At 45.3% G+C, this 144179-nt stretch overlaps 2 protein-coding genes and 1 pseudogene across 2 annotated transcripts; 2 read left to right on the top strand and 1 right to left on the bottom strand.

Moving 5' to 3' along the window:
• Positions 1-54948: 54948 nt before the first annotated feature.
• LOC123152661 (uncharacterized) lies at positions 54949-82236 on the top strand. Its single transcript, XM_044572155.1, has 3 exons — positions 54949-55640; positions 78507-79408; positions 79520-82236. Exons 1-3 carry the CDS (start codon positions 55231-55233, stop codon positions 82234-82236), a joined length of 4029 nt encoding a protein of 1342 aa, XP_044428090.1. The 5' UTR covers positions 54949-55230.
• Positions 82237-114917: 32681 nt separating this feature from the next.
• Positions 114918-134439, top strand: LOC123152922 (uncharacterized; annotated as a pseudogene).
• A 6493-nt stretch (positions 134440-140932) lies between these two features.
• Positions 140933-141414, bottom strand: LOC123154311 (uncharacterized). Its single transcript, XM_044573066.1, has one exon. It carries the CDS (start codon positions 141279-141281, stop codon positions 141036-141038), a length of 246 nt encoding a protein of 81 aa, XP_044429001.1. The 5' UTR covers positions 141282-141414; the 3' UTR covers positions 140933-141035.
• Between the last annotated feature and the right edge of the window lie 2765 nt (positions 141415-144179).

Raw genomic sequence — 144179 nt, 5'->3', positions numbered from 1 at the left:
AGCAAAGGTTTCGAATTGATTATGATGATACTTTTAGTCCTGTGGTTAAAGCAACTACTATTCGTCTTGTTTTGTCCATTGCTGTTTCTAGAGGTTGGAGCTTAAGACAGCTGGATGTTCAGAACGCGTTTCTTCATGGTGTTCTTGAGGAAGATGTGTTCATGCGGCAACCACCAGGTTATGAAAATCACAGCACACCACATTATGTATGTAAGTTGGATAAAGCCCTATATGACCTGAAGCAGGCTCCAAGAGCATGGTATTCTAGGTTGAGCATGCAGCTACAGCATCTTGGTTTCACATCGTCCAAGGCAGATACATCCTTGTTCTTTTATAGCAAAGGCAATATCACTGTTTTTGTCCTTGTTTATGTTGATGATATAATTGTTGCTAGCTCAAGTCAAGAGGCCACTACTTGTTTGCTTAAGGATTTAAAGCTTGAATTTGCTCTCAAAGATCTAGGTGATCTTCACTACTTTCTTGGCATAGAGTTAAAGCAGATCAGAGATGGAATACTTCTATCACAAGAGAAATATACAGCTGATGTTCTAAAGAGGGTGGGATTGGAGAATTGCAAACCAGTCAGTACACCAATCTCCACCTCAGAAAAGCTTACAATTGACAGTGGAGAAGCTCTTGGTCTAGAGGATGCAACAAATTATAGAAGTGTTGTAGGTGCCTTGCAATATTTGACTCTTACACGCCCTGATATCTCTTATTCAGACAAGGTATGTCAATATTTGCATGCTCCTAGAACCACTCATTGGACAGCAGTTAAAAGAATTCTGAGGTATCTTCAGTATTCTCAAGGACTTGGACTTCAGATTGTCAAGTCCCCTTCCTTGCTTGTTACTGCATATTCTGATGCAGACTGGGCCGGGTGTGCTGATGATAAGAGATCTACTGGTGGTTTTGCTGTGTTTCTGGGATCTAACCTTGTGTCATGGAGTGCAAGAAAGCAAGCTACTGTTTCAAGATCTAGTACGAAGGCTGAATACAAGTCGTTGGCAAATGCTACAGCTGAAGTGATGTGGATACAAACATTACTTTATGAACTTGGGATTAAAGCTCCAAAAGCTGCACGGCTGTGGTGTGACAATATTGGTGCAACTTATCTTTCAGCAAATCCTGTTTTTCATGCACGAACAAAACATATTGAAGTGGATTTCCACTTTGTCAGAGAGAGAGTAGCTCGAAAGCTACTTGAGATCTGGTTTATTCCTACAGGGGATCTACTTGCGGATGGGTTTACTAAACCCTTGACCGAGAGAAGACTGGACGAGTTCAAGTACAATCTCAACCTTAGCAAGGCTTGAGGTTTAGATTGAGGGGGAGTGTTAGAATTATTGTATAGGAATAGAAGAGGTGTTTAACTTGTATCCAATTCTATCTCATCTTTTCCTTATCCCTTGTAACGACCTTCTCCTGGTCGATCTCTCCCAACCGATCTCCCTCTCCCTCGATTGGTTTTCTCTCTGTAAACGTATGCACCAAGGCATTGCCTCAATATATACACGCGGCCCGAGACAAAGGGTTCTACGCTTCCCAAACTAATTCACAACTAAAACATGTCTATATCAGGGTTTTGGTAACCCGCTCAAGAAATTTGGTTACTGGGTGGTAACCGCAGATCTTGGTGCCCCGGAAGTACCTGAAATTTTGAACTTAACTGAATTTTTGATTAATTTTATATGGACTGAAAATCGTTTCAAAATTTCGTTCTGTACTTGTCGGTTTACCACGGTAACCGAAAATCTCAGTGCTCCATGTGAGTTTTCTTGGGATTCGGTAGCCGAAACCATGGTCTATATACATCTGATTGTGAGAAAAGTCAGAACATGTTATAATAGTGAACGGATGGAGTTTCTTAAATGTAGTATTTCGAATGTTTGTAATACCCAAGCCTGAAAACATTTTCCGACGTATTGGTGGAGAATAATCCTTTGCTAAATTTACACCTAATGAAGCACACTGGATTCTATGCAATGTATGCAACTGTCCACACCAAAAAAAAGGACCATGCTTCAATTCTTTTCATTGATTTATAGCTAACTTCAGTTCATGAATTGTATAGACAAATGCTGCTACACTACTCGTAGTAGAGGAAGCCATTTTCGTCCTTTATAACTGATGAAAAATCCACAAAATTTTATTTAAAATCTTTCTATATTTTTAGGACTCAAACTTTCTGATGAATAAACAATAGCCATCAACATCGGCACGTTGCTCACGAGGGAGTTGGCCACACCAGAGAACTAAATCGTCAGGGCACATCTTCAGACTCGGGGGGGGGGGGGGGGGGGGGGGGGGCGAGACGGCTCCAGAACCCAAAACACAACACTGTTCATGTACTTCGAATATCGCCACCACAGACACAATCAGCGGGTGCAGATGGCACATGCCGAGAGCAGAGGAAACAAAGCTGTAGAGTCGGGCGACAAATGCAAAACCGAAACCATTGCCAGATTTTCTGGGCACCGAGGGAACCCGTCCTCCTTGGCATCGACTATTTCATTTCGGATCAGCAAGTCTACGATGTGGACAAAAGCTTGAGCAAGCAACAAACCGAAGAATTGGACATGGGAAGGCACACATCTGCAGATCTGCTCCAAATGTAACTGGCACAGCTTCTAAAGCTGGACACTCACCATCACGCTGGCCGTCATCAAGCAGTGGAGGAGGGGTGGTTTACGTCCAGAGTCATGATCAGCAAGACCGATCTGAAGCTGTTTTCTAATCTTCCGATGACTCTAATTCCCATATACTCCCTTCGTTCCAAAATAGATGACTCAACTTTGTACTAACTTTAGTATAAAGTTGAGTCATCTATTTTGAAACGGAGGGAGTACTACATGTCATCTTTCTGATTCTGTCCTCATCTTCCCTTCTGGGTATGTGAGTGTCACCTATCTGGTGTGCTAACATGTAGGATCACGTCAAAAACGAGCGGGTTTATATATCAGTGTGGATGAATGAACATTGTGGACTTGTGGTACATACTGTACTTTTGTGAGATGGCTTCCTACTTACAACGGTGAAGATCGATCAGTATATGTATAGGGGAGAGGTGGTAGCATTATGCACACAAATGTGACAGATTGGTAGATTATATCCATTATGTGTCCGTGAGCTGAATGACCATCTGTTTCTATATGAGGCCTTAAGTGTGGGTCCACGTGTCCAGCCTTCATTTTTTTCCTATATAAATGGTGTTTTATGAAAGCATCAATAGCATGCACACAATACCCTAATAAAGTAGCATGGTTGTCTGATCAAATACTAACATTTGGACGTTGTTCAATGTTTAGTTCCATGAGGCAGCGCTGTAATATCGTTGAAAGGATCCTACATCCACTATATGTATAGGAACTTCTAGATATAACTTTTGGGAGATGGACTACCGTGCGACGTAGTATTGTGCGATGCTATTTGAAAATTCTGCAGAAACCTGATCATGCACGCCCTGCTTGGTGAGGTGATACATCCAACAAAAATGAAGTGAATTGTAAAAACCATCGACATTGTATGCAAGGTTTGCAGCAAACACATGTTTACAAATTTATGCCAAAAACCACTCGCACCTAATTTTTTGAGAAAATACTAGTTGGCTGCATATACCATTTTGAGCACCATTATGACATTGTGACCAACCTATAAAAGTTATGTCACATAAAAAAGCCAATTACATACCGATACAATTTTCTTTTGCGAAAGGACCCCTGAAAAAGGCAATCGGGTTCTCTAGCATGTCATAGCCGCGGGGGAGGAAGGTGGCATAGCGGGCGGACACCATGCAGCTGGGGCAGCAACAACTAGTGGAGCACGACATCGACCTCGTGTACGACCGCTGTGACATGGGGTTCATGGGCCTGGTGTCCCGTGATGTGCATGGCGGCGGCAGGCTCATCATGGGCCTGGTGCACCGGTCGGTGCTCCTTCGGGGGCTCATGGCAAGATGCCCAGCAGTGAGGAGGTAAAGGAAGTCTTCGGCATGCAGCAGTGCAAGGCAAAGATGGCTCGTCGAGCAGACGCTTTCATGGCTCTCCCCTGAGGCTACGACACTGATGCAGTAAGGGGAGGCCGAGGGCGGGGATCGGGAGGTAGGTGGAAGCGGGGGAGAGAGGAAGAGGAGGAGGTGGGACGTCGTGGAGGTGAGCAGTACGCTGTCGACCATGCCGAGCTCGCCGGCCGGGAGCTCAATGTCGCGTCATAGAGAAGCGGCACGGCTGGGGAGAAGAAGAAAGAGCCCATAGTGACCTTATCTTCTCTTTTTGCAATCAGGACCTTATCGTCATATGCTCTTTTACAATTTAGCCTATGCTATTCTGTCTATTTGTGATCCGTTATGTCATGCCACGTCACCCTTATAGGTGGGTCCTATATGTCATAATCATGCTCAAGATGGTTTAAGCCGCCGACTAGTGTTTTCTCCAAAAAAATAATTAGGCGCGGAATTAATGATTTTTGGCACAAATCTCTAAACTACTGTTACCTTGCCTCCATTGTCGATCGTTTTTGGAATTCACACCATTTTTTACTTGATGTGTCACCTCACGAAGCAAGAGCAACACCGTTTTGTCACTGTAAAATAAAAACAGAGTGGCTTCATTTTGTTTTGTTTGTTTTCAAAAAAAAAAATTGTCGATCCATATCTTGCATATCACCGCTGCCGCGCCTTGGGCATGAACAAAGTCTAAATAAATACTTCCTGTGTAAACTAAGATAAGACGTTTTAGATCACTATAGTTTAAAGAGGTAGTAGATTGCGCCACATTGATGGATGAACTGAATATAATTTTCAATCATATCCCCAAATAAAACAGTTATTCTAGTACTCCACAAAAACTTGATTGCAGAGAGATACCACAAATAAATTATTAACAAAGATCTATACTGAGGAATACAAAAAAAATACCATGGGAATGGTTATTTAATCAGGCGTTCAAAAGAATAATAATGCAGAAAGAAAAGAAAAATGGATTAGAGCAACAAGATACAGTTAGTTCGATGATGTGGCCAAATTAATATCTCGTGATGTGCCTTAAGGATTTGATAGGAAAAATAGGTATTGGGATGTATACTTATTTAGTGACGTAAAGGCAAGCCACTTGTTGTTATTGGGGCTAATGTCTCACGATTTGATATATAACACCAGATGAAACTGTTTCAAACTGTGGTTTAAATATTTAATCTTTTTTTGAGGGCCTTTTAAACATGTAATCATGCATGCATGATCGGTCAAGACAGTCTATGCGGCGGCGCAGGGGTTGCCTGCAGGGCGACACGGTGGTATAAACGCTTGAAAAAATGGCTTAGTTTCTTTAATGGACGCCAGCGAGCTCTGGCCAATATACAGCTCGTACGACAGGCGCGCTGCTATATATCGCTTGCAGCGATCGCCGTGGGATGTATCACCCACGATTTTCTCTGGTGCTACTCCCGCGTTAGCGAGCGCTCGCCAATATGGGCCTGGCCGAGCTAGCTATATAACGAGCGCCCAACCCACAACCAGCGACTGAGCTCACCTACAAAAAAGCCAGCCAGCCATCAATTTTTACTATTTTTTTATATTTATAATATTTAATTTCAACTAAAAAATATAATGAAATTTTTTAAAAATATGAATTTGAAAAAGTTCATGATTTTTCAAAAATATTTGTGAAGTCATTTTTCGGAAAATTCAAAAATGTTCTTCAATTTCCAAATTGATAAAAAAATAGATTCATGAATTTGAATTTTTTTCTGAATTTAAAACAAAATCATGAACTTGAAAAAATGTTAATGAATTCAAAAAAGTACACGTGAATACAATTTTTTTTAGTGAATTCACTTAAAGTCCATGAAATCAAAGAGCTCGGTGGATTCATAAAATGTTTTCATGAATACAATATTTTTTTGCGAACAATCTTTGAAAAATAGTGAACAAATTTTGGAAAATGTTAATAATTTCGAAAATTCGTGAAAATGTCTAGAAATTACGAACAAATTTTGAAATCCTGGTCATTTTTTTAAAAAATATATTAAAAAACTACCGAACAAAATTTGAAATCCCGCACAGTTTCCAAAAAGTGAGCAATGTTTTCAATTTAATATATTTTAAATTTTAGAAAATTTGAAAAAAGTAAAAAAAATAGAATAACATAAAAAGGAAGAAAATACAAATAGAAAAGAAAGAATGACAAAGAAAAACCCCAAAAATAAACAGAAAAGAAATGAAAAAGTCAGAAGGATAACTAGGAACCTGATACAATAAACATAACAAAAAAGAAATAGAAAAAGCAGGTAGAACCTTCATAAAATCGGATGGAGGATTCGAGAACCGGACGAAAAATGCTCTTGGACAACCCCTTGACGTCTTATAATGGGCCAGCCAACAAGAGCGTCTGCGGTGAGTGATCGCTGCCTTATGCGTTGAAGTAAGCGATATATATCACTTGTGGTACCAAAGAACCACTATAGAGGATCGAGCTTCTCCGCATGGGCCAGGCTCAGCGTTCGTAACTGGAGAAGCATGTAAGAAATAAGAAATATGTGGTCTGAACCTGGGCAAAATTCAACATCTTTGTATATTAGGCCCTGGGCTGTAGCCCTCGATTTCTGGGGCCCTCTATATCTATATACTAAAAAAGGGTTCCTCGGTCCTAGTTTTCTTTTCATTCTTTCCACCTTCTTAGTGATCGCTGTAAAAAAAAAAATGGACACCACTGCATCAACTTCGGCACATCCATTTTTCTTAAATCGCTGGAAAAAGTTTCTCACGGAATCTCTAAGCCACAGCGTCGCAGCCAAGGCCACCACACAGTGCCTGCTGCCATGACATGCTTTGCGCCATCACCACTATTACAATGTTCGAATCTAACTAACGAAAATTCACAAACCATAAAATAACAATCATCAAACACAGCTGCCGCCGCTCCCGCTGTATGTCCTCCATTCTTCATCATGTCAATTACTTCCATATTGTCGGAGTTAACAACAAGTCGGTTGCTTCCCGCCTTTTGTGCAAGTAATAAGCCAAAACGTAGTGCCATGGCTTCTGCTGATAAAACATCTGCACGCCAATCCATCTTCCAATTTCCTCCAACAATACATCTTCCTTTATCATCTCTAAGTACAGCTCCCACTGTGCCTGTAAGCATGTCTTGATCGAAAGAAGCATCGACATTTAATTTCACAAAACCTAGAGGGGGTCTCGTCCATCACTCTATTTTATTTGTTGCCTTGGAGGATTGGGAAATAACATAGTTCGTCGTTATAGCATGGGCTCCCATCGAAATTTGGTATGCATCTTGGGTCTTCCGCTGATGGATTAGCGAACGTCTTTCCCACCATAAATACCAGGCTGTTATAGCAATCAGTTCGCGAACATTCTGTATGCCCACTGTAGATAGCTCATGTTCGGGCATAAAAAGTAGAAATTCGAGTACTGCCTCTCCCGCCCGATCGACCGCACAGGCTATTTTAATGGCTTCGTGCAATCCTAGTTTCTCCCACGCCTCTTTTGCTTTTTGACAATAAAAATAATAAGTGTTTAGTATCTTCATGCCCGTTCGAACATGATGGGCAGGTGGGCGAAACTTTCATATGTCTATTAGCAAATGTAACACGACACGGGAGGGTTCCATGTAAGGTACGCCAAATAAAGATCTTCACTTTTGCTGGACAAGATAATTTCCAAATCTTGCTCCAAATACTATTGACATTTATTCCTCCCATGCCATCTGAGTATTGCAAGTCCTCACATGTTGCGTTTTCCATTCCTCCAGATAAGCAGAACAAACCGTGAGCAGTCCATTCTTTGTAAAGCTCCAAGCTATGAAATCCGACATGTTATACGTGGGGAGGGGGATCGTAAGCGCCCTCTGGACATCAATTGGCCACAACATTTGTCTTACCAAATCTTCATCCCAGCAATTGTTGATTGGATCTATAAGATCAACAACTTTTGTTAGAAGCTGCCCTCTTCTAGGAGTGATAATTTTCCTATTTGCCCCATTCAGGATCCAAGCATCTCTCCAAATATCAATATTCTATCCATTACCAACTCTCCAAATATAACCTTTTTTGAGAGAATCCACTCCGGCCATAATGCTTTGCCAAGTGAAAGAGGATTCTTTTTTCAGACTCGCATTCATTAAATCTCCATCTAGAAAATATTTAGCTCTCAAAATGGTGGCACATAGGGAATCAGGATTATCAAGCAGGCGCCACGCTTGTTTGGCTAACAAGGCCAGATTGAAACAATGTATGTCTCGAAAACCCATTCCTCCTTGGTCTTTTGGTACACACATCTTCCACCATGCCATCCAATGCATTCTCTTCTGATTGTCTTCATCATCCCACCAAAAATGCGACATCGCGTCAATGATTCCTTTACAAATCTTTTTAGGAATTTTAAAGACGGACATTGCATAAGCTGGGATAGCTTGTACAACCGATTTGAGAAGGATTTCATTTCCTCCTGCTGATAGCCACTTTTCCTTTCAACCACTAATTTTCATAACAGTTTGATCTATTAGGAATTGGAAACAATCACTTTTGTCCATACCCACATTTGAAGGCAGACCCAAATATTTGTCATTGAGAGCTTCAGTCATAATATCCAGAATAGTACATATATGCGCCTTATCTTCCACTTCCGTGTTGGGACTAAAAAATATACGAGATTTTTCAACACTCACCATTTGCCCTGATGCAGCACAATAAGCATCCAAAACTGCTTTCAGCGCCTCTGCATTCATGGAATTAGCTTACATAAGGATTAATGAATCATCCGCGAAGAGGAGATTTGAAATAGATGGGGCTTCTCTGCTAAATTTAATTCCGGAAAAACTTCTATTCTCCTCTACATTAGCTAAGAGTGCAGTCAGGCCTTCCATACATAACAAAAATAAATATGGGGAGAGAGGGTCCCCCCGGCTCAGTCCTCTAGATGGTTTGAAGCTCTCTGTTTCTTCCGTGTTAAAACGAATCTGATATTCCACCGAGGACACACATTGCATGATTAAATTCACCCAATCCTGCTGAAAGCCTAGTCTCAACATGATTTCCTTTTAAAAAAGGCCACTCCACTCGGTCATATGCTTTGTGCATGTCCAGTTTGATTGCACACATGCCCTCTTTACCGGTCCTTTTATTTTTTATTTTATGGAAACATTCATAAGCCACTAAGATGTTATCTGTAATCATTCTTCCAGGCACAAAAGCACTTTGGGTAGGGCTAATAATATCTGCGACGATTGTCTTCAGACGACCAGCAATCATCTTTGAAATGACCTTATACACCACATTGCACAAACTGATTGGTCTAAATTGAGTTACCTTTTCCGGGGAGTTAACTTTTGGGATCATTACTATTGTAGTATCATTCCAACCATCAGGTATAGTACAGGTATTTGATAAACCACAAGTATAGGGGATCGCAACAACTTTGGAGGGTAGAGTATTCAACCCAAATTTATTGATTCGACACAAGGGGAGCCAAAGACTATTCTCAAGTATTAGCGGTTGAGTTGTCAATTCAACCACACCTGGAAACTCAGTATCTGCAACAAAGTGTTTAGTAGCAAAGTAATATGATAGTGATGGTAATGGTAACAAAAGAGTAACGAAAGCAAAGTAATGTTTTTGGTATTTTGTAGTGATTGTAACAATAGCAACGGGAAAGTAAATAAGCATAAACCAGTATATGGAAAACTCGTAGCCATCGGATCAATGATGGATAATTATGCCATATGTGGTTCATCATGTAACAGTCATAACATAGGGTGACACAGAACTAGCTCTAGTTCATCAATGTAATGCAGGCATGTATTCTGAATATAGTCATTTGTGCTTATGGAAAAGAACTTGCATGACATCTTTTGTCCTACCCTCCCGTGGCAGCGGGGTCCTAATGGAAACTGAGGGATATTAAGGCCTCCTTTTAATAGAGAACCAGAACAAAGCATTAGCACATAGTGAATACATGAACTCCTCAAACTACGGTCATCACCGGTAAGTATCCGATTATTGTCACTTCGGGGTTAACGGATCATAACACATAATAGGTGACTATAGAGTTGCCATATAGAATCAAGAACTCTCATATATTGATGAAAACATAATAGGTTCAGATCTGAAATCATGGCACTCGGGCCCTAGTGACAAGCATTAAGCATAGCAAAGTCATAGAAACATCAATCTCAGAACATAGTGGATACTAGGGATCAAACCCTAACAAAACTAACTCAATTACATGATAAATCTCATCCAACCCATCACCGTCCAGCAAGCCTACGATGGAATTACTCACGCACGGCGGTGAGCATCATGAAATTGGTGATGGAGGATGGTTGATGATGACGACGGCGACGAATCGCCCTCTCCGGAGCCCCGAACGGACTCCAGATCAGCCCTCCCGAGATGTTTTAGGGCTTGGCGGCGGCTCCGTATCGTAAAACATGATGAAATCTTCTCTTCTAGTTTTTTCTCCCCGAAAGCAGATATATATAGAGTTGGAGTTGGAGTCGGGAGGTCTCCAGGGGGCCCACGAGGTAGGGGGGCGCGCCCCCCACCCTCATGAGCAGGGTGTGGGCCCCCTGGTTTTCATCTTTGGCAAGGATTTTTTATTATTTATTGTAAGATATTCCGTGGAGTTTCAGGTCATTCCGAGAACTTTTGTTTTCTCCACATAAAACAACATCATGGCAGTTCTGCTGAAAACAGCGTCAGTCCGGGTTAGTTCCATTCAAATCATACAAGTTAGAGTCCAAAACAAGGGCAAAATTGTTTGGAAAAGTAGATACGACGGAGACGTATCAACTCCCCCAAGCTTAAGCCCTTGCTTGTCCTCAAGCAATTCAGTTGACAAACTGAAAGAAATAAAGAAAAACTTTTACAAACTCTGTTTGCACTTGTTGTTATAAATATGTCAAGCTAGCATTCAAGTTTTCAGCAAAGATTATAACTAACCACATTTGCAATAATTCTCAGGTCTCATGATTACCCATATCAATAGCATAATCAACTAGCAAGCCATAATAATAAATCTCAGATGACAACACTTTCTCAAAACAATCATAATATGATACAACAAGATCGTATCTCGCTAGCCCTTTCTGAGACCGCAAAACATAAATGCAGAGCACCTTTAAAGATCAAGGACTAACTAGACATTGTAATTCATGGTAAAAGAGATCCAATCATAGTCACACCCAATATAAATTAACATTGATGAATGCAAATGACATCTGCGCTCTCCAGCTAGTGCTTTTAATAAGAGGGTGATGACTCAACATAAAAGTAAATGGATAGGACCTTCACAAAGAGAAGCAAGGATTTGTAGAGGTGCCAGAGCTCGGTTTTAAAATAGAAATAATTAGCATTTTGAGCGGTATACTTTCATTGTCAACATAACAACCAAGAGATGGCAATATCTTTCATGCTACACACATTATAGGCGGTTCCCAAACAGAATGGTAAAGTTTATACTCCCCCTCCACCAACAAACATCAATCCATGGCTTGCTCGAAACAACGAGTGCCTCCAACTATCAACAGTCCCAGGGGGAGTTTTGTTTTGCAATTATTTTGATTTAGTTTGCATAAAGCATGGTACTGGGCATCCCGGTGACCAGCCATTTATTTCATGAGTGAGGAGCGGGGTCCACTCCTCTTGAGAATAACCCGCCTAACATGGAAGATACAGACATCCCTAGTTGATACATGAGCTATTCGAGCATACAAAACATGATATTTATTTGAAGCTTTAGAGTTTGGCACATACAAATTTACTTGGAACGGCAGGTAGATACCGCATATAGGAAGGTATAGTGGACTCATCTGGAATAACTTTGGGGTTTAAGGGATTGGACGCACAAGCAGTATTCCCGCTTAGTACAGGTGAAGGCTAGCAAAAGACTAGGAAGTGACCAACTAGAGAGCGACACCAGCCATGTACATGCATTAAAATTAATAAACATTGGATGCAAGCATGAGTAGGATATAATCCACCATGAACATAAATATCGTGAAGGCTATGTTGATTTGTTTCAACTACATGCGTGAACATGTGCCAAGTCAAGTCACTTAAATCATTCAAAAGAGGATACCACCCTATCATACCACATCACAACCATCTCAATAGCATGTTGGCACACAAGGTAAACCATTATAACTCATAGCTAATCAAGCATGGCACAAGCAACTATGATCTATAATTGTGATTGTAAACATGTTTATTCATAACAAGCTGAATCAAGAACGATGAACTCATCATATTTACAAAAACAAAAGAGGTCGAGTTCATACCAGATTTTCTCATCTCAGTCAGTCCATCATATATCATCATAATTGCCTTTCACTTGCACGACCGAACAATGTGAATAATAATAAGAGTGCACGTGCACTGGACTAAGGTGGAATCTGCGAGCATTCAATAAACAGGAGAAGACAAGGCAATATGGGCTCTTTTGTCAGATCAACAATAGTGCATATAAGAGCCACTTCAACAATTTAATTATGGTCTTCTCCTATCGACCCCCAAAGAAAAGAAAAGAAATAAAACTATTTACACGAAAAGCTCCCAACAAGCAAAAGAAGAAGGGGAAATATTTTTGGGTTTTCTTTTTAATTACTACTATAAGCATGGAAAGTAAATTACTACTAATTTTTTTTGGTTTTTCTTAAGGTTTATTAAACACACAAGAAGAAAGCATAAAAAGGAAAATAAACTAGCATGGATGATACAATGAAAAAGTATAAGCACCGACATCTAGCAATGAGTGTGTGTGAATATAAATGTAATGTCGGTGAGAAATACATACTCCCCCAAGCTTAGGCTTTTGGCCTAAGTTGCTCTATGGCCACGGCTGGCCTGGCTGATATCCATAATAATAGTTGGGGTCGTACTGAGATGCAGCGGCTATCGCCTCCTGAGCTGCATTGTGGCGACGAGCGGCCTCCGCTCTCCTCTCGTACTCATCTGCCTCCTCTCTAGTAATAGTATATCCCCCTCTTGCCTGATAATCAAAGAAAGCAGGAGCAGGGAGAGTAATATGGACAGCACGACATGTGTCAAAGATTAGTCGGTACTGGATAGGTGATTCGTTCCTCTCGACAAAATGGTGGTGAACCATAGCATTAAAATCTAGATAGGCAGGAGGTAATTCAATATCATCTTCGCGTACATATATACCAAGAAAATTAGCTACGCGGGTTGCATAAATTCCTCCAAAGAAATCTCCATTATATCTATTATGATGCAACCTACGAGCTACTATGGCTCCCAAATGATAAGATTGGTCTCCTGACACAACACTCCTGAGAATGCTAAGGTCAGGGACACACATGTGACATGCTTCATCCTTAGCATTTATGCATCTACCTATGAAGAGCAAAATAATGTATAGCAGGAAAGTGAATGCTCCCTATGGTAGCTTGTGTAATATCTCTAGATTCTCCCACAGTTATACTACCAAGAAAGTTTCTAAATTCAGATTTAGGAGGATCCCTAACACTACCCCATTGTGGAAGTTTGCATGTAGCGGTAAAATCCTCTAAGTCCATGGTATAAGATTTATCATAAAGATCACACAGGACAGTTGGAGAGTTACGTGAAGTGGAAAATTCAAACCTCCTCACAAAGGAACTAGTGAGGTTATGATACTGACTGCACTTCTCTTCGTCGAAGCTCACAAGATCAGCGTTACGCAAATATGAGTTGAATTCTTCTTTTATTCCCACTCAATCCATAAAGTTTTCAGAAGGCCACTCGCAAGGACGCACTGGAGCGTCTCTTGGTGGCTCTTCGTCAGCATCACGCATTGCAAGCCTGGGTCCTTACTTCTTTGAAGAACCACCTTGGAACATTTTCCTAAACATTTTCTTCCTCTGAAAAATTCTGAAATTTTTTAGTAACTTCAAAATAAAAGTAAACCAAACTCAATAATATTGATAGCAACTACTCCTACAAGTGCCTAGAGCCTATATCGTGCATCAAAACTACTTTTGACCATATAAATTTGACATGCAAGCTGAAGAACAGGGTCACTGTCGGTGTCAAAATCGGCGGATCTCGGGTAGGGGGTCCCGAACTGTGCGTCTAGGCCGGATGGTAACAGGAGGCAAGGAACACGATGTTTTACCCAGGTTCGGGCCCTCTTGATGGAGGTAAAACCCTACGTCCTGCTTGATTAATATTGATGATATGGGTAGTACAAGAGTAGATCTACCACGAGATCAAGGAGGCTAAACCCTAGAAGCTAGCCTATGGTATGATTGTTGTATGATGAAGTTGTCCTACGGACTAAAACCCTCCGGTTTATATAGACACCGGAGAGGTTTAGGGTTACACAAAGTCGGTTACAATGGTAGGAGATCTTGAATATCCGCATCGCCAAGCTTGCCTTCCACGCCAAGGAAAGTCCCATCCGGACACGGGACGAAGTCTTCAATCTTGTATCTTCATAGTCCTGGAGTCCGGCTGAAGGTATAGTCCGGCTACCCGAACACCCCCTAATCCAGGACTCCCTCAGTAGCCCCTGAACCAGGCTTCAATGACGACGAGTCCGGCGCGTAGATTGTCTTCGGCATTGCAAGGCGGGTTCCTCCTCCAAATTCTTCATAAAAGTTTGTAAACACCAAGAGTAGTGTCCGGCTCTGCAAAATAAGTTTCCACGTATTGCCACAGAGAGAATAATATTAACACAAATCTAATCCGCTGACGTATTCCGCAGCGTGACATCACACTACGGCCAAGCCTTTATTCGAATCGTTTTCACTTTTCCACCTCAGCGTGTTTTGCGAGGCGGTTTCCTTGGCACGTCTTGTCAAAGCAGAGATCGTGTCCCCTTTATTTACGGGATTCTCATCAATACGGACGTGGGTAACCCAATCGTGCCCGTTAGCATGTCTTCTCGATTAAAGGCGAGTCCCAAACGGTTACGGGGAGGGCTCCTGGTATTCAACCTCTTATAAAGAGACCAAGGCCTTACTCCTTTTCTCCAATCTCAAAACAAGTTCGCCCGTCGCCTCGAGTTCCAACACCCTAGGCTCCAGATTCCAGGCGCTTCGGACCTTCGACAATGTCCGGTTCCGACCTTCAAGGCCGATGGATGCCCTCCTCCGTCACGGAGGAGGACGTGCTAAAGTTGAGAGAGGCTAAGTTCTTGACCGCCGAAATTTTGCATAGGTTGCCTGCTCAAAGGCAGGCTATTCCCAGTCCCCAGCCCGGTGAGAGCGTAGTGTTCATGTCTCACTTCCTTCGGGGTTAGGCTTCCCGATGGATCCCTTCGTGAGGGGGCTGATGTTCTATTATGGGCTGGAATTTCATGACTTAGCTCCGGAGTCCATCCTCCACATTTCCTCATTCATCGTTGTGTGCGAAGCGTTCCTCCGTGTTACTCCTCACTTCGGATTATGGCTCAAGACTTTTGGAGTGGAGCCGAAGATGATCGAGGGACGGCACGCAGAGTGCGGAGGCGCTGTCATAAGTAAGAATGCTGATGCTCCATGGCCCGAGGGCTCCTTTCAAGAGGAGCTCGGCTTGTGGCAACGAGAGTGGTTCTATATCACCGCTCCCAGGAGCACCAAGTGGGTGGCGCCTCCTGCCTTTCGCTCGGGTCCCCCACCACGGCTAGCGTCATGGGTCAACAAAGGATTAGATTGGGGGTTATCCAAAGACGTGCCCTTGTTGCAGGGCCGCATTAGGGATCTCTTAGAAAGAGACCTCAACCTGGTCAAGGTGACGCAGGTCATGCTGATTCGCCGAACACTGCCCGGCAAACGTCGCTCCCTTCGTCTGTGGGAGTTTAATCCGGAGGGACCACGAGCTCTCCAGCATTTTATGGGCGCAACGCCCGTGGAGATGTATAAAATGTTCTTCGGATCACAAGCAATGTGTCCGGATTTGACCGAGGACGCAGGTTTAAGCTGCAATCGCCCGGATACTCAAGTAAGTAACCTTGTGCCCGGACTCGCTATCCGTAAAATTGTCATAAATTCGCCCCTAAAAGAGCTGTCCTTTTAAACAGGAGTGGATAGCGAAGGCAAAGCTGATCAGGTGTCCGGCTCCCCTTCCTGAGACCAGGCCGGATCCCGTGCTAGTCAGGATGTTGAAGATCGTGCCTTTGGAGGGAAGTGAGGGGGAGGACAAGGAAACTATGGCCTCCTCGAAGGAGGCTGCTCCGAAGGGAAGAACCGACAATTCCTCTCCTAAGGGGAAGAAGAGGGCCGCCTCTGACGACCCGGAGACCATGGCCTCAAAGCGGGGGAAAAGTCCTCGTCAGAGGGTCCGACGCCGGGGAGATCCTCGGCCGAACTACGCCCTCAAAGGGATCAGCCCTCCAGCGAGCCGTAAGTAGAGAAAGATTTTCCTTTAGAGGGATGAGAGAAATCCTTGCTTTTTATCTGAGAAGATTAACCGAAATTTTACTTTGTAGCTCGGACCTCAGCCCTTCTCAGCAGAGCTCGTCTTCGGGGGATCTTCTTCCGGAGATGATGGAGAGTGGAACGCCTCCCCCTGCCGTACCGCCTGGCGAGGCGGGCGACCCTGAGGTGTCGTCGCGGAGGGTTTCTCCGAATCCGGCAGGGGTGGAAGGTAGCCATATGTCCCCCCAAGGTTCTCCGCGTCCGGCCTTCGATGGAGGTCATAGGACGAGTCCGGCACCGTCCGATGCGCGGTCGGAGGAGCTGATGATTCTGCTGGGGCGAGCTTCTATCTCAGAGGAGCACCGTGCATTGATGGGTACGGTGATTGGAAGGATTTCGTCCGCGGAAAGCGGATTGCATGAGGCCGTCAGAAGTTTGCTGACGGGTTTTGAGGTACGTTTGATAATGTACTTCTTTGTCAGTTGCGCATAAACAAGATGCGCCCTGTGTAGATAGTAGCCCCTGAGACTCTGTGCGTTGTCAAAATTGACGGCGCGCAGAGGATCATAATCCCAGGTCTAAAATGTCGCCTTTGTATACAGGTGGCGAAGTGTCCGGAATCGAGCCGAACTGATGATTTTGCCGAACTAAAGCGGCAACTTGACGTGGCAGATGCCGACATCGCGCTCGTCAACGAGCGGCTTGATGAGGCTCAAGGTATGCAATTCCTCGGGCGGCATCTGGTAAGAGGAGCTTTATGCCAGTATCTTACAATGTGTGTGCTTGACGCAGATGGTGCGGCCGCCGTGGAGAGTCTTCGGGCGGAACTTGCCCGAGCTAAGGAACAAGCCAGGAAAAGTGATGCGGCTGCCGAGAAGGCCCTTGAAGAGCTGAGAGCCGAACAGGCTGCTCACTGCCGAAGCAAGAAGGAGATGGCCGTGATGGCCGTGAAGTTAAAAAGTGCTGCTGACCGTTGCAAGTTTCTTGAGAAAGAAGACCGGGCGAGACAGACGGACTTAGAGAAGGCCGTTGCTGATGCCAAGGACGCTCGCTCTGCGATGAGAGCTGCGAAGGAGGAGCTGCGTCAGGCCGGACAGATTGCGGCTGGAAAGCCCTTTATGCTGCGGAGGAAGTTTTGCGATCCGAAGTTTGCTCCGTTGGACCGGATGTGGAGTGCGGAGGACACCTATCTGGATTTGGCAGCGAGTGCTGCTGATGCGACCGAATACTTTCGAGATCAAGAAGATCGCGAAGTGGAAAGGCTTTTCTGGTCGCAGTTCCAGAATCCAGAGCGTCCACTGGCAGTGGACGATCGTCTGGCTCAATGGGCCGAACTGAATAGATTGTCCGGACTCGCCATGAAGTACGTCATGGGTCATCTGTGGCCGGGGAGATCGGAGCCGAAGAGTTATTTCAGCTTGGTGCAGCAATTCCTTGACGCGGTGCCACGTATCAATGCGATGAAGAGGTCAGCATGCATAGAGGGCGCACGGATGGCTCTTGCCCGTGTCAAGACATACTGGGCAGAGATGGAGACCACCGTTGTTGCATCCCGAGATTCGGACAAAAGCCGAGTACCCTCCGAGCACTATTTTCAGGAAGTCCTTGAAGGCGCTCGTGTAATAGAGACGCAGTGCTCGAAGGATGCTATGTTCTGATAGCATATGTAATTATAAAGCAATATTTTGATGAATTGTAGTAGCCTTTTATACTTGTGCCTTCAAGTATTTGGAACACCTCCTGTGCGGCCGTTTTAAGATATATATACAAAATCTGAAAGATTGCAGTCGTTGGCTTCAGCCCCCACGCACATAGTGCGGGGGTGCTCGCAGAAGGCGCATTTTCACACTTAATCCAACGTCTTGGTCCTACAAAGGAGGTGATAGCGCAGCGAGCTAGGCAACCGGACTATAATGCTTTAACACTTTCACTTAGCCATAGGAGCTTGACAATGGGACTATTTAGGTAGCCCCTGGTGGCGACTGCGCTCGCCCGAATTCGGGGCGCGTATGTGCCTGGCCGGGAAACGGCCCTTCGTTAATGCGGAGGAATCCTACAGATTCCGGAGAGTCATCGAGTGGTTGACCAGTCTCACGCCATATCATGACAGTCGGTTTTCGGCTTTCTCTACTGAGGTGCTCGCCTGGCCGAACCAGGGCACAATCGCAGTAGTTCTCCTGGTGCCGCCTTAGCCGATAGAGCGGAACGTAAGGCGGCCGAACACAGGAGCCGGGCAACCCAACATTTGACCAAAATCATGACTCGGAGCTGATGCATATAAGGCCAAACTCGCGACGCCGAACACTCCCTAAGGTATTCGGTCTTTATGAGAGCGGGCGAGGTAACGCTCTGAGGTATAAGCCCCTAGTGTCCAGGTACGCGCAAGAATTCTGACGTGGCCACATGCCAAGACGCCAGCCTCCTCCTTGGTCATAGAACCAGGGGATGTGTATCAACAAGAGACAGTAAAAAAGGTTTACGCAGGGTCTTAATCTGAAAAGAATCCTTGGAACGGGTCCCTACTGCACGTCTGCGCCTGTGTCTCCGTTGTGCCGTATCCTGGACGGGCGCAGCACGACGTTCATCTGTAAAAAGAGAGCAACTAAGTTGAAAAAGGGGCGTGCCGAACAAAAGTTATATGAAATAAACAAAGTGTAAAGTAAAATATGAAAAATTGAGCTTTATTGTCTCTTATTTTATACGTGTGAAGCCCCTAGTGCAGGGGTATATGGCCACTAAGCCTTTATCAACGATACTTTTGTGCCGGACTCGTCTATCCGTGTCCGTGGTCTTAATGACCTGTTCCGATGTTCTGGCTGGTGAAGCCATTGTATTGTGGGGCTGTTAAAGCGGCCGCACAATCCTCCGCTTGGGGGAGGTGTTCTCACTGCTTCCCCTTTAAGGAGATGATGCCGCGTGGACCGGGCATCTTAAGCGTAAGAGATGCATAATGCGGTATTGCGTTAAAGCGGGCGAAAGCTTCGCGTCCCAGTAGTGCTTGATAGCGACTTGAGAATGGGACGATGTGGAAAGTCAGCTTTTCGCGACGGAAGTTATCGGCAGAGCCGAAAATAACCTCGAGCCGGAGAAAACCCATGCAATGGGTGTCCGGACCTGGCGTTACTCCTTGAAAGGAGGTTTTGCTGTGGCGAATTCTTTTTGGGTCGATCCCCATGTGGCGGATTGAGTCCTGATATATCAGGTTGAGTCCGCTGCCACCGTCCATAAGGACATTTGAAAACTGGAGTCCGCCAATTATTGGATCGAGTACCAGGGCAGTCCAGCCTGGGTTCCTGACACTTCTAGAATAATCCAGATGATCGAAGATGATTGGTTTTGACAACCAGTGGCGGGATTCCTTTGGGATAGGCCGTGGGGCGCGTACCTTTATGGGCGCCGCACGTTTTGTTATGTGGAGTAAGTTTACTGTTTTTACTTCTTGTGGGAAATTCTTTTGTTTCCTGGTACTCTGCTTTTGGGGTTCGTCCTCGTCTTCGCTTGGTGTGTCGAGCCCCTTGTGTTCGGCGTTGAGTCTGCCGGATTGTTTGAAAACCCAACAATCTCTGTGGGTATGGTTAGCAGGCTTTCCGGGAGTGCTGTGTATTTGACATATCCTATCCAAGATTTTGTTTAGGTTGGATAGGTCGTCCCTGTTATCTTGGAGGGGCGGCTTTTTCTGATTCTGTCGTGAGCTTTTGAATCCGGCGTTGACTGCCGTGCTCTTCGGACTTTTTTCCTTAGTCCGGCGACGGTCCTTATTGCGTCGCGGTTTTCCGTTTCCATCCCTAGTTTCGGATGTACTTGGGTCACTGGTGCTGCATCTTGCCAACCAGCTGTCCTCTCCTGCGCAAAAGCGGGTCATGAGGCTTGTTAGTGCGGCCATTGTTCTTGGCTTTTCTTGGCCGAGGTGTCTGGCGAGCCATTCGTCTCGGACATTATGCCTGAAAGCCGCTAAGGCTTCAGCGTCCGGACAGTCGACTATCTGATTCTTTTTAGTAAGAAATCTATTCCAGAATTGCCGAGCTGACTCTCCGGGCTGTTGAGTTATGTGACTAAGATCGTCTGCATCCGGAGGGCGGACATAGGTCCCTTGAAAATTTGCTCGGAAAGCGTCCTCGAGCTCTTCCCAACTTCCGATTGTGTTTTCAGGAAGGCTTTTGAGCCAATGCCGGGCTGGCCCTTTAAGCTTGAGGGGTAAGTATTTTATGGCGTGGAGGTCATCTCCTCTAGCCATATGTATGTGGAGGATATAATCCTCGATCCAGACTCCAGGGTCTGTTGTTCCATCATATGCCTCTATGTTTACGGGTTTGAATCCCGCTGGAAATTCATAATCCAGGACCTCATCGGTGAAACATAGGGGGTGTGCGGCACCCCTGTATTTGGGTGTGCCGGATTCTGATAATGGCTTTATTGCATTGCTTACGAGAGCTTGCTTTCTTGGCCCGTAAATGGACCTGGCTGGGCCATGATGCGAATCCTTAAGTGGGTCGCATGCCGGCTTAAGTGCGGCGCTGCTTGCCGCTTTATGCTGGCCATGGGGTCGTCTATCCGACCGTGTGGCTTTCTCACTTTTGGAATGCGAGGGCTCTAAGGCCTCCTCGTCGAATTCAGGCAGTAGCTTTCTCTTCGGATAGCTTTTAGTGCGGCGACTGTCGCCGTATTTGTCTGCGGTATTGATTACTTTACTCCATCTGATCCTGAGTGCATCTTCCGCAGTTTTTAGCTTCCGCTTCTGCTTTTTCAGGCTGCGTGCGGTTGCAACGAGCCGTTTGTGGAGGTTCTTCTGCTTCGTGGGCTTGTCCGGCGTAGGGTCGTCCGGAATGCCATTTTCGCCGGGGGAGGGATGTTCGGTTTCTCTATCCGGGTTGTCCTGTTGGGACGGTTGCTCTAAGGCATGCTCGTCGTCTACCGGCTCATCCTGCTCTATGGCTGGGTCTTTATCGAGGCGGGGCTTGGGTCGGCGTTTACGCCGACGCTTTGATTGTTTTTCGAGAGATCGATCCCTCTTTCCATCCCCGTTTTCCTCGTTGTTGCTTCCTTTAGGGGTATCCACCATGTACACATCGTGAGATGAGGTGGCTGTCCAATGCCCTATAGGCGTTGGTTCTTGGTTGTCTCCTGCATCGTCGTCCATACCGTCGATGTCTTCGGAGTCGAAGTCGAGCATGTCGGTTAAGTCGTCGACAGTGGCTACGAAGTGGGTGGTGGGTGGGTTTTGAATTTCTTCATCATCCGAATCCCATCCTTGCTGACCGTAGTCCGGCCAGGGCTCTCCTGATAAAGAGAGAGACTTTAGCGAATTCAGGATGTCGCCGAAGGGCGAGTGCTGAAAGATGTCTGCGGCGGTGAACTCCATTATCGGCGCCCAATCGGATTCGATCGGCAGGGGCGCGGGGGGCTCGGAGTTCGGAAAGGAATCCGGCTCCTCGGAGTCACGGGCCATGCGGAGTGCGGGGCTGGAGTTCGGCTCGATCGCCTCTGAGATCGCAGCCCCTGAGGCAGCGTCCAACCGCTGATCCTCGATCGGCGCAGTAGGCTCCGAATCAATGGTCGGAACCGATGCGTGTGCGGCCTCCAAGGCGCTGTTCGGCGGCAGAGCTATATCATGCCCATCGAGACAGTGCGGCGCGCTTGGCTGTGGCTCGAATCCGTCGAAGATCAAGTCCCCGCGGATGTCAGCCGTGTAGTTTAGGCTTCCAAACCTGACCTGATGGCCAGGGGCGTAGCTTTCGATCTGCTCAAGGTGGCCAAGCGACTTGGCCCGCAGTGCGAAGCCACCGAAGACGAAGATCTGTCCGGGGAGAAAAGTCTCACCCTGGACTGCATCATTGTTGATGATCGAAGGAGCCATCGGGCCCTAAGGCGACGACACACAGGAACTCTCAATGAAAGCACCAATGTCGGTGTCAAAACCGGCGGATCTCGGGTAGGGGGTCCCGAACTGTGCGTCTAGGCCGGATGGTAACAGGAGGCAAGGAACATGATGTTTTACCCAGGTTCAGGCCCTCTTGATGGAGGCAAAACCCTACGTCCTGCTTGATTAATATTGATGATATGGATACTACAAGAGTAGATCTACCACGAGATCAAGGAGGCTAAACCCTAGGAGCTAGCCTATGGTATGATTGTTGTATGATGAAGTTGTCCTATGGACTAAAACCCTCCAGTTTATATAGACACCGGAGAGGGTTAGGGTTACACAAAGTCGGTTACAATGGTAGGAGATCTTGAATATCCGCATCGCCAAGCTTGCCTTCCACGCCAAGGAAAGTCCCATCCGAACACGGGACGAAGTCTTCAATCTTGTATCTTCATAGTCCTGGAGTCCGGCTGAAGGTATAGTCCGGCTGCCCGGACACCCCCTAATCCAGGACTCCCTCAGTCACCTAAGAAGCAAAAAATTGCAATGAATAAAGCACTAAAAACTAATTGGACCAATGGAGGAGTCACACACCAAGGAACAATCTCCCCAAGCAGTTTTGTGAGAGGTGCTTTGAGCAAGGAGATCGAAAATGGCAGCAAAGAGGGCTGGAACTCGTGCTTGAGTTGGTTTTTCGTGTTTGTGGGAGGAAGAAGAGGATGGGTGGAGGAATAAGTGGAGGAGGGCCACCGTGGGCCCACGAGGCAGGGGGGCGCCCTAGGGGGGTAAGCGCGCCCTCCACCCTCGTGGCAAGGTGGTTGGCCCCCCTGGTGTGTTCTTTGTTCCATAAATCCTCAAATATTCTACAAAAAATCATATTTAATTTTCAGGGCATTTGGAGAACTTTTATTTTCGAGGTATTTTTATATTGCACGGATAATCAGATAACAGACAGAAAATTATTTATTTTTACTTTATTTCAACTAAATAACAGAAAGTATAGAGAGGGTACAGAAGGTTGTGCTTCTAGTTTCATCGATCTCATGCTCATCAAAAGGAATCCACTAACAAGGTTGATCAAGTCTTGTTAACAAACTCATTCCGATTAACATGAAACTGGAGAAATTTTGAATAACACTAGGTTACCTCAACGGGGATATGCACATCCCCAATAATAACTATATCATATTTCTTCTTGACAATAGGAAGAGGAAATTCAAAACCTCCAAATATAATCGATGGAATTTTTCTGATAGAATTGATACTATGAACTTGAGGTTGTTTCCTCGAAAAGTGTACCGTATGCTCATTACGAGTAACATGAAAAGTGAAATTGCCTTTAGTGCAAACAATAACAGCCCCTGCAGTATTAAGAAAAGCTCTTCCAAGAATAATAGACATACTATCGTCCTCGGGAATATCAAGAATAACAAAGTCCGTTAAAATAGTAACGTTTGCAACCACAACAGGCACATCCTCACAAATACCGACAGGTACAGCAATTGATTTATCAGCCATTTACAAAGATATTTCAGTAGGTGTCAACTTATTCAAATCAAGTCTACGATATAGACAGAGAGGCATAACACTAACACCGGCTCCAAGATCACATAAAGCAGTTTTAATATAGTTTCCTTTAATGGAGCATGGTATAGTAGGTACTCCGGGATCTCCAAGTTTCTTTGGTATTCCACCCTTAAAAGTATAATTAGCAAGCATGGTGGAAATTTCAGCTTCTGGTATCTTTCTTTTATTTGTAACAATAGCTTTCATGTACTTAGCATAAGGATTCATTTTGAGCATATCAGTCAATCGCACACACAAATAGATAGGTCTAATCATTTCAGCAAAGCGCTCAAAATCCTCATCATCCTTTTTCTTGGATGGTTTGGGAGGAAAAGGCATGGGTTTCTGAACCCAAGGCTCTCTTTCTTTACCATGTTTCCTAGCAACAAAGTCTTTCTTATCATAACGTTGATTCTTTGATTTTGAGTTATCAAGATCAACAGTAGGTTCAATTTCTACATCATTATCATTACTAGCTTGAGCATCATCATGAACATTATCATTAACGTTTTCATTAGGTTCATGTTCATTGCCAGATTGTGTTTCAGCATCAAAAATAGAAATATTATTTGGATTATCAGGTGGTTCAACAATAGGTTCACTAGAAGTTTGCACGGTTCTATCATTTTTCTTTTTTCTTCTTTTTAGAAGAACTAGGTGCATCAATTTTATTTTTCTGAAAATCTTGCTCAATTCTCTTAGGGTGGCCTTCAGGATACAAAGGTTCCTGAGTCATTCTACCAGTTCTAGTAGCCACTCTAACAATATAATCATTTTTCTTATTATTCATCTTATCGAGCAATTCTTTTTGAGCTTTAAGTACTTGTTCTACTTGAGTGGTAACCATAGAAGCATGTTTGCTAACAAGTTTAAGTTCACCTCTAATATTAGCCATATAATCACCCAAGTGTCCAAGCATATTTTAATTGTATTTTAATTGTCTACCAAAATAAGCATTAAAGTCTTCTTGCTTAGCCATAAATTTATCAAACTCATCAAAGCATGGGCTAGCAGTTTTAGTAAATGGGATTACAACTTTATCATATCTATAGAGAGAATTTACCTTTACTACCTGTGTTGGGTTATCGAGGTCTAGAGGTTCTTCAATAAATAAAGGATTAAGATCATATGTTTCTTCGACAGGCGGTAAATTAAGACCATGTATTTCTTCAATAGGAGGTAAATTCTTAACATCTTCAGCTTTAATACCTTTTTTTCATAGATTTCTTTGCCTCTTGCATATCTTCTGGACTGAGAAATAGAATACCTCTCTTCTTCGGAGTTGGTTTAGGAATTGGATCATTAATTGGAGCAGGGTCTGGCTCAGGAGGTGGCCAATTATTTTCATTTGTCAACATATTATTCAATAAGATTTCAGCTTCGTCCAGTGTTCTTTCCCTAAAAAGAGAACCAGCACAACTATCCAAGTAATCTCTAGAAGCATCGGTTAGTCCATTATAAAAGATATCAAGTATTTAATTTTTCTTAAGAGGATGATCAGGCAAAGCATTAAGTAACTTGAGAAGACTCCCCCAAGCTTGTGGGAGACTCTCTTCTTTAATTTGCACAAAGTTGTATATTTCGTTTAAAGTAGCTTGTTTCTTATGAGCAGGGAAATATTTAGCAGAGAAGTATAGATCATATCTCGGGGACTACGCACACAACCAGGATCAAGAGAATTGAACCATATCTTAGCATCACCCTTTAATGAGAACGGAAATATTTTAAGGATATAAAAGTAGCGAGTTCTCTCATCTTTAGTGAATAGGGTGGCTATATCATTCAGTTTAGTAAGATGTGCCACAATAGTTTCAGATTCATAACCATGAAAAGGATCAGATTCAACCAAACTAGTTATATCAGGATCAACAGAGAATTCATAATCCTTATCAGTAACAAAGATAGGTGAAGTTGCAAAAGCAGGGTCAGGTTTCATTCTAGCATTTAGAGATTGCTTACTCCATTTAGCTAATAAATTTTTAAGTTCATATCTATTTTTGCAAGCTAAAATAGCAAAAGAAGCTTCTTGATCAAATAAATAACCCTCAGGAATAACAAGTGATTCTTCATCATCACTTTCATCATCATAATCAGAATCCATATTTTCAATTTCTCTAGCCCTAGCAAGTTGTTCATCGAGAAAATCACTAAGTGGCATAGTAGTATCAGGCATAGAGGTAGTTTCATCATAAGTATCATGGATAGCAGAAGTGGCATCATCAATAACATGTGACATATCAGAACGAATAGCAGAAGAAGGTTTAGGTGTCGCAAATTTACTCATAACAGAAGGTGAATCAAGTGCGGAGCTAGATGGCAGTTCCTTACCTCCCCTTGTAGTTGATGGATAAATCTTAGTTTTTGGATCTCTTAAGTTCTTCATAGTGTCTAGCAGATATAAATCCCAAGTGACTCAAAGAGTAGAGCTATGCTCCCCGGCAACGGCGCCAAAAATTAGTCTTGATAACCCACAAGTATAGGGGATCGCAACAGCTTTCGAGGGTAGAGTATTCAACCCAAATTTATTGATTCGACACAAGGGGAGCCAAAGAATATTCTCAAGTATTAGCAGTTGAGTTGTCAATTCAACCACACCTGGAAACTTAGTATCTGCAGCAAAGTGTTTAGTAGCAAAGTAATATGATAGTGATGGTAACGGTAACAAAATGTAACGAAAGCAAAGTAATGTTTTTGGTATTTTGTAGTGATTGTAACAATAGCAATGGGAAAGTAAATAAGCATAAACCAGTATATGGAAAACTCGTAGGCATCGGATCAATGATGGATAATTATGCCAGATGTGGTTCATCATGTAACAGTCATAACATAGGGTGACACAGAACTAGCTCCAGTTCATCAATGCAATGTAGGCATGTATTCCGAATATAGTCATACGTGCTTATGGAAAAGAACTTGCATGACATCTTTTGTCCTACCCTCCCGTGGCAGTGGGGTCCTAATGGAAACTAAGGGATATTAAGGCCTCCTTTTAATAGAGAACCAGAACAAAGCATTAGCACATAGTGAATACATGAACTCCTCAAACTACGGTCATCACTAGTAAGTATCCCAATTATTGTCACTTCGGGGTTAACAGATCATAACACATAATAGGTGACTATAGACTTGCCAGATAGGATCAAGAACTCTCATATATTGATGAAAACATAATAGGTTCAGATCTGAAATCATGGCACTCGGGCCCTAGTGACAAGCATTAAGCATATCAAAGTCATAGCAACATCAATCTCAGAACATAGTGGATACTAGGGATCAAACCCTAACAAAACTAACTCGATTACATGATAAATCTCATCCAACCCATCACCATCCAGAAAGCCTACGATGGAATTACTCACGCACGGCGGTGAGCGTCATGAAATTGGTGATGAAGGATGGTTGATGAGGAAAACGGCGACCAATCCCCCTCTCCGGAGCCCCGAACGGACTCCAGATCAGCCCTCCCGAGAGGTTTTAGGGCTTGGCGGTGGCTCCGTATCGTAAAACGCGATGAAATCTTCTCTTCTATTTTTTCTCCCCGAAAGCAGATATATAGAGTTGGAGTTGGAGTCGGGAGGTCTCCAGGGGGACCACGAGGTAGGGGGGCGCGCCCTAGGGGGGGCACCCCCCACCCTCATGAGAAGGGTGTGGGACCCCTGGTCTTCATCTTTGGCAAGGATTTTTTATTATTTATTGTAAGATATTTCGTGAAGTTTCAGGTCATTTCGAGAACTTTTGTTTTCTGCACATAAAACAACATCATGGCAGTTCTGCTAAAAACAGCGTCAGTCCGGGTTAGTTCCATTCAAATCATACAAGTTAGAGTACAAAACAAGGGCAAAAGTGTTTGGAAAAGTAGATACGACGGAGACGTATCCGTATTCACTGCTTGGAGAATCTCTTCAGTCAAATCATCCCCTAACATAGCTCAAAATCTCTTGTAAAAAATGGCGTGAAGGCCATCTGGCCCCGGCGCCTTTAAATCACCGATGTCAAAAAGTGCCTTCCTAACCTCTTCGGCCGTGTAGGGGGCAAGGAGAGCCCTATTCATCTCATTCGTTACTTTTCTTTTTACAAGGGATAGGACCTCATGGTTCGGTTGTTTAACTTCTGAAGTAAACAGATTAGAAAAATACCCCAAAATATGATTCTTCATCTCCATGTCTTTTACCCAAACCCCATTATCGTCAAGCAATTTTTTTATCTGATTTCTCTTCTTTCTAGCTGTTGCAGCGTTATGGAAAAAAGAAGTATTGCGGTCACCATGCAATAACCAATTTGCTCGACCCCGTTGTAGCCAATGTATCTCCTCTTGTTCCAATAAATTTTCAATCAATACAATAGTCTCCTTTTGATGTGCAAGAGAGGTAGCATTCACAGGCCCTCTCCGTAATTTTTCTAAATCTTTTTTTAGTTTGTTGATTATTTTTTTGGACCCTTAAGGATATCACAATCCCAAGTGTGCAAATCTGCACGTACCGCTCTTGTACGACCAGCGAGAGACGCCCCTGTGCCCAACATCTTCGCTTTTTCCCTAGCTGTACGTACAACTTCCGTAACCATCTCTTCTTTCAGCCATCAAGCTTAAAAATGTTTCCTTCGACTTTTTGAGCGGTCAAAAATATTATCATCAAAATATTCCGTGTCTAAAATAATAGGGCGATGGTCTGAGTGTACATGTTCTTTGTTTATAACCTCTGCTCGAGGGAATTTATTCGCCCAATCCACATTACAGACCGCTCGATCTAGTCTTCCCCTGATTTCGCCCCTCCTCCATGTAAATAAGTCACCCATACATCCCATATCTGCCAGTCCACAATCTCCCAAACAATTTCGAAAATCTTTCATCATCACATTTGGTCTCCCATTCCCTCCCTCTTTCTCTGACGATAACAAAATTTCATTAAAATCTCCTAAAACTACCCATGGGTGATTGCCCTTCTTATACAAATTTGGAATATCATCCCATGATAAAGCACGGTCACTCCAGTTAGGGTGCCCATAAAAGCCTGTTAAGTGCCACTGTACAGTATTCCCATTCACAAAAAGAACATCAATAAAATTATTTGACACATAGTTCAACTCAACTTTATTCATACTCTGATAAAACAAGACAATACCACCCGCCCGGGCATCGCTCTCAACTACAAACATTGAATCAAAATTTAAAACTCTACGAAGCTCATCGGCTTTACATTTATTTATGTGAGATTCTGAAAGGAAAATTAGCTCTGCTTTGGTACGCTCCTTAGATCCAAGAGCTCGTGAACCGCCGTGGGAGAGAGCATCCCACGGCAGTTCCACCCGATGATTCTCATTTGGCCCGGCGTACCTCCTCTTCGGAGGCCGCCGATGCGCCATCATCTCCAACCGACTCCTTTCTCTGCTGCCCTGGAGCCACTTCTTTCTCCTCAACTTCTTTTGATACGTGTGTAACCACCCCATTTCCATCTCTCACAGCTTCCACTCTTCCCATACATACACGCTTAGAAGAAACATTTATGTCCCCATGCAGAATACGCTCATAGCTATCCATGGTTTTCTCAAAAGAGAAATCTAGCTCACTACCAGTTGCTGGAGCTTCATAGAGGCTTCTTTTTTTACCTATAATGTTCTTGCGTGCTTCCTCTGAACTCCCAACCCCTCGTCCCTTCTTTCCTTTTCTGCCCTTTTCCTTTGTCTTTCCCTGCATGGAGTTCTTTGTAGCATTGAAAGTGTAAATAGGGGTGTCAGTGGTATTTTTTGTAGCAAGTCTTGCAGCGACAGCCCACGATAGCGCCTCCAGCACCCCCGGGCGAAAGAGGAGTTGATCACCCCATTGCAGAGCCGCCCTACTCTCCTGGCCGATCGGGTTAGGCTGGTATGCAGCCTTAGCCGCAACAGACCTAATGGGGGAAGTACTATTCCCCTGATGCAACATGTCCTGGCCCGCCTGGTCAGGTACAACAGCCGTGGTGGGAGCCGCCCCCCCACCAGCGCTTGGCCCTCCCGGCCTTCACTAGTAGGGGGTATAGGGGTGCATGGTGATGCATTCTAGTCCTCCTAATCATGATCACCACCCTGCATGGAGTGTTGGGACGCTACATGGAGACGACCCTCCTGGCCGACCTGCAGCGCCCCTTTGGTGGGCGCCCTTCTAGTCGCCAGTCATTGGCCCTCCTGGCCAAGGCTAGCGCGCTCGAGTGGCCCGCGCTCCAGGTCCACCTGACCCGAGGCATCTCCTACGGGCCCCGACAGAGAAGGTACTTGCCCCCGGCCCTCCTGGCCAAGCGAGTGGCCTCCCTGGACTGGACCTCCAGTCGCCAGGATAGACTATGCAGCACCTTTCTCTTTCACAGTGCGATCACTCACAGCTTTGGTGACTTTGACCACCATACATTCAGTAGCCTTTGAGATGTTTTTGTTACTATAACCCGAGTACACAAGAGCTCTTCTACTAGCTGTATTTCCCTTCCAATAGGCCTCTACACTGAGGTTTTTTGCAAAAACAACTACTCTACTCTCTTTAGGAATCCTACAGAACCTTTCCGACATATGGCCTACAAGCCCACAACACTCACAATATGATGGCAACTTTTCATAACGAACATCAAAGTAACGTTTTTCTTTGCTGCCTAGAGGAATGAATTCTACTCTACTCTTGATTGGCTTGTGTAGCGGGACTTCCACACGAACACGCAAATACTTTTCTACTATCATGTGATTCTGGTGTGAGACGGTTATCACCTCCTGTAACGCCCCGGATGTAACTTTCCCAATTTGTACTCCAACTCTTGCCGTTTTCGGCGCTAAGTTATTTTATTTTCTCGGGTTCGGGTCTTTGTCTTCGTGTGTTATTGTCATTGTCATGCATCTCATATCATGTCATCATGTGCATTGCATTTGCATACGTGTTCGTCTCATGCATTCGAGCATTTTCCCCGTTGTCCGTTTTGCATTCCGGCGCTTCGTTCTCCTCCGGTGGTCAATTCTACCTTTCTTTCGTGTGTGGGGATTAAACATTTCCGGATTGGACCGAGACTTGCCAAGCGGCCTTGGATTACTACCGATAGACCGCCTGTCAAGTTTTGTATCATTTGGACTTTGTTTGATACCCCAACGGTTAACCGAGGGACCGAAAAGGCCTCGTGTGTGTTGCAGCCCAACACCCCTCCAATTTGGCCCAAAACCCACCTAACTCTGCTCCATCATCTAGAGCGTTCGATCACGATCGCGTGGCCGAAAACCGCACCTCATTTGGACTCTCCTAACTCCCTCTACCTATAAAACTAGCCCCTCCTCCGAAATTCCAGATCCCCCTCGTCCTCAAACCCTAAAATCCACCTCGCGCCGCGCCGGACGTGTCCGTTCCAGTCGGACACGCCGCCGCCGCCGCCCGCAGCCAGTGGCAGCGTGCCACATGGCAAGCTCCACCCGCCGCCGCCGCAGCCCGCTCGGGCCCGGGGCAGGCCCTCCCGGCCCAGCCGCCCCGCGAGCCGCCCGCCGCCTTCTCCTTCCTCACGCGTCGCTCGCCGCCTCCCCGCCGCCACCGCGCCTCCGGCCGGATCCCGCCGACCCCGCCTCCTCTTCCTCGCCACCCGGAGCCGCTCGCCGCCGCCAAGGTCGCTCCGGCCGGCCCCAGCTCCGGCCACCACGGGCCCTTACGCCGTCGCCCCGGCCACCGGTGACCTCGCCCTCGCCGGCCGCCGTCCTCGTCCCCGCCGTGAACAGTGCAGCGCCGCCGCCTCGGATTCCGTGAAACCCTAGATCTCGGGGTGATTTTTTTCTTCTAACACCCGATTTTGCAGATCCAAGTGCTCCTCTTCATGACCCCGTAACTTTGCATCCGTAGCTCCGATTCATGCATTTAGCATATAAAAATGTTCGTCTCAGAGAGCACATCATTTCGTTCCATTGCATCATTTTCATTTGAGTTCATCTTGATGCCCGAAATGCTGTTAGAAGAGGGCTACTTGAGATAATTGTCAGATCTGCTACTCCATCTTAGACATTTGTCTTTTTTGCCATGATTGTTGTGTGCATGATATGCCCTGATACTCTACATATATTTTGTTAAGGGTTTTGTCATCTTTCCAGAGGTGCAACCCATGTATTTTTGTGATGAGTGTGGTGACTAGTGCAAGCTTGCAAAGTGAGGCACTCGATAATTCTGTTTTCAGGGACTTAGTAATTTCACTAAGTCCTGGAGCTGTTTATCTTATGATGCCATATGTTCATGTTGTTTCCTAGTGATCCGTGCCTCTTTTGAGGATGATCAGTAAAGGAGTTTTGTTAATATTGTAGTGCTCTATCCATACATGCCTTTGTTTGCAATTATGGAGCACCCTAGCTTGAGTCAATCGATCTCTACTTTTGCTACTTTGTGAGTCTGGGCAGATTGTCAACTTGTTTGCAATTTTGCCGATGATATTGTAGTTGATCCGTGCATGCTATGTCATTGTTCTTTCCATGTCTAGCTTGCATTTTGTGCCTTCGTAATGGATGTATGCTTGTCTTCTCATGATTTGCACCGTAGTGAGTGCATCGAGCTTGTAAACATGCCTACTTGAGTTATGTTTCAGCATGTGCCAGTTTTCACTAAGTCTGAAAACTGATTATGTTTTTGCGATGTTGCCATGCTTGTTAGTATATTTTCTGATCCCTTTTGGCTCAAGGTCACTAAGGGACTTTTGTTAAGCTATTTGAGTAGCTCCATGCCATGTTCTTCTTTGCCATGTTCAGGTCCTGTAGCATGGTGGTTTGTTTCTCCGAAGAGAGCTACTTGGTCTGAAATTCCAGACAAGTGTTAATTTCACTAAGTCTGAGATCTGTTTACCATATGCATTTTTGCCATGCTTGTTTGAACCTGTTAATGGATGAATTGGCCGTAGCTCATTACTAGACTTTTGTTAAGCATCTTGAATGCTTCCCTGCCATGTATTTTGATGCCATGTTTGAGTGCTGTAGCATGTTCATCTCATTGCATTTAGATGCCTAGTTGCTGTAAATCGCAGACCAGTGTCATATTTTGAATCGCTTGCCATTTCCAAACCGTAACTCCGATTCCGGCGTTCTTTATATCGTTTTCAAGTGATTTCATCTCATCTAACCAGTGGCACACTTGGATTTCCATGTTGAGGCCAGGTTCATGCATTTCCTGTCATATCTTGCATATGCATCCCGCATCGCATCCCGCATAGCATACCATCATTGCATCATATTGTTTGTTCCTTGCACGTGGTTGATTGGGTCCTTGTTGCTTGTTTGTCTTGTTTGGGTAGAGCCGGGAGACGAGTTCGCTAACGAGGAACCCGTTGAGTTTGCTTTCGAGGATCCAGTCAACTCTGACAACTGTGCAGGCAAGATGATCATACCCTCGAAATCACTAAAATCTTTGCTATGCTAGATTGCTCGCTCTTTTGCTATGCCAATGCTATGATGCCTACCTTTTTCTTGTCAGCCTCCCAAATTACCATGTCAAACCTCTAACCCACCTTGTCCTAGCAAACCGTTGATTGGCTATGTTACCGCTTTGCTCAGCCCCTCTTATAGCGTTGCTAGTTGCAGGTGAAGATTGGAGGCCGTTCCTTGTTGGAACATTTATTTACTTGTTGGGATATCATTATATTGCCATGTTATCTTAATGCATCTATATACTTAGTAAAGGGTGGAAGGCTCGGCCTCTCGCCGAGTGTTTTGTTCCACTCTTGCCGCCCTAGTTTCCGTCATATCGGTGTTATGTTCCCGGATTTTGCGTTCCTTACGCGGTTGGGTTATAATGGGAACCCCTTGATAGTTCGCCTTGATTAAAGCCCTTCCAGCAATTCCGAACCTTGGTTTTACCATTTGCCACCTAGCCTTTTCTTTCCCTTGGGTTCTGCAGACTCAAGGGTCATCTTATTTAAACCCCCCCCCCCCCCGGGCCAGTGCTCCTCTGCGTGTTGGTCCAAATAGAGCCACTTGCAGCGCCACCTCGGGGCAACTCGAGGGTTGGTTTTAGTTGTACGTAGTGTTCATCTGAGTGTGCCCTGAGAAAGAGATATGTGCAGCTACTATTGGGATTTGTCGGCACATTCGGGCGGTGTTGCTGGATTAGTTTTAACCTGTCGAAGTGTCTTGAAGAACCGAGATACCGAGTCTGATCGGAACGTCTTGGGAGGAGGTGTATTCCTTCGTTGACCGTGAGAGCTTGTCATGGGCTAAGTTGGGACTCCCCTGCAGGGATTTGAACTTTCGAATGCCGTGCCCGCGGTTATGGGCAGATGGGAATTTGTTAATGTCCAGTTGTAGATAACTTGAACCTTAACTTAATTAAAATGTATCAACTGTGTGTGTTACCGTGATGGCCTCTTCTCGGCGGAGTCCGGGAAGTGGACACGGTGTTGGAGTAATGCTTGCACAAGTTGCTCTCTAGTTTCTCGCTCGTGCTTTGCCTCCTCTTCTCGCTCTCTTTTGCAAATAAGTTAGCCACCATATATGCTAGTCGCTTGCTGCAGCTCCACTTATACTTACCTTACCCTACCTATTAAGCTTAAATAGTCTTGATCGCGAGGGTGCGAGATTGCTGAGTCCCTGTGGCTCACAGATTACTATTACATTAGATGCAGGTCCAGGTGATTCCGCACCAGGTGACGCATTCGAGCTCAAGTGGGAGTTCGACGAGGACTCTCAACGTTACTATGTTTCCTTTCCTGATGATCAGTAGTGGTGCCCTGTTGGGGGTGATCGGGACCATGTCGCTTGTTGGGTTATCTTTCATTTTGGCGCCGTAGTCGGGCCATGAGTGTTTGGATGATGTATGTTATTTAAGTACTTGATTGACGTGGCGAGTGTAAGCCAACTATGTCATCCCTTTTCATTATCTATATTACATGGGATGTTTGTGATGATTACCTGACTTGCGATATATGCCTTCAATGCGATTATGCCTCTAAGTCGTGCCTCGACACGTGGGAGATATAGTCGCATCGAGGGTCTTACAAGTTGGTATCAGAGCCTTCCCCGACCTTAGGATCCCATTGCTTGATCGTTTTAGCACCCGAGTTGTGTCTAGAAAAATGTTTTGAGTCATTCAGGAATTATATATCGGAGAGTTTAGGAATTCTTTTTACTTCCCAGTCTCCTCATCGCTCTGGTAAGGCATCCTGACGTAGAGTTTTGACTCTTCTCTTCTCCAATTTCACTAAAAAAATTTAGGATCATGCGGGTATCTTGGAATCGTTCCGATGGTTTTATGATGAGAACATTGTCTTGGTGCCTCCTGTCAGGGGTTTAGTGGAAGTGTCCCGGGGAGTTGAGCTCTGAGGTGTTGTCATCATAATTTTATCCTTGCAATTCTGGAATACTTGAGTTTAGTACGCCGACATCGAAAATCTCTTTTATGCAGTTCGTTGGTGAGATAACCTCGACGCCACCCAGTACTGGGGCGGGAGTTCGGGAGTATCGCCATAACTTGTATAACGGATGCTTTTCGAAGGTTGAGGTAGATGGTTTCCGAAGGTTTCTTGGTTATGTGTTGAAGGATGGATACAGCTGGATGTAGGATTTGCTAGATTTGGGTGAGATATTATGCTTCCCTTGTATCCCCAACACCTGATTGCATAACCGGAAATGTTCGGGAGTTTCATAGGTGGGAATTCTTGTAGCTCTAGTTCTTCTTCCATGGATATTGGTTTGAGATTGGGATTTATTACCGATTATTCGTTCTCGAGCCGTACCTTGTTGATTTATTTATCTACCTTAATTCTACATGGCTTCTCAATTTATGGATATGTGACCATTTCAAGAGGAATGCATTCGTTCATTTTGTTCGGATGTAAAGACTTTATGTTGCAATTTTCATTCTGTTGGTTTCAGCTTCATTTATCTGTCTATGTGCTAACGGTGGTCAACCTCTTCAGGATGGCTCCCGCTAAGAGCACCAGTCAGAATCAGAATCAAGATCCGCCACCACCTCCACCTCCTCCGGAGGCATGGCAAGCTGTGATGGCTGCAACCAATGCAAACACACAGTTGATCATGCAAATCCTCCAAGAGCGCAATCAAGGCAACAATCAGAATCACTCTGCTACACTCAACCAGTTCCTTGCTAATGGGCCAAAGACTTTCAGCAATTGTGTTGAGGCAACCGATGCTGACGATTGGCTTGTGGATCTGTGTAAGCATTTTGAGTGCAGCAACGTCAGGCCTGAAGATTTCGTCAAGTTCACTTCCTTCCAACTCAAAAATCAAGCTGCAGAATGGTTCCAGCAGTACAAGTGCTCCAGAGGTGGACATGTTATCTCTTGGGATGAATTCCGTCAAGATTTTCGAGCTCACCACATTCCACAGAGCATGGTTGAAAGTAAGCGTGAGGAATTCCGCAACCTGAAGCAAGGCTCTTTGTCTGTCTATGACTACAACAAGTTGTTTCAGAAGCTCGCCCGCTTCGCCAAGCAGGATGTTCCTGATGAGAAGAGCATGATATACCAGTTCAGGGGTGGTCTCAGAGAAGAAATTCAGCTCGCACTTGTCCTCTTTGAGCCGTTGAGATACGATGAGTTCTACAACATGGCACTGAAGCAAGAGGCCGCTCAGTTGAGGTGTGATGCTTCCATGAAGCGAGTCAGAGACACTATGCCTTCTTCCTCTACTCAAGTGGCCAAGCAGCAGAAGTATTGGCTTCCTCCTTCTCCGTTTCGTCAGCCATATCAACAGAAGAGCAAAGGTGGCAGTGGTTCTTCCCACCCACCCAACCCTGGCTTTCAGAACAAGACTTCATCTCAACCTCCAAGATCGAGTGTTCCGTACCACCGCCCGCTTTCAGAGGTCACGTGCAACAAGTGCCAAGAAAAGGGTCACTATGCCAACAAGTGTTTCAACCAGAGGCGTCTTCCTCCTCCTCCTCCTATGAGATCGGCAAGTACAGCTGTGGTCAAGCATAACCCCAAGCACGCCAAGGTCAACTTGCTGAATGCAGCTCAGGCAGAGGACTCGCCAGATGTGATAATGGGTAACCTTCCTGTTAATGATGTTCCTGCAAAAGTTCTTTTTGACACGGGTGCATCGCTTTCTTTTATTTCAACACCATTTGTTGCCAAGCATGATTTTGTGACTGAAAGGATTCCTGTTCCGTTGAAGATTGTGTCTCCGGGCAAGCAAATGACTTCTAACAATTGTGTCCCAGATGTCTCTATCACGTTGGGCGATTACAAGTTTCTCTCTTCTCCGGTGGTTCTTGGCAACTCGGATATTGATCTTATTCTCGGAATGGATTGGCTTACTAAGCACAAGGCACATCTTGATTGTGCAGCCAGAGGGATTCAATTGACTCATTCGTCTGAGGATGTAATTGTCTTCGCCGCTCGTGATGATACCATCCGTCTGTTTTCTCTCAATGAGAAGGGTGAACTGGATGCTATCTAGCAAATTCCAGTCGTTTGCGAATATCAAGACGTCTTTCTAGAAGAGCTTCCAGGAATGCCTCCGCACCGGCCAGTTGAATTCGTTATTGATCTTGAGCCCGGTACGGAACCTGTGTGCAAACATCCTTACAAGCTCGGACCTGAAGAGTTGAAGGAGCTGAAGAAGCAACTCGATGAGCAAGAGAGAATGGGTCTCATCCGGCCTAGTTCTTCTCCGTGGGGTTGTGGTGTTCTTTTTGTGAAGAAGAAAGATGGAACGGACCGACTTTGTGTTGATTACCGTCCATTGAACAAGAAGACCATCAAGAACAAATACCCACTTCCCAACATCAACGAGCTGTTCGAACAACTCAAAGGTGCCCAAGTATTCTCCAAGCTTGATCTCCGTATGGGTTATCATCAGATTCGAATCAGTGAGCTAGATATTCCCAAGACGGCTTTCAGGACAAGCTTTGGTTCATATGAATACACTGTCATGTCTTTTTGCCTCGTCAATGCTCCTCCGACGTTCTCTCGCATGATGAACTTCATCTTCAACGCCTACACCAATGACTTCGTTTTGGTCTATCTCGACGACATTCTAGTTTTCTCGAAGAACAAGGAAGATCAAGCCAAACACTTGCGTTTTGTGCTTGATAAGTTGAGGGAACATCAGTTCTACGCCAAGTTCTCCAAGTGTGAATTTTGGCTCGATGAGGTTCTTTATCTTGGTCATATCATCTCTGCCAAGGGCATTGCCGTGAATCCTGAGAAGGTGTCTGCAATTGTGAATTGAGAACCTCCTCAGAACGTGAAGAAACTCCGTAGCTTCCTCGGTCTCGCAAGCTATTGCCGAAGATTCATTGAAAACTTTTCTAAGATCGCGAAGCCTCTCTCAAATCTTCTCCAGAAGCACGTCAAGTACGTTTGGTCTCCGGAGTGTGACATTGCTTTCAACACTTTGAAAGAGAAATTGATCACTGCTCCAGTTCTGACTCCGCCTGATGAATCCAAACCGTACGAGGTCTTTTGTGATGCCTCTCTCCAAGGTCTTGGCGCAGTGTTGATGCAAGAGAAGAAAGTTGTTGCTTATACCTCTCGCCAGTTGAAGCCTAATGAGAAGAACTACCCCACTCATGATCTCGAGTTGGCGGCAGTTGTGCATGCTCTTTTGACTTGGAGACATCTCTTATTGGGAAGAAAAATGGATATTTTCACTGATCACAAGAGTCTCAAGTACATCTTCACCCAGCCTAATCTCAACCTCAGGCAAACTCGATGGGTCGAAATGATTCAAGAGTATAATCTGAGTATGGAGTATACTCCAGGAAAGGCCAATGTGATTGCTGACGCATTGAGCAGAAAGGCTTATTGCAACAGTCTGATTCTCAAGCCTTATCAACCCGAGCTTTGTGGAAGCTTTCCGCAAACTTAATCTGCAAGTTGTTCGTCAAGGTTTCCTCGCCAACCTTCAAGTCTCTCCTACATTGGAAGACCAGATTCGCCAAGCCCAGCTTCTTGATGCTATGGTGAAAAAGGTGAAGATTGGGATTGCCAAGAGTCAACCCAAGTACAAGTGCTACCGCCTTGATGACAAGGATACTCTCTTCTTCGAGGATCGTATTGTGGTACCCAAAGGTGACCTCCGTAAAGTGATCATGAACGAGGCTCACAATTCTCTCCTCTCCATTCACCCTGGGAGCACGAAGATGTATCAGGACCTCAAGCAAGCTTATTGGTGGACTCGAATGAAGCACGAGATTGCTCAATTCGTGAATGATTGTGATGTCTGCAGAAGAGTGAAGGCAGAACACCAAAGGCCAGCTGGTCTCCTCCAACCTCTTGCCATTCCAGAATGGAAGTTTGACCACATTGAAATGGACTTCATGACTGGGTTTCCGAAGTCCAAGCGTGGCAATGATGCTATATTCGTTGTCATCGACAAACTCACCAAAGTGACTCACTTTCTGCCTATCAAAGAGTCGATCACTGCAGCTCAATTGGCGGAACTCTATACCTCTCGAATTGTCTCTCTGCACGGTATCCCTCAAGTGATATCTTCAGACCGTGGCAGCATCTTTACCTCCAAGTTTTGGGATTCTTTTTAGAAGGCCATGGGCACCAACATCCGCTTCAGGACAGCTTTCCATCCTCAAACTAGTGGTCAAGTCGAGCGTGTCAACCAGATTCTTGAAGATATGCTCAGGGCTTGTGTGATCTCCTTAGGCATGAAGTGGGAGGATTGTCTTCCTTATGCTGAATTCTCCTACAACAATAATTTTCAAGCAAGTTCGGGCAAGGCCCCATTTGAAATTCTGTATGGCAGGAAGTGCCGTACCCCTCTCAACTGGTCTGAAACCGGTGAACGTCAGTTTTTGTGTAATGACTTAATCACGGAGGCAGAAGAAATGTGCAAAGTCATTCGTGATAACCTCAAAGCAGCCCAATCCCGCCAGAAGAGCTACTATGATAGTAAGCACCGTGATTTGGCTTTCGAGATCGGAGATCATGTTTACCTCCGCGTCTCTCCTATGAAGGGTACTCGTCGCTTCGGTATCAAAGGGAAGCTTGCCCCCAGATACGTGGGACCTTTCAAGATTGTCAGCAAGAGAGGCGATCTCGCCTATCAACTCGAGCTTACTTCAAACTTTGCAAATGTTCATGACGTGTTCCATGTCTCTCAGCTCCGAAAGTGCTTCAAGACTCCTGACCGCATCGTCAACTTCGAGGACATTGAGCTCCAAGAAGATCTCTCTTATCGTGAGCACCCAGTTGCTATTCTTGAAGAGACTGAACGCAAGACTCGCAACAAGTCGATAAAGTTCCTCAAAGTCAAGTGGTCACACCATTCCGACCATGAAGCTACCTGGGAACGCGAGGATCACCTCCGTTCTGAGTACCCGGCGTTCTTTCAGTCCTAGATCTCGGGACGAGGTCCTTTCGTAGTGGTGGAGTGTTGTAACGCCCCGGATGTAACTTTCCCAATTTGTACTCCAACTCTTGCCGTTTCCGGCGCTAAGTTATTTTATTTTCTCGGGTTCGGGTCTTTGTCTTCGTGTGTTGTTGTCGTTGTCATGCATCTCATATCATGTCATCATGTGCATTGCATTTGCATACGTGTTCGTCTCATGCATTCAAGCATTTTCCCCGTTGTCCGTTTTGCATTCCGGCGCTTCGTTCTCCTCCGGTGGTCAATTCTACCTTTCTTTTGTGTGTGGGGATTAAACATTTCCGGATTGGACCGAGACTTGCCAAGCGGCCTCGGTTTACTACCGGTAGACCGCCTGTCAAGTTTCGTATCATTTGGACTTCGTTTGATACTCCAACGGTTAACCGAGGGACCGAAAAGGCCTCGTGTGTGTTGCAGCCCAACACGTCTCCAATTTGGCCCAAAACCCACCTAACTCTACTCCATCATCTAGAGCGTTCGATCACGATCGCGTGGCCGAAAACTGCACCTCATTTGGACTCTCCTAGCTCCCTCTACCTATAAAACTAGCCCCTCCTCCAAAATTCCGGATCCCCCTCGTCCTCAAACCCTAAAATCCACCTCGCGCAGCGCCGGACGTGTCCATTCCGGCCGGACACGCCACCGCCGCCGCCCGCAGCCAGTGGCAGCGCGCCACGTGGCAAGCTCCACCCGCCGCCGCCGCAGGCCCTCCCAGCCCAGCCGCCCCGCGAGCCGCCCGCCGCCTTCTCCTTCCTCCCGCGTCGCTCGCCGCCTCCCCGCCGCCACCGCGCCGGCACCGCGCCGCCACCCGTCGCCGGCCGGATCCCGCCGACCCCGCCGCCTCTTCCTCGCCACCCGGAGCCGCTCGCCGCCGCCAAGGTCGCTCCGGCCGGCCCCAGCTCCGGCCACCGCGGGCCCCTACGCCGTCGCCCCGGCCACCGGCGACCTCGCCCTCGCCGGCCGCCGTCCTCGTCCCCGCCGTGAACAGTGCAGCGCGCCGCCTCGGATTCCGTGAAACCCTAGATCTCGGGGTGATTTTTTTCTTCTAACTCCCGATTTTGCAGATCCAAGTGCTCCTGTTCATGACCCCGTAACTTTGCATCCGTAGCTCCGATCCTTACATTTAGCATATAAAAATGTTCGCCGTACAGAGAACATCATTTCATTCCATTGCATCATTTTTATTTGAGTTCATCTTGATGCCCGAAATGCTGTTAGAAGAGGGCTACTTGAGATAATTGTCAGATCTGCTACTCCATCTTAGACATTTGTCTTTTTTGCCATGATTGTTGTGTGCATGATATGCCCTGATGCTCTACATATGTTTTGTTAAGGGTTTTGTCATGTTTCCAGAGGTGCAACCCATGTATTTTTTTGATGAGTGTGGTGACTAGTGCAAGCTTGCAAAGTGAGGCACTCGGTAATTCTGTTTTCAGGGACTTAGTAATTTCACTAAGTCCTGGAGCTGTTTATCTTATGATGCCATATGTTCATGTTGTTTCCTAGTGATCCGTGCCTCTTTTGAGGATGATCAGTAAAGGAGTTTTGTTAATATTGTAGTGCTCTATCCATACATGCCTTTGTTTGCAATTATGGAGCACCCTAGCTTGAGTCAATCGATCTCTAATTTTGCTACTTTGTGAGTCTGGGCAGACTGTCAACTTGTTTGCAATTTAGCAGATGATGTTGTAGTTGATCCGTGCATGCTATGCCACTGTTCTTGCCATGTCTAGCTTGCATTTTGTGCCTTCGTAATGGATGTATGCTTGTCTTGTCATGATTTGCACCGTAGTGAGTGCATCGAGCTCGTAAACATGCCTACTTGAGTTATGTTTCAGCATGTGCCAGTTTTCACTAAGTCTGAAAACTGATTATGTTTTTGCGATGTTGCCATGCTTGTTAGTATATTTTATGATCCCTTTTGGCTCAAGGTCAATAAGGGACTTTTGTTAATCTATTTGAGTATCTCCATGCCATGTTCAGGTCCTGTAGCATGTTGTTTTGTTGCTCCGAAGAGAGCTACTTGGTCTGAAATTCCAGACAAGTGTTAATTTCAGTAAGTCTGAGATCTGTTTACCATATGCATTTTTGCCAGGCTTGTTTGAACCTGTTAATGGATGAATTGGCCGTAGCTCAGTGCTAGACTTTTGTTAAGCATCTTGAATGCTTCCCTGCTATGTATTTTGATGCCATGTTTGACTGTTGTAGCATGTTCATCTCATTGCATTTAGATGCCTACTTGGTGTAAATCATAGACCGGTGTCATATTTTGAATCGCTTGCCATTTCCAAACTGTAACTCCGATTCCGGCGTTCTTTATATCGTTTTCAAGCGATTTCATATCATCTTTCCAGTGGCACACTTGGATTTCCATGTTGAAGCCAGGTTCATGCATTTCCTGTCATATCTTGCATATGCATCCCGCATCCCATCCCGCATAGCATACCATCGTTGCATCATATTGTTTGTTCCTTGCACGTGGTTGATTGGGTCCTTGTTGCTTGTTTGTCTTGTTTGGGTAGAGCCAGGAGACGAGTTCGCTAACGAGGAGCCCGTTGAGTTTGCTTTCGAGGATCCAGTCAACTCTGACAACTGTGCAGGAAAGATGATCATACCCTCGAAATCACTACTATCTTTACTATGCTAGATTGCTCACTCTTTTGCTATTCCAATGCTACGATGCCTACCTTTTTCTTGTCAGCCTCCCAAATTACCATGTCAAACCTCTAACCCACCTTGTCCTAGCAAACCGTTGATTGGCTATGTTACTGCTTTGCTCAGCCCCTCTTATAGCGTTGCTAGTTGCAGGTGAAGATTGGAGGCCGTTCCTTGTTGGAACATTTATTTACTTGTTGGGATATCATTATATTGCCATGTTATCTTAATGCATCTATATACTTGGTAAAGGGTGGAAGGCTCGGCCTCTCGCTGAGTGTTTTGTTCCACTCTTGCCGCCCTAGTTTCCGTCATATCGGTGTTATGTTCCCGGATTTTGCGTTCATTACGTGGTTGGGTTATAATGGGAACCCCTTGATAGTTCGCCTTGATTAAAGCCCTTCCAGCAATTCCCAACCTTGGTTTACCATTTTCCACCTAGCATTTTCTTTCCCTTGGGTTCTGCAGACTCAAGGGTCATCTTATTTAACCCCCCCCCCCCGGGCCAGTGCTCCTCTGAGTGTTGGTCCAAATAGAGCCACTTGCAGCGCCACCTCGGGGCAACTCGAGGGTTGGTTTTAGTTGTACGTAGTGTTCATCTGAGTGTGCCCTGAGAAAGAGATATGTGCAGCTCCTATCGGGATTTGTCGGCACATTCGGGCGGTGTTGCTGGATTAGTTTTAACCTGTCGAAGTGTCTTGAAGAACCGAGATACCGAGTCTGATCGGAACGTCTTGGGAGGAGGTCTATTCCTTCGTTGACCGTGAGAGCTTGTTATGGGCTAAGTTGGGACTCCTCTATAGGGATTTGAACTTTCGAAAGCCGTGCCTGCGGTTATGGGCAGATGGGAATTTGTTAATGTCTGGTTGTAGATAACTTGAACCTTAACTTAGTTAAAATGTATCAACCGTGTGTGTTACCGTGATGGCCTCTTCTCGGCGGAGTCCGGGAAGTGGACACGGTGTTGGAGTAATGCTTGCGCAGGTTGCTCTCTAGTTTCTCGCTCGCGCTTTGCCTCCACTTCTCGCTCTCTTTTGCGAATAAGTTAGCCACCATATATGCTAGTCGCTTGCTGCAGCTCCACTTATACTTACTTACCCTACCTATTAAGCTTAAATAGTCTTGATCGCGAGGGTGCGAGATTGCTGAGTCCCTGTGGCTCACAGATTACTATTACACTAGATGCAGGTCCAAGTGATTCCGCTCCAAGTGACGCGTTCGAGCTCAAGTGGGAGTTCGACGAGGACTCTCAACATTACTATGTTTCCTTTCCTGATGATCAGTAGTGGTTCCCTGTTGGGGGTGATCGGGTCCATGTCGCTTGTTGGGTTATCTTTCATTTTGGTGCCGTAGTCGGGCCATGAGTGTTTGGATGATGTATGTTATTTAAGTACTTGATTGACGTGGGGAGTGTAAGCCAACTATGTTATCCCTTTTCATTATCTATATTACATGGGATGTTTGTGATGATTACCTGACTTGCGACATATGCCTTCAATGCGATTATGCCTCTAAGTCGTGCCTCGACACGTGGGAGATATAGTCGCATCGAGGGTGTTACACCTCCCCAATTTGGCCCCCCTAGAGACGAACCCAATTAAGCTCAAAAGGTAGGTCACGAACCTGGGCCCAAATAGCCATGGTTCCAAGATCCACCTCCGCCGAGTTACCCTTGCTGTCGAACTCGGCGAAGACGATCCAATCACGCTTATGGTGCCACGGCTGGGCCTTCAACACAAAGCGTATGTCCATGTCGGCGGAGAAGTTCAGGATGAACCTCCCAGACAGTGACCTCACCTTGCAGCCTCCAAGCCGACGAAGCACGAAGGTCATCAACAATGACCTCCGGGTGCACTTGGAAAGGAGATAGAAATCGCCCCACCACCAAGGAACCCCTCACAGCCCTCCTGGCGGCCTCCATATCGATGACCAATGGTGAGACATCCCCACAAGGCTGCTTGGACACCTTCATCTTCTCGCCCCCAGGTGAAGTAGCCAGAGAACCGCTCCTCATGGTCGCCGGCACACTCCCCGAACCCTGACCCACCTCCCTCTCCACCTCCCCCTTTCTCTTCTTCTCTATCTCTCCCTTACTCACTAAAACAACTCGTACAGGGAAGAAACTCAAAAAGGAAAACAGAAGATGAGGTATGGATAAGCTAGCACAGTTACCAGGTGAGGACAAGTCTTCTCCTAATGCGTCCGGTTCCTAATTAAGTCTCTCAGCCGCTCTTTTGGTTATCTCTTGCCTTCTTCTACTTTTTTTTTCTGTGTTTGTCACTTGGAGAAAATGATAGGAGTAGAGAGTATCAACGTGTGGACGAAAGAACCACTGAACCCAGCAATTTACTCATGTGAAGATAGAGTTATATATAGGGAAATCAATATTGACACAAAAGGAGGTTGGTAGATTGTTTATATTGTTTATTATTATTTGTTTTGGTGGTTTTTTTTTGTTGGTCACATGCATCTGCTGATCTACATGTGTGATTGATGCTTTACTAGCCTCACCCCTTTCAACTGAATTTGTACTCTACGGATTTTCATTATTATGTGTGGCCTATAGATATTCTTTTAGAGGCATGCATATTAGCATAGTAATTTTGTTATATTGTACTGATTGTAAAACCCGATGTATTTCATCAAAAGGTTAAATTAAAACCCTATGAGATAGATCCTGAAGACCTTAAGCACATGTTATTTATCTGTTGCAGAGCTAGAGAAGTATGGGAGGAACTCAGCCTAGGCGCGTATGTGGCCGCGATTGCTGAGCAGCATAGGTCCGGTTCATTGATACTTGATGAGATAATATGCTCCAATTTACCTGGTGATGTCTCATTCCACGGAGAAAATGCAGTGGAATTGGCTCTGGTTGCGTGTTGGTATATCTGGTGGGAACGACGTGTGTCCTATGATAAAGAGATTGGACGTCAGCACGATCGTCTCTACAGATTAGGGATATCGTTGCTAACTGGGTAGTAGAAAAGAAGATAGTTCGTCCACAACAGACTAGATGGTCTAGACCAGCATCAGGCTGTATAAAACTTAATGTTGACGCCTCATATCATGTTGACTCAGGTGCAGAGGCAAGTGGTGCTATTTTACGAGACTAGAAGGGAGGTTTTGTTGCTGCGGCCATGGAATATAAACCAAATGTAATGGATGCTCCAACGATGGAGATGTTTGTGCTATTATTGGGACTACGACTTTCTCATGGGATTGGCATTTTCTCTTTATCCATTGAGAGTGATTCTATGAAGATTGTTCAAGCTATCCAGAATCCGAATGACTACCAGGCGTCAGGTGGGGTAATTACTAACAATTGTGGAAGGTTGATGATTTCTTTCTGCAAGGCGACAATAAATCATTGTGTGCGTGATGTAAACGAGTGTGCTAATTGAAAGTGCGTTATACCGACTAGACGGGGGGGTGAATAGGTGATTTTTATGAAATTCTTCACTGGGGAATTTGTCGGTGAGGAAATTCCTTAGAGAAGAACTACTAGCAACGAAATAAGTACTCAAAAGTAAACATAGCAGAATACAAGCGTAGTCATCATGATAAATGAAGACAGGCACAGAGTACAGGAAGCATAATCACAGGATAACACAGGATGAAGACAAACAGACTGAAGAAATTGAACTGAGGAAATTGATAAAGTCTTCAGTCAAAGTCTTCAAACACAGATATGAACAAGCACACAACACAATTATGAGGAAATAGAACCAGTAAGCTTGGTGAAGACAATGATTTGGTAGACCAGTTCCAACTGCTGTCTCAGTTGTACGTCTGGTTGGAGCGGCTGAGTATTTAAACTCGAGGACACCCAGTTCCGGACACCCAGTCCTGAACACGCAGCTCGGGACACCCAGTCCTCACCGTATTCTCCTTGAACTAAGGTCACACAGACCTCGTCCAATCACTCGTGGTAAGTCTTCAAGCGACTTCCAAACCTTCACAAACTTGGTCACTCGTCGATCCACAATTCCTCTTGGATGCTCTAGACCATGACGCCTAACCGTCTGGAAGAAGCACAGTCTTCAAAGGTAACAAGCGTCGGATCCACGCAGGGTCAATCTCTTCAGTGATGCTCAATCACTTGGGGTTTGTAGGTGTTTGGGTTTTGGGTTTTTGGTTTTTCCTCACTTGATGATTTTCGCTCAAAGTCCTCAGAGGATGGGTTGCTCTCAAATGACAAGTGTCAGTTTCTCTCAGAGGAGCCAACCAGCTAGTGGTTGTAGGGGGCGGCTATTTATAGCCTAGGGAGCAGCCCGACACGATAAGATATAAATGCCCTTCAATGATATGACCGTTAGGTGGATAGATATTTTGGGACAGCTGGCGCATAGCACATCAACGGTCGGAATTTTGAGTAGCAAAATCCTCAGGGCTATCATGTTCCTCACTGTGTAGGCAATCCGCACTGGCGAATTCCTAACTCCTCAGTCAGGACAAATTCCTCAGAGACCAGAAGAGCTTCGTCTATGTCATTGAAGAAATTGACTGAACTGTATGAGATTTCCAATGCTTCACTTGAAGAGATTGGTAGGTGTAGGATTTTGAGTTGAGCATCACCTGGAAAATTTTCCTTAGTATTTCCTCGACCCCCTTTAACAGTACGGTGTTTCCTATGACTCAAGAAAGAGAAAAAACAAAACTATGAAAACGAAAGTCTTCAAGCTTCATATTCCTCGCATGAATATCAAGTCTTCACGGACACACCAATTTCTTCACTTTCAAAGTCTTCATGAAAGTCTTCAGAAATACCAAAATCTTCAGTCGAAGATATTCATTTTTAGGGGTCGACTTTTTCTGTAAATATCAAACTCCTCATAGACTTATAGACCTGTGTACACTCACAAATGCATTAGTTCATTAACCTATTAGTTTTCAATACATCAAAATCACTAAGGGGCACTAGATGCACTTACACTAATACTATTGCTTGTTTTAGTTTCTTGGGTCAGGAGTCAAGGGTGTGGCATAATAAACCTCTAGATTTCCTGATTCCACTTATTGTAAAGGATATGATCATGAATTAAATAAAGTTGCCGCAGTTCAAAAAAACCCTATGAGGTTGGGATTATGTGCTCAATAAATGAGTGTGTAGTAATTTTCAGTGTGGACAAAGTGCATACAAGTCGTCAAAAGAGAAAAGAAGAAAAACACATTTTACTATTTTCTTGGGTTTTTATCATTTATGCCACTACTCAGTTTTGCCACTAGGAATTTCAACTGCTCAAAAATGTCATCGCTTCGTTAGGTGCATCCTCAAAAATGCCATTCAACACCATGATTGTCAGCTCAAATCTCATTTGCCATGTCATAATGATCGAAATACATGTTAGCTCTCCCTTTATCTCACTACAATAAAGTGTGGGTCCCACATGATCCCAACAACATGCTTATTTTCTCTAAAATTATTCGCTTGCTTATTCCTAACAAGCGAGGTCCACATTTATCATTGTGAGATAGAGACATCTGACATGTTGGTATAGGGGTATTTTTGTCATATAACATGGTCAACGAGTTTGACCTGACAATGACGATGTCTAATGGCATTTCTGAGCAAACATCTAATGGAACGATGGCATTTTTGAGATATCTAATGGGAACGATGGCATTTTTGAGCAGTTACAATTTCTAATGGCAAAACTGAGTAGTGAGACACAACTAGTGGCATAAATGATAAAAACCATTTTTTTTCTTTACCGACTAATAATTTAAAAAATACATATGGATCGACTTCATATGCTTGATGTTTTGTTCCTGGAGACCATCACATGCTTGTGATTAAGGAGCTTATGCATGCTGGAGCGACTTCATTTGCGTGCAGTGGAGCATTGGAGCAACGCCTATTGCATGCCAACACTATGATAGAAGAGGTCGTATCATGCAAAATTATGCAAGGCCCCTCCATATCATCACTTCGAATAAACTCATATCTAGAAAATATATGTAAATACATATACATTGATATGTTTCAAGTATGCTGCAAACCAAATTTGAAAGAACTGGGCACAAGAATTGATAAAAATACCATTGACTTTGAACTTCCAAATCATTCACCTTATGTAGACATGCCAACCATCAAATTCAAATCCCAACTCAATTTTAACATAGCATGCATGCATTGTTTTGTTTCATCTTCTTGCTTCTAATGTGTGTGTGTGTGGGGGGGGTGATTGTATGCAATGTTCACCATACACTATCTTTTCATGAATACACAAAGCTTGCGTATCATTTGATTGATAGTTAGGAGACAAATAAAATTACCTTACAAAAGAGAAGGGGGTATAACACTAGGTGTGGGAAGAGCAGATAGGGATACAACACATCACTACACTCAGCAAAGCTCAAACTCCAGCCAACAAGGCAAATAGACGAGGTATAAGGTATCTAGACCTCCTCATGACTAACACTAGGATCTTCTGTCTCACAATCATGACTCCATGACTGACCGAATCAATGTACCTCCCACCTCAAGCTCCTAAAGGATCGGCACGTGGGTTGAAAGACATGGTCGGACAGGAGGGAGAAGACATGGAGGAAATGCTACCGATGTCGTACATTGCGCCCAGGAAGCCCACACCTTGAGGAGCAGCTCAAACCCAACATGGCTTCCAAAACCTCCGATTAACACCAAGCCCACCGCAAGCAAAGACATTGCCTTCAAGATGGAGGTGATCATGTCGATTCTCCGCCTTCCGATCCGGCAAAACGGACCTAGGGTTTCCCCTGTTAATCAAAAGGGGCATGGAGAGAAGGTGATGGTGAGCCCTTCAAGAAGGGGATGGAAACTGCAAATGTAGCCACGACCAGCATCGGCAAGCCGTGCATGGATTTTGCCCTGGCTTACAATGCGATTGGGCCGAACCATTCGCAGATAGCAACAACGGGTGGAGCTGTAGTGGCACTGTTGCGACACTGGGTTTAGCGACTGTTTTCACGCGTACTGTATCAAAACATGTTGTAGGGTTTTTCGTGCATAATATAGCAACACGTAATTCCCCTAAAAATGCAACACACAATGTATCGGTATTTTCAAAAACACGTGCTCATTCCTTAATATTTGCAAAGCTTTTTTTTGAAAAACTTGGACATTATTGAAACACGAACATTTAAAAAATATTGAATAATTTTTTAAAACACATTTTTTTAAAACTATGAACATTGGGGTAATCTATGCGTTAGTGTTGATGCACGTTTTCTTCTTTGTTTCTTCGGTAGAATTATTGGGGCACTCTTTCAAGTTCTTTGCGTTGGATTGAATATTATGAATCTGAAGTTATTTGATGCATATCGTTTAATCAACTCACGGATACTCGTGGTAACATTAGAGTATCTACATGACATTAGAGTTGATTGATGAGTATCATATGGTGTTATTTTAGTACGAACTCTTGGGCCGTTTGTGACATTTGTAGGAATAACTCGATAGATCGATCTAAAAGGATAACTTTGAGTTGGTTTCGTAACCTGCAAACAATTTCGTTTTATATTCTCCGCTAGATAAGAACTTTGAAGTGATTCTTTATCGCACGTTGAGGGTTTGCCATATGATCTAACTATGTTAGCACTCTTGGGAGATTTCACTAGTGAAAGTATGAACCCTAGGTCTTATTTTAAAGCGTTGCAATACCATTTATACTCACTTTTCTTACTTGCTACCTTGCAATTTTTTATTGTTCCTACTACAAAAATCAATATCTACTATCATTACTACACTTATATAACCATCTCTTCGTCAAACTAGTGTACCTATATAATTTATCAATGTATTTGGTGTTTTGGGGACACAAAAGATTCTTTGTTATCTAGTTGCAGGGTTGTATGAGAGAGACCATCTTCATCCTGCGCCTCCCATGGATTGATAAACTTTAGGTCATCCACTTGACGGAAATTTGTTACTGTGCTACAAAATGAGGCTCAACACGAGTCTAAAAGAACAAGTTGTGTAGTAGACATCAAGATCTTTTCTGGTGTCGTAGCCAGGGAGATAAGTGCTTGAAGGTATATCTTTAGATCTTACAACTGAATCTTTTAGTTTCTTATTTTATCACTAATTTGGTTTATAAAATAAAATCATAAAAAATGGAATTGAGGTTGCCCCATATTATTCGTCTTTATCATGTCTTTCTTGAAAAATGATGGAAAGAAAATTTATGCTCAATTGATAGAAGAAGAATTCAATAAAATATTTGGCATAAAATCTTTAAATGATGAGTATGATTACAATGTTGTTAATATGCTTGCTATGAATATCCATGACGCTATGAATATGAAACAAACAATTTTTATTTTGAAATTTCAGATCATTTTTTATAATGCGATTTTTTGAATTTATGAAAAAGTATTAAAACATGAATATTTTGTGAAAACGAAAAACAAAACAAAAAATAAGAAAAAGAAGCAGACCCCCAAAAAACAAAAGAAAGGTCGTTGTTCGAATGGGCCGGCCTAGTTTGGGGCGCCGATGCACGTCGGGCGCCTAAAACAAAACAAAAAATAAGAAAAAGAGGAGAACCAAAAAAACAAAAGAAAGGTCGTTCTTCGAATGGGCCGACCTAGTTTGGGGCCCCTATGCGCGTCGGCCGCCTAGCGACATATAGGAAATTCGGAGTCCAATGCCGCAGAGGCGCCTAGCGCCATATAGGAAAATTATGCTCAATTGATAGAAGAATTTAAAAAAATATTTGGCATAAAATCTTTGAATGATGAGCATGATAACAATGTTGTTAGTATGCTTGCTATGAATATCCATGATGCTACGAATATGAAACGAATGATATTTTTTTTGAAATTCCAGATCGTTTTTGAAAATGCGATTTTTTTGAATTTGTGAAAAAAACATGAATATTTTGTGAAAAATAAGAAAAAGAAGCAGACCCCAAAAAAAACAAAAGAAAGGTCGATGTTCGAATGGGCCGGCATAGTTTGGGGCGCCGATGCGCGTCGGGCGCCTAGCATCATATAGGAACTTCGGAGTCCAATGCAACAGAGGCGGTGGAGATCAGTTCTACTGGGCCTTGCGAACTAGCCATGTTTTACCTCAGATAGCTTTGACTCAATTTTTTTAAAATCTCAGATTGCTGCTCCTGACTTGATTTCTGTTGTTATGGGTTGCACTTGGTGTGTACGTCTGTCATGTTGTCCAAGCCTACAATTTCCACTTTGCAGCAAACATAATATTCCAGGTGTCTTCCGATCCTAGCAGTGGCGGAGTTAGCCCGTCCATGGAGCCGGGGCAAAATACAAAGGGGTGTGCTCCATAGGCATTTGCCCACAAAGACTGATGATTAATTCTCAGTCTTTTAGTGTAATTTAATGGAGGTATTTGGGCAGAGCCCGGGCAAACTTCAATGTATTGGCTAGTAACTTCCATGACTTCCCATTGTGCATGATTACTTGTGTGTTTGGCTACGTCCCCGATTCCTCCCAGTACTGCACCCCTGACTTTTGCGTGACAGAGAAGTTTCGAGAGCAAACTTTAACGAAAGATAATGAATCTGATTAAAGGTTGTCCTTGGTTATAGATGACACGACAATATATAGGATATAGATAGAAATCGATTATATTATCTTTGCTCCAAGAATTGGAAATACATGTCGGGATACAACGACTGACATGAATCACGGAGCAGCAGGTCGTTGATGATATCAAGACTATCTGAACGTGAGAGCCGAAATGAAATATCCGGAGGGGCTTTGGGCACACTGGACGACCTACACTATTAAAATAATATATAGCCAACGAGGACCCCTCCGATCCTCCTCCTGCGACGCCCCCGCGGGTGCATGGGAGGTTAACCCTAGCCGCTGGCAGGGCGCACCTTGTCCCCTCCCTCGCTGCCGCCAGGGAGCGCGACGGCCGCCGGCGGCGGCGGGGTGCTCTTCTTCCCCTCGCACGGTTGGTGTGACGCGGGGAGGCTCACCCGAGCCTCGGTGTCGCGCTGGGTGCTGGGCGCGGCAGCACGACGGCCCGCCGGGGCTGGTCGGCGGCGGCGGCGTGGAGGTGGTATGTTGGGCAGCGCAGCGGTGGCGGGCGCGCCATGCTCGCCAGGGACGACAGCGTCAAGGCCAAATCTAGGGCCGGGCGCCGCGGGCTGCAGGTCTCTACCCCTGCCATGGCCACGGTGGGTCGTGGTGCAACGCAACAGTGGCTGGCCGGTGGGCGGACCAGCCGGGATCCAGGGGCTACGGCGGCTAGACGACGGCAGGCAGCGCAGATGGGCTCCTCGGTGAGCGTCCTTCATGATTGGCAGCACTTGGGAACTCTCCTTGCCACTGGGCGGTTGTGTGTTGGTGGCCTCGTATGGAGCTGCATTCGCCGCCGAGGTGGGGCAACACAGGAGGTGTCTGGTGGGGAGGCAGGCTGTAGGGATGAGAGGCGCCGACGAGCTCAGGCCACCCGTCGCTGGCACAAGGGTGTGCCGGCCAGGATGCGTCCGCTCCCCCTCCTCCCCTATCCCCAGCCGTGTGTGGCCTAACGCGGCTCCGGTGTTGTTCGAGGCGGGACGTATGCTGCGGTCTCTTCGGTCGGGTGCGTCCTTTGGTCTAAAGCCGATCACTTTGGTCGGTCTAGGGGGTGTCAGGATGCAGGGCGGCGGTCCTGGTGGCAGGAGGCATGGCGTTTGTGGGCGGAACTTGCGCCTCAGGTGCGGGCGAGCGGCCATGGCCACGCGAGTGGGTGGTCGCTGGTGGTTGGCGGAGCTAGGATGTGTCGGAGGGGTGGACGTGCCGGGGTACATCACTTGCCCAATCTTGTATTGGCCGACGGCGGCGGCGTCCATGGACACCATATCCTTCATGAAGGCTTCATCGCAGTGTCCTTACTCCTTCGAGTCGCTACGGGTGAAAACTCGATCTTTGGGATCGAATGGTGGCGGCTATCAGTGGTTGTTCCCTTCTAGGAGGCACCATCCCGGAGTCCTTGCTCTGCCGTTTTATGTCCCACCTCTCCTAGGAGGATTGAAGGTCTCCGTTGGCTCCAAGCGGTTCGTCCTCGCACATATGTAGTGGCTTGATAGTCGTTGGGGGTGGTGTGGTGGTGCTCGGCACCTTTGTATGTTGCCTTGGGTGTGTGTGTCCTGTGCGGTGGTGGCGTGAGTTTGTATCGTGGTGCTTGTGGATCGTTGCTTTATATATAAAGCGGGGCGAAAGCCTTTTTGGGTAAATGAAATATCCGCATTTGAATGTAGTATTGGCTAAGTTCCACGGCAAGCACCGCCGATGAACCCTCGATCAATTTGCACTTCAATATTGCTCGGCTATGTTCCTCATTCCTCCATGTACTGCACCCCGTGGCTTGTGTGTGGCATACAAGTTCAAGAGAGCAAAACTTTAATGAAAGAGAAAGAATCAATTTAAAGGATGTCACTAGCCTGAGTTTTGTTGGTTGGATAGAGTGATAAAGATGGAGAAAGAGTGATGTTCTCTATATGCTAATCTAGGACCATTCTGATTTGTCACTTCCTTTAAGAAAGACTTAGGGTCCCCTACCTCGTATGTCATCATGCAGGGTTGTCCTTCCTTCACAGTTACTTTATATTGTGCTGGATTGTGAGCCTAGCTCGGTTCGCGGCTCAAGCTTAGCTCGTTTGGCTCGTGACCTGTGAGGATGGTTTAACTTTATGAGCGATGATGGCGAGTTTAAATATTCAAAAGAGCAAAACTATTATATGAAAATTAGAACATGTAACCATACAAAGAACATATTAGTCACTATTTTTGTTAACTGTCCTCCACCAGGTTTTTTTCTAATGAAAAGAAGGGTAGCCCTTTGTGTCTACATTGGTCCATGCACACAAGCATTTTTATTAAAGCAGCGTAAAAATCAGATGTTATACAAATGACAGAAGGTCTTAGGGAACTGATAGATAGTATATTTATATGACTCATTCTCATATATCCTATAACCGAACCATCGTCTAAACCGATTTAATCCGTGCGGCCCCCTTCCGTTGGTTGCACACGAAATTCATGGATGTCCTTGGGGCTCTCAACATAACATGCAAAAAAGGTGGAAGGATAAGAAAATGAAAAAATGACTAGAAAAAATATGGTCAAAGGGCATTAAGGTTCGGGCTACAAGTAGTGTGGTCTTTCACTGCGATCAGGGAAGAGGTGATGCACCTTCGACTCGACTTGTTAGGAAAACGAGCTACAAATTAGGAGGCTCTCGGCTCGAATTGATCAAAAGAAACTAAGCCAAGACAAGCCGGCTTGAGCATATGTTCTTCCAGCCTGTAGATCTGTGTCATAGAACCACACGTCTTATGCTGATCACAAGGTACGTATTCTTTTCCTTTTGGAGAAAAAGCAAGCTAGGTACATATACTTGCCTTCAGCATGCGAACAAGAACAAGTACTTGCCACGTACATGGATGCATACAGAATTAGTACATCACCAGTCGGCCTGTAGCCCGAGTAAAACCGATTTGAACTAGACACGAAGTTACCGGCCGGCGGAGGGAGGAGCTAGCCATGGCGGAGCTCGCGTCAGGCGCCGTGAGCTCGCTGCTGGGCGTCATCCGCAACGAGGCGCTGCTGCTGGGCCGCGTCCGGCACGACGTGCAGTTCATCCAGGAGGAGATGGAGAGCATGCAGAGCTTCTTGACCCACCTGTCAAAGAAGGCACCCGCCGGCGGCGAGCACGACGAGCAGATTCGCACGTGGATGAACCAGGTCCGGCTGCTCGCCCAGGACAGCAACAACTGCATCGATCTGTATCTGTACCGCGGCAACCCCGAGATCCATCTAGCCAGGGGCGGCCTCCGGCGGTACATCGCATGGCTTCCCTGGTTTGTGCACAAGATGGTGGCGCAGCATCGTGCGGCTATTCAGCTCCGTGCGCTCAGGGAACGTGCCCGTGACATTGGTGAGCGGCGATTGAGGTACGGTACATACACGTTGGAGTACTCCTCCCGTCAATTATTATTTTATCCATCTCCATTTTTTTGTTATTATTACTATATATATTACCTGCAATAATTCAACCCAGAGCTCGGGCTCAGATGAGCCTGGTGCCCGACTTATATCTTATTGAAAATAGATGTCCACGGGCGCTCCCAATGCATTATAATCTTTTAACGTGTCATCCTAAGCGATGAAAAAACATTAAACACACTCATGTATTTATTTTTCGCGAGATCTCCCTCAGAATTTGTATTTAAGCGAGGTTGCATTTATTCCACTCTCTGATTATAATCACATATCATGTTGTCAATATTGTGACCTAGTTATGAAGAGAAGAGAATAAGAGAAAAATAGGGAGAGAAGCCAAACTAGATCAGATAATTAGTTCTAGTGGTGAGTGCCCGAACTTCAGTGTTATGTTGGCAATTTAAAGTTCTATACACAGATATAAATTTTATTAATTTATTAATATTAATTTTAGTCTTTCTTTTTTAATTAATGTGTCACCTCAGCATCTCAGGCTAGCCATAGTGGAAGTAACTTCAACAGTAACATCGAGTCAAACTCAGCAAATTTGCTTATGTGCAATGAGTTAATGAGGAGAGACGTAGTTTCAGTAACTTAGCTAGTTACTGTAACATCACATGTCCCAATGCAATATGAGTCTATAACCTAATAAATGAAGCTTTGCATGACACCATACTTATGTTACTACCCACTATGAGGATAGTAATATAGTTTGGGGATATGTGTATGTTACTAGTATATGTTAGTACTCTCCATTGTGGCTAGTTTCAAACAACTATCTTTCCCCAATAGTACATTCCTAGATTGGGGGAGTTGAGCCAAAGAAACATACTCCAATAACTCCCCTCTCTCTAATAAATTATTAGCGCTCACCAAAAAACTGACCATCTCCCCCTCCATGGAGGAGAGTTGGCGTTCTCACAATATTCTCCCCAATAATGCCACATCAGCAAACAACCTGAAAAGTCACTCTTACCATGCGCCTGTCTCCATGTTTCAGGCCCTGGCCACGACACTCCTGCTAGCCACAATGGGTAGTAACATAGAGAAGTAACATACCCATGTTATTACTCTATGTTACTACGTCCACAGTGGGTAGTAACATATGTGTTGTGTCATGCATCACTTCATTTATTAGGTTGTAGACTCATCTTTTTTTGATATGTGTGATGTTACAGTAACTAGCTATATTACCATATGCCTCTCTTTCTTCATTAGTTACATGCCACATCATCTATTTTGCCTAGATAAATGTAATGTTACCATCTATGTTACTCCCACTGTGGGTAGTCTAAGCCGCCGGCCTCGTGCGCCTCTTGTGGCCGCCGAATAGTGCTTTCCCTCAATTGTCCGCCTCCCGTCGGAAATGCCCTCGTTCTGTCGTCCTAACGTGCCTGCCTAGTAATGCTCCCGTGCCTCCGCCTCCCGCTGGCTTCGTGTGCCACCCACCGGACTCGCGCACATCTACCCCCCACCGGCCTCACGTGCCTCCCTCAGCCGCCCTCCTACGTCTCCCTACTGGCCTCCCGCTGGACTCGCATGCTCCCAGTCAGCCAGTTCGTCGCTTAAATAACTATATAAGTTGCAACTTATAAGGACCTAGAGGAGGTGACACTTTATAGAGTTAATTGCACAGAACCACCATAATTGTGGCATCACATGAAGAAAACAAGGTTTCACATTTTTTGGGGGGAATTTGCACCGCATGGAAACATAATCTTTTTCAAAATCACTATAATAAGTTGTTTTTGCTCGTTCAAACAAAAAAAATGACAACTGGAGCTCCTGTAAGGTTGACTTGGCACGACTTAATGGTTCATAGTGGTGGTTGCAAATAGATATAATAGAATGGACTAAATAGTGTAAGGGCCAAGACGATAAGGTCATCTCTATCTCCGGCGTTAGGGAGGACGAAGGCACCATACCTACTTCAGATCGACGACACCCCCGACACCTCCACGTCTTGCCCGTGCCCTGTACTGCTCCTCATTTCCCCTCCACGACGCCTCGCCCCGTCTGATCGAGCCGTCGTTCGTGCGCACCAACGATATAGCTCTTGTACTATTTAGGAGCATATCTCGATATGAATATATACTAGCAGAATGTAGGGTTGTTACTGATGTCCAGGGCCTATACATGAGTACAATAGAGTGGGTTCTACACCTAGGGACATTGCACCCACGATAAAAGTAATCGAAAAAATAGGAAAAATAAAATAAAATAATTCTGAAACTTTGTGCCTTCGATTATGACCAAATGTTTAGGTTCTTGAAAAAATTGGTGGCCAAATGACATTAGAGGAGCTCTATGAAAAAAATGTGCTCAACCTTATGTGCACTTTCCGAGCAGAATTTGTATTGTGTTTGATTGGAGCTCATTTGATATTTTTGGGCCACTTAACTTTGCAAGCACCTAAAACATTTGTTCATAATCAATGCCATGAAGATTCACCTTTTGTTTTGTTTTTATCTGTTGTTTTGATTTTATTGTTCATCGTGGGTGCATTGTAGTTTGGTGTGGATAACCCAACCATATCTCTAGTAGTTAGACTATATATAGATAGAGATCATAGGAAGATCAATAGGAAATAATTACACATATGTCACATTCAACAACACCCCCTCCCCCCATGCAGTCGAAGTGTCGGTGTTGGCGATGCAAAGACTGGAACAAAACTCCTGGAATGCAGCGGTTGGCAACCCTTTGGTCATAATGTCGGCGAACTATTGGGTACTCGGTACATCAAGGACATGGAGCTGACCCAACTGGATTCTTGGGCACAAAGTGAACATCCAGCTCAATGTGATTGGTGCGCTTATGTTGCACTGGATTGGCTGCCAGATAGGTAGCCAAAACATTGTTGCAAAAACTATCGTAGCCTTCGAAAGTAGAACCCAAAGTTAACCAAGGTCACACAACCAACAAGTCTCAACGACAACGTTGACCACATCACGATACTCATCCTCGGCACTCGAGCGGGCGATAGTGGGCTGCCGCTTGGAGGACTAGGAGACGAGTGAGTCACTGAAGAAGACAAAGTAACCATACGTGGATCATCGTGTGTCAGGACTGCTAGCCCAATCCGCATCCGTGTAGGCAAGAAGCTCGGTGGAGGTGGAGGCGCGAAGGCGTAGACCATCAGTAGGTGTGCTGCGATTGTAGCAAAGAATGTGCTTGACTAGAGACCAGTGAGCATCATGGGTCATAGCAGCGAAAGCCTTTGGTGTTGGGTTGATATCCAAGAAAGATGCATGCAATAGAGCGAGGCACAAGTTTATGCAGTGTGGTGCTATGATGTTAGGGTAGCTGTAACATCCCAAAATTCTAAATTTTGGAATGTTATAATAAATAGATAGATTTGATTGATTGTCTGAAAGTGAGTGAATTCAAAACTTTTTGAATGTTAATTGAGAGGGAATAAAAGGACTTTCCCAAACTTTCATATTTGCTTTCTGATCCCCGAGAATTCAAATTATTTTCATCACAAAACCCTGGAGAGAAAATGACATGACTTCTTCCATTTATTTAAATGACAAGGGGTGTTGAAAATATTTGAATTTCATTTGGAAAATATTTCCAATTCCGAAACTTCATGCAGCTCAATGATTTTCATGAGAGAAGATAAAATGACTTCTTCAAATTATATGAAATATGAGTTGGGAGTTTCAAAGAATTAAATTCAAAGTTCTTTTGAATTTTATTTTCAATTTGGAGTTATTTGAGTTTTATTCAACTTATTTTTCTCCAAAAATAAATTATATGGAAAATAGGGTAACATGATTCCCTACAATAGAAAATTGGAGAAAAAATAATTTGAAATCATTTTGATATTTCTAAAATGATTTTTATTGGATTTTATTAGACCGGTAGCACTGTTTGAATTATTAGAATTTGTGTGTATTTTATTAAATGCAATAAAAGTGTTCATGTCGTGGAGAATCTTTTTCTGCAAATTTTGATATATTATATGCCTATATAATATTTTCTTTTAATTTGTTTTATTATTTTATTTGTCTGGAAATGTTTTAAAAAAAATCCCGACTGAGCCGGCCCAGCTGAAGCCAGGCCAAGGCCGAGCTCCGCGCCGCCTTCCCCGTCGTCCCCGACCGGGACTCTCCCGGAGTCCGGCGCCGCCCCGCCTCCATTGCCCCTCGCCCAAGCCGCCCTCGCCTCCCCTGACCCCTTTAAAGCCCCACCTCCTCCTCCTCCCCTCCCCGCTTCTCGTCGCCGCCGCATGCGCCAGCGCCGCCGCCCTCTGCCGCACTCGCCGCCGCCGTTGGTTGCCGCCGCCGCCTCGCTGCTCGCTGCTCCACGTCGCCGCCGCGCCGCTCCGCGCCGCTACCGCCGTCGCCGGAGCTGCTGCCCACCTTCGCTGGAGATCGCCGGAACCGCCTGCTGCCCGATCCGCTGCCCGACCGGCCGATTTCTTCTGGTCCGGTATAAAACCATTCCCGGTTCGCCGATTTTCCTTTAGGTTTAGGTTTACTTCGGTTTTTGTTTTAAAAACTGGTTTAGTTTTTTTGTTAGATCTATTTAGAGAACGTTCTCTGTTTAGAACTAGTTAGTGAACATTCATTATTTAGATTTTCCCTTTTTCTTTTTATTTTCGGTCAGGGACCTATCTGTGATGATTTTATTTGCAGAATAGCCCCTGATCTTTAAAACACCGTAACTTTTTACTCGTTAGTCCAAATCCAACGAAACCAACGCTCACATCTTCGTTATGATCCCCTCTATCCATTAAAACAACTTAAACATGTTTTTGAAAAGTTTAAAATTTGAATTAGATCAGATTTGAATTCAAATTTCGTTTGATCATAACTTGAGTTTCGTAGCTCCGTTTGAGTTGATTCTTTTTGCAAATCGAAGCTCTTGACCTAAACATTCTAATAAGGCCAAATTCACATAATTTTTGGTACTGTTAGAAATTGTTTTATGTTGCAAGAGTTATTTTCTTGGTTTTGATGTTTTCCGAATCGTCTTCTTCGATCTTTCTGATCTTTTGAGTGATTGCTTATGTGTGGTTACTATTGCTTGCTTATGATAGATTGACCAGAGTGTGACGAGTAGAACTATCAAGAGTTTTGAGTGCGAATCATCTTCATTGACATTGCAGGCAAGTTCACACTTTGATCATATCCCTTTCGTACCCAGTTTTATGCATTAGTTTCAACCCTCAAACATTGGATGAGTAGGGTTGATAACATGTGGGTATTGGGAAGTAGTTACTGAGGTAGGAACCTATTGCCCTGTTACTATCAAACCCTTGGAAGTTACTTCTACGCGTTGCTTATATTGCTATGCTATGCTCGTAGACGTGGTTTGGGTATGAGTGAAATCCATGACAGATGTGAGATTGTTATTTAATGGTTCAGCTTAAGGTGGCAACTTAAATACACATCTGGGTGGATTGCTAGGGACACCCTGGGGATATACCAGCGGACTTGCCCGGACACCTGGAGATATACCAGTGTTGTCCTAGGAGATCCCAGGGATATACCGTGTGATCATCCTACGGTCCGCCACCCAGGCTCAAAGGGATCATAAGATTATTCATGCTAGAAACTTCCGTGTGCAGCCACAAGCTATTATGGGCTCTAGCATAGTTGATTAAGTCGTGTGAACTCTTACAGTGGTAGACTAGCAGATGTAGGGGTTGTAGGTGGTACGGTCTACCCATCGTAAGGTGCAAACGCTTCTCAAAGACTATGTCTCGGTCATCCGTTTCTCAAACACCATGTAGTGCAAGAAATCCAACGGAGGAGATTTAGTCTTGTGGGGAAAAGTGCGCAAACCTCTGCAGAGTGTATAAACTAATCATGGTTAGCCGTGTCCCCGGTTATGGACATCTTGAGTATCTAGTTCTTGGATTATCATGTTGATCTCATCACGTTACTTTAAATGAATATTGTTGGGTTTAATGATGTTACTTAATTGGGATTGAGAATGCTGTCAACCATTCTCAATTGTTTAACAACCACCATGATAGTTAAATAAATTTATTTCTTTGCAGTAGGGAAAATTGGCTTTTCGCAAAAACATTATAACCATAGAGCTTTTCCACCAGCCATATATGCATATAGTGATAGCCATTGTTCATCATTTTCTCTGTGATGTGAATTTGCCAGTACATTCAATGTACTGACCCGTTTCGGGCTGCAACGTCTCATGTTGCAGGTTTCTTACGACGAGTAAGTGATACGTTAGGGTTACGATTTCTACACTCAACTTTGCCGTTGGTGTTGATGGGAATCCACAACCTTGTTACTTCCGCTATTTTTGGATTGAGGTAATAGTATTTACGTTACTTTACACATGTGATTTACCTCTGTTATAAATCCTCGAGTACTGTGTGTGTCAGCATACCGATCTAGGGATGACACTTAAGCACAGAGACTTGATCCAATCGGGTCGGGTCGCTACAAGATGGAATCAGAGCACATGTTGACTGTAGGACGTGACCCTAGAAACTGGCAAGCCCATAGCAAAGATTTTTCTCTACAACTTTCCCTTTCAAGAAAAAGACCTTTTACCTCTCTTCTCTTCTGAGCTTATTCAAAAAAATTCTCTTTAGTGAGACCATACCCCTTTCCCCTTTTGGCCACACGAAGATTCAACTGATGAGACCACTCCAAGAAGTACAAGATATCGGACAACTAAGACCACTTCGAAATGAAGAGTATTTTCCGTGGATCTGAATAATGGAAACTACAACGGTTGAAGACCGAAGACAAGTATAATTTGAAGGCTCTGAAGAATCCCTAGATTTGTATGACCTCGGAAGGCTACCCTTATAGAACTTGACAGATTATGGAAGTTGTCAATGCCCGAGATCAGGGTGTATCGGAGAAAGACCGGAGCATGGAGAGTTAAAAACTTAAAGTTTTGTCAAGGAAAACCCTAAGGCAGGAGATATCAACTATGGAGAGATAGCTCATGGAAATGACAAGAGGAGAACACAGCTATCCATGATGTTATTGCCCGCTTATGCTATTGTCACCGTGCTGAGTTAAGCATGCATATGCATGGAAGGATTGGATGGTAAAAGGCTGATGGAGCATCTATCAGCAAGAGGTGAAGTTTTAACCTTAGTCGGTGTATCACATGGATCTGGAATAGTACATCAAGAGGTTTAAGGTGGAGCTCCATGAAGCCGTATTCGACAAAGAAGCATTCCGTGAAGAACTTAGGACCAAGGAGCTGAGGTAGCCAAGCTGGAGGAGCAAAACCTCAAGATACCGGAGATTCGTTAAGAACTGAAGGACAACAGGATCATGGTTCATGTCAAGGATGTTGAAACCCGGAAGTTTGGAATGCAACTCCAGAAATATTAAAGAATGTCATGAGAGACTTCGCGTCAACAGAGTTGATCTGGCAAAAGAACTTGAGAAAGACAAGCATGATCGGAAGAAGCCATTGGAGGCATGAACAAGACTTGAAGAGTTGATGATTTATTGACCTTTAGAAGACGAAACCCCTGTTATATACCTACGTTAGATGCGATGATTGTGAGCTGTCATTTGTTTGATGTTTTTCGACAGCCACCATAAAATCTGTCCTTTCAAAACTTTTGTTTGTATTGTGTGCACCCCTCTCTATTTCTCTTATCTCACTCCAAACCCATGGACCCAATAGAGGATGAATGAAGATGAGCTTGTATTTTCTGGACCGATGAGTCAGTTGGAGACGGACCGATGGATTCAGAACATGGAGGATTATATGAAGAATAACCCTATAGTTGGAAAGGATATGACCCAACACACTCTTCAGTGCTTTGAAAGAGGTGCTGCTACTTGGTGGAGGATGTACCAAACCATCAATGGATGGCAAGGAGTAACCACTTGGAAAGAATTTAAGTTGATTTTGCCAAAGTCTCGGTTTGTGTCCCAGAAGTTGAAGCCTTATGGAAAGGATATGAGGAAACCATGTGCATGCAAGATTTGTGGAGAAATAGGACACACCCATAAAGAACACAAGGATGAATGCCCTAATTGTGAAGGAAGTCACCCAGTTGAAGAATGCCCAACTAGGCAGATTACTTATTTCTTGTGTGAAGGGACTACCCACTATCCTACTCAGTGTCACATTTACCCCATGGTACAACAAACCGTACAACATAAGAAAGAAGTAAAGAAAGGAGCCCTTATGGAAATTTTAGAAGAACCCGTGATGAAGGAAGATGTGGAGGACACACCTAAAGAGGACCTGAGTAAACCCTGCACTAAGTCTTGCTATTCATGTGGAGAAGAAGGACACATCTCCCAGAATTGTATGAATGGGGATCTAGTAGAATTCCCGACGGAGGAAGTAGAGTATGACCCACGAGAAATAGAATCCATGATTGGAACGGAAAAGTCGAGGAAGAGAAACAGATTGGATTCCTGGAAGGACCTGAGTCATATCACCTGTTACAGGTGCAAGTTGTCAGGGCACTACCTCAACAATTGCCCAAAAAGGAAACCTCGATACTTGTCAGAAGTAATATGTATTCGTTGTAATAGAGCAGGGCACTTTGCCAGAGGATGCCCCAAGGAGAAGGAGACTTGTGCTAGATAGTGAGTTTGCAACAAAAGAAATGGAGTAGTATAAGTGAGAGCATTTTCTTTTATATTGAGGTGTTGAGTTGAGACATGTAATGGAAAAGCGAGAGATTGTAATCAATTGAGAGTGAATAAATTAGCATCGTTGGTACTGATATGGATTTTATGAGTTGTTACTCTATGAAGAAGGACTTTGACCATTTCTGAAGATATGAGAAATACGGTCTATGGAAGATTTGTGCATTTTAAGGGTGGTAGTACCCTATAAGAACCGTTGACCCCTGGAAAAGATAAGGATACTCCACTGAGTGGATTTCGAACAAAATGAATACGAGTTTTGTCTCGATATGTGTGATACCCCAAGAGTATGTGGGATGAAGTTGGAGACCGTCAGTTGTTTGGACCAAAGGTGATCAAGGAGTCCAAAGAGAATGTAAAGTTGATTCGAGATAAACTGAAGGTAGCTCAGTCCAGGCAGAAGAGTTATGCAGCCTAAAAATGCAAGGAGGTAGTCTATGAAATTGGAGACAGAGCATGTCTTCGTGAATCCCCTCTGCGAGGAATTAAACGATTTGTAGTTAAGGGAAAATTAGCCCCGAGAATTGTAGGACCATACTGAGTTTTGGAGCGTATGGGAGAAATGGCCAACAAATTGGAGTCACCCAAAGGACGTCAGGAGTTCATGATGTGTTTCATGGTTCCCAGTTGAAGAAGTGACATGCAGAGATGGCTAATATTCCCCTGTAAGGACGCTTGACCCTGGAAAGGATAATGATGTTCCATGAAGTGGAATATGGACTCCATAAGTATAAGTTTTTATCTCGGTATGTGGGATATCCCACGAGGATGGAGAGATGAATTACTATTGGATATAAAGGAGGTATGATGTTGGAAATATGGATCAAGGGAAATTCCCTGATGAGTCTGAGTAATCATGTCCTAGTTTAGTGCCAATAGAAGGAAGAAATACAGTACAATTGGATGGATCTAAAGAATACTAGGAAGTTGGAAGTTGGAATAATGATCCGTTGCCCGATGATAAGTTCAAGGACTACAAGTTATGAGATGGGCCATGACCCACAGGCCCCAGGACCTGCCAAGGAGCAAGCACACTCTTGCTGAAGGAAAAACCCTGGAAGAGGATATGCCCTTATCAATAGACGACCTTATAGGAGTAATGCAAAACCGGAGAGTTGTGAAGGAACGATAGATGGTTGTTTGGCCTGTAGAATCTATGGATTTATCCGAACTTGGTTCGTCGACAAGAGAAATTCTGCAATGCTTGTGAGGATGACCGAGTGTTAGAATGCGAGATTCGCTAAACTGTATACAAGGTAATGATTTGGGTGCGGGATGGATTGATCACCAAACCGACTTACTCTTATGATTCGCTTTGCTATATGGGATGGTAAATCTGAGTGACTTACCTTTAGTAGAGAGACGACGATATTAACCTTGTTTAAGCCTTAGAATGGTATAGGTATTTTTTCCCTTGTACAAGGCAGCTTTGCCAACCGTAGGTTATACGGTGAGGATCAACCCAGACCCATTTCCTGCAGGAGAAACCATAAATTTGTTGACCACCATGAGATATCGATTAGTTGTTTAGTACTGGCGCCAGACCCGTCAGGTAAAAAGACCCAGTCTCGGAATAACCTTACCTAGATGAAAGGACAAAAGAATTGAGGAAAAGGTTATGCCACTACCAAAAGAGCCAGAGAAGGAATTATACAGAAGATCTGAGAAGACCGGCACTGTCAAGAATAAGGATGGCGTATATGAGTTTTGATGGGACTATAACGATGCTTCTAAGGGTGGTAGTACCCCAGACCTCGTGTGATGATCAATGGATTTTGAGGAGACCCCCAAACCCTAACCTATTTCTTGCTAGCCTCTCCGAATCTCAAGGACGAGATTCATTTTAAGGGTGGTAGGTTTGTAACATCCCAAAATTCTAAATTTTGGAATGTTATAATAAATAGATAGATTTGATTGATTGCCTGAAAGTGAGTGAATTCAAAACTTTTTGAAAGTTAATTGAGAGGGAATAAAAGGACTTTCCCAAACTTTCATATTTGCTTTCTGATCCCCGAGAATTCAAATTTTTTTCATCACAAAACCCTGGAGAGAAGATGACATGACTTCTTCCATTTATTTAAATGACAAGGGGTGTTGCAAATATTTGAATTTCATTTGGAAAATATTTCCAATTCCAAAACTTCATGCAGCTCAATGATTTTCATGAGAGAAGATAAAATGGTTCTTCAAATTATATGAAATATGAGTTGGCAGTTTCAAATAATTAAATTCAAAGTTCTTTTGAATTTTATTTTCATTTTGGAGTTATTTGAGTTTTATTCAAATTATTTTTCTCCAAAAATAAGTTATATGGAAAATAGGGTAACATGATTCCCTACAATAGAAAATTGGAGAAAAATTAATTTGAAATCATTTTGATATTTCTAAAATGATTTTTATTGGATTTTATTAGACCAGTAGCACTGTTTGAATAATTAGAATTTGTGTGTATTCTATTAAATGCAAGAAAAATGTCCATGTCGTAGAGAATCTTTTTCTGCAAATTTTGATATATTATATGCCTATATAATATTTTCTTTTAATTTGTTTTATTATTTTATTTGTCTGGAAATGTTAAAAAAATTCCCGACTGGGCCGGCCCAGCCGAAGCTAGGCCAAGGCCCAGCTCCGCGCCGCCTTCCCCGTCGTCCCTGACCGGGACTCTCCCCGGAGTCCGGCGCCGCCCCGCCTCCATTGCCCCTCGCCCAAGCCGCCCTCGCCTCCCCTGACCCCCTTTAAAGCCCCGTCGCCTCCTCCTCCCCACCCCGCTTCTCGTCGCCGCCGCATGCGCCAGCGCCGCCGCCCTCTATCGCACTCGCCGCCGCCGTTGGTTGCCGCCGCCGCCTCGCTGCTCGCTGCTCCACGCCGCTGCCGCGCCGCCTCTCGCCGCTGTCGCGCTGCTCCGCACCGCTACCGCCGTCGCCGGAGCTGCTGCCCACCATCGCCGGAGATTGCTGGAACCGCCTGCCGCCCGATCTGCCGCCCGACCGGCCGGTTTCTTCTGGTCCGGTATAAAACCATCCCCGGTTCGCCGGTTTTCCTTTAGGTTTAGGTTTACTTCGGTTTTCGTTTGAAAAACCGGTTTAGTTTTTTTAGTTAGATCTATTTAGAGAACGTTCTCTGTTTAGAACTAGTTAGTGAACGTTCATTATTTAGATTTTTCCTTTTTCTTTTTATTTTCGGCCAGGGACCTATCTGTGATGATTTTATTTGCAGAATAGCCCCTGATCTTCAAAACACCGTAACTTTTTACTCGTTAGTCCAAATCCAACGAAACCAACGCTCACATCTTCGTTATGATCCCCTCTATCCATTAAAACAACTTAAACATGTTTTTGAAAGTTTAAAATTTGAATTAGATCAGATTTTAATTCAAACTTCGTTTGATCATAACTTGAGTTTCATAGCTCCGTTTGAGTTGATTCTTTTTGCAAATTGAAGCTCTTGACCTAAACATTCTAATAAGGCCAAATTCACATAATTTTTGGTACTGTTAGAAATTGTTTTATGTTGCAAGAGTTATTTTCTTGGTTTTGATGTTTTCCGAATCGTCTTCTTCGATCTTTCTGATCTTTTGAGTGATTGCTTATGTGTGGTAACTATTGCTTGCTTATGATAGATTAACCAGAGTGTGACGAGTAGAACTATCAAGAGTTTTGAGTGCGAATCATCTTCATCGACATTGCAGGCAAGTTCACACTTTGATCATATCCCTTTCATACCCAGTTTTATGCTTTAGTTTCAACCCTCAAACATTGCATGAGTATGATTGATAACATGTGGGTATTGGGAAGTAGTTACTGAGGTAGGAACCTATTGCCCTGTTACTATCAAACCCTTGGAAGTTACTTCTACGCGTTGCTTATATTGCTATGCTATGCTCGTAGACGTGGTTTGGGTATGAGTGAAATCCATGACAGATGTGAGATTGTTATTTAATGGTTCAGCTTAAGGTGGCAACTTAAATACACATCTGGGTGGATTGCTAGGGGCACCTTGGGGATATACCAGTGGACTTGCCCGGACACCTGGGGATATACCAGTGTTGTCCTAGGAGATCCCGGGGATATACCGTGTGATCATCTTACGGTCCGCCACCCATGCTCAAAGGGATCATGAGATTATTCATGCTAGAAACTTCCGTGTGCAGCCACAAGCTATTATGGGCTCTAGCATAGTTGATTAAGTCGTGCGAACTCTTACAGTGGTAGACTAGCAGATGTAGGGGTTGTAGGTGGTACGGTCTACCCATCGTAAGGTGCAAACGCTTCTCAAAGACTATGTCTCAGTCATCTGTTTCTCAAATACCATGTAGTGCGAGAAATCCAACGGAGGAGATCGAGTCTTGTGGGGAAAAGTGCGCAAACCTCTGCAGAGTGTATAAACTAATCATGGTTAGCCGTGTCCCCGGTTATGGACATCTTGAGTATCTATTTCTTGGATTATCCTGTTGATCTCATCACGTTACTTTATATGAATATTGTTGGGTTTAATGATGTTACTTAATTGGGATTGAGAATGCTGTCAACCATTCTCAATGTTTAACAACCACCATGATAGTTAAATAAATTTATTTCTTTGCAGTAGGGAAAAATTGGCTTTTCACAGAAACATTATAACCATAGAGCTTTTCCACCAGCCATATATGCATATAGTGATAACCATTGTTCATCATTTTCTCTATGGTGTGAATTTGCCAGTACATTCAATGTACTGACCCGTTTCGGGCTGCAACGTCTCATGTTGCAGGTTTCTTACGACGAGTAAGTGATACGTTAGGGTTACGATTTGTACACTCAACTTTGCCGTTGGTGTTGATGGGAATCCACAACCTTGTTACTTCCGCTATTTTTGGATTGAGGTCATAGTATTTATGTTACTTTACACATGTGATTTACCTCTGTTATAAATCCTCGAGTACTATGTGTGTCAGCATACCGATCTAGGGATGACACTTAAGCACAGAGACTTGATCCAATCGGATCGGGTCGCTACAGTAGCACAGACACCCAAAAACATGAAGATCATCATACAATAGAGGAGACCCAAAGAGAAAGCGTTGATGTGTTTAATTCCACTCTGGTTTGCATGGCCTGATGTTCAGAAGTAAAGTAGCGGTGGCAAGAGCATCAGGCCAAAATCGGGCACACATATGCGCATGGAAAAGTAGGCGTGCACATTGTCGTTAAGAGTGCAAAGAACATGTCCGGCACGACCGTTTTGTTGTGATGTGTATGGACACGTGCGGTGGAAAATGGTGCCGTGGGAGGCTAGAAGGTTACGAATGGCGGGATTATCAAATTCTTTTCCATTGTGCTTTTGAAGATGAGCAAGGGTGGAGACATAAGCATAAAATGAAAATGGAGTGTTGAAGCTACATCAGACTTACAATGTAATAGAAAAGTCCAATTGAAGTGAGAAAAATCGTCCAAAATCACAAGATAATATGAGAGACTCCAATTACTAGGCATTGGGGAGGTCCAAACATCACAGTGAATAACATCAAGAAGGAAAAATGGCAATTGATGAAGAAGATGAAAACGACAAACGAACATGTTTTCATATGCGACAAGCATGACAAGTATGAGCCTCCAATTTATTACATGATAACGGAAAAAGTTTGCAAAATCTTATAAAGTGTGAAGCCATGTGGGAGCTAGCTCCCATGTCCATGTACCAATCACTGCTGCCGTTGTAGTTGCTTGGAGAGGGCGTGGCGTGAAGGACGCTAAGGAGCGCCAGATCCCAAGAAGAGCCACCAGGAGCGGCCATATGCCGCAGGTCCACCGTACACCAGGCGGGTGGGGGTAGGCACAGTCAGGAGCGCCTGCTGAGGTGTCGGGCATGGACTAGGAGGCCCAGAGCAGGAGGCGGGGGAGGGGGTGGCATGGTGTAAGCATGCACCACGCTAGTCGAGGGATAGTACCTCCACTGCCAGGGAGGCATAGTGGTGGGAGGGCGCGGTGCGGTGCTGGAGTTGTGGGCCCGACCATCGCGACCCCCCCTGAGCTTGCTTCTGTTTGCGGCCATGATTGGGTGAGGGCACGGGTGGTGGGGTTGGCGTAGGCATGCATGGAGTAGGTGGGGACACGCCATTCTGCCGCCGTGGCTGACATGAAGGGCTGTGTGGGTCACCTGCCGATCGGAGTGATGGAGGCGCTTCTCCTCCAGCTGAAGATAGGTGACGACCTTGGCATACATCAACGTGATGAGGGCTAGGTTGGCGACAAACTGGTGGAGGTCGGGGTGGAGGTCCCTAAGAAGGTTGGTTAGGAGGACAGAGTCGTCGATCACCATGCCAGCGACACGGAGCTAATCGGCGAGCACCTTCAATCGCGTGTCGTACTCATTGGTCGTAAGATCGTATTGTTACAACGTGAAGAACTTCCCTTGAAGAAAGACACGGCATTTTGGAGCTAATTGTCGAGGAAGAGGTCGCACAACCGCGTCCATATGGCATGCACAGAGGGATCGCGGGCGTTCACCATGTCAAAAAGGCCCCTCGAGATCATGAGGAACATCCACTTGACAATGGTCACATCAACGGCCAGCCACTGGTTGTCGTCCTTCATGTCGTGGATGTCGATGCTCCCATCAACGTGATCACCATGACGGTAGGAGTAAAAAAGAAGCGTGAGGTGTGTGCGACATGCATTGTAAGAGGGTGAGTCAAGCTCGAGAACTACATGCACATGGTCTTTGATGGAAAGATCATTGAGGCGGTCGGAGGTGAAGGCGGGGGCAACGAACGAGCTTGCATCGTAGAAAGAGGCTTTGTATCCAAACATGATGAGAGAGAGAGAGAGAGAGAGAGAGAGAGAGAGGTGGTCAGGGTGCGGCGGCAGCGGCTTGAGGTAGGGCAAAAGCAGCGGCCGGCGGCTTGTAGGAAGGAGCTGCTGTGGTGGCATAGGTTGGAGGGAGATTTAGCGGCGGCGGCATAGGGTTGGACGGGAAGGGCGGCAGTGGCGGCTTCGGAGGTGCGTCGGCTACCTAGGGCGGAAGTGTGGGAGGTCGAGATGGTAACTGATATCATGTAGAAAGCTATAGGAAGCAACTTAATTGTATTCATCGGAGTTCGTTACAATATATACAAGAGATGCCTTGAGTGACAAACGAACTAATCCTACCATATTGTCTAATAGTTAGACTATATATGGCTAGAGATCATAGAAAGATCAATCGGAAATAATTATAGATATGTCACGTTTAACCGTTAGCATTTTAGTATGATTTGGTTGATGCATATAGGTAGTTAGGTTCTAGGGAGTTGTAGCAGGTGAAGCTTCACTTTGGGTGTACAAGAGGCGAGATGCCGAGCTGTCCGTGCGACGCGGCCGGTGTGCAAGGTGACATACCATGTTGTTGTGCCATGCAGCAATGTCGTGTGAAGCGGATAAGTGCAGCGTGACAACCTCTGTGAAATAGTCCTAGAGCCACGTCCGGCAAGGTTGTTGGCCGAGTGAATCGGCTAATAAGTCTATGCATATGCATGCAAAAGTTTGTTAGATGACCGACTGGGTCGTGTGGCTGTTGAGGGTGAGTTACACAATTTGTGTACGTTTGCTTGCATGTTACCTAGGTTAGTTTTTTTAGGGGAAACTCATGCCGCTTTATATAAACAAAATTAGGAATCTCGTCTGAAATTGCATCTAAAATAAAGTCTGGTGGTGAACCCATCCAAATCTCCAAACGGTCCCCACCTACACCTACTTTCGCAAGCTTCTGAGAGGCAACATTCCCAGAACGACGAACTCATGACACCTTGGCCCCATCCATAGTACGGAGCAACACCTTTATCTCCTCCACCCATGTCCCGACAGCTGAAAAATTCCTCTCCGGGTTGTTGAGCATCTGTACTAGAGCAAGGCAGTCCAGCTCAACGTGCGCCCGCCGTACATTTAGATCAATCGCCATGCGGACAGCTCTTCTGCACGCTAAAACGTCCACCATCTCAGGATCAACTATATTTGGAAAGAAGTGGCATAGCCCGGCTCGAAACGCCGTGTGATGATCGCGAAGGACCGCACCACCTCCTCCTTTCTCCCCATACCTGGAGACCGCGCCGTCGGAGTTGATCTTTACCCATCCAGCTACAGGAGGTTCCCACTGCTGGATAGTCTTTCGCTCTGGTTGTGGCGCCCTCGTCTCATGATATGTTCTCCAATCCACAATTTGCACGTGCACTGTGGCTATTATTTCATGTGGCTGTGCTAATTTCCTCCCATCTCTAGCCTCATTTCTTGCTAGCCAGAGACTATATGCTGCTTGGAGCATCATCTCCTTCTCGTCGCCAGAAGCCCGAGAAAACCAGTCGAGCAAGCAAGAGGCTAGGGCGCGCTGGGTTTCAATGTGTCGTGGTGGCATCTCCAGTGCCAAACCCACCTGTGCCCTCAGCTGCTCCCTGAACAAGACTGGATGTTGGCAGCCCTAGAATCGATGGACCATAGTCTGTTCCCGGGCACACACAACACAAAAAATGCCCGGCTTGATCCGCCGCCGATGGAGCTCTGCACCCACCGCAAGTCCGTTTCGGATCATGCGCAACATGTGGATTTTGACCTTGCCTAGAGCGCTCGTTTACCAGAGTGCCAAGTACCCCTTGTGCTTCGCTACCGAACTCAAGGATTCCGGCTGTCCAGTCCTCGCCCTGTTCATAGACATTCTTAGATGGTAAGCCGATTTGACTGAGAACACGCCGTTCCACATAAAATTCCAAGCAAGAAAATCATCAATCTCTGGTCCTCCTATAGCAATTTGCTTCACATCCACTGCATCATCCCTAGAGAACATCACATCCACCACCTCCTCATTCCAGGACATGTCGTCGGGATTATGCAAGTGAGCCACCCTTGGTGATGCCTTGCCTATATACTTGGCGTAGGGGTTTTGTGCTTCCACTGCGCGGGATCCACGGGTCATGATGAATGTTAATATTCACCCCCGTCCCCACTCTCTATACCAGACCCTCCAGTAGCAAGTCTCGGACATGCAGAATGCTTCGAAATGTGAAGGAGCCCGAGGCCGGACAAGTGGCAGACAAGATTGTGTCATCTTTAAAATACCGTGCTTTAAGCACTCTAGCACATAGAGAGGATGGGACTTGTAGAATGCGCCATGCTTGCTTCGCCAACAAAGCTTGGTTAGTTAGTGCATGGTGTTAGTGGCCGATGCGTGGCGGCTGGGCCGTGCATGCCCTCTGCATATTTAAGTTGTACTAGCAAAAGTGCCCGTGAGTTGCAACGGGAGAAAAAAATCCCTTACACGTGTCATTAATTATTATCCTTCTCAACTTGCTGACACCGCATCATAAAAGAAAATACAACTTATCCGCAAAAAAAAAAGAAAAAGAAAATACAACTTAGCAACTTAAATTCATTTTATTAATTTTCTCTATTCAGTTATATAGCGAACCATAAATACCATCATGTTCATCATCTAAAATGAAGTTAAAATTTTATCTCTACCGGAAGAGCTCAAATTATGGTAGATGCACATCTCCTTCAGATATGAATCCTAAATTCTAGTTTTTGTTTACTAAAAGATCCTAAATCCTAGTAGGTTATAGGAATATCAAAATTCTGAAATCAGGGAATAGTATTTGACAGTTTTCTAAATCATTTTGGATATTAATTTCATTAAAAAAACTAAAATCCAACATATCAAACATTCTCATAGCAGCGGTTGGCACATTGAATACTCCACTTCCAAAATTCCCTAAAAACGACTAAAAAAAGAGCAAAGCAAGATAAACATAGAAACAAGGACATGTTGGGGCCTTCTACCAGTAGGGGCAGCTGAACAGGCAAGATCATATATATATGTTAAACTAAAAGAGGCAGGGCACAAAAATCGACATGCAGCATGGCTAATAGTCGAAAATAATCACCTTTTTTTTATCACATACGGTTCGGCTCGTAGAATTGTAGGAGAAGATAAACTGAAGGAGGTAGGACCAAGGTTTTGGTTACCCAACGAGGCAATTTTACCGAGGGGACTGGTAAATGTGGTTACCATGGTTACCGACAAATACTGAGAATATTTTGAGTGAATTTTGTAGTTGAATTTTGAATTCAAATAAGTGAATGAACGAATATTCGAACCAGAGACTTCCCAAAACACGAACTAGGTTGCTACCAACATGCCAAAACCAACTCTCATGGCATTAATTAGATCCTACGTACTTTACAGTAAATCGAGTGTTTAAATTCAAAAATTTCAAAAAAATGGTATTTTTTGTTTGGTATGGCGATTTACTGAGGGTCACCGAAATACACAGTAACCATGGGAAATCTTGAAAATTCGACCGGTAACCAAAACAGTGGGTAGGACACCGCTTGTGGCTAGTCGCCAGCCGAGTACAACAGTGGTTAGCCAGCACGTTCGTGAGCGGCCGTGCAGTCTGCTTGCGTGGCGTCTCATCACACGATGTTCTCGATCAGTCGCTCCACCACAAGGCCACTGCCCAGTAACACAATGGCCACACACCGAGCGGCACTGGCAGCCGTGATGTCGGCGAGCAGTGCGGCCACACGCAGCTCGAACCTCCACCACACCTCCTGGTTGGCGGACGGACTACGGGACCGACAGACATGAGCGACTTGCAGGGCACCCTGCTTGCCGTCCACGTCTAATGCTTCTGCTCTGCCACGCTGAGCGGCAGACCCCATGGACTTCTCTAGGGTCTAACTCCCAGAGCGTGTCTCGCGCCCCGTCGGTCTGCTTGTGGTCTGGCGATTTTTGTGGATCACGACGGTCGTCGACGGTGAAGGTGCCGCCAGGCGGCGAAGTTCCACGGGATCAAGCTTGATGTGCCGCTACCATAGATTACTCATTCGAACCACCTCACGTCATTGGCTTTCCTTGTTCATCTAGGTTGTAGCCTGGCTGCTCCTCGCCCCGCTCTTCATTGAATCTCGCAGCCGCCTTGCAGGCTTAAAATCAAAGACGTATATAAATTGGTGCAGTAGAGAGTAAAGAAGCGAGGTGAAACTATTAACTAAATCTAGGAAGCCTTTAATAGCACACATGGATGACCAGGTTAAGCGGAACAAAACCTTTAGAACGAAAGGTAGGTCCGGACTTCCATTCCCCCGAATGGAGATTGTCTTTTTTTTTTTGCCTCTTCTCACGGTTTGCCTGGGCCGCCACTCTAGTCGGCCGTGGCAGGGCAAGGCCCAGGCCCGTGATGAAGTCATTATTATTATAGACGAGTTTGCGCACAACATTAATACCACATTGGATAATACAAAATCTTATAAATAGTTAATGACTTGAAGATGGGGTGGACGGACAAAAAACGGACGGAATTACGGTGACAAAAAGCGATATCCCTTTTATTAGTAAAGTAAGTAGGTATAGATATATATATATACATATAGTTATAAATAGATATAGATATAGATATATGTAATCACTTTGCTTTCGTAAGACCAAGAGAATAGTTAGAAGAGAGAAAAGGCCGGCTGTGTTGCAGCGGCACAAAAATCTTCTGTCCTCTTCGTGTTCGTTAGTGAGCTGTGAGGGCAGTTCTAGAGGAAGAAGAAGGGGCTGCTCCTATCAGGTCCAACAACGAATACTTGGAGTATTTTCGTCAACCTTCTTGCTTTTTTGTTGACTTCCTTTCTATCTTAGAGATAGGGAAAACAAGCCATTGCTTGCACCATGCTCCCCACTGATAGAATAAATTTGAAGCCATCGTTGATCTACCGAAAACCAAACAATCACATGTTTTTATGTTGGCATAGTTTACATTGTGTGTCCACCCCTGATATATATAACAGGCCTAGGATACAAGTGTTTTACTTGAACACGACTTCATATCTTGTCTACACACCATACGACTCCAAGTCCAACTATAACCTATCTTGTACAATAATATTCGACACAACTCTAATACCTACTAAGTCAGGAGTGTGCCCACAACAATCCTACAAACGTACTCTAAAGTTAATACAAAGTTGAGTCATCTATTTTCGAACGGTGGGAGTACTTGCAATACTGGAATCCGGTTGTTTTCCAGTAGTGATTGCCTCACACATATCATGGCAGGTAGTTAGAGCATCTCGAGCCGTGCCCCCAACAAGGCCCCCAGGCGATTTTTCAGCTGTCGGCGTCAAAAAATCGGCCCAGTTTTCGCCGGCTCGGGCCGAAATTGGCGCCGGCGGACCCAAGCCGAACCCGGCGCGCTGGGGGGCACTCGGGGGCGCCGGCCGAATCGTTTTTGGCGCGAAAGTCGGCGGGCCCTCCTTGGCAGCGACTCGGCCTCTTCCCGGCGCTTCATCGTCCTCATCGCCTCGGTTCCCGCGGCGAATCAATGCCAAAGCTGCCGCGCGCTATCGCGCCGGTCAGCCTCCTCCATTGATGCCTCACGGGCGGTGCAGCGAAGACCGGACGACGCACGTTCCTCGCCCGCCACGCGTAACACGGTGGCCACGCATACCCGCAACGCTTCCGCCTATATAAAACTGCCCCCAGGCGCCGCTGACGCACAGACTCCTCCGTTCCTCCCGTCGACGCCTCCGTTCCTCCCCCGTCCCTCCCTCTCCTCTGGCCGTTCCATTTCAACCATGGCCGAGCGCTTCCCAGGCGACGGCGCGGCGGCGAACGGCTTCGGCCGCCGCCACCTCCACGAGGACGGAGCTCGGGTCCTCTATGAGGCCGAGTACCCGGTCCCGTCAGACATGCGGGTGCCCAGGGCGTGGAGGATCAGTGCCGGCGGGGTCCCGGTGACACCACCGCCCACCGGAGCGGTGCGGCGTGCGGAGATCGCGCGTATCTGCACCTCTCTGCTACAGGAGGCGAGGGAAGGCCCATGGTACGTCCCCGACAGCCCGCTGTGGGAGGCCTACTTCCGCCGCCGCCACGCAGAGCAGCTCGAGGCCACCAACGGAGTCGTGTCCTCCGGGAGGCTCAACTCCGAAGGCCACCGCCGATGGTGGGGTATGCCCGGCCGCACGCTGGAGGCCGTCCTCGAGTACATCGAGGGCGGCAACACGCCCATGCTAGAGTATCCCGCTCCCCGTCCTTCTCCCGCCGGCGTGGGAGCTCGTGGACGTCGAGGCGCATGGAGCCGGGGGCGTCCTCCTCCTCGTCTGGCCGCTCGGCTGGCTCTCCCTGCCTCCGCCCCGTCAAGTCGGAGCCCCAGGACACGCTGGTCAGCCACCGCACCCGCAGCTCCGGCGTCCGCATCGCCGACTCCTCCCCCCCCCCCCACCTCTGGCCGTCTCGTCCTCATCAGGCCGAAGGCGGAGCCCGGCCTCCCCGCGAAGTACGAGGAGATAGCCCAGCGCGGCTTCTCCGATGAGGATGCCCTAAAGTGGGCGCGTGACGACTACCTCCACGACGAGACGGTCCGGCAGCGCCGAGCCCTGGAGGAGATAGCCGCCCGGAAGCGTGGGCGCGAGGACAAGCACGGCGTGGTGATCCTCGACAGCTCCGAGGACGAGGACGCCCCCGGACCGTCCAACCCGCCGCGCCAACCTGGGAGGGGTGCAGCAGGGATGGCGACCGCGGAGGAAGCGACGACGACGATGACGACTACACGCAGTTCTACAGACTCCTCGGCATGTAGAGCTTCAAGAGCAGCGGGCGGCGAGGAGCGGTGAGGGTGATGGCGGTTCTAGTAGCGTTTTTTACCCTTTTTATAAAATATTTTAAATATGTATGAACTCGCCGAAGTTTGGTTGAATTTGCGCCTAATTTGCGAAATTTGGTTGAATTTGCGCCTAATTTGTGGTTTTCAAAAAAATGTCTGGGCGTCGCGATTGGGGGGCATCACACCCCCAGCACGCGGTTTTCGCCGATGCGCCCCCGGGGGCGATTTTGGGGGCCAACGACTGGAGATGCTCTTAGCTACCGAGCGACTACAGCTTAAAAACAAATTTATCCAGGTGACTAGATTATTCTACTATTCGCAAAACAAAGAGACTAGATTATTCTACAATTTCTAGGTTTTGTTTGTTATATAAAAAATCTAAATCTAATTGGTTTTAAGTTGTACATGAATTTTATTAAAACTTCCAACACACTTCCCCCTCGTCCAGACTGTCAACTAAATAAACTACTTTTCTGACGATATAAACCCAACAAAAGTCTTTGATTAGGAAAGCTTACCATTTAAGAAGTTAATTCGTTTTCATATATTGTTTCGGTTAAGGTCAAAAAATTTCCTTCTAATGAAATATTATTGGCATGTTATAGATATGGCGTCGAGGTACCAGCGAAAGGGGCAGGACCGGAGCATTCGCCTCTAGGGGCTGGGCTCACGCCCGCGGCTGCACTGTCCTCGGCGGTGCATGCGGCAGCATCATCTGCCGCTTCCGGAGATGAAGAAGAAGATAATGACGATCAACTCGTGGTTGCAACAAAGACCACCAATCATTCTGGTCGAAGAGGGGCATTTTTTGAGCCTCCTACACCGGAGGACAATGTTAAGGCGAAGCTAGCTGAATGGATAGAGGATGTTGCACAACGCAGCACTGCTGAGAAGAAATCAATACAATCCATCGCCATTGTGGCACCAGATGAGCAAGATACCTGCGCTATTGCAGATGTTGCTCGGAAAATGTGGGGAGAACATGGCACGCACAGTGTCTTGGTCGACATCCCAGCAGTGCACTTCTATTCTGAATTGCTTCGAACCAAGGACGTTCTCTACTATATACTGCGGGAGCTGCAGTCTGTTCCACTTCCATCCCAGCAGGACAAAAAGGATATTAACTCGAAAAAATGGGTGCTGATTGATGAAATCACCAAAGATATTGAAGGAATGAAGGTTGGCAAAAAGATTTCAGAAATCATGAAAACTGTTGAACAAATGAAGGGCAGTCAGTGGCAGCTGGACCTGGAACATGACAACCGGGACTTGCTGGGCCTGCTGGAATCCTCTAAGGATGAACCCTTAGGAGTAATCCTCCGAGCGTTGTGTGTTCTCAAACACAAGCCAGCTGACGGTGTACCTCTTGCTATCAAACATGAACAAGAAAAGAAGCAAGCAACACCTTCAGAGAGGAAGAAAGCCTCGCACGAAGATATCATCAAGGGAACAGCCAAGAAGCTTAAAGAGCATATGGAACAAAATAGAGATGACAAACAAAAACCTAATAATGGGAATATGGAACAAAATACAGATGAAGAACGGCAGCCTAAGCAGCATATGGGGAAAAATGCAGATCAAAAACAGCAGCCCAAAGAGCGTAGGGGAGAAGAAGCACGCGCAGAGCCAATTCTTCTCGATCAAGCCCATTATGAACACATCCTAAGGAAGTTGTTCCCAGAGGCCAGCACGCAGCCCCTCCAGATCCGTGAGCAAGATTCGAAGCAAGCCACTGCCGTCACCGCCACTAGCACTATTAGTGCATTCATCGAGGACCTAGTTAATGAAATGATTCATAAGGTCATAAAAGAGCTGCAGGAAAACAGATCCGTGACAGAACCAGGCACAGCTGAGAAACAGGATGTCAAATCTGTGAAGGAACCAGATAGAGCTGCTGGTAAAAAGGATTGTATCCCGGATTCTCTTATTGAAGAAATAATCTACATGTTTTGGGAAATCGAGTGGATGATGGAAGAGCAGATCAAGATCAAAAGGATCATGGACAAAATTAATGATTGTTTGAAGAGCCGAGATGGTCAGATTCTGGTTATCCTAAAACTGGATAATGACTATGTGTCTGGGTGGACGGAGTTGAGAAATGCTTTCAGCTTGATGGGTCGCATAGCCGGTGTACTGTTGTTGAACACAACAATAAATGCTGATCGAGCCAAACAATATTGCTGCCCGGAGCGGGAGCCCATAGACTATTCTCTTCTTGGCCTCTACCATGATACTGCACTCGAGCTTACAAAGAAGCACATGATTGAAGATAGCCCGCGGATTTTTCTTGACATCTTGGGCGAGTGTAAGCAACAGGAATTCTGCATGAAGATCTTCGTTCATGCTTTGAACGCCAACCCCAAGAGAAGCAAGGAAGAGCTAATCAAGTTGCACACAACCCTGCAGCAGGTTCCAGATGACTCGTTAGAAAAAATTGCTAATAAGATGCTCAAGTTCTCTTATAGTGATCTTCCTAATGAATACAAGTCCTGCTTGCTGTACCTAGCTATTTTTCCTCGGCGGCAACGCATCAGGCGGTCAACCTTAATAGGACGTTGGGTTGTAGAAGGGCTGATTACGAAGGAAGACTGGGCCAGTTCTGTGCGTCGTGCCAATCGATGTTTTGATGCGCTGATCAATCGATGGCTTATTTATGCTGCTGATATTGGTGCTACAGGAAAGATAAAGAGTTGTGTGATTGGTGATCTAGTTCATGCATTCATTACCAGGATTGCTAGAAAACGGCGGATTGTGGAAACACGCCTGTCACATCACTTGGCTCTCCGCTTCTCCATTTTCAATGACCTTCGACTCCGTGGCTCAGATAAAATAGACAAATTCTTTGATAAGCTCTATGAAGAATCATCTCGAGTGTCCCTGATCAAGGTGCTAGATCTTGAAGGTTGCCAATGCTTTAGAGGGAAGAACCAAAGCTACCTCAGAGACATATGTAGCAAGATGTTACTACTCAAGTATCTGAGCCTAAGGGGAACAGATGTTACCCATCTACCCACTGAAATCAACAACCTCCGTGAGCTGGAAGTATTGGATATCAGAGAGACCAATGTACCTCCATCTGCAACAGTAAATCTCTTACTCCTGAAGTTGAAGCGTTTGTTGGCTGGTCGCATTGTTCTGAGTTCAGGGGCAAGTAGTACTGAATTATCTAGTGTTGAGATTCCTGAGAAGGTCGAAAAAATGGTAAACATGGAGGTATTGTCCAATGTCAAGGCAAGAAAAAGAAGAGATTTGAAAGATATTGGAAAGTTGTGGCAGCTGAGGAAGCTTGGTGTGGTTATCGAAAACAAGGAGCCACACCTCAGGAATTTTCTTCGAGCTATTAGTGATCTGCATGAGTGCCTCAAGTCTCTGTCAATCACTCTTCCCAGTACAGAGGACAGCAAAGTCTTCACATCGTGGGTTCTTGAGCACTATAAAAACACTCCCAAGCTTCTTGAGAGCCTAAGCATTTCTGGAACCACACAAACAGTGCAACTTCTTCAATTGTTCACCAGAGATAGTGACCAGCTCCAACTTGACAAGGTAACTCTATCTGGTACCAAGCTGAGGAAGGCTGATCTGAAGGTCCTTGCCAGTCTGCCCAAATTAGCATGTCTCAGGCTGCGAGACAAGGCATACATCGATAGTGACCTCACCTTCATCAATGGTGAATTCATAAATCTCAAGTGCTTTCTTATTGAGGGTTCCAACATAATTGTCCTCAACTTAGGTGGGGCACATAAACTCGAGAAGATCATTCTGTGCTCCACCGATGGCCTACTGTCAGTTTGTGGAGTCGAAGACCTTCCGGAACTAAAGGAGGTTGAGTTGAAGAACATCAATAAGCTTTCACTGTTTGAGAAGGCCAAAAACATCTCCAAGGTGACTCTGTGTCATACCATTCTTTGTCAAGAAGAGCTGGAGATTCTTGCCAAGATACCTAACATGCGCAACCTAGTACTGAAGGAGATATCTTATGTACAGAGCCAACACATCTTCTACGAACACGACTTCCCAAGGCTCAAACTTCTTGTCATCGAATTTTCTGCCATCACCAATATCGTCTTTGCTAGCCAATCTGCTACTAATCTCGAGAGAATAATCTGGTTCTACACCAAGGGTACACTCTCCGGCATTGACAACCTTCCAAAACTGAAGGAGCTCGAGTTCAATGGTGATTTTGTCCCCGATCTGGTGAAAGAAGCATTGAAAAGAAATGACAACAAACCCAAGCTTATACACAACAAACCAGAAAACCAACACCAAGAAGCTGGTAACATACCAGAAAAGGAAGATTCTCACAGATTCCCATTATTCTGGAAGAGAGAGGATTGATGCCCGAGGAGCCGTTCGTATCATCATTCATCATCGACTCCCATCCCATGGTATGGTTTGTGTGTGTGCTCTTTGGTTTGCTATTGTGTGTTTCTGTCCAGTGTGCCTTATTCTACCTGTGTGTCCTGTAAATAAGATTGAACATATGTAATGGTGTGTAGTGTTCATGTGTTCCCTGTAATTAAGTTTAGCAGCCGCAATGGTGTGTACATGCGTGCCCTGTAACTAAGATTGAGCAAATGTAATGTGTGCCCTGTAACTAAGATTGAACATATGTAATAGTGTGCTGTTTGTGCCCATGGATTTGGAGGTAGCGAATGACGAGATCAGAAGGTGTGAGAATTAATCCACTCGTCTCCAGGTTGCCAAGTGACATCCAGGAAAAGAACGAATCCCCTCTGACATATTCTGCGCTCTGTCCCCTGCGGCCTGTGCGGCAGATCCCAACATCTCTTCTTGAAAGAGACCAAAACCAATCAGTTCCTGGCATCGCGTCTCGAATCGATCGAGATCAACCCGCCTTCCTCTGGAGAGGTTTGAGTTACGCGAGTCATGGCTTACATCCTTCTCTAAACATCTCAATCTCATACAGATCGAATCCGTTGTCCCCATACCCAACAACAATCGTCCATACCTTTCAGCCAAAATCTTGCAAATCAGATCCCGCTTCCGGTCAAGAGCCGCTGTTGCAGGAGCGCCGCCGAGCTCATCGGTCGCCCTTAATTTTCTCACGGTCAACTCACGAGTAACCTCTCTTTTTTCCAACCGTGTGGGGAGAGTGAGGGCGACCACGCGAGAAGAGGATAAGACGGGTTTAGCAGCAGCGCGGGGGCTTGGGCCCCGCTACTGCTAACCTATTAGCTATAGCACGGGTAGCAGATTAGCGTTGCTGCTAAGTAGGGACGGGGAGCTGGGCACGGGTTGGCCACAATAGCAGGGCGGGTCATGGGCGAGCGCTACAGCTAATGTGTTTAGGAGTAGCGCTGGTCGGTGATCCGCACTGCTTCTGTGGCCGGCCAGTTGGGCACGGCCGGGCCCACATAGTATTAGCGCTGGTCAATCAGGGCCATGTCATTGCTACTGCCCACTAGACACGCGCTGTAGTGTTTTTCACGTGTATTGAATCAACACGTACTGTAGTGTCATTTTGTACTATTTGCATATAATGTTTTGAAAAATCTGGACATGATTGAAACATGAACATTTTTTGACAACATTGAACAATATTTCAAAACACGAAGAATTTTTTGAAAAATATGAACATTTTAGAAATTTCGAACATATTAGAAATCTCCTACAAATATTGACACACCTTCCTGTAACAACAATCCCGTATGGATTGAGCGTAAGTGTAGCATCATTGTATGTAATCGTGTGAGGTGTGTACATGTGTGCCATGTAACTAAGATTAAGCATATGTAATGGTGTGTTTTTTGTGCTCAAGGATTTGGAGGTCTCTACTGCATGAGGGAATGCCGACATCGGAAGGGTCGAGAATTCATCCCCACGTCTCCTGCTTGCCAGGGGTACATCTAGGAGACGAATGATCTGCGGGTCTCCTGTATGTGATCCCACAGCAATCTCCTCTGACATATTCTGAGCTCTCAGTTTTTGAGTCCCCGCGGCTTGTGCAAGCAGATCTGGGCATCTCTTCTTGATAGGGACCAAATCAACTCCACAGTTCCGATAAAATCGATTAATTCTTCCAAAAGCTCGCAAAAGAATCATCTCAAGTATCCTTTATCAATGTGCTAGATCTAGAAGGTTGTCAATGCTTTGGTGGGAAGAACGGTCGCTACCTCAAGGACATCTGCAGCAAGATGTTACAGCTCAAGTATTTGAGCCTAAGGGCAACAAATGCTACCTGGCTGCCGAGGCACATAAATAATCTCCGTGAGCTGGAAGTATTGGATATCCCCAAAACAAATGTGCCTGCGTCTTCAACAGTAAATGGTTTACTACTGAAGCTGAAACGTTTGTTGGCTAGTGCCTTGTTCTAAGTTCCGGGCAACTATCTAGTGTCAAGTTTCCTCACAATATCGGAAAAATGTTGAACATGGAGGTACTGTCCATTGTCAAGGTAGAAAATATTCAAGATTTGAATGTTATTAGAAAGTTGTGGCAGTTGAGAATGCTTGGTGTGCTCATTGAACACAAGGACAAATTCATTAGGGATTTGCTTCGAGCCATCAGGGGCCTGCATGAGTGCCTCCTGTCTCTGTCACTCACTTTTCTAATGACTACGTAAGAACATTCCAATGAAGACTTTACAGAAAAAGATCTCAAACACTGAGTACACTCTCCCAAGCTTCTTCATAGCCTAAGTATTACAGGAACCACACAGAGGGGGCAACTTCTTAAGCATCTGATCTGACCAAAGAAAGTTTCAAACTAGCCAAGGTAACTCTAACTAGAACCAAGCTGAAACAGGCTAATCTGAAGATCCTTGCTAAGTTGCCCAATATAGTCTGTTTTAGGATCCGTGATGAGGCATACTTGGATAGCAAGCTCACCTTCAGCAAGGAGGAATTTCAAAATCTCAAGTGCTTTCTTGTTGAAGGACCCAACATGACTGACATCAGCTTTGAAGGTGGAGCTTCTAAGCTTGAGAAGATTGGTGTGTGCTCCACGGATGGTGCACCCAGGGTTTTTGGTTACCGCTCGAAATTTCATGATTTGCCATGGTTACCACATATTTCAGTCCCCCTCGGTAAATGGTCATCCGAGCAAAAAAAATTGAATTTTTTGAATTTGTTGAATTCAAATGCTCAATGTAAAGTAAAGTATGGCAACACCTCACAAAACTCGCGTAGACATTCCACTGAGCTATTAGCTCTTTTAAGATAAATATAAGTTCAACTGCAAGGAAGGCGTTTTGGAGGCCGAGCTCCATGGAGGCCCTTATTTTTGAAAATTCAAATTCAAACTTTATGGTTCCAAAAAAATCTGAAAACAAATATGCGTGTATGTAAGGATGTAACTCACATGTGTGTAAAAATTTATGATGAAATACCTTGAGTTGTGACCTGTACAAAAAAGACAAATTCATGGTCTTGGAGAATGAATAGTATCATGTGTTAAACAGCCCCAGAATTGTCTCTTTTGCACAGCCCTCATTTCAATGTATTTTGAACTGAAAATTTACACACATGTGTGTTATGCCTTCATGTATATCTGTATTTTATTTCATAATTTTTTGAAATGTAAAAATATGAATTTCGATGAAATTTCAAATTTGAATTTGGAGGCCTCACTGGAGGCCGAGCTCCAAAAGGGATTTCTGTTCAAGTGCTATCTATATCTACTTGGAAGAATTTGAATTATAAATTTTGTTTGAAATTCGTTCGAAATTTGCTAGAAATTTTGTGGTAACCGTGATAACCACGTTTACCTATCCCCCTTGGTAAAAATGCCCCATTCGGTAACCAAAACCTTGGGCGCGCCTACAGTATCTTTCTGGAGTCAAAGACCTGCAGGAACTCAAGGAAGTTGAGTTGAAAAACAGCAATACACTTTCATTGTTTAACAAGGCAAAATACATATCAAAGGTGACTCTGTGTCGTACACTTCTGAGTCAAGATGAGGTTGAAATTCTTGCCAAGATACCTAACATGTGCCGCTTAGTACTCCAGGAAATATCTTATGTACAGAGCCAGCTTATCTACAAAGACGACTTCCCAAGGCTAAACCTTCTTATCGTCGACTATTCTGTCATCAGAAGTATCGGTTTACTAGCTAATCTGCTACTAAGCTCGAGAAAATCATCTGGTCCCGTACACTCTCCGGCATTGAAAATATCGCAAAACTGAAGGAGCTCGAGTTCAATGGTGATTTTATCCCTGATGTGGTGAAAGAAGCGATGAAAAAAAAATAAGAACAAACTCAAGCTTATACACAACAAACCCGAAAAACAATACCAAGAAGCGGGAAACATAGCAGAAAAGAAAGATGCTCCAAGTTTCCCATCATTCTGGGAGAAAGAGGATTGACGCCGGTCGCCGGAGGAGCCGTTCCTGGCATCCATTCATCATCGACTCCCATCCCATATGGTTTGTGTGTGCCCTTTGCTTTACCATTGCGTGTTACTGTCCGCCACGCATGTGTGGGCATATACTCCCTCCGTTCCAAAATAGATGACCCAACTTTGTACTAACTTTAGTATAAAATTCGGTCACCTATTTTGGAACGGAGGGTACGTCTATGTATGTCTATTGAGCGAGTGCATGTCCCTACTTCCTACTACTTACAACATCTACAACCGTATTTGGCAAGTACTTGGCAAATCCGGCCACACAAACACCCGCGTACGTGCCTGGAGGCGTCCGCAGGCACTGACTAGGCACGCCTCATATTTCCTTCTCCACGTACAACTCTCATATTTATCCCCTAAATCCATACAAAAGCATGCAGATATACAGCTACGTACTATGTTCTATACTACTCAAATTTCCTCGTTGTCGGTGATGGCCGGAGCCGGAGCCGCCAGCGCTGGAGCCTGGGCCGCCTGCGCCGCCTCCATCTGTTGTCGACGGCGACGTCTGGCCTCCGCAGCCGACTTCAAACGGATGGAGTTCAGGATGGCGTGCTGCTCCGGCCACACGCCCACGTCGTCCTCCATCGTCGGCGCCTCCTCCTCCCCGACATCCAGCGGCGGCGCCTCCTCCTCTTCCTCCGCCGCTCCTGCTCCTCCTCCGCCGGCTCCTGCTCTTGCTCCTCCTCCGTCGGCTCCTGCTCCTCCTCCTCTTCCTCCTCCCCCGGCACCTCCTCCTCAACCTCCTCGAAATCCTCCTCCGGTTCCAGAGGTAGCTACCCTCGCTTCCTTACGGATCCGGACCTGCTCAAGGAGGAAGAGACGGTGCTAGATCGTTTAGTAGCGGCCGCATGGGGGCATGGCTAACGGGCTTGAGTGGCGGTGGAGGGAGGGAAGAGGCAGATGTGCTAGGGCCGGGGTGCCGGCCGTCTTAAATAGTCGGCTACAGCCTCGGGCGGCGCCACGTGGCGGTCACACCGTGGCAACGATCAAGGCGCCCATTGGACCATCGGGTTTCCCAGCGAGTTCGTGTGGGGCCACGCCGTCAGGCCGACGTGGCGGGCGTGCCCGAGCGGGGAGCGCCTAACGGGCGCGTTCAGCGCCGGTTCACAGTTCTGGCGCCCACGCGCCGGCAAACTGGGCCGGCCCAGGTTGCGTCATTCGTGGAATTTCAGTTGTTTGCACGCGAAGTTCGCTCGCTCCTGGGTACCGCGAAAAAATCCGTAAAAAAAGATCTCCTCGTGGATCTAACACACGAGGTGACTACAAAGTTTTACTATGGTTAACCACCTGACCTAAGTACGTGCTAGTGACCAAATCTAGGGCAAATTGTTTAAGAACATCTACAGCCTCACAATTCATTGCACATCTACCGTTTACTGTAGCGATTGATTTTTCAACTATTTGAAAACATTTGGAAAAAAGTTCATCAATTACAAAAACAATCACTGATTTTGAAAATTAAAATCATCAACTCTGAAAGAAAAAATCGGATGTTGAGAAAAAGTTCATCAAATTTGAAAAAAGTTCATCAATTTTTAAGAATAGTTCACAAAAATTGAGAAATGGTTCACGAATTCGAAAAAAGTTCATAAATTTTTGAAAAAGGTTCATCAATTTTGAAAAAAGTTCACGGATTTTGTAAAAGGTTCATCAACTTTGAACAAAAGTTCATTGAATTTGAAAAAAAGTTCATCGATTTTGAAAAAAGTTCACCCATGTTCAAAAAGGTTCATCAAATTTTTTAAAAAATTCACCAAATTTGAGAAAAGTTCATCGATTCTGAAAAAAGTTCATCAAAATTGAAAAAGGTCATCAAAACTGAAAAATGTTCATCGATTTTAAAGGAATATTCATCGAATTTGAAAAAAAAAAGGTTACAATTGAAAAAAAGCTCATCAATGAAGAAGTTTCATGAATTTTGAAAAAATAACAAAAAAATAAAAGGAAAAGACAGAAGAAACCCGGCTAAAACAAAAAAGCTGGAGAAAACACAACACATGTTATTTAAAGAAACGTAAAGGAAGGGAATTATCCCAAAAGAGGAACGATGGACGGGTGGTTATTGTTGTTGTTCGACCTCCAACAGGAGCGCACAGGTGTAGAGTTCAAATCACGCAAGCGCCCTTTTCTTATATTTGGGCTGGATATGGGGGTATCGGTCAGCCCGGGTATTTGAGGGTCCCGTCTGGACGGCCCGCCCGGGCGTATGAGGCTGATTTGTGAGGTCCAATTGTAGATGCTCTTATTCTACATCTGTCTCCTGTAAATATGGTGTGTCGTTTGTGCCCATGGATTCGGAGGTGTCTACTGCCTGAGTGAGTGATAAGATCGGGAGGTGTGAGAATTAATCCTCTCGTCTTCAGGTTGCCAAATGGTTCATCCAAGAGTGCTGTCTGTTTTTGAGTTCCTGGCAGTCTGTACTAGGAGATCTAGGCAGACATCTCCTTTTGAAAGTGCCCATTGTTAGAGAATATCTTTGTATCTCAACCTCCTTCCTATTCCTTGTTCTACTCAAACTCCTGTAATCTAGGCCGTAGTCCAGTGCACGTCCCTCCCGAGCCGCCCCCGCGTGGGTGACCGGGAGGCCCCAGATCCCATCGCCGCCGGACCTCCCCCACTCCTCCTCCTCCTTCCTCGCCGCCGCCCAAGGGCGCGGCCAGGCGAAGCCTAGCCGTCGCTGGCGGCGGCGGAGACTCGGGCCCTCTCGCTCGGGTGGGGCTGGCGCGGGCCGGCGCCGCCGGGTCGGAGCGTGGCGGCGGGCCGGTCGCCACGGCGGGTGGTGGCGGCGCCTTGGCGACGTCGATTCCTCGCGGCAGGAGGCCTTACGATCTGGTGGGTGCGACTCGTCGGCAGCTGGGCAGATCTGCGGGATTCTACCCTTGTCTGGCCCTTGACAATGTGGGCAACTACGGGAGAAACCCTAGATCTCCTTGGGATCGAGCGATGGCGGCACTTTTGCGTCGTAGTCCCTCTTTAGGGCATTGTTTTGGAGTTTGCTCCGGTTGAAGGGACCAGCGACGTCGGCGGCGCACGTCTGGTGGAGCAACTGCCGATGAAAATCGCGCCGACTACGGTCATAGCGGACGATGGCAGCGTCTTAGATGTCGTTCCCTTGTCGAGGCATCGTCGTTGCAGTCTGCGTCATCAGGCTCGGGATGCTCCGGGGGAAACCCTAGATCTAGGTCTTCCGGATCGGACGATGATTATTTCCCTCCTGGGGGCAACATTTTGGAGTAAGTGCTGGCTGGGCGGATGGTGGAGCGGTACTTCATCTCACACATCGATGGCGGCGGATATCAGCGACATGGCGCTGTGGAGGCTCGGCGTCCGATGCACAGAGATGGACTCGCGCAGGAGAAGGTTGCTGTCTGGCGTCATGGTGACGTCGATGGCAGAGTGGCCAGAGAAGGTAGAAGCCTCAATATGTTCTGAAGACGGATCTATGGAAGATGGCGGCGACGACACACGGGTGCGTCTGACCGGATTGTGCCCCAGACCCGGTATGTGGCTCGGATGGGGCTTCCGAATATGTTTCGGCTTCCGGCGTTTCATGTTAGGTTTAGGTGAGTGGTTTGGATAGTGGCCCAGCTAGCACCCCTTCATCTTTTTGGATAGGAGTAGCGGCATATGTTGCCAAGATGATGGATTCAGGCACATTGTTGTAATACTTTGTAAGGTCCTCGAGAATAATCAATAAAGTGGTCTTATGCATCTCCCAGATGCAGAGGCCGGGGGTCATCCTCCTTTTCTAAAAAAACTCCTGTAATCTCTCTTGTACGCCAAGGCAAGGTTTCTGCCCACATTAATATATATGAGACGCGGCTCCCCTCGAGGGAGTAGGAACGCTTATTATCTTTCATGGTAATCAGAGCCACCTCTTCTCATACATCTAGCCACAAACCAAAACCCTAGAACCACATATCATCGTCTCCATGGCTTCTTTAGCCGGCATCGCCCTCAACCTCGGTTCGCCGTCATCTGAGAAGCTTGCAAGAGGAATCTTTATCCTCTGGAAGACCCGGGTTCTCCCAGCCCTGCGAGGTGCGCAGGTAACCGGGCTCCTGGACAACTCTGACGCCGCTCCGCCCAAGACTATGGAGATCACGAAGGCGGACAAGACTACGGCCCTAGAGCCGAACCCTCTGTACGGGCCCTGGATCGCCAAAGACCAGCAGGTCCTGTCATATCTTCTCAACTCCATGTCTCCAGAAATCCTTGGGCAAGTCGCGGGAAGGACTCCACCTACGAGCTCTGGAAAATGGTGACAAATCTCTTCGCCTTGCAATCACAGTCTCGGATCACCAATCTGAGGATCGCGATCACTAACACCAAGAAGGGCAAAATGTCGAGCTCGGTGTATATGGTGAAGATGAAAAGCCTTGGGGATGGACTAGCTGCTGTTGGTCGTCCCGTCTCTAATCCGGAGATGGTGGGCTACATCCTGGCAGGACTCGACCGCGACTACGACTCTGTGGTGGCGGCGATCGGCGCTGTCAAGAATACGATCACCGCTGACGACCTCTTCGCTCAGATCTCTGCCTTTGATCAAAGTATGGAGATGTTGGGTGACTCGTTTTCAGGCGGGTTTCATTCGTCTGCCAACGCCGTCTACAGAGGCCGCGGGCAGTCCCTCGGCAGACCTCGCGGGCGAGGAGGAAGGGGGCGCGGCCGTGGTGACCGCGGTGACCGCCAGCCCTCTCCTGCAAATAGAGGCGGCGGATTCAGAGGACGTCCTCGACAGTAACAACAACAACAGGTACGTGAGCAGCAACATGACTATCCTGAGTGTCAGATATGCTATAGGCATCATCCAGGAGGTGCACGTGTCTGCTGGTGGCGCTATGAAGAGAATGATCAAGAAGAAAAGGAGGCACATGCTGTCTCCTATGGCGTGGACACCAATTGGTAAGCCGACAGTGCAACAACAAATCACATCCCATGTGAACTTGACAAGTTGACAATACGGGAGAAATACAACGGAGGCGACCAAATTCGCACGACAAGCGGTTCTGGTATGAATATCACACACATTGGTAGTTCAATTGTTAAAAAACCCATGAAAAATTTGCACTTGAAAGATGTCTTGCATGTTCCTCAAACTTCAAAAAATCTTGTTTCCGTTCATCGATTCACCCTTGATAATAATGTTCTTATAGAATTCTATCCTTATTTTTTCTTGGTGAAGGACTTGAGAACAAGGAGAACGTTATTAGAGGACGGTGCGTGGGAGGCCTCTGTCCACTCATATCATCATCATCTTCTTCATAGTCCAATAAACAAGCAAACATTGTCACCAAGCCATCTTCATCAAGATGGCATAGTCGATTAGGTCATCCATCTTCACTCATAGTTAAATATGTTCCTAACAAAAATAAACTCTCTTATGAGAATAGTGTTGAGTCAGTTTGTGATCCGTGTCAACAAGCAAAAACTCATCAATTACCTTATCCCATATCTACTAGTGTGTCTACTGCTCCTCTACAACTTACATTTTCAGATGTATGCGGGCCAGCCCCTACTTCAGTTGGGAGATTTTCCTATTATGTAAGCTTTATTGATGACTATAGTAAATTTACTTGGATTTACTTGTTAAATAAACGGTCTGATGTATTCCAAGTCTTTATCAATTTCCAAAATCTTGTTGAATGCAAATTGAACTCCAAGATCATTGCTATGCAAAGTGACTGGGGTGGTGAGTATGAAAAATTGAACTCCTTCTTCCAAAAACTTGGTATATCACATCATGTTTCTTGCCCTCATGCTCACCAACAAAACGGATCTGCTGAAAGAAAGCATCGCGACATAGTTGATATGGGGCTGGCATTGCTAGCAAATGCATCCATGCCACTCAAATTCTGGGATGAAGCATTCTTAACTGCCACATATCTCATCAATTTGCTTCCAAGTAAGGTCATCAAATTTGAAACACCCATTACATGACTCCTTGGTGTCACACCCAACTACACATATCTTCGTGTTTTCGGTTGTGCATGTTGGCCCAAGCTTAGACCCTACAACACACGCAAACTCGCTTTTCACTCAAAAAAGTGTGTCTTCTTAGGCTATAGTCCCATGCATAAAGGGGTTAAATGTCTTGATTTTCCTACTGGTAGGGTCTACAAATCCAAAGATGTTGTTTTTGATGAGTCTGTGTTTCCTTTTGCTTCTCTTCATCCCAATGCATGTGCACTTCTCCGCAAGGAAGTTCTTCTTCTTCCTCCACATCTTCGGTCTTTTGATCATGGGGGCGACAGTTGTACTAATCAAAGTGATGATATTCCTGCTGGTACTGGTTCTTCTCTGTTGCCTGTGCAGGTCCTTGGTAAAAACGGTGCTCAAAATGATCAAAATTTCGAAAATATAGCTCAAGATGATCTTATATTTCATGCTGAGGAAGAAGACGAACCTGGCATGGATAACGAAGCTGATCCGGCGGCCCCTGCAACTCCTGTGCGCGTGCAAACCTCGGATCACGCGAGCAAATACGCCTCGGATCGCGCCCCCACCAGCTGCAGTGCTGATTCGAGGGTGGGCCACTCCCACGCTGCCACATCAGGGACAGGCAGGGCTAGCCGCGGGGCCGAATCCTCCTCGCCCAGCGTGCGTCTGCAACCGCAGTCAGGCGGCAGATCCGCTATGCCTGCTCGGGCGGCTGGTACCCGCGTGCACTCAGAGCAGGCGGCCACACCAGCGGCTACACCAGCGGCTATGAGATCTTCTGCGCAAGAGGCAACAGATTCGCCTGTGTCAGCACATGCAGATTCCTTAGGATCTTCTGTGGCGAGTGTTCCTGTGGTCCAGCCAACAACTTCCTCATGAGTTATGACTCGGCTACAGAAAGGTATACGAAATCCTAAAATAAAAAAATATGGAACTATACCATATGGAATGTTGTGTATTTCAGGAGAACCAACAACGTTGAGTAGTGCACTTGATGATCCTAAGTGGAAGAAGGCAATGGATGAGGAATACTCTGCACTTATGAGGAACAAGACATGGCATCTTGTACCAAAACAGAAAGGTAAAAATATCATCGATTGCAAATGGGTATACAAAATTAAAAAGAAGGCTTATGGCTCCATTGACAGGTACAAGGCACGTCTAGTTGCAAAGGGCTTTAAACAAAGTTATGGTATTGATTATGAGGATACTTTTACTCCTGTTGTGAAAGCTGCAACTATCAGACTTGTGCCAGCCATTGATGTATCCAAGGGTTGGAGCCTACGATAGCTAGATGTACAAAATGTGTTTTTGCATGGTATTCTCGAAGAGGAAGTGTTTATGAGACAACCACCTGGTTATGAGGATAAGAAGTCACCACAACATGTTTGCAAACTTGACAAAGCACTCTATGGTTTAAAACAAGCACCCAGAGCATGGTACTCCAGATTGAGCTTACAGTTGAAATATCTTGGTTTCATTGCCTCCAAAGCTGATACATCTTTGCTTATTTATAACAAGGCTGGAGTAGTCATTTTTGTGCTTATATATGTTGATGATATCATAGTTGCAAGTTCTTCACAAAATGTTACTAATGCACTCCTGCATGATTTGAGCTCAGAGTTTGCCTTGAAGGACCTAGGTGATTTACATTTCTTTCTAGGTATTGAAGTCAAGAAAACTCAAGATGGCATTGTGTCAAATCAGGAGAAGTATATCATTGAGCATCTGTCTCGCATGTGAATGAAAAATTATAAGCCAGTACCTACACCTTTATCTTCCTCGGAAAAACTCTCAGGATATGAAGGTATGCCACTTCCGGAGGAGGAGAGCACAATGTATAGGAGTACCGTGGGAGCATTACAATATCTAACTCTCACACGTCCAGATATCTCATTTGCTGTCAACAAGGTTTGTCAATATTTGCATGCACCTACTTCTGCACATTGGTTAGCTGTCAAGAGAATTGTAAGATATGTGAAGTATACTATGGGAATAGGACTTCATTTCAAACGTTCTAATTCCTCTCTTGTGAGTGCATTCTCTGATGCTGACTGGGCAGGATGCAGTGATGATAGAAGATCAACTGGAGGTTTTGCAGTATTCTTTGGGTCTAATCTTGTTTCTTGGAGTGCTAGAAAGCAAGCCACTGTGTCACAGTCAAGCACAGAAGCTGAATACAAGTCCTTGGCGAATGCAACTGCTGAGATCATTTGGGTTGATCACTTCTTGAGGAATTGGGAATCAAGAAGAATCATATCTCATGTTTATGGTGTGATAACTTGGGAGCAACATATTTGTCTGCAAATCCTGTGTTTCATGCAAGGTCAAAGCACATAAAAATTGACTTTCACTTTGTGCGAGAATGAGTTGCAGCAAAGAAACTCGTGATACGGTTTATTCCCTCCAAAGATCAAGTAGCAGACAGCTTTACAAAGGCATTATCAGCAAGACCATTTGAGGAGTTCAAGAGTAATCTTAATCTAGAATAGTTGAGATTAAGGGAGGGTGTTAGAGAACATCTTTGTATCCTTGAATCCCTTTGTAATCTCAACCTCCTTCCTATTCCTTGTTCTACTCAAACTCCTATAATCTCTTTTTGTACGTCAAGGCAAGGCTTCTGCCCACATCAATATATATGAGACGCGGCTCCTCTCGAGGGAGTAGGAACGCTTATTATCTTTTACCCATCAATCAGATCCCCATCGCTGCGTTCCTTGCAGCGCATCTCGAATCGACGTACTTAAGATCGGCCTGCTTTCTCTGAACATCTCGATCCCATACGGATCGGATCCGCTGGGCTGAACTGACACTAACATACCCCCCTGCCCTAACCCCAAGCACCAGAATTAATACCTTTGACAACCAAAATCCAGCAAATCTGATCCCGCTTCCGGTCAAGAGCCGCCGGCGCAGGAGCGCTGGGACCGCGTCGCTCTTAATTTTCTCGTGGTCTACTCACCAGTAACCTGTGTTTTTTCCAACTGTGCACTTCCATGCGGGAGTCACCGGTCAGGACTCAGGACTGGGTGGTGTTTTCAGTTTTGGGTGTGCACTCTGTACCACTGATTCCTCCCTGTCCAAAACAGCAAAAGCAACCTTTGCAAGTTGAAAAACACTCGTCCAACAAAAGAGAGCTCTCTCGCTGGTGGGAGGCCTCTGTTTTCAGATGTTCCTTCGAGTTTTGTTATGGTTTGTGTCCTATTCAGAAAGACGAGATGACAGCGGCTCACTGAAGATGTAATAAGGTTCTCCCCGCCTAGCCCCCGTCCTGGTGGTGTGTCTATCATCGTAGTGGGCTTGTGAAGGTGTGTCTCCGGCGGATCAGTCCTTGGTGGATTTGCTCGGATCTGGTCGTACGTTCGTGTGTCTTTTTTTTGGATCCTTCTGATCTATGCTACTTTTAACAATCGGTGGTTGCTATTCTGTTGTGCTGGTCCTGTGAGGCAATAGTACGACGACTTCCCGACTGCCTAGTACAATAAGTTTTGCGCAGCTCGGGCGAGGGAGCGGCGATGACGACGGTGCACCTTCGGCTCGTTTTAGTGCTTATAGTTATCGCTAGGTGGTCTACGAATGTAGATGTATTTTTTTTGTGTCTGTTGTACTATCATGATTTAACATTAATAGATGGGACCACCTATACCTCAGGTGCCCGAAAAAAAGTATTGCATCAGTCACTTTCAACAAGGGCCATTAAATCTTCATCCAAATGGCTGAAAATAGATCAGGTCATTGTTTATCTTCAACCTCCAGATTCTTCTTCCTCACGTAGCCGCCGGCCAACTCCCTAATTGTCTGCCTCATTCCCCCCGCCCTCCCCTCAGCCTCCTCCCATTGCCGTGGTGGTTGTTGCTCTGGCGATCCCTCTAAGCCCCACAACAGTGAACAACCCCGGCGACCCCCCTGCACGTCCACACCCCTAAGATAGATAGTGAGGCTCCAACTTCCCTGTGAACATGCACTCCCACATCACTAAGATATATAGTGAGGTTGCTTCTTCTCCGGCGAGGTCCAGTCTCCACATCTAGCGCGCTTACGAAGAAGAAAAAAGTGACAGACACCAAGAAAAAATTCAACCATCTAAGGTTTAGCAAACCGAAATGATTTTTATTTAAATGAGGCTAGCTGATGATAGTTCGTTTGCACGCCAATGTGTTTTGCTTTTACTTTTCCTCGTGCAGAAAATAGGAACATTTCATTTGTGCGACCTATTACCTGCTTTGTTGCCACTTTTTTTATCAAGCCAAACAGAAAGTATTTCTTTGACAAGCTAAAGAATTATCATGCCAATATGGTGTAGTTATAACCATTGGTGAATGTTTGCCCACATGTTAAACTTGGGACAACCCATTGGCCATAAAAGAATGTAATCAAGTTTGTCGATGGAGGCACATCAGATGGTGCAGAGAAGGCATGGTTGGCCGACAAAGGAGTTGAAAATACCTGTTGCAAGGTAGCCTCTGATTCATTTGTACATAGGACTTTTCACTTAGTACTATTTTCCCAGTGTCTTCTCATAATTACAAGTTGAAGAATGGTATGGCTTAAATTTTGGTTCAGACAGTTTTGATTGGATCCAAAGTTCACCATATGGTCTTGTCAGTTACAAGAACTACATGGCGTAGGATAGACCAAACTGCGTGAAAAGAAATTAAGAGGTAGAAGCAGTAGCAGCGGAGCCGACCCTAGCATGTACAGATAAGAATAAACTAAAATCTAGAAAGAAAAATGGACGAATGGGAGAAGAACAATTATGAAGTACAGATAAGAACAAACTAAAATCTAAAAGAGTAGTACAACGTCGTTCCTCTCTTTGTATGCGTTCAGGCCTTGATCATACCTGACAGTTACTCTATCATTGTTCTCTTATTAAAGAGTGGCCCATCACTGATCACACCCGTGTCAGCCCCGCCACCCTGCCGCCATCCTGTTGCCGGCCGGCCAGCGAGCATCTCTGGTCCATTCCTGAAGGCAGCCAGCTTGATTCTCGCCGGTGCTCACCATGTCAGCCCCATCCCCCGTCCATCATCGATGGAACTCAGTACCTAGGTTGGCCGCCTCCCGCCAGCTCACCAGGTTCCCGTCGTGTAGTCTTAAGTCCACTTAGGACTACCCTTTGGCCATAAAGAAATCGAATCAACTGTGCGCATTGAAAGGAAGTTGCTACTGACAAATCAGATGGATGGCCCAGAGAAGGCATGGTTGCCTGGCAAAGAGAAATTAGATCTTCTTGTGCTAGGTACCCTTTGATCCATGTGTATATAGGAGTATTTATCTCAAAAAAATTCCCAGCGTCTTCCAGTCTCACAGCATATTTTCTTTTCCCGAAAAGGAGGTCGATGCCCCCGGCCTATCCATCATTGTGATGCAGACAACATATGTATCATGATACTCACACTTTTGTACGATCGGGTTGATAGAGGCAAAATTTGTAGTGACAATTACAACATCAAAACTTGGGTTAGAAGCAATGATATTTCTAATACCCGGCCAGCCGTAGTTGTCTAGTATCACTTCATGGGGCAATGACCTTAATAAATGATACTCCCTCCCATCCATAATAAGTGTCGCAGTTTTGAACTAAGGTTGGACAACCTTAGTTTAAAATTGTGACACTTACTTGCACTAGTGCAGAACCGGGCTGTAGCATCGGTTCGTAAGGTCCTTTAGTGCAAGGTCCCCCCTCCCCCCTAAAGGACCACCCGCGTGGCATGAGCTGGCGTCAGAGGCGGGGAGACCTTTAGTACCGGTTTGTAACACCAACCGGCACTACAAGGTTTGGGGGGTTTTGGTTCAGGATTTCTTTTTTTTTAAATTTTGTGTTTTTCATTTAATTCTTTTTCATTTGCTGGTATTTTATGATACTGCATATTGTACACGTTATGCATATATATAAATAGAATTTCTCATAGAACCGATCATATATATATATATATATATATATATATATATATATATATATATCATCGAATGTCTCGCACCACCATTTACATATACACACGTATATATATACAATTTGGTATATACAATTTCTCCTACATGAAGGCATTACTGCGATAGCAGGTAATGGAATTCTCCTATGGGCTCTATGACATGGTCCACCAAAAATCCCACTGTTTCCTCTGCAATTGCTCGTACACGATTCTTTGGTAGGAGGTTGTCCCGCACCTCATCAAACTTTTAAGAAGGAGATCAATATGCATTTATTAGTCGTTTTGTGTGATTAGATATCGATAATGATGAAAAATTATGAATAGTGTTCTGGCAAACGTACCATAGCTGTCTATCAGATTTGCTCCTTTCGGACGTCATCATGTGAATGTTCTCGCAAACGTAGTATGCACATAAATCAGTCCCCGACGCCTGCTTCATGGCCTTTACAAGAATAGAGTTCAATCAGATGATAATTAATCAAGCATTATAATTAATGAATTGAAATTAGAATTAAAGAGGTGGTAGCTAGCTATAGTACTACTTAATTACTTACCCTGGGTCGAAACCAATTCAGATTTTCTTTGAACTGGCCTGGAACATGTTTGATGAACCTCCGCCAAGCCCTGCCCGCCGGCAAAGAAAATGAATAAAGGAGTTATTAATTAGTTGATATCAGCAAATGACGAACCAAAGAGGTTGACATATAGTTCAATAATGATTGGAATTAATTACCTGTTGACTATCCCCTTCACGATTGAGTAGTCTTTAGATTCTTTAAGCAGTGAGTCCAGTACTTCAACTGTTCCTTCATCAACTTTAATGATTAACAAAATCCAGTGGTACTTGCATGCGCATACGTTTGCACGTATAAATTAAGCGGGCATGTGCATAACACTAATCAACTAACCCTAAACCCTATACACTTATTAACATCCAGCTAGTAAACAAAAACAGAATTTGTAGTACAAGACAGTGTGACTCACTGAAAGTTGTAAGGAAGTAATATATCTGGATTGGTATTGAGGCGCTTCAAGAACTCTAACATGTTATTCTCTACTTCTTGTTTATACCACTCATAGCTCCATGTCTCTTCATTAATGGTATTTGGGTCAATGAACCCAATGCCATAGCGTCCACCTTTTCTCAGTTCGTAGATCTTCATCTTGCATAGTACCACAGAAAAGAATATAGTGACTATAATTACAGGTAATGATCAACAAGAGCACTATAACTAGCTTGAGACTTAAATTATAGAAAGAAATCACTTACAGACAATAGCAATTGATGATAGATTTGTCGAGTACGTCTTGATTGAATAACTGAAACAATTCTGTATACTCAATAGACAGAGCTTTCTCATGGAAGTAGTCCTCTTCCTTGACTTTCACCATGAGGGACTTGGGTCTTGCAAATTTCCATGTATCATTGATGCAATTCATACATTCTCGTTGAGAGCTTCTTGACCTCCTAAGGCTTGACCATAGGTTCGCCGCGGACATATTTCCGTTTTATGCCCTCCTCTTTAAGCGTATCCATGGGCTCGATCTCTAGGAGTTGTCCAACAGTGATACCGAGCTCTTCAGCCTGCCTTCTATGCTCGTCGGTTATTACCAGCTGACCGGCGCCGGTACTCTCATGTGTTGGTACAACAAGCGGGGGGATCGATTGCGCCGCCTGTTCTCCCAGCTGGGGAACGGTTTTCCTGCATTTTTTGCCAGCTGCTTGGCTCGAGCTTGAATTCGACTCCTTCTATAGTCGTGCTCGATGTGCCTTTCTGATTTGGCGCTCATAGTCTGAGTCAACAGGCTTGGGAGCTAGTTTTCTTGCCATACGAATAAATTGGTCAACGACTTTCTTAGGCACTTTCTCCTTTGGCAGCGGTGGCGGTTCCGGTCCAAAATGAGCGCCCACTTGGGCCTTCACTATGGCTGTGTTTTGCTCCTCGGTCATGTCGTAAGGCCTCTGAGGAAGAGGCGCGAGGCTAGGACCATATTGAAATCGCTTGCCTCCGCCTGTACCTCATGTAGTACCTCGATTTGTAGCTCTACGCACCATAGCTGTGGCGGCTCTCTTCCGTTGTTGCTGAGTTGGCGGCGAAGACTGCTGATGTGGCTGACTTGGAGGAGAAGTGGGCTGACGCGGTGCCGGACTTGGAGGAGGAGGAGTGGGCTGACGTGGTGCCGGACTCGAAGCCTGACGCGGTGCCGAACTTGGACGAGGAGGAGTGGCCTGACGCGTTGGCAGACATGAAGGAGCAGGACTGTGCTGAGGCGGCGGCTGATGATCACTTGGAGGAGCGGGAGATTGCTGACGTGGTGGCGGACTTCGAGGAGGAGTCGGCTGATGCGGTGTCGGTGGCCTTGGAAAGATGATGCAATCCTTTCTCCATAGAATGATACGATGTTTGGCCTCTTTCAGTGTGTGCTCCACGTCACCTCCAGGAATATCAAGCTCTAGCCCCGAATATTGGTCCACCACTTCATCAACCTGGAAACGAGCATAGCCAGCTGGAATCGGGTTGCAATGAAAGGTTGCTTCGGGGGAATTTGTATAAGAAACAACGCCCTCCACCTTCATGGATATGTTCTTCATTTTGAAGTGTAGCTCAAAATTAGTGCTCTCCATGATGTCATCCATAGGGTATCTATCCAGCAGCTGTGCCTCGTCGGGGCGGAACCCACGCTGCTTCTCGGCATGGATGGGACGGTGCTATCCAATGCTGGATTATCCGCTAGCTGCTGCCACTGCTGAGACCCCCTTTCTTGCCTAAGTGAGTCGATTTGCTGCGGCTGCCATTGGAATTGGAGTGCCAACTCCACGTGCTTTGATTCTAGTCCTTTAAGGCGTTCTGCTTCATGCTTCCTCTCCTCCTCCTCCAGCTTCCTCTTCTTCTCCTCCTCCATCTTCCTTCTCGCATGGCTTCTGTAGTCGGCGTTCCAGTCCGAAAACCCCTCATACCACGAAACAACGCCTTTGCCTCGTGTTCTTCCCGGGTATTCAGGATTTCTCAGGGCACGCGTAAGCTCGTTGTTCTCTCTGTTGGGCGTGAACACCCCTGTTCGAGCCTCTTCTACTGCAACAAGTATCTTATCTTCGACTCCTTTAAGACTTGCCCTCTTTGAAACCTGGCCTGTCTTCGGGTCCAACGCCCCACCATGCGCATAGAACCAAGTTCTGACCCTGGGGGGCCAGCTCTTAGTAACTGGAGTGACCGCTGGATCCAGTTACTTCGGCAGATGAAGAAGAAGACAATGATGATCAACTAGTGCTGGCAACAGCAACGGTTGATCATACTGGTCGAACAGGGGCATTTTTCAAGCCTCGTACACCAGGGGACAATGTTAGGATGAAGCTAGCTGAATGGATAGAGGATGTTGCACGGTACAACACTTCTGAGGACAAATCAATACCATCCACCGCCATTGTGGCACCGGATCAGCAAGAAACCCTTGCTATTGCAAAGGAAGCTTCGGATATGTGGAAAAACATGGCACATGTAGTGTTCTGGTTGATATCCCCGCAGTGCACTTTTATGCCGATGAGCTACGAACCCAGGAAATTTTGTTCTACATCCTACGGGAGCTGCAGTCTACAAAATCCCAGCCCCAACAACGAGAAGTTCAAGTTGGCGGAGAGGAGTATACTAACAAAATAAAAAGTGATATCAGTTCCGAAAAGGACAAGCTATTGGAAAAAATCACAAAGCAAGTCCTAGGGATGAAGGTTGACAACAAGATTTTGGAAATCAATAACACTATTGAACAAATGAAGGGCACCGAGTTGCATCTCAACTTGAGTGTCGACCAGCTTGATATGCTGAAATCCACTAAAGATGAGCCCATGGGTGTATTCCTCCAAGCGTTATGGCTGCTCAAGAACAAGCCAGTTGATGATGCTCCTGGTACCAAACAAAGCCATGAAAGGAAGAAAGCCACACATTCAGAAAGGAAGGAAGATTCATGTTTGTATGCCGATATCGTCAAGGAAACAGCCAAGCAACTTAAAAAGCATATGGAAAAGGATGTCGAGGAATCGGCCAAGCAATTTGAAAGGCCCATTCATCTCGAGGAATCACACGATGAACATATCCTATGGTAGTTGTTCCCTCTGGTGCCTCCCAACAATCCCCGTCGGGGTAGGGAGAAAGACTCCAAACAAGCCACCGCCATCAATGGCACTATTATATTGGTCGAGGACCAATTCAAAGATATGATCCACAAGGTGCTACAAGAGTTGCAGGAAGACAAATCTGTGAAGAAACAAGATGCAAATCTGAGAAGAAAAAAGATGCATCTCAGTTGCAGGAAGACAAATCCATGAAGAAACTAGATATGCCTGAAGGTAAACCAAGTAAGGGTTGTATCTGAAGAAACTAGACTATCCAAGTGTGGCTGAACGAACCACTGAACATTGCAATCTGCTCTGTGAAGATGGAGTTATATATGGAAATATATTTAAATTCACAAACTAAGGTTGGTGGAATATTTATTACTTGTTCTTTCCATTTCTCTGGGTTTGATCATTGATCAAATGTCTGTACGATTCTACAGATTTATGTTACACCCGCTTGGCTATTTCAACTCTGTTGGCAATGTATATGTTTTTCCCCTTATTATGTTTAGCTTATAATATTCCTTTAGAATCATGTGTATTGGATATCAAACTTCGTTCAGTTGGGGCAAATGGCTCGACAGGTGTTTATCTTGCATGGATGACTATTTGTTCTATGGGTGGGTTCTCCAACACCCTAGTCGATGTCATTTATTTTTTGTTAAACCATGTTACATTTAATTTTCGGTGGGTTTTGAACTTTATTGGGTTTGTGCATCTTCGCTACATAGAAGTTGGGTTTGTATGTACTCACAACGGTTGTATCACCTCAATGTGTTGTCTTTTTAAAGGCAACATATTTGTTTAGTCAATAAATCTTCCTTTACTAATAAGAAAATGAATCAACAATTTAGAAAACTAACAAGATACAAAAGGCAATAAGCAATTCTAATCTGGTTACCATATCAATCAAAATTTCTGATAATAAAACCACTTGGACTAAATATAGCGATAGATATTTACGTCTCAAATGGAATATACATTAGTTTATCGTACAAAATAAGGTGCAAGTGCAAGTGTGCCTATGTTTGAGCGTTTATCTCTGTACTATGTTTCAACAAAAAATCTGTGTGTAGGAGTGTGCAACCGTCCAATGCTGAGGAATTGCACAAGAATCCAAGCTGGCTGGTGTGGTGGTCCAGCTAGCCAGCGGATAGGCGATGGTCGATGATGAGGCGAGCTGAAGAGACGATCAGACTACGTAGGAGTGGTATTAGGCTACTCGTCGTCACATCTCCACATATATGTGTTATTAGAGGGATGAGGTATGGATAAGCTAGCACAGTTGCCCGGTGAGGACAAATCTTCTCCTGATGCGTCCGGTTCCTAAGTCTCTCTGTCGTTCTTTGGTTATCTCTCGCCTTCTACTTTTTTTTCTGTGTTTGTCACTTGGAGCAAATGAATGGAGTAGTGAGTACTTAAGTGCGGACGAAAGAACCACTGGAGCCAGCAATTTGCTCAAGTGAAGATAGAGTTATATATAGAGAAATCAATATTGACGAGGTTGGTGGATCGTTTATATTGTTTATTATTATTTGTTTTGGTGGGGGTGTTTCGTTGGTCACATGCATCTGCTGATCTACATGTGTGATTGATGCTTTACTAGCCTGCCCGTTTCAACTCAATTTGTACTCTTATGGATTTTCATTATTATGTGTGGCCTATAGATATTCTTTTGGAGCCATGCATATGGGCATAGTAATTTATTTTATATGGTACTGGTTGTAAAACCCGATGTATGTCATCAAAAGGCTAAATTAAAACCCTATGACATTGGGACTATGTGCCCAGTAAATGAGTATGTAGTAGTTTCTAGTGTGGAAAAAGTGCATACAAGTCCTCAAAATAGAAAACAAGAAAAAATGCATTCAGCTATTTTCTTTGCTGATGACCATCACATGCTTCTGAGTAACGAGCTTATGCATGCATGAGCGACTTCATTTGTGTGCAGTGGAGCATTGGAGCAATGCCTATTGCATTTTTGTGCGAAAAGAGCAATGCCTATTGCATGCCAACACTTTGATAGAAGGGGCCATATCATGCAAAATTATGCATGGCTCCTCCATATCATCACTTCGAATAAACTCGTATCTGAAATATATATATATATATATATATATATATATATATATATATATATATATATATATATATATATATATATATATATGTAAATCTGTATACATTGATGTGTTTCAAGTATGCTCCAAACCAAATTCGACAAAACTAAGCACAAGAATTGACAAAATACCATTGACTTTGAACTTCCAAATCATTCACCTCATTCAGACATACCAACCATCAAATCCAAATCCCAAATGAATACACAAAGCTTGCGTATCATTTGATTGATAGGTACGAGAGAAGCAAAATTAGCTTACAACAGAGAAGGGGGCATCACACTAGGATTGGGAAGAGCAGATAGGGATACAACACATCACTACACTATACAAAGCTCGAACTCCAACCAGCAAGGCAAATAGACGAGGTATACTGAAAAAGGGTTTCCCCCCGCTTTGTATACAAAGCAACCAACCGAGACAACCAATTGATAGGTGCTGGGGCGGAAGCAGCACAGTCAAGCCCAAAAGAAAAGAAAGAGAAAATACAAGAGAACCAAATGCTGACAACGGCGGATCGACAAAAAAACGAAGAAGCCTCGTGGCCGCTGCATCCACCGGAGATCGCCCACCAAGCTCCGAGCCTCCGAAGTACCAGTAGCAATCAACACCTCCAAGAAGGGATGCGATGATGACGACGCTGCTGCCAAGGGTTTCCCTCGGTACGCGGTGAGGAGAGAGGAAGGGTAGCCCCGACTCCCTCCAGGAAGGTCCGACGACACCCTCATGCTCCACCGCGTTGGTGTCGGCCAAGCCAACAGGGATTTCTCTCGATCCCAACTTTCACCTCAGGCACTCCGGAGCGCACCACCAAACAGACCCCCACCCTGTGCCAACCCGGTCACGAAGCTTCCCACGCTGTCTCGCCACGGCACCGTGAAGCAAGGCCTGCACAATGAAGAAGAGGAGCCGAGACTAGGGAGGCAGCACCGTCGGCACGCGGGAGAGCCCCACCTCCACCGTCGAAGACGGTAGCTGACCGGATGCAATAGCAGGAACATACAAGGCCCGTGGCCGCACAGGCCCGGCCGGGATCTCCGAGACCCGTAAAGTTCCCGCCTTTGCGCTGCAGCCGGCACGCCGTCGGCGCCGCCGGCCCTGTCCAAGCCGCACCTCTGCCTCACCACGCAGAAGACGACGAAGCCATGCAGGGGACCGACCCGCTAAGACCCAAATGGGGCCCGCAAGGCCCAGATCTAAGCCGGGGACGCGCCGCCGGCCACCCCGCGCCACCAATCCGCCCCGCCGCCACCACGTCCGCCGCCGGCCACCCCGCCGGGTCACCGGACCGCCGCCATGCCGAGCGACACCGCCGCCGCCCCCTGCCCTAGGCCAGGAGGACGCACGCGCAGGGAGAGGAGATCCTGCCACCGCCGGCACCCCCAGGCCGGAGCCGGGGGCGCTCGCCGGCGACGGCAGTGGAGAGGATGAGGGGGCGAAGCCCAGAGCAGAGGCGCGGGGGCCGCCCCGGCCGCCTCCCGGGGAGGCGGCGCGAGGACGGAAGGAGGGGCGGGGAAGGAAGGGCGGGGGAAGGGGGATCGGATCCGGGCCGCGCGCCGGCGACGGCGGCTGGATCCCGTTGGAGACGGGCAGGAAAAGGTGGTGGCGGCGAGGGTTTCATAGACGAGGTATAAGGCATCTAGACCGCGTAATGACTAAAGCTAGGATCTTCCGTCACACGATCACGACTCCATGACTGACCGAATCAACATACCTCCCACATCAAGCTTCTAAAGGATCGCAAGTGGGTTGAAGGACATGGTCGGACAAAAGGGAGAAGACATGGAGGAAGTGCTACCAATGTCGTCCATTGCGCCTCCGAAGCCAACATAACTTTCAAAATCTCCAAATAACACCATGCACACCGCAAACAATCAAGACATTCCTTCAAGAAGGAGGCGATGTCGAGTCTCCGCCGTCCGATCCGGCATACCAGGCCTATGGTCTCCCATGTTACTCAAAAGGAGCACGGAGAGAAGGTCATGGCGACGCCTTCAAGAAGGGGACGGCACCCGCAGATGTTGCCACCGCCAACATCGACAAGCTGTGCACGGATTTCGCCCCGGCATAAGACGAGACTGGGCCGACCCATTCGATCGTGGCACTATTGCGACACTGAGTTTAGCTATTGTTTTCACATGTACTGTATCAACACCAACACGTGTTGTAGTGTTTCTTGTGCATAATATAGCAACACATGATACCCCTAAAAAAGCAACACATAATTTATTGGGTTTTTTTTAAGATGTGGTCATTTTTTAATATTTGTAAAGATTTTTTGGAATTTATTTGACATTATTGCAACATGACCATTTAAAAAAATATTTATTTTTTAAAACACAAACAATATTTTAGAAATATGAACATTTTAGAAATTTCGAACATAATTGAACAAAATTTAATTTTTTCATACAAAATTTCATGAATTTGATTTTTTTAAATCATCTACAAAAAATGGTAGAAAAAAATAAAAAACTCTGAACATTTTATACAATTTTTCTGACTTTTTGTCATGTTTTTTAAATGGGAACATTTTATGCAATTCTACATAAAAATTAAAATACCATTTTATTAAACGCAAAATTTTAAGTTTATGTGATAATTTCCAAAAACGGAACATTTTTTTAATTTCTGAAAAACCTTTGAAAAGAGCAATTTTATTTTGAAATTCCAGACCATTTTCGGAAATGCGATTTTTTTGAAATGATGGGAAAAAATTTAGAACATGTATATTTTATGAAAAATAAAAAATAAAAAAGTAAATAAGAAATAGACCCGGAAAAGAAAAGAAAGCTGGCTGTTTGAATGGGCCGGCCTTGTTTGTGGCACCGATGCGCGTCGAGCAGCTAGCGTCATATAGGAAATTTGGGCCGCTTGCGGTGGAGAGCAGTTCTACTGGGCGTTGCGAACTGGCCATGTTTTACCTCAGATTGCTTTGCCTCAATTTTTTTTGGAAAAAAAACTCAGATTGCTGCTCCTGAATTGATTTCTGCTGTGATGAGCTACCCTTGGGTGTATGGCTGTATGCCTGTCATGTTGTCCAAGCCTACAATTTTCAGTTTGCGGCAAACATAATAGTCCAGGTGTCTTCCAATCCTAGCATGTGCAACTATGCACGCTCGCCATGGAAGTAGCATTAATGGTAGGGAACATGATGCTAGTCTCTATGGTGTCCGCAGTGGCATTTGCAATATATATATATATATATATATATATATATATATATATATATATATATATATATATATATATATATATATATATATATATATATATATATATATATATATATATATATACAGAGAGGTGGGTTCATGCGCAAGGGGTGCATATAAAAATAAGTACCATCAGGTAGCTTTATTTTTTGCAGCCGGCAAAAGCTCTGAATTTTCATATGTACAAGAGAATTGACCGGGACGAAAGAAAATCTCGTAAAAAACTGATAAAAAAAAGATCACCTAGCTTGCAGATTATGACAACCTAAGGTGCATGCAAACTTCAATGTATTGGCTAAGTTCCATGACTTTCCATTGTGCATGATAACTTCGGTGTTTGGCTATGTCCCGATTCCTCCCAGTACTGCTCCCCTTGACTTTTGCGTGACAGAGAAGTTTCAAGAGCAAACTTTAATGAAAGATAAGGAATCTGATTAAAGGTTGTCTTTGGTGTGATTTTTTGGGTTCAATAAACAATCAAAGATAGGGAAATACTGATGTTGTCTATATGCCGATCTATTATAAGCAGAAGTGGATTATACTGGTTATAGATATATATAGGATGTAGATAGAAGTTGATTATATTATTATCTTTGCTCGAAGAATTGGAAATACATGTTGGGATACAACGACTGACATGAATCACGGAGCAGCAAGTCGTTGATGATATCAAGACTATCTGAACGTGAGAGCCGAAATGAAATATCCGCATTTGAATGTAGTGTTGTCTAAGTTCCACGGCAAGCATCGCCAATGAATCCTCGATCAGTTCGCACTTCAATATTGCTTAGCTATGTTCCTCATTCCTCCTAGTACTGCACCCCGTGGCTTGTGTGTGGCATACAAGTTCAAGAGAGCAAAACATTAATGAAAGAGAAAGAATCAAATTAAAGGCTGTCCCAAGCCTGAGCTTTGTCGGTTGGATAAAGAAGCAAAGATGGAGAAAGAGTGATGTTGTCTATATGCTAGTCTAGGTTGTACTACTTTGTAAAGTCTTTGTGAATAATTAATAAAATGGTCGCATGCATCGCCCAGATGCAGAGGCCGGGGTACATGCTCCATCAAAAAAAAAGGACCATTCTGATTTATCGCTTCCTTTAAAAAAGACTCAGGGTCCCCTACCTCGTATGTCATCATGCAGGGTTGTCCTTCCTTCACAGTTACCTTATATTGTGCTGGATTGTGAGCCTAGCTCGCGGCTCAAGCTTAGCTCGTTTGGCTCGTGACCTGCGAGGATGGTTCAACTTTATGAGCATCGACGGTGAGTTCAAGTATTCAAAAGATAAACAACAAAACTATAATAATATCAGAATAAGTGTATCCATAAATACAAAGAACATCAATTCAACTCGTCCCGATCTCTCCCTCCCGCCGCCGCCCGAGTTCACGCCGGCGAAGCCTGGGCGGTGGGTTGTGACGGCGGCGGCGGGGACCTCTCCCTCGCGCGTGGTGGTGTCTCCATCTGGCGTCGGCGACACAGACACTCCGGTGATTCGGCGGCGCAGTGCGACGGGGTCCTTGCGGCGGATGTGGCGGCGGCGACAGCGGCGGCGCGGCCTCCCGCGGCAGAGGCGCCCCTGTGGCGGTGGCCCGGACCTCGGATCTTGTCGGGCCTAGATGGGCTTAGGCGGGCCGACAGATCTGGTGCGCGGCGGAAGGCTGGCGCGGTGGGCCTGATGTAACCGGCTGCTCTGGCACCGTGGTGGTGCCGTGGCCGGTCAGGCGGCGGCAGCGGTTGGGTCCTTTTGGTCCGGTTCCCGGCATAGAAGGTGGCGATCCATGCATAAAAAGCTGGATGGAGTACTTCGAACAGATCTGGGTGAAAACCTGCTCTTAGCTAGATGCCAAGACCGGCGATGGCGGCGCTCTTCGGTGTCGTTCCCTTCTTGGAGGCATCGCCGTGGAGAAGTTCTAGGCCAACATCTGCTACCTCCGGGAGAAACCCTAGATCAGTAGATCGGAAGACGGCAGCGCTCTTGTGTTGTTTCCCCCTGGGGGCATCCTTCTTGGAGGTGTGCACCGGCTCGAGGGACTAGTGGACCACAACTTTGGCGGAGCAATGCTTCATCCTACACATTGATTGCGACGGATCTCGACGGTGTGAGCAGTGCATATTCGGTGTCCGATCTGCGGGGATGGGCTTGCGCAGGAGGACGACGCTGTTTGGTGTCGTGGTGGCGTCGATGGCAGAGAGGCCTGACACGGTCGATGCGTCAGTTTCTACTCGAAAGATGGATCGATGGAATACAGTGGTGTTGGACCTTGCATGATGCGCATGTGGTGCCCGCTGTGAGTGCGCCGGACCGGTGAGTGACCCAGTCCCGCACTACTAGGGAAAACTTCAACATCTTAGCAGTAGCGCTGGACAAAACAGTGCGCTACTGCTACTTAGTAGTAGCGTGTTTAAATAAACAGCGCTACTGCTACTACTTTAGCAGTAGCGCGTGCTAGGAAAACGCGCTGATGCTATGTTTGTACTGGGCGCAGATGGCTAGCCCCACTTAGCAGTAGCGTGTATCTGCAACCACCACTACTACTACGTTCCATAGCAGTAGCGCGTGTCTCAGAAACGCGCTACTACTTACTTACCTTATCCTCACCACGCACCCAACCCTCTCAGTCACTCTCGCCCGCGCCAAACCCGTCGTTCGCCGCCACCGCGCTGCTCCTCCACCGAGGTACTCCCTCCTCCCTCCTCCTCCCTCCTCCCTCCTTCCCTCCCTCCTCCTCCCTCCTCCTCCGGCAACCCTCCTCCCACTGCCCCTCCCTTCTCCTCCTCCGTCCGCCCCCTCCTTCCTCCTCCTCCGGCTGCCCCCTCCCCCTCCTCCCCCACTCCTCCCTCCTTCGATCCCACCGGCCTCCTCCCCCTCCTCCCCTCTCCTTCCTCCTCCCTTCCCCTCCTCCCTTCCCCTCCTCCCTCCATCTCTTTTTTTCTGTTTTTTACTATAGTTTTTTTACTATTATATAATCTAGTTTTTTTACTGTTTTTAGTAAGTGTTTAAAATAATTAGTAATTAAATTAATAAAACTAGTTGAACTAGTTTATTTTTAGTAAGAACTAGTTGAATTAATAGAACTAGTTGAACATGTCACATTTGTTGTCATTTTTTTAGTTTAAGCAATTATTCCAGAATCGACGTCGACGATGCCTATCCCGCATCCTCGTCGTCGATACCCGTCGTTCACTAGGGTTTTAGTTGTATTAGTGATGTTATATATATGATACTATTCGGGATGTATTAGTGATAACTTATAGGGTTTTTGTTTTTGCAGAAATCTAGGAGCCCCTCCATCATCCCCGCCGGTGTCCCCGTCACCGACCCCCTCCGACCTCAAGGTGAGACCAGCCAAATCTTCATGTCAATATGAGTCCTATAAGATATGATGTAGATAAAAACATGTATATCTTGTGTTGCTCAAATAGGATATGTGTTTGCCCAAGTGGCCGGTCATGTTTACAGGTTACACCTCCGAGTGGCCTATGTTTTGCCGGAGTGTTGATTAATTTCCGTTCCGGCAAATTTCAGGCGCTCGATATGTCCTTTATTAGCAAAGGTCATGCCGGAATTTTCCGTGAATTTTGGCATGACTTGCGCTAGAATATGTAGGAAATGTCGAATGGCCTGGATTTTCTAAAAAGATAATTAAACGATATTTCGGGTTGACTTTAAGTCTGTCGAGGCCAAAAAATCCCGACTGTTGTCGTGGGGGTCGTTTCTCCTTCTTCTCCTTATGCTAGACCTTTGTTATGCACTAGGGGAAGGAGGAGTAACGACCATCACCGACGGTCGCAAATATCAGAGAGGAATCAATAAGGGAGAGTCTCCACCATATATGAGAGGACGAAGAATCCCGACTGTTGTCGTGGGGGTTGTTTCTCCTTCGTTCGCGTGTGCTAGACATTTTGGTGTGATGCACTTGGGAAGGAAACGAGGAGCGACCATCACCGACGGTCGAATGTATACACCACGTGAGCTGAGAGTTTTCAAGAAAATACTCGACAGACCGATAGTCAACCCATGATGAATAATAATGATCTAATTTTGTTTTTGTAGTACATATATTTAATTGTACAAGTTTAATCTTTGAATTATGAACATAGGAAATGTCGTACTCGGACGACGAAAGTCTCCCGGGGGAGTGCAACTGGTGCAACGACGACCGAGGTCAGTGCGACAGGCCTCACCTGAACGAAGATCGGTGCTTCAGCATTAAGCTCCAGGAGAGCTTCGATGTTGAAAAAGTACGCAACGACGACAAGTGTTATTTTTCGTAATTAAGCACGACTTCAACTATTTCAACGTGTAATTTTCATCTTTTGTAATTCGACTAGCTTATCCCATACCATACAAGACGCTATGTCTTGGAGAGGATGGGTTTTGAAGACCATGAAAATTTCGAAAGAAAGAAAATACACCTAAGGACCCATCATGATATGAATTTTGAAGTAAATTTGTACAATTCTCAGAGCGTAACCCATTTTGGTTGCCAAAATTGCGAAGCACTTTGCAAGATGTATGGTTTTTATGAGGATATGATTGTCACCATGGATGTTGGTGATCCTGACTTTGAGAGACAATATGGACATCTGGGTCCTTGTTGATACGCTTCCGATTCTACCGCTATGTGAGTTTCTCAAACATAGTTATTAACTAATTTATATTGTTTATTTCAAAATAGTTGACAGCTTATTTCCATTGGCAGCTTATTTTCATTCTTCAAACAATGTGCGGAAGATGGTAGACAAAATCCACTACACCGATGGCTCCGAATTAACTTATAAGGAGAAGAATCATCTGATGCATTTTGTACTGAACTTGAGAATTACAATAACTATTATCATACTCCACTAAATTATGGTCAATACATGCCACTAGTGCACATGTTGAACCACGGTAACTTCCATGGAGATGCCCTGATAAGATTTTTTACTATTACGACATCCGTGCATCTTTTGCATACTTCTAAAACTAGTACATCATTGCTAACTATGAAGTTATTACTATGTTTTTCAACAGAAAATCCCGATGGATTGTGTGCCTCATTTGATGTATCAGAATGGCCGCCTTGATGTTTTGAACATACAGCCAGGTCATCCTACGAATCTCACCTGTCCATACCGGATTTCTAAAACCGGTGAACACATGATAATCAAATAATAGAAAAAATGTATGGGCAGTCGTAAGGAGGTTCTTGGAAGCAACATTGTGCGAAAGGCAAGAATTGGAGACACGATAATCTCCATTCTCCATAATGAAGAGTCAAGGGCTATCTTGTTTTATGCTATTTTACCTAAGAGAATATAGTAGGTCCTAAGAAAATGTAGTAGGTTGAGGTACAATATGTTTATGAGAGTTGATGATGAGGAGTAGTTGTGATTATGACTAGTGACCAACTTGCTATGTGATGTCTCATTGATGAAACCGATGATCATGAGGAGGTGTTATATGACAATGATATATTATGATGATAAGTTGTTAATGATATGATGATGATGATGATGATGATGATGATATTTATTATATTATTGGGTGAAAAAACTGCGGAATAGTTTCAAGTGGATGTCCATCCACTTGAAATTAGTCCACGGTTCTTTCTCCCAGTGATGTAATAACTCATTATGATGTAAAAACAATCTCTAAATTGCTGCGGTATGAAAACTTGTATAAAGGTATATGAATACAACATGAAATAAAAAATAAATAAAATACGGAATAATAGTAGTAGCGCGTACTTGGAGAAGCGCTACTACTAATTACCAGTAGCGCTCATTGTAGAAAGCGCTACTACTAAGTCGATATAGCAGTAGCGTGGTCTAACCCACGCTACTACTAACCTTAGCTGTAGTGCCTTACTACTAGCGCGGTTCCCGCGCTACCGATAGGCATTAAACCCGCGCTACTGCTAGGGTTTTCCCTAGTAGTGCCGGTATGTGGCTAGGCTGGGGCATCCGGCGTTAGATATTAGGCTTTGGTGTGATATCTGTTTGGTATTAGGCTGGGACATTCGGCACCCCTTCATCAAAGGGATAGGAGTAGCAACAGGTGTTGCCCTGGATGGTGGCTTCAGGCGTACTGATGTATTACTTTGTAAGGTCTTGATGAATAATTAATAAAACGGCTGCATGCATCGTCCAGATGCATTGGCCGGGGGTACATCCTCTTTTTCCAAAAAAAAAATCAATTCAACTCATAGGTCAGACAGAATAGACCAAGTGGTACCAAGGATTTTTGGATATCAGCCACTATTTTTTATTAACAGCCCTCCAGAAGGTTTTTCTTAAAGAAGGCTATCCTCTGTATCTACATCGGTCCATGCGCACAGCCATTTTTATTAAAGCAGCGTGAAAACCATCAGAGTTGTTATACAAAATGACAAAAAGTCTTAGGGAGCTGATTAGATAAAGTTATATGACTTATTTTATATCCTATAACCGAACCATGATCCAAACTGATTTAATCCTCGGCTCCCTTCCAGTGATTACACACGAAATCCATGGATGCCTTGGTCTCCACATGTTTTTTTTCGCGAGGGGAACTTTTGATCTATTCATCAACTGTAAAGGTAGTACAAAGAACATCAAAAGTAAAAAATACATTCAGGTCAGTAAACCATCTAACTACGACTACAAGCACTGAAGCAAGGCGAAAGTGAGCCGCCGTCTTGGTCTCCGCATGTTGCAGCAAACATCACATCCAGCTTGTATCACTCAACATAACCTGTAAAAAAGATGGAAGGACAATTTTTTTAAATGGCTAGAAAAAAATTTCTAACTAGGAAAATGAATTGGTCAAAGGGCACTAAGGTTTGGGGTCCATGTAGTGTGGTCATTCACGGCGATCAGGGAAGAAGTGATGCACCTTCGACTTGCTATGAAAACGAGCTATAAATTAGTAGTGATCTAAATATTCTTATATTTCTTTACAGAGGGATTACAAATTAGGTGGCTCCCGGCTCCAATTGATCAAAACAAACTAAGCTAAGACTAGCCGGCTTGAGCATAACTTCTTCCAGCCTGTAGATCTGTGACGAGTAATGCTACACTTACGTAGAGATAGTTACGTACTTCACGTAATTAGCAACGTGGCTAATGATCATTGGGGAAGGGGGAGGAAGGACCCCCACCCACCTGAAAATCAGGAGGGGCAGAGAAGCATATTTAGAAAGATTACGTAAACCCTTTCGTAGCTGTACGTGGATATATAATTATCGATCTGTGACATAGAACCACACGTCTTATGGTGATGACAAGGTACGTATTCTTTTCCTTTTGGAGGAAAAGCTAGCTAGGTACATATACTTGCCTTGAGCATGCGAAGAAGAACAAGTACTTGCCACGTACATTGATGCATAAGAATTAGTACATCACCAGTTGGCCTGTAGCCCGAGTAAAACCGATTTGAACTAGACACGAAGCCACCGGCCGGCACCGTTGTGGTGCAACCCGTGCATCTTCGATGCAGAGGTGAGGAGAGGGAGGAGCTAGCCATGGCGGAGCTCGCGTCGGGCGCCGTGAGCTCGCTGCTGGGCGTCATCCCCAATGAGGCGCTGCTGCTGGGCCGCGTCCGGCACGATGTGCAGTTCATCCAAGAGGAGATGGAGAGCATGAAGAGCTTCCTGGCGCACCTGGCAAAAAAGGCGCCCGCCGGCCGCGAGCACGAGGAGCAGATCCGGACGTGGATGAACCAGGTCCGGCTGCTCGCCCAAGACAGCAACAACTGCATTGATCTGTACCTGTACCGTGGCAACCCCGAGATCCACCTCGCCAGGGGTGGCTTCCGGCGCTACTTCTCGTGGCTTCCCTGGTTCCTGCACAAGATGGTCGCGCAGCATCGCGCGGCCGTCCAGCTGCGTGCTCTCAGGGAACGGGCGCGTGACATTGGTGAGCGCCGATTGAGGTACTGTAACACCCTCTCGATTTACCCTACATTCTGAAAACATACTTACTGCAGTTTCCTGCATCACCACCTTTGTTTCTTAATACATGAAACGAACTATAACAACTTAAACATGAAGAGAATACACATCGACGCATTCTAAAGAAACATGATAAAAAACCAAGCCTCAGCAACGCTCTCTACGTGATATAAAATCAGGAGTGATTATTTCTCGGTCGACATGCAAATAGTTATTTCTCACTGGATTTTGTAGGTTAGTACCATAAAACAACCAATTAGAAGTAGTGGCAGGCTAGGACCATCTTGAACAACCATTGTGCAGTATCCCCCATGGACAACATCGCCCTTGCCAGCGAATCACGCGAGAAGGATAAGAGGTGTAGAGAACCAGGATCCTGAGCCATCTAGGAGATTTTCCCTAGTCTCTATTGACGTGGCGGATCGTATCATATTATGTAGGTTCATGACTTGCACCAGGCGGAAGGCGCCACTCTATACGGACTTGGAGTACTCTTTTGAAGAATCGAGCCATTTTGCTCACGCATGGCACAAGAACTAATTTGTAGATTCATTATAGGTATTGTATTCTTTGTAAACTCATGTCCATACACTACAGGACGGATGATATTATGAGGCATTCTAAAACGCCTCTAGATGATGCAAACATGTCTCTAATTTTTTTTCAGTGTTTCCCTAAAATGCTAGAATCGATCGCAAAGGGAAAGGTCGATCAAGGAATTTTTTTTTAATGGGAAACATTTGCTGCCGTGGCGCCGGATGAACCCGGGCCTTGCGGTTGCTCGATCGTGCGAGTACTAGCCGACGGGAGCACCCCTAAACTATTGTGTGTGACGGGAGTACTCTTTCCAATCGTTTGTCCCCACTTTTTCTTCCCCACGACGCGGACACCGGGGGCACCCGCACCACCAGCACGCACGTCTCCGGCCGTGACCATGACACACCCTCCGCCATGCGTGCGCCCCCTAGCCCCATTCGCATCTCCCGTTCGTCTCCCGCTGGAAGCAGCATATGTCCCTGACAGTTGAAGCTTTTTCCACCAAGGTTGAAACTTTTTCCCCCAACATTTGCAGCATTTGCATGATGGATCATGCTGGTTCCAACGTCCTTTGTCGAGGTTGCAGCTCCCCGTCGCCCCACCGCTCGTAGCACGCGGTCACCGCAGTGGTAGCAAAAAAGCGCACCAGTTGTAGCAAATCATAGTGGCCGTGGTCAGTGGTCACCCATGTCGCCGCTCGTGGCACCACCGCGCGCAGGTTGCATCACCCGCACACCAGTTGCAGTAAATTCGGTCGCCGGTGGTAGTTTTTTCCCACTGCCAGTTGCAACAAATTCGCAACCATCGTCGCTGGCCACACTTCGTCCTGTTTCTGGTTGTAGCAGAAACGGCCACTGGTAGTAGCTTTCCTCGTTGCCCGTTGCAGCAAAAATCATGGATAAAAAGCTTCAAGTGAAATGAAATGATTCATAAAAGAGGGAAGCAGTCAGGAATGCTCACTTTGTGAGGGATACAAACCATCACTATGATACTTCTCTGCTTTAGTGACAGTCATATCTTCCACAGAGGGTGCAATGATGACCGTAGCTTACTGCTTCTGGATAAGGCTGCAATTTAAGCTGGTCCCGTCGCTCCTCAAGAACCGAGGTGGGCCTAACCACATGGTATGTTTGTCGAGTTCTTTCTATAGGGAACTCAGAAAAGATATTACCCCTGGAATTACGATTTTAAATAATAAGTATTGGAAATTGTTTACCGAGTTGCCGTTAGACGAAACTCGGCAAACGAAAGCCGCCGTCAAGGCTCTGTCTCTTGCTGCAAGGCGTGGCCCAAATGTCAGTATTCACCGAGTTTTTTTCGTTGGGAACTTGGTGACATGGTTATTCTGCTGAGTTTTTTTTTGTTCGCCAAGTCGTTTTTCGTCAGAACCTGGCAAAGGCACATGTCTTCCGAGTTTCATCTCACTGCCGAGTCGGATTTTAAATCAAACTCGGCAAACAGAAGTTCGGCGAGTTCCCGATGGAATAAACTCGGCGAAGTCTTGGAACTCGGGACAAAACGCGATTCTAGTAGTGAACCGTGAAAAACATCTTCGAGCGGTGTGGAAAAAGCTTCAACCGGTGTGCGAAAAAGCTTCAACCATGAAAAAAGCTTCAATGGCCATGAAAAAAGGCTTTAACATGCCAAAGTAACTTCAACCATCGTGAAAAAAGCTTCAAGCAACATTGAAAAAAGCTTCAACTGATACGGACATGCCGACAATGGTGCGAGGGGCGACACCGGGGAGCTTTGGGACGACGGCATGGCGGTGCTACATCGCCACCGAGCTGTAGTCATGTCGCCACGCGGGAGCCAGGGACAAGGGCGGCGACCGGCGACGAGGACAACCGGCGAGTGCGCCGCAGTAGTGCTTCAAGCATGGTCATTTTCTCGCCGGGGTATGCCGGGGTGTGGGCGGCGCTCGGGGCGTTGCAATTTTCTTTGGGGAAAATGACTCACGAGGAGGACGAAGTGGGAGGATAGATCTGACGGCCCATAATCGCTGCATCGGGTGTCTGTGGCTCGACCGACCCAACTATTCGACCGGCGTACCAGCGCCTAGTGTCCGCCTTTTTGAATAGACGACTGCCAGGCGTAAACCGCCTGATCCTACGAAAGGATCAGCCGCATCGCCAGCCTTCGATTCATCACGATTAGGGTGATCCCCTGTTGAATTGACCACGCCATCACTCTGATTCCCACCTGCCCATGTTTTCCATAGCGCATCTACAACAGCTGCGTAAATTGCAAGGCAGCATCCTTGGTTCCTAGTACACGCACGCGCATAGCTCCGACGGGGCACCAACCCGCCGACCCGTAGCAGCCGCGCTGGGAAGCTTGCCACGATAGAGCATGCTGCAACGCAGCATCCCATGTGATTCCGCCGAGCAGCCGGGCTAGGCCAGCTCGTAGCAAAATGCTGGTGAGATCGCCATGCCCCGAGCATGCCGCAACGCAGCACCGATGAGAAGCCGCACCCTACCAGCTGCATGTCGGGACAAACCCTCCGACAGCGAACGGCGAGCAGCCTTCGACGACGGACGCCGAACCCAGGCGCTCTAGCTGGACACACCAGCGACATACGCCGTGGACACACACGCGAGCTGGTCACAGAGATACCATATATGGGTGAGCAGAGACTCTTGCGGCGACGAACGCCCGGTCGCCGAAGGACCTGTCTGTTGTTGGCTTCTATTCAAATAATCCACGCACACACTAGACCCAGCCAGGCCACTACCGGCCAGTAACCGACGCCCGCATGGCCTGCTAACTACCACAGCCACTAACCGCATGCACTGACTACTTCATACATGCACGTACGAGTTGCCCAAGCTAACAAACTCTTGACTTGATCTTCTTTTAGACTCACTCCAGGGTCCAACCGACTCAGGGCATGTATAATGGTGCTATCTTAGGAGTGCCACGTAGGATAAATGGTAAAGTGGAGGAGAGAGAATTCATAAGAAAAGGCTTGCCTTCTCTTATCTAAACAAAGACAAGAGATAATCTCTTAGCACAATATATCTCACCACATTTTTAAAAATAGCTAGTTATTGAAGATAAGGTTAAGAGATAGCCCATTGTAGACTCTTTTTATTGTTATCTCTAAATTACATGCAAGACTTAAGATAAAAATGTCTTATCAACCATTATACATGCCCTCAGCACACATGCAGCTAGCTAACTTGGCCGGCACACCCGCCAACGGTCATGGACACGAACACAGACGCGGCCACTCACCGCAGCCCAGACTCGACATAGACGCGCACTCGCTGGTCGACACCGACACCGGCAATCCCGTGACGCCTCGAGCATGCTGCAACGTTGCACCAACTCAGGGAAGCAGCCGCGCCAGCTTGCAAGCACGACAATGCTTGGGGAGTGGGGAGCCGCTTGATGTACCCCGACAGCATCGCAGCCGCACAGAATGTTGCATCAGCGCCTCTCTCCTCGCTCGCCAAAGGTCATCCGACTTGCAGCAGTCTGACACGGCTCAGTCGCTTCTTCGAAGAAGCCGGTGCTCCCAGCGAGCTAGAATACGACACTTCGGCGAGCGGTCTCGCAGCTCGAGCGCTCCCGCTAGCGAGCGGCATCGTAGCACCCGATGGGCGGTGCTTAGCTCCACGCAACTCCCGACGACGGTGCCTTTGTCACTCAAGTGTCTCCTGCACACCCCAGTGCACGCCCCCTGTTGTCCTAGAGCATCAGTATTTATGACCATCTGTTGAAGCACCGGTGACGGTTGCATCTTCGGCGAGCCCCACAGTTCTAGCAGGGCGGCTGCTGGGACCACCAAATTTGTAGCACCAGCTGCGGGCTTGCGATAATAATGTCGGCAGTGTCTTAACGTAGGCATTCTTTTAGTCAATGAACATCATATGCAGATTTTTTTTACTTCCTGAATCTCTTCATAAGTTGTCATATCAAGAAAAGGGCTTCGATAATCTATATCCCAGACAGGGCCGTCTCCAGGAATTTGGGGGCCCGGGACGAAATACAAAGTGGGCTTCTAAAATTTTAAAATTCATATAACTAAAGAAGTATCCAAGGAATATCTTATATTGCAGTGGCCAAATAATACCTCCTAGCTATCCAAGGGAAACCTCATGCCAAAGCATATATATAAATTTGGTTGACTGCATAATATATGTAGAACTGAAACTCGATGATTAACAATCTAACCAAATAGATTAAACAAGGCAAAGAAATACAAATAATAATAAGGGGTATAAAAAAACCAAATCAATAGTAGTTTGCTTCATCCATTCCCCTGTAGAAACTCCTGTCGTTGCAGGTCGCCAATGAAAATATGTCTTCATCTTATTATTTTGTAGCATGCAGGAAAATTGATATAAAAATGCATCGATTCGGGTTTCATCCATACATGCACACATTTTTTTCAGTTCTAAATTACTCCGTAGTTAATTGTTCAAAGACATCAATTTATAAATCAACACATACAACATGTCATCAGTTCAAACTTCCAATGCATATTCTACTATTGTTGTTTGCCTCTCTCGGTCCAAGAAATCAATAAACTAAATGATGCACCGCACGTTGTTGCGGGAATGTTTGCAATATTTCAATGAGATTTTGATTATATGGAACATGAATTCTTGAAACAATAGTTTTTGAAAGTATATAAGAATTAAATGTAAATAGCATAATAAAATGGAATATTACATGCATGCATGTTGTCATGGATTTTTAATATGCATAGTTGTATGTTGAGGTGGGCCTTTCCTTATGCATGTTGAATGATGAGGTGGCATGCTTGCATGTTGAGAGAAATATTTTAGTGGGGGCTAGCTATTTAGATATAGAAGATTACTCATTGATTAGTGGCTGAGGCGACAAGCAGCACCTGTGTTTCTCGGCTTTGGAGGGGCAGCAACTCTTCGGTGTAGCGGAGAAAGTGCCAGCGCCCGGCGACCAGGTGGAGGACGGAAATCACTGCCGCTAGTGCAAGCACAGATCAGCTAGTAGGTGGAGCGGCCGCCGAGGGCGATCTGCAGCAGACCAACACTGGTTGATTCATTGCACGGGGGCATGGGAGATCGCGCGCGCGAGAGAGAGGCGGCGCGCGTGCGCGAGCGCGCGCGGGGAGGGGGGGTCACGACCCTAGGGCTCAAGCTGTAGCGGGCGCCGCACATGCAGTTTATTTCATGTTTTTCTTCAATCGGGGGCCCGACAATTTTGGGGGCCCTGTGCGGTCGGTCACTTTGGCCCCCCTTGATCCCAGACATGAAACCAAATTGATTTTTGTCACCTTGTCATTCTTCTTAAGCGGTCCTTAATGACTCTTTGCCATATCTTCATTGTATGGATCATCAGTTTAATTCTAAGGTAATTAGTACAACTCTGAAAATCGCATTGTTCTTTAAGATCGGTACTAATATACTCCGTCTTCATTTTTCTAGCATCTTGTTTGGCCGGAAAATGAGTTTGAAAAGCTTAGCTAGCCATAATGTTGCTATGTCTCTAAGGCCTCGCCACACCTCAATAGGGATACAATCAGGGTCCTTTTTAAACCCCACTTGACCTGCTTGACCTCAGACTCCTGAATCCGCTATCATCAAAGGAGTTGTCCAACTCAATGATAGAGCTCTCATTTTTCCCATTCAACAACTTATCAAAGTACTCCTCATCAATGCGTAATCTTCTCTTTCTTCACCAGGAGTTGGTCTGCTTCATTCTTGATGCATTTGACTTTGTCGACATCGCTTGTCCTCCTTTCCCGGATCTTGGCCATCTTATAGATGTCCCTTTCGCCTTCCATCATGTCTAAGCATCGATAGTGATCCTCATACGCCCGCCCCCTTGCTTCACTCATAGCTCTCTTTGCGGCATGTTTTGCCACCGTGTACTTCTCTATGTTCTTTGCACTCCTATCCAGGTAAAGGTGTCTGAAACAATCTTTCTTCTCCTTAGAAGACTTCTGGACATAATAGTTTGACCACCAGATATCTTTAGCTTCTCTCCTACTTCCCCTGGACCTCCCAAACTCCTGGCCATCTTACGAATGCAAGTTGCCATCTTTATCCACGTATTGTCTGCATCACCTTCTTCCTCCCAAGGGCACTCCTTAATGACCATCTCCTTGAATGCCTAAGTTACCTCCCCCTTGAGCTCCCACCACTTTGGTCTAGCGACTTTGGCATGCTTATCCCACTAGACACGAATCCGAAAGAAGAAGTCAGCCGCCACAAGCTTATGCTGAGGGATAACACTCTCTTCAAGTATCACCATACAATCTAGGCAAGCTTGCATGTCTTCTCTTCTCAAGATGATGAAATCAATCTGGCTAGAATGTCAACCACTACTAAAAGTCACTAGATGTGATTCTCTCTTTGTAAAGAGGATGTTAGATATAATCATGTCATAGGCCAGAGAAAATCTTAAGACATCTTATCCTTCTTGATTCATGATGCCATAGCCACAGTCCTCATGCACCCCTTCAAAAGTTGTGTTCGATGTACCCACGTGGCCATTAAGATCTCCTCCTATGAAGAGCTTCTTGACAATAGGTACACTTCTAACCATGTCCTCCAGACCTTATTAGAACTCCCTCTTGGTGTTCTCATTATGGCCAACTTGTGGGGCAGACGCGCTGATAACATTGAGAACTAAGTCCCCAACTACCAGCTTGACCAAGATAATCCGGCCCCCACGCCTCTTGACGTCTACCACTCCATACTTGAGGCTTTTCTTGATCAAGATGCACTAGTAGAAAACATGGCTTTGGTCACGGGGCAATATTCACATTAGTCTCGGTTCAGTCACGAACCGGGACTAATGTGAGCATTGGTCCCGGTTTGTGCGGCTAAGGCATAAGTCCCGGTTCACCTGAGCCCTTTAGTCCCGGTTTGAGACACGAACCGAGACTAAAGGGTGCGATGCCCTTTAGTCCCGGTTTGTGTCTCAAACCAGGACTAAAGATTAGACCTTTAGTCCCGGTTTGAGACACGAATCGGGACTAAAGGGTGCGATGCCCTTTAGTCCCGGTTTGTGTCTCAAACCGGGACTAAAGGTCCCATTTTCAAACTCTATCCCCCCCCCCCCCCCCGCGTCCGTGGATCGCCTTTTTTGTTTTGAAAAAATCAAAAGAAAATGATAAAAACTTCAAAAAATAAAATCCTTCGAGAGGTAGTTATATTACTACATCTACTAGTTAGGAAAATTTAAAAACTTAAATTTGGACATGTTTTGCAAAAAATGTAGGGAAAATGTAAAACGGCTATAACTTTTGCATACGATGTCGGAAAAAAACGTATAATATATCAAAATGTTCGGAACGAAAATCCGCATCTGATGGAGACCGCCTACGACCTGTTTGCAAATTTTTAGAATCCTCAAATTCTAAAATGAAAAAAAGTTATGCTCAAATTTCAGTTTTTTTTGAATTTTTGTTAAATCTGGTCAAACTATGGTCAAACTACTTAGTCAAGAAGTATTAGTGTTACTAAATAATTATTCAAGAATATTAGTGTTACTAAATAATTATTTCAGTTTTTTTAAATTTTCGTCAATTATGGTTAAACTGTGGTCAAACTACTTATTCAAGAAATATTAGTGTTACTAAATAATTATTGATTTTTAGAACAATAGTTTCAAACTCAAACAGTGAAATGTGTGACTTCATGCTCAAGCTAAATTCCTAAGGGTTAATAGGATTGCCATCTTAATATTGTCATGAAAACAACAAGTGCAGACTTGGAAATGAGGGAGAATAGAACCCGGAAGTTAAGCGTGCTCAGGCTGGAGTAGTGAGAGGATGGGTGACCGTTCGGGAAGTTAGATGATTTAGAATGATGAGGGGTGATTAGAGATTAAAGGTTAAATTGAGCAGTGATGAGGGGTGATTACAGATTAGAAGTTAAAATAATTCAGAAATTTGAAATTCAAAAAAAAATTCAAAAAAAATCATAAAATTTCCTTTAGTACCGGTTGGTGTTACCAACCAGGACTAAAGGTGGACCTCCAGGCAACGACCACGTGGAGGGCCTTTAGTCCCGGTTCCAGTTAGAACCAGGACTAAAGGGGGAGGCTTTAGTACCGACCCTTTAGTCCCGGTTCCAGAACCGGGACTAAAGGCCCTTATGAACCGGGAGTAAAGGCCCTTTTTCTACTAGTGATGCCTACTCCATTTCTGTTTGTAGTTGTCCCCGTCTACCATAGCTTGAAGCCGGTATCCTCCATCTCCTTTGCCTTATGTTCCTCCATTTGGTTTCTTGGGTGCAAAGGATATCAACACCTCTCCTCACCACTGTATCAACTAGCTCCCGAAGCTTACCTGTTAGGGACTTTATGTTCCAGCTATCTAAGCGGATCCTCCTCGGCTCGGCTACCTTCCTTACCCTTTGCGCTCGTCGAGTCAAATGTGAAGTCCCTTGCTTATTTTCCACTACACTCGACCGTCGATGTAGCATGCCACTAAAGATGCAATGATCGGATACTTGCTCACTTGCCATGGTATCCAGATCAAGATACAATGCGCCACCAGGGGGTGATGGCCTGGCCCATGCCCATTTGACACCACACTCAAGTTCCGATATGGTGTTGCTGAGAGGGTTATGCCCCATGGATGTTCTTTTGGGTTTCATCTTCATAAGAGTGGCTGAGTTTTGATGTCCATCTTCCTTCACTCGGGCTTGGGTCCGGCTATGTTGAGACCATACCTTAGTGTGAGTTTTCTTATTAAGTGAGATGGACGGAGACCCGTTGATAAATTAGCAGACGATGGAGGTTGCTTCAGCCCAAAAATATTTGCCCATGTGAGCGTTGGGCAACATGTGACGAGCCTAGGAATTGATGCTTCTGTTTATGTGCTCGGCCACACCATTTCGCTGAGGAGCGTATGGTATGGTGTGGTGCCTGACGATGTAATTGGTAAAAGCTTTTGAACACACTTCCATACAATTGTCAGTATGGAGTATTTTTACCTTCCTCGGAGTATGCCTTTCTACCATAACTTTCTAGTCCTTAAAGGCATTGAAAACATCATATACAATATGGACTACATATGGAGCAAAATGAGTGAATCTACACTCTAAAAATACTTATATATACATCCGTATGTAGTAAATATTGAAATGTCTCAAAAGTCTTATATCTAGAAATAGAGGGATTAGAAACTAAGGTCACACTTTTATGGAGTAATCATCAATAACTGTAAACATATAAGGAGCACCGGCTAGATAGGGTTTACTAGAAGGTCCACACAAATTAGCATCTACATAATCCAATATACCTTGCGTGGTATGAACAAAAACATTGAACTATACCCTCCTATATTTACCAAAGATGATGTGTTCATAGAACTCCAACTCACTCACATTGCAGCAATCCATAAGTTCTCTCTTGTTCAAGTCTACCATGCCAAGCTTACTCATATACCCAAGGTGCATATGCCAAAGATTAGTTTTACCGGATTTATCAGAAGTAACAGCACCAGTTGCACTACCAGTGATAGTGCTTCCTCTAAGAACAGATAACTTGTCATAATTCATATTACCTATCATATGAATGAGAGATCCTTTAGATACTTTCAAAACTCCACCTGAACCAGGGTGCTTGTATCCTTTGAGGTCAAGAGTACTCAGCCAAATGAGGTTGTTGGCCATGCCTTGTATGTGCCTCGTATCTGTCAACATGTGTATCAATGGCATTAGGCATTCTGATCTGAATGAACCAATGCCCACGATCTCACATGGGTTGTTATCTCCCATATGCACAACATCTTCACTCTATACAAACTCATAATTACTAAACCTAACTTTTTTAATACATTTATGTAACGAATAGGCAGAATAAAGTATCCATTCATCATGACATGAAACACAGCGAGCAAAAACAACAAGAGCATCGTCTGAATCAGACTTATTACCAAATGCAACATGGACCTTACCATCACCATCTGATTTGTTTTTATGCAAATATTAATAAGTGGTTCAACACCAAACCACCTTCTTGCAACTTGTGCGTGAACAACTATATCATCCTGGGCATCTTAATCGTCAGATCCTTGGACATGCAGAATGACTCCAGTTTGACGCAGATGGCAGTCGTAGTTTCTCCGCCAGCACCTCTTGCGAAATATTATTAGATACTCCCTCTGCATCAAAATGGAAGACATTTTTTGACACGTTCACAGTGTCCAAAAATGTATTATATTTTGATACGAAGGGAGTAGATGAAGAATCAGAGACATAGCCTTATGGTCTTTCCATTTTTCTTCAACGGTCTACGCCTTCGGTTCTTTGCTGCCAAAACAATCCAACGGGTCATCCAAATCGGGATGTGCCAGCACTGCCTGCATCTTCACTTGCTATAGGAAAAACCATGTGTTGTAATCTAGCAACAGTAGATGGAACTTCATAGATGTCACAGTCAAAACCCTAGACAGAAACAAGGCTCTGATACCACTTGTTAGAGATATGATATGTAGTCGAAAATGATGTAGAATGAAATCAACACAGAATACACAAGATTTTAACATGGAAAAGCCCTCCAATACGAAGGAAAAAAAACACTGGTGACAGCCAACTAAACTTTACTATATTAGGAGAGGTCACAAACCTTAGGGATTTACAACTAAGCAACTTCTCCCATGCGATGGCTTTGAAGTGTGTGTTTTTGTATATATATGTGCTGGACTAGGATGATTACTTCACCCTCAAAAGCGAGAGATCTCTGGACTGTCGTCCTGCTAATGTTCTGCTAGATCTTGTGCCACCAGAGCAACGATGTATACCATGATCACTCTACTCCGGCTACGGACATTGAGACCTAGCGTTTCGCATTGGCAGGAGGGAAAGCAATGTCAGCATGCTAGGCTCCTTCTTGGAGCTCGTTTCTCCTGCTCCATTCCACGTCCGTCGTCCATAGCTAGGCGGGAGTTGCAGCTAGTCCACTTGTTGATTGTTATTTGTTGTTTGGCAAGCTGGAGGCTTGGTTGTTCGAGCGCACGTAAGCTGTTCCAGTGTTGTTCGTTTTTTTGCCACTTTCTTCCATGAAAACAATACTACCTAATTTCAGGGTGTATACTAAAAAAAGTAAAACGTGATGGGGTACTCTTGAAAAAAAAAACATACCAGGCCTTTCGCCACTAAGGAGTCGTGCCCCACAACCTGAGCATGCAAATAGACAAGTTTTAGAGCATGCAAATTTTGTATTATATCATACTCCATCCGTTCCTAAATATAAGACTTTTTAGAGATTCTAATATGGATTACATACGAAGCAAAATGAATGAATCTAAACTCTAAAATATGTCTACATACATCCGTATGTAGTTCATATTGGAATCTCTAAAAAGACTTATATTTAGTAATAGAGGGAGTATATATATCCATGTTAATCCACATCATCAAGATTAATTGAGCCTTCAGATTTACCCAAATGATAAGTGCCACACGTGTGACGCGAAGCACCATGGTGCAAACGCCCATATTACTATCCATTTTGCCACATCAAACAGATGGCATCAGCGAAATCTTTTTTATTTTTTGGACTTCAAAATGTTTTATCTCTGAAATAAAAATCGATTGAAAATATGTTTTAATAATTAAATCCGTCTCGACGAGATCTTCAAAACTAGATCACATATTGATATGTTTCGATGACTTTTTCTCGGCCAGAAGTTTCCATGATGTTACGCTAAAGTTGTCATAGTGTTTACACTAAAGCTGCCGTGATATGTTTCATCTATTTTTTTTCTTCTAGATTTAAAGTTACCTTTGTATTTCAACTACTTTCCACTGCAAATTTTATTAATTGATCATGGCAATTTTTAGTAATTAACCATGGCAAATTTAATTCATGGATCATCATAATTTTTGGTAATTAATTATGGCAAATTTATTTATAAATCATGGCAAATTTAGTTTATAGATCACAACAATTTATTTATAAATCATGGCATAATTGCCTATTTGCTTGCCTGGCTGGTCGAAATTCCAATATTTTCGATATAAAGTTATTTTCGTAGTCCAAAGTAATTTACCAAAATAATTACAGATAAAAATTGGGACGTGCGTAGCTAGCACCATGGGTAGCAAATTATTTTCGTAAGAGATAAAACATTTTTAAAATTGAAAACCCAAAAGATTCTCGTTGACATCATCAGTTTCGTCATTTGTGTATGCATGCGGTGATGTGGCGAGATATTTGTGAATTGACGCGATCTGTAGTGATGGAGGCATTTGACCCAAGTTACTTTGTGCCACACCTATGGTACTTATCGGGGTCCTAAAAGAAAGATCTTACATTCTAATCCCACCAAAGTGAAAACCACATGCATGTCTGATTGAAGGAAGGAACAAACACGTACACATAAGAAATCCACAAGCCTCAGGTTGGGAAGAAAGCCTATGCTAGATTGAAAAAGAAATCTCATTCCCCACATACAAAAGAAGACTCGGTTAAAATAAATTAAATTAGACACAAACGTACATAAATTTCTCCCTCTTGGGTCCAAGATATTATCACAACCAAGGTCAGTAATTTAATATGTGTAATTATGTGTAAATTGCCGCACATCAAAAAATATTATATGAACTTAAATAATTTGGAAATATAATAAAATGAATAACTTTGCTTTTCTATGCATGTGGGGGTTGGTATATAATTTCTTTTGGGCTAGGGTTTGGAAAAGCTAATTTTTTTTCAATCCCACATACCGAAATCTCTCCCTGCTGGATCATAGATATGACCGCTAGCAACATCTTTAATTTATATGTGAAATCACCTAACTTTAAGACAAGTATAAAAGTATGCTAAATTTTCACACATTGTAAAATAATATATTAGTATAAGCCTATTAAAAATATTAGTTGAAGCAATATCATTGCTTTTCGTGCTAGGGCCTATCAAAGGCGGGTTGTCAATTTTTCAAAGAGGGATATTTCACAACCATATCTATTAAAATTTAAATTCATAGGGTTATTCCTACCATGTTTACAAAAGATTGTACTATCTAATTTCATGATATACAGACAAATTCTCAAAATTCGCAATTATGTATATAAATGTTTATTTGAATAGACGGAAGATTTCCTGCAAAAAAGTATAGAAAATTTTATTCGGGAAGTTGAGGCAGGAGCATTGACCAGTGCATTAAGAAGAACCATATTTAAATGCTAAGAGTAGCATCATTATTGTGATATGTATATATACCAAGAACAACGCTTAGATAGTGGAATCCATCACTAAATGGAACACATATTTGTCACTAGATTATTTCTAGAAAACACTCACTACCAATTCTATTGAACAAAGTATGCAAATCTTTAGATATACACACCATCTTTGAAAAAGAACTGGCCCATGCAGTTTATGCCGCCCATTCCAAATATTGTTGAATGATGTTTGTGTAGTGTATCTTTCTCAGAACATTTACATAGATGTGATATATAGATATGCTACAATTTGGATCTAAAATATATGTATAATTTTGTATGTTAGGACGATATGTACATTGCCATATGGATAAAAATATGACATATAATTCAGGAAGAGTTGCATTAACCGATTATTATAGGAAAGGTTCATTCAGTTCAAAGATAGGAGTTTGCAGAACAGGGAAAGCAGAAGTGCTCCTTCCAAATATAAAGTCTATAATACATGTGCATTTTTTACATTGTTTTAATAACTTAGCACTTTTCCAGTCGTACGATATCTGGTGACCTCCTACATTTTACGTGTTAATAGACTTTTGTTAATAATTATTTATCCTAATAATAGCTTGGTCGTGCAGGTGCACGGGTTGACGACTAGTAGACTTAATGGCAAGCAAAATGATAATCTCTATCTAAACAAGTACGAAACTATATATATGACACCTAGTTAGCTATCATCACATTATTTATGCTTCTTTTGCCATATAAAAATCCAAATCAATTTGTCCGACGTTGTACTCGAACTTTATCACAACTTTGAATAAACTTTTCCGTGCGTATGTGCAATGCATGTTGATATTATGGAGGCAGTTAATTGCATGTTGATATTAGGTCGGATATTAGCTACACATTAATTATGGGATTAGCGCACATGTTAATATTTGATGTGATATTAATTGCATCCTTGCCATGTTGGGCGCTCCCTTTGGGGCATTTTAGATAGTTGGATTGACATGATTCGATGGCCAAGACTAATTGGATTTGCATGTTGGTTCTTTTTTATATAGAATAGTCATAGATAAACTGAGACACCTGGAAAGTTAATTCATTCCTTATACTAAAGTTAGAAGGATTATTTAGTTTTTTACATCAAAATCTACAAGTGCAACTAATAAAAGTAAAATACTTCAATAAGATTGTCAAGAGGATTATTTAGTTTTTACATCAAAATCTACAAGTCCAACTAATAAAAGTTATATACTTCAATAAGATTGTCAAGAGGATTATTTAGTTTTTACATCAAAATATACAAGTCCAACTAATAAAAGTAAATTTTGTCTAGCTCTTCGTCTAACCATGGGGCGCTCATGAAGGAAAATGGACTTCCAGTGTTCGTCCATGGTCAAGATTTTCCTTGTAAATGACTATTTCTGTCTGTTCTAGGTATGGCGTCGAGGTACCGGCGAAGGGAGCGGTAGCTGGACAGTCCCAGCCTGCTGCTGCAGGGACTGCACTCACTCCGGTGGCAGAAGTTTCGCCATCGGTTCATGCAGCCGCAACATCTGCTCTTTCTGGAGATGAAGAAGAAGACAGTGATGTCGACCCATTAGTGGTGGCAATGGCGCCGACCGGTCATTCGGTCCTAAGGGAGACATTTTTCGAGCCCTGTACGCCTGAGGACCACATGAGGGCGAAGCTAACTGAATGGATAAAGGATGTTGTGGAACACAACACTGGCGTGGGGAAGAAATCAATACCATCTGTTGCCATTGTGGCACCGCATAGGAATGAAACTCGAGCTATTGCAAATGAAGCTACATCTATGTGGAAGAAACATGGCATGCGCAGGCGCAGTGTCTTGGTAGATATCCCAGCAGTACACTTCTATCATCAGTTGCTGCAAAGGCAAGACATTCTCTTCTACATCTTACGGGAGCTTCAAGCGCAGCAAGTTGCAGACAGAGAAGGGAAGGTGCTCCCGCAGGATGTAGTACAACATTTCTCCCACCCCCTCCTCGGGCCCGGACTCCGCCCTTCCAACCAGCAACATATCCTTCGCCCGTTCTTGCAGGCTGGCTAGCATCATTCTAGGAAAAGAATAATTTTGATGAAAAAATCTATGCTGGTTGGTGAAATCACCAAAAATATCGAAGCAATGGGAGTTAACCAAAAGATTTCAGAAATCATGAAAACAGTCAAAACAATGAAGGGCGTCCAGGTGCATCCCAACCTAGAACTGGTGACTGACGATCAGCTAGACCTGCTGGAATCCGCTAGAGATCAACCATTAGGAGTGCTCCTCCGAGCGCTCTGGCTGCTCGAGCACAAGCAAGTTGAAGGTGAAGGTGCATCTGCTACCAAGCAACGCCACGAAAGGAAGGAAGCAACACATTCGCATGATGATGTCATTATGGAGACAACCAAGAAACTTAGAGAGTATATGGAAGGACGTGCATGGTCGAAGGTTAATGTTAAAGATGTTTTGGAAACAGAAGCAAATGCAATGATGAAGCCTCAAGGGCATATGGGAAAAGATGCAAATGAAAAACTAAAGCCTGAAGAAGAAGCACCCGTAAAGATGATTCATCTGAAGGAAGAGCAATATGAACACATCCTACGTGAGGTGTTTCCGTTGAGAATCAAGAAGCCCCAGGAAGACTCCAAGCAAGCCACCTCTAGTACAGTTATATTAGTCGACGACCAAATCAAAGAATTGATCAGCAAAGTCCTACAGGAGCTGCAGGATAATAGATCCGTGAAACATGGAGGTATAGCTGAGCCGCAGGAAGACAAATCCGTGAAGAAACTACATACTGCTACTTGTAAACCAAGTCATGATTGTATCCGAGATGCTCTAATTGAAGAAACCATGAACAAGATTGAAGAAATCCAGCGGAAGATGAAAGAGCAGCTCCAGATCAAAGGGATCATGGACAGAATTATTGATTGTTTGGAGACACAAGGTGATGAGATGATACTGGTTATCCTCAAACTGGATGATGACTACGTAACAGGATGGGAGGAGACCAAACATGCTTTCCGCATGCTAGGTGGCATAGCTGGCGCACTCATATTGAAGACCACCGTAAATTGTACACAAGCCAGAGAATATTGTTGTCCGCCGCGGGAGCCCATAGACTGTTCTCTTGTTGGCCTCTACCGAGATATTGCACTCGAGCTTAGAAAAAACCAGATGAATGAAGATAGCACCCAGATTATTCTTGACATTTTAGACAAGTGTAAGCAAGATGAATTCTGCATGAAAGTCTTTGTTCATGCTTTGTACGCCAACCCCAAGAGGAGCAATGAAGAACTAAGAAAGCTGCGCAGAACAATGCATGAGGTATCGGAGAACTCATTGGACATCATCGATAAGAAGATTTTCAAGTTCTCTTATAGTGATCTGCCCAAGGAACACAAGTCCTGCTTGTTGTATCTAACTATCTTCCCACCAGGGCGGAGCATTAGGCGGTCAACCTTGATAGGACGGTGGGTTGTAGAAGGGCTAATAACCAAGGAAGACTGGGCCAGTTCTATCCGTCGTGCCAATCAATGTTTTGATGCGCTTGTCCATCGGTGGTTTGTTTGTCCTGTTGATATTGGTGCTACAACACAGGTAAAGAGTTGTGCGGTAGGTGATCGAGTTCATGGATTCATTACCAAGATCGCCAGAAAACAACATATTGTAGAAACTCGTCTGTCACATCACTTGGCTCGCCCTTCTCCATTTTCAATGATCTCCAACTCCTTGGCTCTGATAGAATTTATAATTCTTCGAAAAGCTCCATGAAGAGTCTCGAGTATCCCTGATCAAGGTACTAGATCTGGAAGGTTGTCAATGCTTTGGTGGGAAGAACCAACACTACCTCAAGGACATCTGCAGCAAGATGTTACTACTCAAGTATCTAAGCCTAAGGGGGACAAATGTTACCAAGCTGCCAAGTGAAATCAACAACCTCCGTGAGTTGGAAGTATTGGATATCCGACAGACAAGGGTGCCTGCAGCTGTAACAGTACATGTCATACTCTTGAAGTTGAAGCGTTTGCTGGCTGGCTCAGTTGTTATGAGTTCAGGGCCAAGCAATAATGAAGTATCTTATGTTATGGTGCCTGACAAGATCGAAAAGATGACAAATATGGAGGTAATGTCCAATGTCAAGGCACGAAATAGTAATGATTTGAAGGATATTGGCAAGCTATGGCGGTTGAGGAAGCTTGGTGTGGTTATTGAGCAGAAGGACAAACTCATCAGGAATTTGCTTCAAACTATCTGTGACCTGCATGAGTGCCTCCGCTCTCTGTCAATCACTCTTCCCATAACCGCAGAAGACTCTTCTGACGATAACTCTCCCAAGCTTCTTTCCTTTGAGGGACAGTGTCCCAAGTTTCTGGAGAGCCTAAGCATTCGCGGAACCGCAGAAACGGGTCAACTTTTTCAGTTGTTGACCAAAGATGGTGACCAACTTCAACTTGCCAAGGTAACTCTATCTGGTACTCGACTAAGGCAGGCTGATCTGGAGATCCTCGCCAAGCTACCCAAATTAGTCTATCTTAGGCTCCAAGACAGGGCATACATCGATGACAAGCTCAGTTTCAACAAGGAGAAATTTAAGGGTCTCAAGTGCTTTCTTATTGAGGGTTCCAAGATAACTGTCCTTAGCTTTAATGGTGGAGCTCCTAAACTCGAGAAGATCATTCTGTCGTCCACTGATGGCCTACAGTCTCTTTCTAGAGTCGAAGACCTTCATGAACTGAAGGAAGTCGAGTTGAAGAACAGCAATAAGCTATCATTATCATTATTTGAAAAGGCAAAAAACATCTCCAAGGTGACTCTCTGTCGTACCATTCTTTGTCAAGATGAGGTGGAGATTCTTGCCAAGATGCCTAACATGCGCAGCCTAGTACTCAAGGAGATATCTTATGCACAGAGCCTGCTCATCTTCTACAAAGACGACTTCCCAAGGCTCAACCTTCTAACCATCGACTTTTCTGGCATCACCTGTATTGGCTTTACTACCCAATCTGCTACTAAGCTTGAGAAAATCATATGGTCCTACAGAAAGGGTACACTACTCTCCGGCATTGACGAGCTTCCAAAACTGAAGGAGCTCGAGTTCAATGGTGATTTTGTCCCCGATGAGGTGATAGATGCATTGAAGAAACACAAGAACAATCCCAAGCTTATACACAACAAACCAGGCAACCAGGAAGCGAGAAACATACCAGAAAAGAAAGATGCTCCAAGATTCCCATTATTCTGGAAGAAAGAGGATTGACGCTGCAGGTGCCCTTCCTATCATCCGTTCATCATCATCGGCTCCCATCCCATGGTGTGGTTTGTACGTGCTCTTTGGTTTGCCATTGTGTGTTACTGTCCGCCATGCATGTGTGGGAAGATATATTATGTATCTATATGTATGTGGATTAAGTGAGTGTGTGCCCGTGCTACTTATTCTACATGTGTGTCCTGTAACTAAGATCGAGCACAGGTAATGGTGTGTACATGTGTCCCATGTAACTAAGATTGGGCATATATAATGGTGTGTAACTGTGTACATGTGTGCCCTCAAACTAAGATTGAGCAAATGTAATGGTGTGTTGTTTGTGCTCATGGATTGGGATGTCTCTACTGCTTGAGTGAGTGACGTATGAGATCTGAAGGTGTGGGAATTAAGACCCTCATCTCCAGGTTGGAGTAGCTCATCCAGGAGACAAACCCTCTCCTCTATTGTGATCCCTGTTGAAATCACATACACTTACATTTCCACTCATCCATTCTACATCTCAATCATATCCCCGTCGCCGCGTTCCTTGTGTTAGAATAAATCCAAGGCATACCGTCGATCTACTGAGGACCAAGCAATCAAACGAGCACAACACCGAGATTTGTTAACGAGATTCACCGATATGGCTACATCCCCGGGGCCTGACTATGGGCGCTCCTTCCCATGACACCGCTACAATACCGCACACCCGGCCGCCTGGGCACCGGCACACGCCGCCGGCTCCCCCGCGTGCCCGTGCTATTATGTTGGCATAGGTTACATCGTGTGTCTACCCCCGCTATATATGAGAGGCCTAGGATACAAGTGTCCTACTAGGACACGATTCCATATCCTATCTAAACACAATACAACAACAAGTCCAATTGTAACCTACCTTGTACACAATATTTGACAAAACTCTAACACCTTGAATCACACCTCGAACCGGTCAAGATCGATCTCCTTTCCCACCATCAAGGATTCGTGAATCCTTTCCTAAACATCTCCATGCCATACGGTCGATCTAGAATAAATCCAAGGCATACCATCGATCTAGTGAGGACCAAGCAATCACACGAGCACGACACCAAGATTTGTTAACGAGGTTCACCGATAGGGCTACATCCCCGGGGCCTGACTATGGGCGCTCCTCCTCATGACACCGCTACAATACCGCACCCCGGCCGCCCAGGCACCGGCACACGCCGCCGGCTCCCCCGCGTGCCCGTGCTATTATGTTGGCATAAGTTACATCGTGTGTATACCCCTGCTATATATGAGAGGCCTAGGATACAAGTGTCCTACTAGGACACGACTCCATATCCTATCTAAACACAATACAACTACAAGTCCAATTGTAACCTACCTTGTACACAATATTTGACACAACTATAACAAACTTCACCTTGGCGAATATTCTCCACCACCTTGAATTCGTCAATGCGTCAAACTTCCGTGTACATTGGACTTGAGCTTATCCCATGAGAACCGTTGCTACTCAAAATACTCCATATGACTCCGTCTGCAACTTGTAGCCCCTCCTTTTCCTGACCACAGTCAACACTCGAGCAAAATTAAGTTCCTCTTTACTCTAGTCTGTGCTCCCAACTTCCGGAGTATTAGTCCAACACCATCACACATTGATCTCTGACCTGCGTGAAAGTGAACAATTCACATATTGGGTGTCACACATAAGAGTTACTTGAACTCAACATCACTGCTCCTTTCTTGATCGCCTGTCTGAAACTTGAAAAAATTTCACCATTGCTTGTTGTCATCCCGAGTCAAATTCGCATTTGTCTCACCACATGTATGACCACCAGAGCCCTGGCCCGTCTCCATGTCCCGTGCATACCGCACACCTCGTCGCTATTACCGCGTCGAGCCTCCGCTGTCCTGGTCGAGTCTCAAGGGTCGCGAACCCACACCACCCAACCCCACTGCAGAGTACCACCGATCATCATCGATCGATGACGAGTTTCACACTTCCATCAGACCACTGGGCTCCAGTCCGAACTGCATGTCACTCGCTTTTTCCGGCTGAATAGGCTTCGACTCTCTGTCGACTTACGCCGTAGCCCCTCAATCAGCACTGAGTGAAGTCTTCCAGACTACAACTCCACCTTCAACATGACTCCATGGTAGATGATCAGTCCACCCCTCGCCCCATCGACTTCAAGCTACGTGTATACACCACCTTGAATCAATCCCGCGCCATAGTCTTGTCGAAGCCACACAGGCCCTCCAGGCTTGCGCCACGTGTTTCCACGCCCCAGAAGTCGGTCACCATTAGCATCACGCTTCTATGTCGTCGTCGCCGAAATCACCACCGTCTTCTGCTTTGACCGACATCTCTGTCGATCCGCCAGACGGTCCAGTCCGACCCAACCGAAAATATCCGACTGCAACCATGCTCCACCATACGTCGTGTCCGCCCGCACTCCGTGCCTTGTGTATGCATGATCCAGTCACGACATGCTCCAAACTCCTTCGAGCCTTATACGCACGTCCCCATCCTCGCACGCGCTCCATCTTGACCAACTATGCATCATGCCGCACTTTCATCCGAGAAATTATTTTAACCCAAGCAGCTTCTCGTACGCATTGCACTCATGCCAATTGCCATGCATACATGCTTCTTTGTCCAAAAGACACCCTCGGTATTTGTGCCAATTTTCCATAGAAAACTCCTGATGCTTCAATTAGCAACCTCATGCACCGGCTCCTAGGCCTCAACCAGCCACCGCGTCCTATACCTGACGCGATACATGCATAAACTTTGCCAATAAAAGTTGATCTCCTGACTGAGCCTGCGCGAAGATATTCCTTTTTTTTTTACCACACAAATCTCGAACGCACGTCCCAACACGCAGCACCTTGTCCTCAGGCTGTCTCGTACGCACGTCTCCTGCTTCTGCAACAAGGCCATACCCGCGCCTTGGTCTGCAGCCCCTCGTGGGCCACAGCCCACCTGGACCTTATCCAGCCGGGCGCTCCTGCTGCTGCCGCTGTGCGTGACCCAATGCTGCACCGCCCACGTAGACCACCCGCGTACACACCGCCCGAGCCTCCGAGTCCGATCAAAATCCTGCCGAGATGCTCAATCGCCTGTATCCAATACGCCGCTCGTGCAGCCTTGCCCCGCATGCCCGATCGAGCTGCTTGCCGCTGCCGCTGTACGCGGACTCCTGCTCTCGTGCGTTGGCCACCACACGTTACGATGCCTGCACATCGGATCGATCTGCTTCGTGTTGCTCTTGATTGCTTTACATGCAATAATCTCCGATTGCTGCCCGACGTCTCGCACGCAAGCCGTGCTCATTTGCAGCCGGTCTCCATCGCTCTTCTCTAAATCAACGATCCAGCAACTCCTTAAATTGAACCTTGCTCATGATACCACTTGTTAGAATAAATCCGAGGCATACCGTCGATTTAGTGAGGACCAAGCAATCACACGAGCACGACACCGAGATTTGTTAACGAGGTTCACCGATATGGCTACATCCCCGGGGACTGACTATGGGCGCTCCTCCCCATGACACCGCTACAATACCGCACCCCGGTCGCCCGGGCATCGGCACACGCCGCCGGCTCCCCCGCGTGCCCGTGCTATTATGTTGGCATAGGTTACATCGTGTGTCTACCCTCGCTATATATGAGAGGCCTAGGATACAAGTGTCCTACTAGGACACGACTCCATACCCTATCTAAACACAATACAATTACAAGTAATATTCTAACCTACCTTGTACACAATATTTCAGACAACTCTAACACCTTGAATCACACCTCGAACCGGTCAAGATCGATCTCCTTTCCCATCATCAAGGATTCGTGAATCCTTTCCCAAACATCTCCATGCCATACGGACCGGATCGGGTTCCTTCCGGGCCGACTCCTTCCTCGAGATCCTTCCTGAGCAACACATTCCCCCGAGCACCAGAATCCATATCTTTGATACCTGAAATCCTGCATCTCTGATCCCGCTTTAGGTCGAGAGGAGCCACCGGCGCAGGAGCGCTGCCAAGCGCGTCGCACGCCCTTGCTCTCACTTTTTGGATGGACGCCTCCCTCTCTCTGTCAGCTCACGGAGTCACGAGTAACCTGTTGGTTTTTCCCAAACGAGGTTTGTATTTGCCCACAAGTAACCTTGCTAAATTCCTTAACATTTAGAAGTATTTAACGTACTCGGCCTATAATTTTGTATTTTTTTAGTTAAGTTCCTGCCTAGAGAGCTAAATTGAGATTAGATTTTTTAAGCATGGCAAATCGAATATTCTTCATGACAATATATGTTTGCGTGAGCATGAAAATTTTAGTTGGCGGGCATGGCAAAATTGCCAGAATTTGGCAACTCGACAAAAATAATTTTATTTGTCATGTCTAAAGCTCTGAACTTTGCTGGATCAGAATCGAAGCTTGTGCGCATGTGACCAACACCTAAAAAAACACCTACGTACCCAACTATCAAATAGAAATATCTCAAAGAAAAAACACACAAAAAAAACACATACGTACCCTTACCTCGTCAAAAAACAAATACAGCTGCGTACCGGTCTGTCAGCACGTCAACTCTTGGACAAGCCAGAGATGGCAGCAGCAACGGGGGAGAGAGAAAAGAAACATGTGTGAGGCCACGCCACCGCATGCATCGCGAGCTCGCTCGCAGGTTCTCTCTCGCGACCGCGGCCACGAATAATATGGAGTCCTCCAGCGCAGGTAACCGCCGTGTCCAAATTATCCTCGATGCTCCGACGTATATAAGACAGGCTTCATTCTTCCCTCCCTTCATCAACCATAGCAAGACACAAACCAAGCAAAGACCAACGAATCTGCTGCGGGAATCAATCGCGCGTCTCTAATCGGTCATGGACAAGATGCTTGTCTTCTTTATCCTAAGCGCGTCGCCGGCCGATAACAACCCCGGCGCCCGCGGCAGCTGGGCGAGGCTTTCCTGGCGGGGCATGCAGCAGGACGAGAAGCGGCCGGAGGCTGAGCAGCAGCACCAGCAGCAGCTTGGAAAGGGGAAACCGCAGTCGCAGTCGCAGCTTCCGCCGCCGCGTCAGCCGCGGTTCGCGCCGGAGTTCGACGGGATTGACTGCTTCGAGACCATCATCTGGCGTCAGTGAACTCCATTTCTGAGGGACGCTCGGCTGATCCGGGGGTGTGTAATTCTTGATTCTTTCTTGGTTTGACGAAGCTGTGCTGCGTGTGTGGCGGTCGGTCTCCGGAGGATCGGTGCTTTCAGTCACATTTGGCCAGGAGGTGTGCAGAGTTACATGTATATCTGTGCGACCAAACTCTTATTTTCTTTTGATTTGATCACATTCATATGGAAGCAACAGACTCGAATCGTGGTTAATATGTGCATAAGCTCTTGTGTCTAGACTTTCGGGAAAGAGTTTACAGGCACTGTAGTTTTATGTTTGACGTGTTATAGAGATGTTCAGAGAAAGTAAATCCAAAACATGATGCGCCTAGTACCGAAAGAAGTGGACGCGTTTCTTTCACGCAAATATCACCTGCTCCACAAATAAACTCCAATCTCGTTGCATACTGCGTCATATTCTTACTCGGCCGAACTAATTGGTTTGGTCTGGACTGAACCACAACCGTCACCGTTGGCCTTCTGATAACAAAATTTATTAGTTCACTGGCTCGGTATAAATTAGAAGCCACCTCATTGCTTAGAGAAAATAACATACAGATGGTGAAGTATGCTGCCAAAGAATTTATTATGTAGAAAGGTTGGTCAACTTAGCCTTAAGATGGAACTAGCCAAGTGGGTAAATGTCAATCACAATTGCCATTCAACTCTTATTTTCAAATTGACGAACTTTTCACCTCGATTTCATTTCCAGAAAACAAATCAATAAACAACATTTCACCCCGCGCGAGAGGGGGCAAATCTTTCAGGTTGTGCCATCATTCGCTGGTGACAACTCATTACTAACATGTGCCATGTTTCCTGGATTTTGTATAGAATGTGGATATTTCACAGGCTACTGAATTCACCGAGTACAAACTGCTTTGCTCCTGATGCTTCTGATTCCCAAACATTTGTGAACCCCTTTCGATCATCTCTTGACGCTTTCCTCTGGTTGCGTAATAGCTTTTTTTTTGAACATTGCGTAATAGACTAATAGCTAATTATTTGCACGCTAACATGTCAAACAGAAGTAAGAATAAGTATCAAAGCGTACATGAACTATTGGACCTTGCTATATGTTCATGTGAATATAGACTTATATATAGCACAAGCATTAATCACAAAAGTTAAGGTTGGCTGAGTATTTAGTATTTAATTTCATTATTTATCTTTCTGTGGCTTTTTCCCCATTGATCAATGCATCGTTGTTTTTCTGCAAAAAGAAGAACGTGCGTGTGTTTTAACATTTTAAGTATCACACAGGGAGTTGGGGGCAGCAATTCTTCATTTTTTTATCTTACACTAAATAGAATTTATTGCTCGAGTTAGCAGCATAAAAGATGAGCATGAAGCGTATGATCAGTAATTCATTCACCTCCTCTGAACATACTAATTAAGAAACCAGCAAAAATAGACTTGAAGCTCGCTAACTATCCCGAGACAGCAGCAGATCAGCCGCTCAGATGGAGATGATAGACTCAAAGCAGTTGATGCCGTCGAACTCCGGGGCGAACCGCACCTCCCGCTTCTTCTCCGGCCGAGAGCCCTGGTCGACATTCTCCTCCTGCCGCTGCTGGTCCGTCGCTTTCTCCGGCTGCTCCCCGCTGCGGCACCTCCATGAATGGCGCGTGGGCGTGGCGTAGCTGGCACCCGCGATGTCCGCGGGCGAGGAGCTGAGGATAGAGAAAGCCAAGATCCTGTCCATGGTCAGCGGCGCCTAGCCTTGATGCGTTTCGGTTTCCTGGTATGCGAGTGTGCTGCTTTGATGGATGCTTGGTTTCCGATGGCTTCGCTCGTGCTCTGTATGTATATATACGAGGAAACGGGGGCAGGAAAGTGGAGCCCTGACGCGGACGAGAGACGCGGTCGATTGTTGACGGTGTCGGAGAGGCGGAGAGACGTGCTGCGACCTGACACGAAAAGCCGCATGCGGAGTTGGTCAAGATCGTTCCGGCAGGCGGATACGTCGCTGCTGGGTCGGCGACTTGGACTTGGACTCGGAATATATATAGGTTGGTCGGCGTCGTGCGATGCGCTGCCGGCCGTTTGGGTGCGGGACGGCGAGCAAAGACTCGGTAGAGGCTGTTGGGTCGCCGACTTGGACTTGGACAGCCAGAGCAGGTGTGCCACGGCCTGCGGGTAACAGCGCTGTGCATGTGCAACTTTGGGTGCCGTATACCTAACCCACAGAACTCAGCTCTTCTGTCCGTCGGATGCTCTAGATTTCTAGGGACAAAGACTCGGTAGGGATTGCTGTCGATTACAAGTTCGTCATCAGGGGCTCCTCTATGACTCGGCCAAAATTCTGCTGAAGAAAGGCAACGGCAGGTGCACTGTATGCCCTGTTCACTGTGTTAGATGAGCCATGACGTACACCGCCACCACGAGAAAAGTCTGAAATAAACCCTTACTTTATAGAGACCGAGGTAAATGAATCCTCAACTTTAAATCCCGGGTCCCGATAACTGCCACACGTGTGGTGTATCGGATAGTTGTGCCACACGCCTCGTGTGGCATGGACAGCAACCAGCCCACACTCCTACGTGTGGTCAAAACAACTAATGCTCACACACGTCTTTTTTTCCCTCCTGAACTCTCTCACACGCGTACATGTGGGCGAAATTGAAAACGCCCACACGCCCGTATGTCAGGCCTCGTACCCTTCTGGTCCCGCACGCGACGCATGACGCTCACCGCGCGCCCGCAGTTGCCATGGTCCAGACCCTCGTCCATGTTCGTTTATCTGCAGTTGCCATGGTTGCTCAACTGCAGTTGCCATGTATGGTCTGATCTAATGTAGTTGCCATGATTTCATAACTTTAGGAGTTGCCACATACTAACACTAGGCAGTTGAGAGAGTTGCCATGTGCTCACAAGCATGCTAGGGCAGTTGCCATGTAAAATAGAAGAGTTGCCATCTGCTTACGTGCACGTTAGGGCAGTTGCCATGTACGTGCACGTTGGGGCAGTTGCCATGTACCATGCAAAAACACATGCAACTCGGTAAAAGACAGTTGCCATCTGCTTACGTGCATACTAGGCAGTTGCCGTGTACCCTGCAAGAACACATGGCAACTCGGGTAAGAAAAGAAAGTTGCCACCTGCTTATAAAGCACACTAGAGGCAGTTGCCATGTGCGCTGCAAAAACACATGGCAACTAGCAGCTTACGTGTGGGAAAGGAGACGGGCGTGTGGGCGAGATGGCAAATGCCCACACACCAGCCCTTGTGCGTGACTGAAAACTGGTGTGTGGGTGAACTGTTAAACGCCCACAGACCGGCCCCTCCGTGTGGTAAAATGGATGTGTGGGCGAACTATGTCACACACCACACACACGCCTTGTCCTACGTGGCACAAAAAATTAGCCAGATTGTGTCAAGATTCGTGCATATAGTACTGGACGGTGATGGATGCGTGTGGTCGAGATGGTCAACGCCCACACGTGTGGGCGTTAACATCTCCGTAAATCCCTGAAGTTGGTTGGTACCCTTATCTCTTTCACTCCGGTCTATTCTAACACTAGTCATGTTCGGCGCACCGGGAAAAGAGATGATCCCAGTCCGGTGCAGGAGCTATTCTCACCAAAAGTACGGGTCCGCAAGTCATATTACTCTCTCCCCTATTATCTTCTTCTTTGGAGCTGCTAAAAATCAGTCGACTGAGACTTCGCGAAGTCTGAGTCGACTCGCGAGCCGTCCGATCCGTTTGTTGCTTGTAGATTCACGCTGGGTTGTTTTTGTGCCTTTTTTCGGCCTGTCTAAGGCGCGGTGGGCTCGGACCAGTCCGTTCGCCTTTTTCTACGTCGAAGCGCGGCCGAGGGTGAGCGTTTTTCTTTTTCGTGGGCTGGGCTTTTCTGTTTGTCTGTTTCTATCTTGATTTTTTTCTCGGTCCGCTTTCTTCTTTTTGACGTTTTGTTATAGGGGAGGGGAGGTGGCCACCGGTGGTAAATTAGAGGAGGGGAAGCTGCAGTCATTCGTCTCTATCCATTCCCCTCTCCCCCATTCTCTCTCTATCACTTTTTACCTCTGTCAAAATCTGAAGATCTCTGCAGCAAACGAAGGAATTGCTGTGCTGCTCAACGTCCAACGAGAGTATGGGGGACGCTGCTGATGGAGTAAGTGCTACCCCCCTCTTTTTCTTCCATCTTTGTTTTTCCATTTGATTTGTTGGACGAGAGTAGTAGATCTGAGGGAGTTTTGAGTTACATTTTCTTGTTTTTGTTGGGCGAGAGCAGTATACCTGATTTGAAGCATAGAATCGATTCTTTTTTTATTCAAGCAGTGATATGTAGAGTGTCCACTTTTTTGTATGTGTTGAGAATTATTACTGACCCAGACCACCTCATTTTTTGTTACTGAACCCATACCCCCTGAAATCAGTAGCATGTTTTTGTGAAATCAGTAGAATGGCTGAGGATTCCTTTTTTGTTTGTGGAATACAGTGGCTCAGTCTGTTGTTTTTGTTATTTTTTAGATTGTTTAATGAAACCCCTACTTATTTTACTGGAATCAAGAGAGATACTTACTGAATCTATCATTAGGGGAGTGGGTATCTTCTTTTGTTTTTTCAGATTTTGTTATGGGACCCTATTCTTAATCAGTA

The sequence above is a fragment of the Triticum aestivum genome, chromosome 7A (genome assembly GCF_018294505.1).
Source record: "Triticum aestivum cultivar Chinese Spring chromosome 7A, IWGSC CS RefSeq v2.1, whole genome shotgun sequence".
Taxonomy (NCBI): Eukaryota; Viridiplantae; Streptophyta; class Magnoliopsida; order Poales; family Poaceae; genus Triticum; species Triticum aestivum.
The sequence above is the reverse complement of the archived record's forward strand: the minus strand, read 5'-3'. Positions and strand labels throughout refer to the sequence as shown.

Bases quoted from the DNA above. Each gene is read 5' to 3' on its own strand.
- LOC123154311 (XM_044573066.1), bottom strand. From the start codon at position 141,281: ATGGACAGGATCTTGGCTTTCTCTATCCTCAGCTCCTCGCCCGCGGAC.
- LOC123152661 (XM_044572155.1), top strand. From the start codon at position 55,231: ATGGCGGAGCTCGCGTCAGGCGCCGTGAGCTCGCTGCTGGGCGTCATC. The intron at 55,641-78,506 runs GTACGGTACATA...GGCATGTTATAG, and splicing joins ATTGGTGAGCGGCGATTGAG to ATATGGCGTCGAGGTACCAG. The intron at 79,409-79,519 runs ATAATGGGAATA...GAGAAGAAGCAC, and splicing joins AGATGACAAACAAAAACCTA to GCGCAGAGCCAATTCTTCTC.